We start from the raw sequence: 144,179 nt of genomic DNA on the forward strand, positions 1-144,179 counted from the left end.
GGAGAATCCCGCCCATTTTCTCTGATTTTTTCAACAAAGCATGGGAGGAATCTGAAACTCTCTCAATAACAATGTAGCTTGCATTCGTATGGCATTTTCCATAGTCCCAAGGCACCTCTCAGGAGCACTTTCAGGGTAGAGAAAATTGACACCAAAGCAATAATATGGTTTTAAGAAGGTCTTAAAGAAGGTGAGATTTAAGGAGGGAATACAGGAGCTTAGGGGCTAGGCAGCTAAGGACATGACTGTCAATATGAAAGCGATTAAAATCAACGATGCAGAGGAGACCAGAATTAGAGGAGCACAGAGGTTTGTCACACTGGATGAGGCCACAGAGATAAGGAGGGGCGATGTCATGGATGGATTCAATTAAGGATGGGAATTTTTAAATGGAGGCATTGGCGACCCGGGAACCAATGTAAATGAATAAGCACAGGGTTGACGGGTGAATGGGGCTCGACAATATGGACGGCAGAGGTTAGAATGAGCTCAGGTTTGTGGGATGGAAGATTGGTGTGAGCTCTGAAGACTGAGATCACCTAGGATCTAACTGAATAAGGGTGTTGAAGCAAAGGTCTGAATGGCCTCCTCCTGTTCCTCATCCTGTTGTTATGCCTGTTTGTACTCAGCAATGAAGAATTGCATTTTGGGAGTGTGGCACCCACTACAGGATGAGTCACCGTGACTGGAGAAGAAAAAGCAATTGAAAAAGCAATGTAATGACACCGGGATCGTGATAAATAATAAGAGCCATGTTACAGTTGTTGATTTGTCACCTCATGTTTATGTTGGTGATTATAAAACGTTCTTCACGCGCATCATGGGTTTGAAGACCTTCCTATCAAACATTTTGTTTCAGAATAATAACACATCTGAACAGGAGTTAGAGAGCTCGCGATTCTTATGTTCTGCCTTCTGACTTTCATTTCATGTTTTCACATCAGCTTTCCACATGAGTTCGGAAGGTGCATGATTGAAAGCAGAAAACTAGGATGGTTTTAATTCTTTATCTGTACAGACAGATATCATGTTGTGTCTGGGTTTTGTGCACACCACTGATTTGGCAGGGATTACATGTGTATGTGCAAATGAAATATATCTGTGCGCAAATGTCTGTTCGGTAGTATGTCTACTGGTACATGTTTGTGTGAATGTCATCAGCTTCTGGGATTGACTGGGTCGCCACACAGACCAAAATTAGATAGAAACATAGAAAATAGGAGGTGTAGGACATTTAGCCAATGGAGCATGTACAGAAAGTTATGAGGCCAACTGCATCTGTGTGTCTTTGCACACATTCATGCACAATCCTCCAATTAGGTGGGTGTATCTGAATATGCGTTCTCAGGTTTCCAGGTTTGCCTGCGTGTACATTTGTATGTGTGCTCCTACATGGATCTCCTCGTGTACGTATATTCTGGAATTATGGTTGACAGCGTATAACAAATTTTCATTTTTTTTTACTAGTCTTTCTTGCCCTGAGTTGGAGGAAGCACTCCTTTAGAAAGTACACCTGTCAAGGGGACACCTGTCAAGGGGTAGGCACGGTAGTACAGTGGTTAGCACTGTTGCTTCACAGCTCCAGGGTCCAAGGTTCGATTCCCGGCTTGGGTCACTGTCTGTGAGGAGTCTGTACGTTCTCCCCGTGTCTGTGTGGGTTTCCTCCGGGTGCTCCGGTTTCCTCCCACAGTCCAAAGATGTGCAGGTTAGGTGGATTGGCCATGCTAAATTGCCCCTTGGTGTCCAAAGGTTTGGTGGAGTTATGGGGTAGGGTGGGGCATGGGCCTAGGTAGGGTGCTCTTTCAGAGGGTCAGTGCAGACTTGATGGGCCGAATGCCTTTTTCTGCACTATAGGGATTCTCTGATTCCATTTACTCCCATTCCCTCGTCTGGTGATTTACATTTGCTCCTGGTTCAACAATGCCTCAACTTCAAAATTCAGCCATCTCCACAGTCTGCACACACCCTTACCTCTAGGCCCATAACTCTCCGACGACTTTGAGTTCCCCCAGCTCTGACATCTTGTGCATCCACGTTGCGCAGGTCAAAGAGACACAGCCTGAGTGAGTAAGACACATCCAGAGTGGGAATTTGAAACTTGGTAATTTGGTGCAGTGAGGTAACCAGGAAAGTTTCGGGAGCCGTTCGGAGGAGGAGGAGCAGTCTCTGTGTGAGTATAAAAACCTACTTTAACCCTGGGATCGCGGCCTAGTTTCGGGAGCCGTTCAGAGGAGGAGGAGCAGTCTCTGGGTGAGTATAAAAACCTAACGGTAACTTCCTGTTTTCCACTTTTGTTTTCAAAAGTGACGGCAGAGGGAAGCTGTGATCTGATTGGTTGATAGCAAATCTGCCCCAAATTTAAAAAAAACACAGTTAAACTCGGAAACTTAAATTAAACTAATTAATTAATTAGAGATGGCTGGTCAGGTGACGTGCTTGAGCTGCTTGATGTGGGAGCTGGCAGATCCCATTGCGAGCTGCAGCGATCACATCTGCAGTAAGTGTTGGCTGCTCGAAGAGCTCCGGCTCAGAGTTGTGAGCTGGAGTCTGAGCTTCAAACACTGAGGCACATCCGGGAGGGGGAGACTTACCTGGTCACTGTGTTTCAGGAGGCAGTCACACCTGTCAGAGTAAGTAGTTTAAATCCTGCCAGTGGCCAGGGACAGCAGGGTGTGACTGCAAGTCAGGCAGGTAAAGGGAACCAGCAGTCAGGAACTCAGGAGCCTCAGCCCTTGACCCTGTCCAACAGGTATGAGGCACTTGCTCCCTGTGTGGATGCCGAACAGAGCTGCAGGATGGATGAGTCAGTTGACCAAGGCACCATGGTTCAGCAGGCCATTCAAGGGGAGGGAGTAAATAGGCAAGTTGTCGTTGTAGGGGATTCTATTATCAGGGGGATAGATAGTATCTTTTGTGAGCAGGATAAAGAGTCCCGCATGGTATGTTGCCTGCCCGGTGCGAGGGTGCGGGACATCTCTGACCGGCTTGAAAGGATACTGGAGAGGGAGGGGGAGGATCCAGTTGTTGTGGTCCATGTCGGTACCAACAACATAGGCAAGTCTAGGAAAGAGGACCTGTTTAGAGATTATAAAGAGCTAGGATTCAAATTAAAAAACAGGTCCTCAAAGGTCATAATCTCCGGATTACTGCCCGAGCCACGTGCAAATTGGTATAGGGAGGCAAGAATAAGGGAAGTTAACATGTGGCTGAAAGAGTGGTGTGGGAAAGAAGGGTTCTTTTCATGGGACACTGGCATCAGTTTTGGGACAGGGGGGACCTATACCGTTGGGATGGTCTCCACCTGAATCGAGCTGGGACCAGTGTTCTGGCAAAAAGAGTAAATAGGGTGGTCAATAGGACTTTAAACTAGAGATTGAGGGGGGAAGGGAAAGTCAGGGGACCAAGAGGTGAAGTAATCAGTGGGAAGCGTAGCTGCTTAGGAATACAAAAAAGCACGAAAAGACAGAACTCAGGAGAGGCTAAGATAGTCCCCATCTCACAAAATAAGACACAGTGTATGTAAAGGCTCAGTAAACCAAGGTCCACCACACTAAGAAAACAAAAAGGGATGGTCAATAGAGAATTAACGGTGCTATATTTAAATGCGCGCAGTGTAAGGAACAAGGTAGATGAGCTTGTGGCCCAGATTGTGACTGGCAGGTATGATGTGGTAGGCATCACAGAGACATGATTGCAGGGGGTTCAGGACTGGCATTTAAACATCCAGGGATTCACAACCTATTGAAAAGACAGAGAGGTGGGCAAAGGGGGCGGGGTTGCCTTGTTAATTAGGAATGAAATTAAATCAATAGCACTAAACGACATAGGGTGAGATGATGTGGAGTCTGTGTGGGTAGAGTTGAGGAACCACAAAGGCAAAAAATCCATAATGGGAGTTATGTACAGGCCTCCTAACAGTGGTCAGGACCAGGGGCACAAAATGCACCACGAAATAGAAAGGGCATGTCAGAAAGGCAAGGTCACAGTGATCATGGGGGACTTCAATATGCAGGTGGACTGGGTAAATAATGTTGCCAGTGGACCCAAAGAAATGGAATTCATTGAATGTTCACAGGAGGGCTTTTTTGAGCAGCTTGTGATGGAACCCACGAGGGAACAGGCCATTCTGGACTTAGTGTTATGTAATGAGCCAGACTTGATTAAAGATCTTAAAGTAAGGGAACACTTAGGAGGCAGTGATCATAATACGGTAGAATTCAGTCTGCAATTTGAAAGAAAGAAGGTAGAATCAGATGTAAAGGTGTTACAGTTAAATAAAGGTAACTACAGGGGCATGAGGGAGGAACTGACGAAAATCGACTGGGAGCAGAGCCTAGTGGGAAAGACAGTAGAACAGCAATGGCAGGAGTTTCTGGGAGTAATTGAGGACACAGTACAGAGGTTCATCCCAAAGAAAAGAAAGGTTATCAGAGGGGGGATTAGGCAGCCATGGCTGACAAAGGAAGTCAGGGAATGCATCAAAGCAAAAGAGAAAGCCTATAATGTGGCAAAGAGTAGTGGGAAGTCAGAAGATTGGGAAGGCTACAAAAACAAACAGAGCATAACAAAGAGAGAAATAAGGAAAGAGAGGATCAAATATGAAGGTAGGCTAGCTAGTAACATTAGGAATGATAGTAAAAGTTTATTTAAATACATTAAAAACAAACGGGAGGCAAAAGTAGACATTGGGCCGTTCCAAAATGATGCTGGTAATCTAGTGATGGGAGACAAGGAAATAGCTGAGGAACTAAATAAGTACTTTGCGTCATTCTTCACAGTAGAAGACATGAGTAATATCCCAACAATTCCGGAGAGTCAGGGGGCAGAGTTGAATATGGTAGCCAGCACAAAGGAGAAAGTGCGAGAGAAACTAAGAGGTCTAAAAATTGATAAATCTCTGGGCCCAGATGGGCTACATCCTAGAATTCTAAAGGAGATAGCTGAAGAAATAGTGGAGGCGTTAGTTATGATCTTTCAAAAGTCACTGTAGTCAGAGAAAGTCCCAGAGGACTGGAAAATTGCTGTTGTAACCCCCCTGTTCAAGAAGGGAACAAGAAAAAAGATGGAAAATTATAGGCCAATTAGCCTAACCTCGGTTGTTGGCAAGATTCTAGAATCCATCGTTAAGGATGAGATTTCTAAATTCTTGGAAGTGCAGGGTCAGATTAAAAGTCAACATGGATTTAGTAAGGGGAGGTCGTGCCTGACAAGACTGTCAGAGTTCTTTGAAGAGATAACAAATAGGTTAGACCAAGGAGAGCCAATGGATGTTATCTATCTTGACTTCCAAATGGCCTTTGACAAGGTGCCTCACGGGAGACTGCTGAGTAAAATAAGGGCCCATGGTATTCGAGGGAAAGTACTAACATGGATTGACGATTGGCTGTCAGGCAGAAGGCAGAGAGTTGGGATAAAAGGTTCTTTTTCGGACTGGCAACCGGTGACGAGTGGTGTCCCGCAGGGTTCAGTGTTGGGGACACAGCTGTTCTCTTTATATATTAACGATCTAGATGACGGGACTGGGGGCATTCTGGCTAAGTTTGCCGATGATACATAGGTAGGTGGAGAGGCAGGTAGTATTGAGGAGGTGGGGAGGCTGCAGAAAGATTTAGACAGTTTAGGAGAGTGGTCCAAGAAATGGCTGATGAAATTCAACGTGGGCAAGTGCGAGGTCTTGCACTTTGGAAAAAAGAATAGAGGCATGGACTATTTTCTAAATGGTGACAAAATTCATAATGCTGAAGTGCAAAGGGTCTTGGGAGTCCTAGTCCAGGATTCTCTAAAGGTGAACTTGCAGGTTGAGTCCGTAATTAAGAAAGCAAATGCAATGTTGTCATTTATCTCAAGAGGCTTGGAATATAAAAGCAGGGATGTACTTCTGAAGCTTTATAAAGCACTAGTTCGGCCCCATTTAGAATACTGTGAGCAATTTTGGGCCCCACACCTCAGGAAGGACATACTGGCACTGGAGTGGGTCCAGCGGAGATTCACACAGATGATCCCAGGAATGGTAGGCCTAACATACGATGAACGTCTGAGGATCCTGGGATTATATTCATTGGAGTTTAGGAGGTTGAGGGCAGATCTAATAGAAACTTACAAGATAATGAATGGCTTAGCTAGGGTGGACGTAGGGAAGTTGTTTCCATTAGCAGGGGAGACTAGGATCCGGGGGCACAGCCTTAGAATAAAAGGGAGTCACTTTAGAACAGAGGTGAGGAGAAATTTCTTCAGCCAGAGAGTGGTGGGTCTGTGGAATTCATTGCCACAGAGGGTGGTGGAGGCCGGGACGTTGAGTGTCTTTAAGACAGAAGTAGATAAATTATTGATTTCTCGAGGAATTAAGGGTTATGGAGAGAGAGCGGGTAAATGGAGTTGAAATCAGCCATGATTGAATGGTGGAGTGGACTTGATGGGCCGAATGGCCTTACTTCCGCTCCTATGTCTTATGGTCTTCTGGTCTTAATACCTTCACCCCACTATTGGTGGCCACACCTACACACTAAGCTCCAGAATTTGCTCAATCAATCTCTCTGCCTTCCTCCTCCCTTGAAACGCACCTTGAAACCTCTCTTTGACTAAACCAGCTGACTTTGGATTAGTATCAATTTCTGTCTGTTTATATGGAAGCATCTTAGAATGGATTGGATTTGTTTATTGTCACGTGTACCAAGGTACAATAAAAAGTATTGTTCCCCATTCAGCTCAGACAGATAATTCCGTACACGAAAAGAAAATACATAATAGGGCAAACAAATACTTTTTGGGCCATGTGAAAGACATTTATAAATGGAAGTTGTTGGTGCTTTCCTTTCCACCCCACTCACAAAGGTATATCTGCTTTTCTCAGCCTCCTCAACTAAGATGGCCGGTTTCCCTCAGCAGTTCCCTGGAAATATCTGCCCCCAGGACTCTCTCCCCAGCTTCTTCTAGTTGGCATTGCGCTCACAGAGATTGCCATCAAGCAGTTCATTTAGCCTGCTGTCAATTATTTATTTAACTCTGTACTGATGAGCATGAATCTAAATAAAGTTGGGCTGAATTTATGAAGTTGTAAAGCATTGCAGGCTCAGGAACAGGGTCAAGGATCCGACTGAGTGTTGTAGGGATGAAACCAGTCTAAGGTGCAGAACACAAAAATTAGGTATTCCTGGAATGTAGAGGCTGGAGGTGGAGCAGTGGCAATTACCTGAAAGAAAAATGGCTGCTGAAAATATTTTCCCCCCATTCTGATGAGTTAAGATCATGACATCACTTACTGACTGGCAACAGGGTTTTGGCATATCTCGTATGCCGTTCACCGAAAAACATTGGTCCAATGACATCGAGAAAATGATCACTTAGACAGACAGGGATAATGGGTGGGATTCTCCGATCCTGGGACTAAGTATTGACGCCGTCGTAAACGCCAGCGCGTTTTACAACGGCGTCAACAGACTCCTAGGATCAGCGATCCTGCGCCGCACAGGGGCCAGCACGGCATTGGAGAGCCTCATGCTTCTATAGCTGCCGATACGGGTGTCAGGACGGGCGCCATGGGTCTGCACATGCATGCTACGGCCGGCGAAAGTTTGCGTATGCGCGTTATGGCCGGCGTGAATTTGCGCGTGCGCGTGGGTTTTCTTCTCCGCGCCGGCCCCGACCCAACATGGCGGAGAGCTACAGGAGCCCAGTGCAGAGGAACATAGGCCCCCACCAGGATAAGCCTGCCCACCGATCGATCGGCCACGATCGCAGGCCAGGCCACCGTGGAGGTCCCCCCCGGGCTCGGATCCACCTCCCCCACCAGGCCGCCCCCCGCAACATGAACGCCGAGGTCCCAGTAGCACAGTTAGCACAGTTCTCTATGAGTGCGACTCTCTGCTAACCTAAGTGTGGTTACTCTGTCTGACTGACCCAGACTAGCTCTTAGCCACGTGCTGGAGGTGTGATACTGTACATACACCCTGACTCACTCTGTAGATGTTCATCAGTGGAAAGAGGCAGAGTGTGAGTGCCTCGTGCCTTTTATAGTGAGATACCACCACTGAGTGTCCTGCCTGCTCATTGGTCATGTCCTGTTCTCTGTGTTCATTAGCTGCCTGTCTGTGCCTGTCTGTATATCATTATCTGCATGTCTGCATATCATGACAAGGACCATACGAGAACGGCGCCGATAGGACTTGGCCTAACTCGGCGGGCACCCGTCCCATCGCGCGGGGAGAATCGCCGGAGGGGCTTTCAATGCCCCCCGACATGCGCTGCGCCAACCATGCTGGCGCCAATGGCGGCGATTCTTCTGTCACTGGACAATCGGCTGACCGGTGTCATGTGAATCGCACCCTCCCGCCGATTCTCTGACCCTGCGAGAGTCGGAGAATCCCGCCCAATCTTTGCTACAATCCCCAATGAAGGGATGGGTCATGGCTCTGCCACATCACATTCTTCAGTCACAAGTCTTGTTAAGCAATTTATTCCCTTTTATTGATTCATCGTTGGAACATAATACAACACCTTTTCACTTCAAAAGGAGAAAATCATGCAGATTAAACTCTGTGTGTTTTTTAATACATTTGAAAAAAATATAATTTAACATCAAATATGGAGTTTGGTGGACTTACAAAAATAATAAACCTGGAATATCAATATAACTTAAGGAGGTTGTATATAGACAATAATTTATCAATGCAGGAGTGACTATGTAGAGTGATATCATGTATGGTTTTGTAATAATTTCCTCAGGAATTCCAATGGAATCATAAATTCTTTCTTTCTGTCGAAAGACTGAACATAGGGTATCTTTACCAATGCACATATGATGATGCCACACATAGTGGGTAACCAGAGGGAGTTTCACTCCATTTCCCCTTCCCAGCACCTGTAGCGTGGAGACTAGACAAACAGAAACAGACTAATGTCCAAATGCATGTAGATTTTGTTTCTCGAATAATGCTCAAATCTTCCCCCAAAATACATGTTTGTAAACACCAAAACAATCTGTTGTGAAACTTCACATCGGGCTTTAGTGAATGTACCGAGCTCCTGAGCAGGGATTTATCCCTCCAGCATGTTCCAATCTGAAACCTCATATCCCTTTAGTTTTTAAAAATGTGAGCATTCTATTTAAACCATAACAAAGCAATGTCCAACTTACGCAACAACTTGTGACAAGCCTATTTCTACTGTTATCCATTACATCTAAACGCTCCCTCACTTCCCACCTTCAGCTAGAATGAGAGAGGACGAGGCCTGAGGCCTAAATGGAGGAACGGACGCTAACTTGGGAATTTGGTGATAACTCTGGTAGGTTTTGCTCAAGCTATAATTTAGATTCACAGTCAGATTTTGACTTCGACCTTTAAAACTGCAATCTAGTTCAAAGCACTACTTTCGCAGAACTGCATGGCAGTTATCGGTCAATCAATTGGACGCGGCTGCCTGAATAGATGTTAATTACTGTAGCAGGGAGCTGACCCAGCAGTTGCAATGTGGGTGCGAGTCACCAGCTCTCTGTAAAAGCAGACAGATTTTGCGATTGCATGGAATGGGAGCATTGTGTGCAAATGAGGAATGCGTGCTAAATTGGGAATTTAGTGCAGATGGGAATAAGATGCAGAGGGGAATGAGGTGCTGCATCTCGCACCTTATATTTTTCAGCCTCCAGTAACTGGTGAGTGTTCAAAGGCGGCATGGTGGCACAGTAGTTAGCACTGCTGCCTCACAGCGCCAGGGATCCCGCGTTCAATTCTGGCCTTGGGTCACTGTCTGTGTGGAGCTTGCACTTTCTTCCCGTGTCTGTGTGGGTTTCCTCCAGGTGCTCCGGTTTCCTCCCACAATCCAAACATGTGCAGGTTAGGTGGATTGGCCACAATAAATTGTCCCTTAGGGTCGAGGGGTGGACAGGTTATGTGGGGTAACAGTCAGTGCAGATTCATAGGGCCGAATAGTCATCTTCTGCACAGAAGAGATTGTATGATTCTAATTAATTAGGGAAGCAGGTTAGTGAGTTTGAAGTTTTTAAGTTGGGGTAAAGGATGGATTCCACCTCACCTTCTGACAGCCTGGAGGTGAAAGTCATGACAGCATCTGAAATTGCAAGCCCTAGCTGTTCACATGCTAATGTTGCGCAACATGGCTAATGCACCTTTAATGATTCACATCCTTTAGGCTTTCTTGCATTTCTCCATTATTTTTTACTTTCCAGGATAGATATTTCTGTTTGAGATTATCTACTGAAGATATGAGGGGGCACAGGTTATTTGAGTCATGCCCTTGTAAAAACTGATTTATACCCTGTGCCATACTTGCACTATTTTTGATGAAAGAGCAGCATTGAGAAATATTATAAAAAGAATCACAACATGCTCAAGGTTGTATATAACCTGGAGACTCACTGTAATGAAAAAGCAGCTACACTGCACCTTCCCAACAAATGAGGAGGACTGAGAGACCTGAGCATGTTTAGATTTATAAGGCCCGGTAATTGTTACTCTCTGGTGACACTCAGTTTCAGATTGGGAGTTAGCCATTGGCCGGGAGTTTGCCCAAAATAAAACTGCTGGCGCTGCACACTGAGCCTTAACAGAGAAAGAGAAGCAAGAGGCAAAGCTTCGTAAAGCTGTGCAGCGCATTCACCGCTTCGATCGCCGGCCTGTGCTACCAGCTGATTTCAGACGGGACAGTGGTCGGCAACGCTACCCTGGGTCTTTGTGTTCCTGGAATGCAGAAGGGTTAAAAAAAAAAGTTATCCCATGCCTGCTGGTCATCCAGTGAACCAAAGTGAGCAAGCATGATCTTTTGCAATGATATCACTGCATGAGAGAGGAGACAGAGGAGATTAACGGACATGTGAACAGGACGGGAAAATCTCAGCTACGAAGGAACATAGAACATAGAACATTGCAGCGCAGTACAGGCCCTTCGGCCCTCGATGTTGCGCCGACCTGTGAAACCACTCTAAAGCCCATCTACACTATTCCCTTATCGTCCATATGTCTATCCAATGACCATTTGAATGTCCTTAGTGTTGGCGAGTCCACTACTGTTGCAGGCAGGGCATTCCATGCCCTTACTACTCTCTGAGTAAAGAACCTACCTCTGACATCTGTCTTATATCTATCTCCCCTCAATTTAAAGGTGTGTCCCCTCGTGCTAGACATCACCATCCGAGGAAAAAGGCTCTCACTGTCCACCCCATCTAATCCTCTGATCATCTTGTATGCCTCAATTAAGTCACCGCTTAACCTTCTTCTCTCTAACGAAAGCAGCCTCAAGTCCATCAGCCTTTCCTCATAAGATCTTCCCTCCATACCAGGCAACATTCTGGTAAATCTCCTCTGCACCCTTTCCAATGCTTCCATTGTTGGATAGGCCGGGGTTGATCCCCTCGGAACAGAAAAGGCTGAGGGAGGTGCCGAGGATCTAGGTTCGAGTCCGGCTCTGGGTCACTGTCCGTGTGGAGTTTGCACATTCTCCCCGTGTGTGCGTAGGTTTCGCCCCCACAATCCAAAGATGTGCAGGCTAGGTGGATTGGCCACGCTAAATTGCCCCTTCATTGGAAAAAATAAATTGGGTACTCTAAATTTATTAAGAAAAGAGAAAAGGCTGAGATTTGATTGAGATAGAATCCCAACAGTGCAGAAGGAGGCCATTCGGCCCATCGAGTCTGCACCCACCCTCCGAAAGAGTTAGGCCCCTACCTAGGCCCATGTCCTCACCCCATATCATTACCCAGTAACCTCACCTAAACTTTTGGATATTAAAGGAAAATTTAGCATGGCCAATCCAACTGACCTGCACTTTCTTGGCCTGTGGGATGAAACGGGAGAACCCGGAGGAAAGCAATACAGACACAGGGAGAATGTCCAATCTCCACACAAACAGTCACCCAAGGTTGAAATTGAACCGGGATCCTGGCATTGCGAGGCAACATTGTTAACCACTGTGCCACCCCACGTGTAAGGGGTTGTGAGGGGCCTGCATAGAGCAGATTGGAAGGACCTATTTACTTTAGCAGAGAGGTCAATGACTAATGGGACATGGATTTCCCTTCATCCTAGACTCACTCAACGAGCAGGACAGTTTTTCTCTATCTCTATTGTTCCTCGAAGACCTCAAAACTTGATTTGCTCAAATAATCCAACTAAATTTGAAGAAACGCAACCCGGGGTTATAATAATCCCTCCCCCTAATTTAACCTACAGAGTCCAGTTATCGTCGTGGTCAATCGACATTGACCCCTTCAAGACCAGTATAAAGGTAAAATCGCATTGTCCGCTTTCCCCTTTGAGGGGGAGAGCTGACTGGTGGCAGTCAAGGCTGAGAAAGCAGGGCCTTCAAGAATAATCTCAGTTGGTACGGGAATTGAACCCGTGCTGCTGGCTGATGTTTGACATCACATACCAGCTGTCCAGCCCACTGAGCTAAACTGACCCCAACAAATCCTCCCTATGATGTCCTGAAGTATGTACAGTACTCCAAATGTTTTTTAACCAGGGTTTGTATCGCTGAAGCATGATTTCTGTCCTCCTGTAATATAAGTTTCTGGATATAAAGGTCAACATTTCATTAGCTTTTCTGATTATTTCCTGTATTATGACAGTTTAATGATTTATGTACCTGGCCCTAACTATTTTTACACTTTCATTGTTACTCACCTCTTGCCATTTCAAACACAACCTGTGCTGTCTATCCAATTTAGGTCCAAATTGAATGATCTCACATTTGCAACAATTTTGCCTAATCCATAAATTTCTCCTTGTCATTTTATAATCCTATTTAGATGCTTATAATGGCTGGAATCTTCTAAACGTTAAAGATTCTCAGGCATTTGGACCTTTTTCACACTCTAACCCAACTGCAGTTTTCTCTCTCGTGCTATGTGACAGGAGGTAGCCGATTAGGAGGCCATCGCCGCGTTTGACATCCAGCTGCTGGGTCAGCAACATCGGACAGCCCTGTGCATTGAAATGGCTGCCAGCCCCATCGGGAGAGGTGGGCACTGCTGAGTTAGGTAGGAGAGCATGAGGGTGCCTCAAAATGTAGGCACTCTTGGTAACCTGCAAAAGTTTTAAAACAGAGAAGGCCCTTATCTGCTAAAGCCATCATATTGGCCACAGCTGTGTCCTTTTCATCTGTGTGGCTCCATGATCACAGATTAGAGAGAAGACTGTTTCCTCACGCTCACAACCCCCCCACCCCCACCTCCAGCCCACTGTTGGGAGGCTGATGTCAAGTAGCAGCTAAGCTTCGAACTAAGCAGGGGGCAACAAAGTAAACATTTCGACAGCTTCTGAAAATGGCACCGAAATTGGGTCTCAAATGGTCTAATTAACCCATCAGATTAATTCATGCTTTTTTACAGTAAGAAGTCTTACAAGACTTCTTACATGGTTTTTTAGGGAAGGAAATCTGCCATCCTGACCCAGTCTGACCTACATTGACTCCAGGACGACAGCAGTGTGGTTGGCTCTTATCCCCTCCATCACTCAATTCAAGAGCAATTAGGGATGGGCAACAAATGCCAGCTTTGCCAGCGACACCAACATCCCATGAATGAATGAAAACAAATTGTTTGCCTGTCTTCAAGGAACAGGTTGCCGAGTCCCATGACAGCATGCCCCTTGGGAACTCAGCCAGAGACAGGACAGCCTCGAGAAGCTTACCTGACATGCAACTATCTGAATTTCCTCGCTCCATTGTCCCCAAAGCTGTCTGCATCAGGTTGATAAGATCCAACCTAATGCAAATTTAGATTTGTGGCTTCCCATACCATTATCAGGGTTATTAATAAATATGGTGAATAGTTGAGGCCTCGACACAGATCCTTGCGGGGAACAACTGGTCACATCCTGTCAATTAGAGTAACTGCCCAATTAACCCGACTCTCTTTCTTATTCCAGTCAGCCAATTACCGAGCTAGATCAATTATTTGCCTTCTATTCCATGGGCTTCCAACTGTGTTAACAGTCTCTTATCAGGCACTTAATCAAATACCTTCTGGGAATCCAACTAAGTGACATCCAGTGACAGTCCCCTGTTCACGTGTTTAGTCATCTCTTCAAAATATTCATCCAGGTTCATCAGGTATAACATACATTTTATACATCCATATTGAAGGTTGGAGAGGTGGTGGTGTAGTGGTACTGTCCCTGGACTAGTAATCTTGTAAACCCAAGATAATGCTTTGGGGATCTGGGTTCGAATCCCACTACAACAGATGGTGGAATTTGAATTCAATAAAAATCTGGAATTTAAAAAAGATGAGGACCATGAAACCGTTGTTGATTTGTCATAAAAATCCAGTTGGTTCACTCATGTCCTTTAAGGAAGGAAATCTTCTGTCCCTTACCTGGCTGAGCTTACATGTGGCTCCAGACCCACAACAATGTGGTTGACTCTTAACTGTCCTCTGTTGTGACCTCGCAAGTTATTCAGTCCAAGGTCAAATAGGGATGGGCAACAAATGCTGGCACTACCAGTGACGCCCACATCCAATGAGGTAATTTTTTTTAAATTAAAAAATTTCAACTCAATTATAGATTCTAGCAATTTCCCTACACCCAGATGTTAGGTGAACTGCCCTATAATTTCCCTCTACCAATATTGCATTGTAATTTTCCACTTCGAGCTACGCTGCTGACAATTCCATCTATCTTCGTGTCATTAACAGGTTTGGGTGTGTGACTTTCAATCCTATGATCTAAGTTGTTAATAAATAAAGTGCACCCAGAGTTAAGTGGAGGGTTCCAGGATTTGACACAGCTACAGTGAAGGAATGGCGATATATTTCCAATTCAATGACTTGAGGGGGAATTTTCGAGTGATGGTTTTCCGGTTTGTTTGTTGCCCTTGTCCATCTAGGTGGTAGACCTCATTGAAGTGCGTTATAGTGGATGGAAGGCCCTATTCCGTATCGTTGATTGGCTCAGAAGCAGGGGCCATAGATTTAGGGAAGGAGGTAGGAAGTTCAAAGGGGATTTCAGGGGAGATTTTTTTCCACATCAAATGGGAAGTGTCCCAGCTCACTCCTGACTTAAAATATCAAAACATTTAACAGAGTCCACTTCCTGCGGCATGAGAATAACCTGACCTTGGACTTTTAATCAGTGTTAATTTTTGAATAGAGTGACATGGGGTTGAGTCAGCTCACTGGAAAGCATGTTGCTCCACCATAGTGAGCAGCTTCAAATATAGGATTAGCTTCTGTCTGGACAAAGATATTTATAGTTTAGGCAGAGGAGTGAAGACTGGCTGATGTGGGCATTTGGGCAGCACGGTAGCACAAGTGGATAGCACTGTGGCTTCACAGCGCCAGGGTCCCAGGTTCGATTCCCTGCTGGGTCACTGTCTGTGCGAAGTCTACACGTTCTCCCCGTGTCTGCGTGGGTTTCCTCCGGGTGCTCCGGTTTCCTCCCACAGTCCAAAGACGTGCAGGTTAGGTGGATTGGCCATGATAAATTGCCCTTAGTGACCAAAAAGGTTAGGAGGCGTTATTGGGTTACGGGGATAGGGTGGAAGTGAGAGCTTAAGTGGGTTGTGCAGACCCGATGGGCCGAAGGGCCTCCTTCTGCACTGTATGTTCTATGTTCTATGTGAAGTCTCGGCTAACATCTTTTTGACACTCAGGACACCTGTAATTCTCTGTTACTCGGTAAAGTGCTACAATTTGTGTGGGGTTCCTGTTTTCAGTCTGACAGCATTGGTCAAAGCTGGTGGGAGGCCGCCATGACTTCAACAGAACCTCTGTAAACCGGACTAGGGCAGATTGAGAATTAATGAGCCCCAGTCAGTTCTGTTCCATAATGTCCTACGGATGCCATTCTGAAAATGCCAAAAGAATTTTCTTCAAAAGAATGTCATAGTTATTTCCAAAGAAAACCTTGGCTAGAATTTAAAACAGGGAGGCATTACAATCCTATGAGATAGCCATCCTTTGGAATGCTTTGGGAATAGACGCCTTTTCTTTGGTCCATTTTGTGCCAAACAAACTGAGGGATGTTCGCACACTGGGGGCTGAGTTTTTCCCTCTCAAGTGCTTGGTGCTGAGCACTCCCAGCACAGCCAGTTGCAGAATGAACCCCTCTCTAAGCTATCCAATGTGCCTGAATTCCCACCTGAGAAGCCTATCCCCTGTAACCTGAGTGTGCGCCATTTCCACTGCCTGATGTCCCCCACCCAGGCTCCCCTTCCCACGCTCACTGCTCCCCCCCCCCCCATCCCACTCACCCCCACACGCACTACCACCAGTCAGCCTCCTGACTTCTCAGAGAGATCATGCTGACAATGTGTCCTGTGCTTACATGACTCTTCCACTTTCCCAAGGGTAATTAGGGATGGACAATGAATGATGGTCTGGGCACTGATGCTCAAATCCCAACAATGAATCAAAAAAGTACTCATGTGGGCCATCAGCAGGGAGTTTTTGCCCGTGCATACGGAGTTAAATTTGAGTGCTGTTCTCAGAGCGCAAGGAGAGTGAGGGCATCAATCAAACAAAACAAAACTGGGATGATTCTTGCGTCCCTCTGCCCCATGCTCAGATGTTGGACATTGTTGGCGGGAATTTCCTCAAGGACTATCTTGAATGGCTACCATCGCTTTAGCGACGGCTTTCAGGACACCCTGCTTACACACCCTGCTCTCGGGCGTTTCACTGTTCTCTTCATGAAAGTTGCTGTGGCCAAGTGAAACAAAGATGGGGGAGATCGAGGAACATGAGCAGTGATCAGGAGAACCCTCCAGGAACATGGCAGGGGAGGATGGTGATCCGGTAAACTCTTGAGGAATATTGGGCTGATCAGAGCATAAGCACAAGGAAATTCCCAACCTGTATTTGTAAAACATTTTCTTCACTCTTGCCAAAATTGGCAATGCAGACACAACACCAATCTATGACAAACACATTTACAGAACATACAACCCGGTCATTCCCGGTCCCACCTTAAATATCTGTCTCTTTCAGTCCAAAACAGTCAGTAACTTCATATATTTGATAAGCAGTGTGCTCTTTGAACTCCTGGCAGACTCCAATGGAGATCGATTCCACTGGGGCATTGTCTATTTTGCTGACAGTAGACGAACAGGGCCTGTGCTGTCCCATCCTGATTTTGTTGGAGAGGTTGTTCATTTTCTCTCTGAGCTGGAAGGGCGATTTGGACAAAGATGGGAAGAGTCTCCAGCCATGCAGGCTGAGTGCCCGATTGGTACTGCCCCCTCTGCTGATGCCCTCGCCACCACTGGCCGTGCTCCCTCGGTGCCTGTGGTTGAGGGCGAAAGAGCTGTTTAACGACAATGTCCTGCGGCTCACGATGGACTTGCTCAGCACGTCGCCCTCGGAGCCACGTTCCGAACTGTGGGTGGAGGTCCTCCAGTCACGGTGATCGTACACCCGCCAGGCCGGACGCCGTCTCCTCCGGCACTGGCACTTGAGCAGCCTGGTGAAGGCCCGCTTGAACTCTTTGCTGGAGCAAGGGTAGATTATAGGATTTATGCAGCTGTTGAAGTAACCCAGCCAGAAGATCACCTTGAAGACCACGTCAGAGGGCTTGATAGAAGGAAAGAAAGCACCTAAAATACATTTAAGAAAATGGTGAAATAGTCTGTCATCATGATTTAGAATTTACAGCACAGAAACAGGCTATTTGGTCCATCTGATCTAGGCTGGCATTTGTGTTCCACATGGGTGTCCTCCCACGCATGTTTACCTTACCCTATCAGCATAACATAGAATCCCTACAGTGCAGAAGGAGGTCATTCGGACCATCGAGTCTGCACCGACCCTCTGAAAGAGCACCCCACCAATGCCCATCCTCCGCACTATCCCCGTAACCTCACCTTCTGCTACTTTCTCCCTCATGTGGTTGCCTCACTTCCCTTTAAATGCATCTGTGGTATTCACCTCAATTGTTCCCTGCGTTAGAGGGCTCCACATTCTCATTATTCCTTGGATAAAGAAATTCCTTCCGAATTCTCGATTCAATTTGCTGCTGGCTATCTTATATCTTTCACACCTTGTTTTGATCTCCCCAGCAAGTGGGAACATCTTCTCTAAGTCTACACAGATGGCTCCACATCTTTTGCCAGAAGCTGACTGTAAAAGGTGGTGCATTAATCAATTTTGAATGACTGAGTAATAAATTTGAATCCAGTTTCGAGGATCTTATTTGTTTGATTGTGAGGCAAACATTCAACACGTCGCATTCCACTTGAACAAGAGGGGAAAATAAGCCTACAGTTACTCAATGCCCTCAGAGACACTTCAAAACACTTCTCATTTGGTTAATTACCCCCTCCTTTTCAAAGTATATCACTGCAATTAAAGTGTCTGCCATGGGATATTAATAAGAAGGAAACCAGGAGTACCAGAAAGTTGAACTAAGGGAGGGAGCTGCAAATGTACAGAAGCTCAGTCGGGTGGGGATTTTAACTGTCGGAGGGAAAGCCAGGGAAGAGGGAATGGGAAGTGTGTGGGTGATAGGGTGAGAAGACATTGAAATTCCTGCCAGGCAGTTGTCATGTGAGGTCTGGTTGATTTCAACTGAGTAACTGTCCACAAGAAGTGGACTCAAAAAGGTAGCTGATTAGTCTCATGCGGGCACAGGTCTGACGGCACAGAGAGCTGCCAGCTGCCACTCAAGTAAGTCACATGAGGGAGAGGATTAGCAGCAAAGATGGGGTATCCCATGCGGGGCAACAGAGACCCAGGCTTTCCTTGTGGAGTGGCAGAGTGACACCTCGGCTCCTACTCACTGCAGTGTTCAATTTTTTTTGTGTCTGATTATGTGAGCCTAGTAACTGATCCATGCCCATTGTTCTCAATTAGTTAATTCTGGGTGTGGACTCAGAGCTAAGTAAACACGGAAGCCACCAGAAGTTGAGCTGTAAGCATGAGTGTAGACATTTTGTGATGAAATGAAATAAAACTCTTGTAAATAAACATGTTGCACAATTAGAAACTAGTTCCATCTCTGCATTGCTCTGAGATATATAAATATTTACATTGGCCCCTTAAAGATTCCTTTTGATTACTTCATAGAGTCACAGAATTTTACAGCACAGAAAGAGGCGACCATCAAACACCTATTTATTCTAATCCAATTTTACAGCACTTGGTCCATAGCCTTGTATGAATTTCAACTGCTCCACACTTTCAGGGAGCGAGTTCCAGATTCCCACCATCCTCTGGGTGACAAGTTCTTCCCTTGAATCTTATGAACTTATAAATCTTCTGCTCCTTATCATAAATCCTGGTTATTGATCCCTCTACTAAGGGAAAAAGTTCCTTCCGATCTACCCCATCTATGTCCCTTATAATTTTGTACACCTCGGGCGCAATTCTCGAGCCGACACCGGAGTGAAAATCGGAGTGTTTCACTCCGGCGTCGGAGCCCTATTCTCCGGGGGGCTAGGAGCGGCGTTGCGTCATTTACACGCGCTGGGCCTTGGCACCGCGTAAAAGCGGCGCCGCGTAAATGACGCGGCAAATTACGTCACCCACGCATGCGCGGTTGCCGTCCTCCCCGAGGCCGCCCCGCAAGAAGATGTCGGATGGATCTTGCGGGGTGGCGGAGGAAAGGAAGTCCTCCTTCAGAGAGACCGGCTCGCCGATCGGAGGGCACTGATCGCGGACCAGACCCCATTTGAGGCCCCACCCTGTGCAGGAACACCCCTCCCCCCCCCGCAGGCCACCCCCCCACCCAGCGTTCCCGCGCTGTTCCCGCCGGCAGCGACCAGGTGTGGACGGCGCTGGCAGGAACCCGTCGTATTGGGCAGGCTGCTCAGCCCATCCGGGCTGGAGAATCGCCACTCGCCTGTTGCAAACAGCGACCGGCGTTTCTCCCAGCAGCCAGCCATGATTCTCACCGTGCCCATTTGGGGGGGTGAAAGAATCGCGTGCGGGCGTCGGGGCGGCGTGGCAGGACACACGCAGCGCCCTGGCAATTCTCCCACCTGGTGTGGGGGTGGGGGAGAATTCCGCCCCTCATTCCCGGTCCTCCTTCAGCCTTCTCTGCTCTAAGGAAAACAGCCCCAGGCTATCCAGCCTTTCTTCGTAGCTGAAACGCTCCAGCCAGGCTACATCCTGGTGAATCTCCTCTGCATCCTCTCTCGTGCAATTACACCATTCCTATAGGCTGGCGACGAGGACTGCACACATTACTCCAACCATGGCCTTCTGAGCATTTCAGACAGCTCCATCATAACCTCACTTCTAGGACTGTTGGTGAGTGGCAGGCCTCGCTGATCAGAGAGAACACAATGATCACGAGAAGAAGCTGCGCTGCTAAAAATGATTTTGAAATGAAATGAAAAATGAAAATGAAATGAAAAATGAAAACCGCTTATTGTCACAAGTAGGCTTCAAATGAAGTTACTGTGAAAAGCCCCTAGTCACCACATTCCGGCGCCTGTTCGGGGAGGCTGGTAAGGGAATTGAATCGTGCTGCTGGCCTGCCTTGGTCTGCTTTCAAAGCCAGCGATTTAGCCCAGTGTGCTAAACCAGCTTTTGGAAGCTAGGCCGAACACTAAGGGGTGGGTTGACATTGCCCAATGCTGGTAGCGGGTTTCCCGATCTGGAGGCGCTGGGTGCCAATCCAGTGCCAATGCTGTGGTCCCCCACTGGCGGTGGCAATGAGCTACATGACCTGGGCCAGTAGGAGGATGCAGTTCAGTGATTTATATCTGATTAACGGGCTGTAAACCTGAGTCTCCCCCCCCACCCCCCACAAAACAAATCTGGAGCCCCCCAGTCCCCTCAATGGACCTAATAAGAATAAGAACATAAGAACTAGGAGCAGGAGTAGGCCATCTGGCCCCTCGAGCCTGCTCCAATATTCAATGAGATTATTTCTGATCTTTTTGTGGACTCAGTTCCACTTATCCGCCCACTCATCATAACTCTTAATTCTTTTACTGTTCAAAAATCTATGCGTTAAAAGCTTTCAATGGGGTAGCCTCCAACTGCTTCACTGGACAGGGAATTGCACAGATTTACAACTCTCTTGGTGAAGAAGTTCATCCTCAACTCAGTCCTAAATATGCTCCCTCTTATTTTGAGGCGATGTCCCCTAGTTCTAGTCTCACCCGCCAGTGGAAACAATCTCCCTGCTTCTATATTAACTATTCTCTTCATAACTTTATATGTTTCTATCAGATCCCCCCTCATTCTTCCAAATTCCATTGAGTATAGTCCCAGTCTATTCAATCTCTCCTTATAAGCCAATCCTCTAAACTCCAGAATCAACATAGTTAAGCTCCTCTGCACCCCCTCCAGTGTCAGTACATTCTTTCTCAAGTAAGGGGACCTAAACTGTATCCAATACTCTAGTTGTGGCCTCACCAGCGCCTATAAAGCTGCAAACCTCCCTGCTTTTAGACTCCATCCACCCAGCAATGAAGGAGAGCATTCCATTTGTCTTCCTAATTACTTGCTGCACCAGTAAACCAACGTTTTGTGATTCATGCACAGGGACACCCAGGTCCATCTGCACAGCACCATGCTGCAATTTTTTAAATCATTTAAATAATTTTTTGCTGTTATTCCTACCGAACTAGATGACCTCCCATTTACCAACATTGTACTCCATCTGCCAGACACTTGCCCACTCACTTAAACTATCTATATCCCTCTGCAGACGTTCAGTGTCCTCTGCACACTTTGCTCTACCACTCATCTTAGTGTCATCTGTGAACTTTGACACATTGCACTTGGTCCCCAACTCCAAATCATCTATGTAAATTGTAAACAATTGTGGACCCAACACTGATCCCTGAGGTTCACCACTAGCCACTAATCACCAACCAGAAAAAAGCCCATTTATCCCCACTCTTTGTTTTCTGTTAGTTAACCAATCCTCTGTCCATGCTAATACATTACCCATAACACCATGCATCTTTATCTTATGCAGCAGCCTTTTGTGTGACACCTAGTAGAATGCCTTCTGGAAATTGAGATACACCACATCCACCAGTTCGCTATTGCCCACTGTGCCCATAATGTCCTTCAAGAATTCCAATAAAAATAGTTAAACATGACCTGCCTTTCCTGAACCCATGCTGCATCTGCCCAATGGGATAATTTCTATCTCGATGTCTTGTTACTTCTATCTTGATGATAGATTCAAGCATTTTCCCCACTACTGAAGTTAAGCTAACTGGCCTATAGTTACCCATCTTTTGTCTACCTGTCCAACAGACCCACCCAAATGAGACCCCCACCAAAAAGCTGGAGATACGTCCAGGCAGTAGAGAGAAAAATCACTGCATTTGCACTTACCCCTCCCTAACATCTGCTGCCTCAGATAAAAGTCTTTAAAGCAGCAGCTGTTACAAGGGTCAGCGACTTCCTAAGAAAGCAAAGTACTCTTCAAGGGGCTTAAAATCCCTTGACAGCCTTTGAAATGCAAATCGTCAATTCTATTAAACACAGCACTACATTGCATTAGCCAGTGATTGACAGTTTTATTACTCCAGAGACAGCTGCTTGGTGGATTACTGATCTATCTTTACCTTCACGCTTGAATGCATCGCTAAGATTTACACATGAGCAGTGTGAGAGACTGCATCCGAAGTGAGACACAGCCAGGGTGAGTTTGAAACTCAAGAATTTGAAACCGAGGGGGAATCTGATGCAGAGTGGGAAGAGGTGCTTTTTGCTTTTTTGCGTTGCTGTGTAACATTTACATTTTCAGAGAGTGGTCTTGCCCATCTGCAGCTGAGGCTCTACTAAACCGAGCATTCCCCAACATTTCTGGTATCTGTTTTGTGTCCTCATTTGTGGAGACAGAACCAAAGTATGCATTCAATTGCTGGCCTTCATTGCAAGAGGATTCAGGGGCAGGTATGTCTTGCTGCAATTATACAGGAACTTCAGGAGGCCACACCTGGAACATTGTGTGCAGTTTTGCTTCCCATACCCGAAGCTATGGAGGGAGTGCAGAGAAGGTTTACCAGACTGATTGCTGGGATGGCAGGACTGGCGTATGAGGAGAGATTGAGTCGGTTTGGATTGCATTTGCTGGAGTTCAGAAGAATGAGGGGGGATCTCATAGAAACCTATAAAATTCTAACAGGGCTAGACAGGGTAGGTGCAGGGAGGATGTTCCCAATGATGGGTGTGTCCAGAACCAGGCATCACAGTCTGAGGATATGGGGTAGATGATTTAGGTCAGAGATAAGGAGAAATGTGTACACCCAGAGAGTGGTGAGCCTGCGGAATTCATTAGCACAGGAAGTAGTTGAGGATAAAACATTGTCAGCGGGATTCTCCGTTGGCGGGATTCTCCGCTTCACCGGCAGTGCACTCACACCCGTGGATTTCCTGGCGGCGCGGGGCTGCCCACAATGGGAAATCCCATTTGCCAGCTGCGGGAAAGGAAGATCCTGCTGCTGGGGAGGGAATGGGGGGTGCACCGCACCAGAAAATGGGTGCGGTGGGACGGAGTATCCCGCCCTGTATCCCGCAAAGTGGATCAAAGGATATGGGGCGAAAGCGGGATTAGGTTATTGAGTTGGATGATCGGCCATGATCAGAATGAATGTTGGAGCAGGCTCGAAAGGCTGAGTGGCCTGTTCCTGCTCCTTTTCTACGTTTCAAGTGCCTTGCTTTGATATTAGCCACAATGTTTATAAACACTCTTGCTGTGATTGACAATTCCTCAGCACATCAAAAGCAGTGCAGTATTTTCACTTCCTCCTTTTCGCAGCAGAAAGCGGGTGGGAGCACTTTGTCTTCAGAACGGCGAATCCAGTCCTAAAATCACCAGTCAGTGAAAGAAATAACTTTACTGCTTCTCCTGTTTCTGGGCCCCTTATTCCACCAACGACCCCCCCCACCCCCCACCCCACCCCCATGCCACCCCCAATTTGGCCCATCCCTTCATGATACGTGATATATTTTCTCCTTTCAAGATTCACCAATCAAGTCACCAAACAATCACAGAAAGGACCCAGTAAAATGATAATGCCCATTGTTGATATCTGGTTACAGATATTGCTTGATATTTCTGCAGCCTGGGCAATTAACATCAAGAGTGGCACTTGTATAATGTCATGTTTGTGTACAGCCTATAGGTGGTCGCACCATGACTATTAACTAAACCAGAGAGTACAGATTTCATGTTAACTGCATTGTGTAATATCATTAATTTGACAGAAAACTATCCCTTTAGTCATTTACAACACATGTACAGATGGTAACATTGATTTTGGTGACTGCCTCAGCTCTCATCAACATGTTACGCACATTAGGTCATATTTGGGGGGAATATTCAATACTTGTAAACCAGAAAAACAGCACACAATCTTTTATATTCTGCAGAATTAGACAACCTTCTCCTGCCTGGGTGCATGATATTATTCAACATAACTATTTCATACAAGGGTTGTAATTGATCCTATTTTATCGGTAAATTCACAGGTTAGAAAGATCGAATGACTTCTGTGCAACAAAGTTGAATGCACAACATAGGTCTTCATGGTCAGTGAGAAGTATTGGAGCCCTCAGGTGTCTCTGTGAAACAACTTTTCAGAGGACAACACTGAATAGTTCATAATTGTATCTGTGTTTCCTCGATCAGCAAATATCAATACTCTGCTGATTGCTGCATATTACAATATATTTTTAATATCCACTATGCAACACAACTTTATCACGGTATTTTAATAGCTCAAAAACCTCATAAAAGCACCAAGATAGAATGGGATAATAGGTATATAGAAAAAGGGATAAGATTGTTCAATGGAAAGACTCAGGTGCAACCTCCTGTCCTGGAATTTTTACCCCACAAAGCCTGGTCACAGTAAACTTCTATTAGCAACAAAATAAACAGAACTCTCGACATGATTCAGTCCTCTGGATAATTATGGATGACAAAGACCATCTAACCCAGCTCAGCTCAGCTCAGCTCATCCACCCAGAATGATATACAGACGTATGTAATAGGAGGAGGAGTAAGCCATCCAGCCCAGCTCCTTGAGCTAGCTCCATTTGATAACATTGCCCACATCATACCAGTGACTATAACTCAATAGCATTTAATTAGCAGCAGAGCTATTTGGACATTGTAAAAGGTGCTGCATAAATGTAGGTTTTGTCTTTCTTTTCATTGCACCTGCATGCAGTCGGCAGTGACAGTAACAATGATGAAGTTGGAGGCCCAATGCTGTTTCAATAAGAATAATAAATCACAGAGAGATCAACTAATGTCAGGGAGGTGGCACGGTGGCACAGTGGTTAGCACTGCTGTCTCACAGTACCAAGGACTCAGGTTCAATTCCATCCTTGGGTGACTGTGCGGAGTCTGCACGTTCTCTCTGTGTCTGCGTGGGTTTCCTCCAGCTGCTCCGATTTCCTCCAACAGTCCAAAGATGTGCAGGTCAGGAGGATTGCCCATAGTAAATTGCCCCTTAGTGTTTAAAGATTGGGTGAAGTTACGGGGATAGGATGGGGAGTGGGCCTAGATAGGGTGCTGTTTTGGAGGGTGTGTGCAGATTCTATGGGCCGAATGGCCTCCTTCTGCACTGTAGGGATTCTATGATTCTAAGTAGCTACAAAGAAACCATTAAATTTACACAACAATTCAACTCTGTAGCTAGTACAACATTACCATTTTCTTATATCTGGTGCTAACCCACAAAAAGCCATAAATAGCATCTACCCCATATACAGCACTGACGTTAGTACCAGGATTTGTCAATCAGACAACGATTAAAATTCAGGGAAAATGCAGATTGAATTGCTGAGAATGATACATGATACATAAATTCAGAATGGCCTGAACTCCAGAACTGGATTGTTTCCCTGTTTCCCCCTGCAGCTGCCAGACAAATTGTGTTGTACCCTGAAAATGTACAGTCTATCCACAGGCTCCATATGATGTTGCATTACATTTGTATACATAAATGTGTAAATAGTATTATTTTTAAATCCTCATTGTTGGTTGAGGTGTGAGAGAATCGCAAATTGAGTGGAAAAATGCAATTATTAAATAAGAAACTTTAAGAGCAAAATAAAGAGTTTGACAACAATATCCTGAGAGAAATCATTTCTGGAAGCACTGAAGTCATAGGATTGGGTTTCTGTAAATACTGTAGATCTCAAACAGGATGGGGTGAACCTAGGATGGAGTAAAGATTTCTAAAATGTTTCCTGACAAATCAGGATTTAATTCCCGGACGTTGCAAGAGGAGAAAAACTGCGTACAGTGAGTCAAAACTCTATTTACATAATTTCCAGTTTTTAGTTTCGTACATTTATTTTGATGAGGCCCAAGATTTAGCACAGTGGGCTAAGACAGCTGGCTTGTAATGCAGAACAAGACCAGCAGCGTGGGTTCAATTCCCGTTCCAGCCTCCCCAAACAGGCGCCGGAATGTGGCGACTAGGGGCTTTTCACAGTAACTTAATTGAAGCCTATTTGTGACAATAAGCAATTATTATTATTCTCAAGCCTCTGGTATATCAACACAACATGTCTTCAGATCTGTACCTGCTTAAGGGCATAAATCGAGGTTGCTGTCTATACGTTTTTTGTAAATTCAAAGGAGAATTTTGTGAAGTGTCCGGTATTTAATTTTGTGATACGAAACTTTGCAGGCAACAACCCCACCCATGCCACCCCTCAACCCCCCCCCCCCCAACCTCCCCCAGCCGACACCCCAACCTCCCCCCACGCCCCAAAGACCCCAAACTCTCCGTACTTGACCTCCCAGACTGGCATTAAAAAAAATTGGAATTTTCAGGTTGACGGTTCTGATGTTTATCTTAAAGCTGGTTTAAAGATGTTTATCGTAAAGCTGCTTGGGGCTTGTTTAGCACAGTGGGCTAAACAGCTGGCTTATAAAGCAGAACAAGGCCAGCAGCGTGGGTTCAATTCCTGTACCAGCCTCCCTGAACTGGCACTGGAATGTGGCGACTAGGGGCTTTTCACAGTAACTTCATTTGAAGCCTTCTTGTGACAATAAGCTGTTTTCATTTCATTTCATTAAAGCAGGAATTTCAAGTGTGAGGCTCGCCTGAAGGTCAATGAGAAACATTACTGCTAGCCAACTGAGCTAACCCACCCCACTAGATGATATGCTCAAGTCTGTAACTCAAGAAACCGCTGCTTCAAAACTTTCCACAATCCTTGTTACCAAACGAGGAACATTTTAAGAATGCAGACTCCCAGCAAGTGTGGCAACTTCTGGGAGCACTTACCAAGGACCTGAGGCACAGATTGAAAATCCGGCAGGACCTGTGGAGTTGTGCGCCTTAAAGCCCCTTACAAGTGCCAAGCAGGTGACGCTCTGTACCTGGAGAGTGAACTTATTAATTGTGTTTTGCAAGTGGCATTCAGATACAAACACAGCTCAGATGGGAGATCCTTTGCGAGGCATGGACCTCTGAACTTGAATTCATCAGAGATGGATGGCTACCTTCCTATTTAAGTTCCCCTTTGCTGTTCTTCCAAATCAAAGCCCACTACACGCTTATGTTCAGTGAATGAAGTGAATCATTCCACTTGATTAGATTCCAAGTGGCGAATAAAACCAGGGACCCTAAAACCACTCAGCTTCTGCTATTTCCTTACGTTATATTGTGGAGTGTCACTCACAGTGAGAGTCTGCTATTGACTTCTGCGAACTCTATTTGATTTCACACTGAGCTTTCTATTGTGCGGAATGGCGGTTTTCCCAGTGCCAGAATTGCACTACATGGATCATTGGAGCAAATGCAGTCGCACCAGTAATTTACTGTCCCTCTCACAACGAAAGCTGTTCGACTCATTAATCTGCAGATGGGGCATCAATTGGGTTTTCGATTGAGGAACGTTGATGAAGGGCCAGAGCCCATAGTGCTGGGTAAGGGTGAAAATAGTTGGCGTGCAGATGGGGTCATGAGGAGGTTGAGTTTAGTTGCTGCCAAGCTCAAGTTTTTAAGAAGTGAATAGCAAATCTCAGTATCAGCATTGATCACTGGAGCTCAAACTGTAGTTAGCTGTATTGAAACAATGTGCAGGGGTGCAGGAAAAAGGCTGGGGAAAGGCACCAAGTCAGCATGCTCGTTTGGAGAGCTGGTACAGTCACGACGGGCCAAATGGTCTCCTACTATGCTGTAGAAATTCTATGATTCTGTGACATCCCAATTGTCACAGCAGTCTGAAAATAGTTCATTGTGTAAGGTGCTTTAAGTCATTTCCATATGACAAGATGCTAGATAAATACAGGTATTAGGAATATTCTGTAACTGAAGGCAATAATTAACCAATCTTATCATCAGAATAACCATTGGTAGGGTTCGCAAACAGTGAATATCCATTGATTTCAATCTTTCCTTTGATAAAGGAGCATACCTCAACGATAACTACCTTCTGAAGGGGAGATTCTAACCCTCTCGTTGAACAGACACTGAACCAAGCACGGGCTAGGACTGAGTAGCTCTTTTCTCTGCTCTGGTACTGCCTCACTTCTATTTTAGCATAGGGTAATTGGACCATCTACCTGATTTAGGTATGTTAACGGTGAACCCTAGGGACCAGGGGAGGTGAGTGCAGAATGTTCTAATCACTGCGGCCCGACTCACTGTTTCAAACAAAATGTCTTGTCCTTCAGGTGAGTTTCAGACCTGAAAGATTGGCTTGAAGAAAAGAAATCATCACTGTCAGCCTGACTGTTCCACTTTTTAAAACCGCTTTTTCAGGTCAGCCGCACTGAGTTGCTCCATTGCTGTTTCCGACCTTAGGCCCGCATCGTGATTCCGATTTATTTTTGAAAATCCTGCGAGAAAAGCACGAAGCTTCCAGAAGGTGGGAAGCAGCAGGCATCAACTGAGCGTTTTCTTGGTTGTAAAATGGTCAGTGAAATCGCAAATTATTTTAGAGCAATTGGGTACTGTGTGGGACACGAAAGAGGTTGCTTAGTATTGATTGGTTGAAGGTGGCACAGTGGGTTAGCACTGCTGCCTCACGGCACTGAGGACCCGGGTTCGATCCCGGGCCTGGGTCACTGTCTGTTTGGGCTTTGCACATTCTCTCCGTGTCTGCGTAGGTTTCACCCCCACAACACAAAGATGTGCAGGTTTAGTGGATTGGCCACGCTAAATTGCCCCTTAATTGGAAAAAAAATAATTTGGTACTCTGAATTTATTTTTAAAAAAGTTTTGATGGGTTGGGCAGGGAGCTTGGTGGGCTGGCGGGAGGTTTATAGAGTTTGGGGGCATTTGAGAGGGGGTGAGGTGTTGGCGATGGATGCAGCACTTGGATTGGGTAGAGGTTGGGGGGTGAGGATGGAGGTTGGTGGAGGTTGGATTAGTTGGTGGAATTCGGGGGAGATTGGGTAGGTTGGGCACGTGGGAACGCAAGTTGGGGGAAGATTGGAGGATGGGGCCAGGTTTGGGGAAGGTTGGGGGAGGAAATGCAAGCTGGGGGAGGTGGTGGTTCCAGGGGAGGTTAAGGGCTGGGGGCAGAGATTAGGGGCATGTTTGGGGAGTGGGAGGAAGGCGGGGTGAGAATGCAGGTTGGAGTTGGGAGTATTGGGGAGCCTGGTGCCTTCACTATGCACGGTAGCATAGTGGTTAGCACAATTACTTCACAGCTCCTGGGTCCCAGCTTCGATTTCTGGCTTGGTTCACTGTCGGTGCGGAGTCTGCACGTTGTCCCCGTGTGTGCGTGGGTTTCCTGCAGGTGCTCCGGTTTCCTCCCATAGTCCAAAGATGTGCAGGTTAGGTGGATTGGCCATGCTAAATTGCCCTCAGTCCAAAATTGCCTTTAGTGTTGGGTGGGGTTACTGGGTAATGGGGATAGGGTGGGGGTGTAGGCTTGGGTAGGGTTCTCTTTCCAAGGGCCAGTGCAGACTCGATGAGCTGAATGGCCTCCTTCTGCACTGTAAATTCTATGATTCTATGATTTTTAAAGCTTAATACCACAAAATCAAATACTGTGCACTTCTCAAAATTCTCCTTTCAATTTATAAATCGGCATATAAATAGCAGTCCAAATTTTCTAAATAATTACTTGGGTTATTTATCGATTTGCTGTTTGCGAGATCTTGCTGTTTGCAGTTTAGCTGTCATGTTTGCCTAATGATCAACAATGACTGTCTCAAAAGTAATCAATTGTTTGTAATGTTCTTTAAATAATCCTGACGTGAAACGAGATACACAATGGAAAGTTATTTATATTTTAATGCAGGACTATGGTGTGACTTTTTGTTGAGAATTAGAATTTTGTTCAGAACAATTTATCATGTTTTAAGTCAGCAATTACTGTTCCTCCATTGTCCAGGGGTTGCAGGTTGATCTGTGCTCAGAGTAGTGGCCTGCACTCAGTGGAACTATGAAGTGAAGAATTGGCTTGTGTTCCCTTCCAGTACATGCGTGGATCAAATTCCAACTTTTGATGGAGTTATTAATTCTTTTAAAGAAGATGGGTTAATGCTGTAATTAAAACAACAAAGGAATCCCCAAATAATGGGTATCTACTGATATTGGCTGAAGTTAACCTCTTGGCTCAAGCGTGCTGAAGGGCCTTCTTCACTGAAGGCTTTATTATTAAAAATTAAATGTCATGAACAATAACTGAAGAATTTATAATACTGTGGAAATAAAATTGTCACAAAGGGTTGGAATTGCACTGTGTGCTATCTGAATCCAAAGAAGAATTTGCATTGAACTTGCATCATTTTGACTATCTGGACATCCCAAAGGGCTTCACAGCCAATTGAATACTTTTAAAGTGTAGTCACGGTTGCAATGTAGACAAAGGGCAAACATACTTTGGCAGAGGCACTAGTAGCTGGTGCCTTTGCTGCACATCTGTTTGCTGTTTCAGTGAGTTAATGTTGCACCTTCAGTGAAAGGCTTCAAATAGTGACTGCCAAGGAACTGTCGGCAGATAAAGGATAGCAGAGCACGTAGATATTGAGAGAGCATTTATATGGGAACATTGGGTGCAATTTAATAACTGCCTCTCATGGGTGAGTTTCAAAGGCAGGGGAGCAGGCGTTGCAGTCAGGTGGAGGGTGCAGGCTGAAAATCCCACCACCCTCTCATCTCCCCCCAGTCAGGTCCGGGGCTGCAATGTTTCCAGTCTGCCTTCTCACTTGGAGACATATCGAGGCCCGTAAGTGGCACCTTATAGGAAGTGATGGTGAGGGGGGTCCCTTATGCACAGGCAGTTTGTGTCTGACTGAGGGGCCCTGCATTGGCACATGTGTGTGTGTGGGGGGGGGGGGGGGGGGGGTGTCTGAAATCCACCACCCTCCCTTGCTTCTGAGCACTCTCCCCTGCCTCACTGACGACCCCTTCCCACCCACACTCACCTCTAGCTGGGGATCACTGACGATCCTCAGGGTAGGCCCTACTGTACTACAGGCTGCTCCTGGTGGCACTGCCAGTACTGGACATCTGTCGACCTCTGAGTGGCCAGCAACACTCTTAATCAGACAGGAGGCCCAAGGCTGTCCAGTTAAGTTACCCCAGCATAGTGTAGGTCCTCCTGCAGAACAGCACACTGCCTCCCGCACCCTCATAAGGGAGGAAACCAGAGCACCCGGAGGAAACCCACGCAGACACGGGGAGAATGTGCAGACTCCGCACAGCCAGTGACCCAAGCCGGGAATCGAACCTGGGACCCTGGAGCTGTGAAGCAACTGTGCTAACCACTTTCCTATCGTGCTGCCCCTATCTATCAGCTGCCCCTTAAATTATCTTTATCATTAACCTCAACTGCCCGTGTGACAGCCGATTCCACATTCTCAGCGCTATTTAAGTTAAGATGTTTCTTCTGAATGCCCAGATTGACTTCTTGGTGACTATCTCACGTTGATAGCCTTTAGTTTTGTTCTTCTCTACAATAGACCACACACTGGCTGAAATTCTCCGCCATCGGGATTCTCTGTTCCAGCCGGCAATGCAACCCCGGCCGTGGGTTTCCCAGTGGTGTGGGGTGGTACAATGGAAAATCCCATTGACAAGCGGCGGGAACAGATAATCCCGCTGCCAGAGAACAGCGCGCAGCCGAGGAATTCACGGCTGGGGGACCAGAGAAACCAGCCCACCAAACTTCAGAAAACGACATGAAGTTGGAGCCAGAAACCCACCACTATTGATGCGAATGAGAAGGACTTGCATTTATATATTACCTTGCACATGCACAGGACGTCCCAAAGCATTTTATGGCCTATGAAGCATGTTTTAAGTGTAGTAACTGTGATAATGACAGCAAGTTTGGCACAACTGAGTGACTTGCCCAGCGACTTCAGATTTGACCAGATATTTAGGGGATTTAGCCACATACAACAGTCGAATCGATCGGCAAGACTAGATGAGGATGACATTGACCATAAGATGGAGGGGCAGAAGTAGGCCATTCAGCCCATTGAATCTTCTCTGCTATTCAATGTGATCATTGCTGATCTGATATTCGTCAACTCCACTTTCCTGCCTTATTCCTGATGTGTTGGGTGTTCTGGATCACATACAGGTCACCAACACTTGAAATAGTGCAACACTATTTTATTGAATTATTAACTGTTTAAACATACTCAGACTGTGGGTAAATACGATACTAACTTTAACTAAAGACCTTTGCCTTGTCCTAACCAGTCGATGCACTCAGCACATGGTGAATGTCGGTGTTGCAGGCTGTGAGCTCTGTCATCCTAGCTAGCTGCAACTCGAATGAGCGGGAACTCTGATGCCCCCTGTCTTTATAGTGCGTGTGCTCTCACTGGTGATTGGCTGCGGTGTGGTGTGTGTTGATTGGTCCCACTGTGTGTCCATCAGTGTGTGGCTGCACCATGATAGACTGGTGTATATTATGACAATTCCTATAACCCTTGATTCCCTCACTGATTAAGAATAATGCGGGACCCTGCTTTTTTCCAGTTCAATTGCGCCCTCTGTCATTAATGGACGACCACTTACTCTTCAATTATCCCCTCTGGTCTGAGACTGTCCCCAAGGGGAATGACCTCTCTGCATCTAGTCTGTCAAGGCACCCAAGAATCCTATATGTCTCATAGAACATAGAACATACAGTGCAGAAGAAGGCCCATCGAGTCTGCACCGACCCACTTAAGCCCTCACTTCCACCCTATCCCCGTAATCCAATAACCCTTCCAAACCTTTTTTGGTCACTGAGGGCAATTTATCATGGCGAATCCACCTAACCTGCACATCTTCGGACTGTGGGAGGAAACCGGTGCACCCGGAGGAAACCCACGCAGGCACAGGGAGAACGTGCAGACTCCGCACAGACAGTGACTCAACGGGGAATCGAACCTGGGACCCTGGAGCTGTGAAGCCACAGTGCTATCCACTTGTGCGACCATGCTGCCCAAATGCCGTCTCAATGAGGTCGCCTCTCATTCTTCTAAACTCCAATGAGTACAGGCCCAACCTACTCAACCTCTCCTCGTAAGAACATGCCTCCCTACCTGGGATCAACCTAGTGAACCTTCTCTGGACAGCTTCCAATGCCAGTATATCTTCCCTGAGATAAGTGGACCAAATTGTTCACAGTATTTCAGGTGAGGTCTAACTAGTGCCATTGTTTAGTCTGATCAGGTCTTCCCTATTTTTATACTCTTTGGAATAAAGGTCAACATTCCATTTGCTTTCCCTATTACCTGCTGAACTTGCATGCTCGCCTTTTGTGATTTATGCACGAGGACCCTCCTAAATCCCTGTGTGCTGCAGATTTCTGCAGTCTTCTCCATTTAAATAATATTCAGCTCCTTTATTCTCCCTGACTAGTTGCATAACTTCACGTTTTCCTGCATTATATTGTCTGCCAAGGTTTTACTCACTTAACCTGTCTATATAGGGCGGCACGGTGGCACAGTGGTTAGCACTGCTGCCTCACAGCTCTCGGGACCCGGGTTCGATTCCGGCCTTGGGTGACTGTGTGGCGTTTGCACTTCCTCCCCATGTCTGCGTGGGTTTCCTCCGAGTGTTCCAGTTTCCTCCCACTGGCCTATAGTCATCTACTATTTGTCTCTCCCTTTTTTTGGATAAGGGTGGTTTGCTAATCCTCTGCGACTTTTCCAGAATTTAAGGATTCGTGGACATATCTCCTTCCCTAAACGATGGCAGTGACCCTGATGGGGTTTTAGGAAAGACTAACAAATTTATGGTTATCTTTTTATACTGAAATCCAATCCTCAAACTGCCATGGGTGGATTTGACCTCACAGTCTCTGAACCAATGGTCCAGTAACATCAGCCACTACACAGCAGGTTTGGATTGTAGCAGTGGAAGATCCAAAGTCTGAGTCAATGATGAGCCTATGCAACAGCACTCAACTAATCAGTTCCTTCCTTTGCACCCATTGCCAATACTCAGCCATTCTTGAGTCATTAAATGTAAAACGTGTCTAACATATTAGCACTGAAAGAAATGTCAACCACTGTGAAATAATGAACAATAACTGGCCATTTTATATCATTTAGAACAAGAGTCAATTTTGCATTGACACAAACGGGTCTAATTCTCTGAACCATTCCCACCTCAGACTTGAGTCCTTAGCCTCCCACACTGTTGTAATGAAACTCAATGGGAGCCTGGGAAACAGTGCATCACCGTTTGATTAGGCATTTCAGAGTCTTCCTGACTCAACATGGAGTTCAACAATTTCCGGTCAAAAGCACTGTTCCAATTGTTGTATTGGCCGGAATTCTCCGGCTGTTGGGAATCTCTGCCCCATCGGCAGCGCACCCCTGATGCACTATCAATTACGATGAGACGAGAGTAGAATGTAATCGAGGCTTTATTAAGCAACGATGTGTAGCCTCCTGCAGCTGTTGCCGAAATGGCTGCAGTTCGGTGAACACACACATTTATACTCCACCTGCTGGGCGGAGCCAGCAGGCAGGGATCTACCCCCGTACCTGTAGTACAGAAGCTTTACTGTATTACATCTCATATGTGATACATACAACAGTGGTGACTACCACATTCACCCCCTGTTAAAAGAGAGTCCAGCGGGGGTGGAGGAAAACTATTTACATGCATTTTAAGGTCAATATTTTGGGGAAAGTTCACAAATTCAGCCAATCGGGTGCCTTGATCCTCCATTGTGAGTGCCGCAGTCCCGGTGGCGATGCAGGCGTCGGCTCGGTCGCCGGTGACTCCGGGAGCGTGTAGACCTCATCTTCATCCCCGGGTGGGACCAAGGGGAGGATGGATCGTCCTGGAGCGGGGGCTGTAGTGAGGTGCACAGTGGGGAGGAAGGGTCACACCGGGACAGAGAGGGGGTGCCCAGCTGGTGCCAGGTCCCTGAGGGAGACTGTGTCTTGGCAGCCGTCAGGGTACGTGTACTGCGGGTTTGCATGGAGTACTGTACCCTCTCGACCAACTGGTCCGCCTTGTGGAGCCGCACGTGGTTGCGGAGGAGAACGGGTCCTGGAGCTGCCAGCCACATTGGGAGTGAAACCCCGGAGGTGGACTTCCTGGGGAAGGCAAGGAGACGTTCATGGGGAGTTGCATTAGTCGCCGTGAAAAGTAGCGATCGGATGGAGTGGAGGGCGTCGGGGAAGACCTCCTGCCAGCGGGAGACCGGGAGATTTTTGGACCGTAGGGCCCGCTGGACGGCCTTCCAGACCGTCCCATTCTCCCGCTCCATCTGCCCATTTCCCCGGGGTTTGTAGCTGGTCATCCTGCTCGAGGCGATGCCCTTGCTGAGCAGGTACTGACGCAGCTCATCACTCATAAAGGAGGATCCCCGGTCGCTGTGGATGTAGGCGGGGAAACCGAACAGGTCGAAGATGGTGTTGAGTGCTTTGATGACAGTGGCAGACGTCATATCGGGGCATGGGACGGCAAAGAGGAATCTGGAGTATTCGTCGACCACGTTAAGGAAGTACGTGTTTCGGTCGGTGGAGGAGAGGGGCCCTTTGAAATCCACGTTGAGGCGTTCAAAGGGGCGGGAGGCGTTCACTGGATGCGCTTGGTCTGGCCGGTAGAAGTGCGGTTTGCACTCCGTGCAGACCTGGCAGTCTCTGGCAGTCTCTGGTGATAGCCCTGACCTCCTCAATGGAGTAGGGCAGAGTGTGGGCCTTTATGAAGTGAAGGAACCGGGTGACCCCCGGGTGACAGAGAGCGTCGTGTAGGGTCCGGAGTCGGTCCACTTGTGCGCTGGCACATGTACCTCGGGCTAGGGCAGCGGGGGGCTCATTGAGCTTACCGGGGCGATACAAAATCTCGTAATTGTAGGTGGAGAGCTCGATCCTCCACCTCAAGATTTTATCATTTTTGATCTTGCCCCGCTGTGTGTTATTGAACATGAAGGTAACCGACAGTTGGTCAGCGAGGAAAGTGAATCTCCTGCCGGCTAGGTAATGCCTCCAATGCCACACAGCTTCTACAATGGCTTGGGCCTCCCTCTCGATGAAGGAGTGCCGAATTTCGGAGGCATGGAGGGTGCGTGAAAATAATGCAATGGGCCTGCCTGCCTGGTTGAGTGTGGCGGCCAGAGCGACGTCTGATGCATCGCTCTCGACTTGGAAGGGAAGCATCTCGTCGACTGCAAAAATCGCGGCCTTGGCGAAGTCGGCCTTGATAGGGTTGAAGGCCTGGTGAGCCTCGGCCATCAGGGGGAAAATGGTGGAGTGAATGAGTGGGCGGGCCTTGTCCGCATAGTTAGGGACCCACTGGACGTAGCACCCACTGAGGTGCTGAACCCGCACTTCTCCTTGTTGTATGTTAGGTTGAGGAGTTTGCGGTGTGGAGGAATTTGGAAAGGTTAGCGTCGTGGTCCTGCTGGTCGTGGCCGCAGATGGTGACGTTATCCAGGTACGGGAAGGTGGCCCGCAATCCGTACCGGTCAACCATTCGGTCCATCTCCTGTTGGAAGACCGAGACCCCATTAGTGACGCCGAAGGGAACCCTAAGGAAGTGGTAAAGACGGCCGTCCGCTTCAAACACGGCATACGGGCAGTCCATCTTGTGGATGGGGAGCTGGTGGCAGGCAGATTTCAGGTCCACTGTGGAGAAGACCCGGTACTGTGCAATCTGATTGACCATATCAGATATGCATGGGAGGGAGTACGCGTCGAGCTGCGTGTACCGATTGATGGTCTGACTGTAGTCAACAACCATCCTGTTTTTCGCCCCAGTTTTCACAACTACTACTTGGGTTCTCCAGGGGCTGTTGCTGGCCTCAATGATGCCTTCCCGCAGCAGCCGCTGGACCTCGGACATGATGAGGGTCCTGTCCTGGGCACTGTACCATCTGCTCCTGGTGGCGACGGGTTTGCAATCCGGGGTGAGGTTTGCAAACAGAGAAGGCGGGTCGACTTTAAGGGTCGTGAGACCGCATACAGAAAGGGGTGGTAGGGGCCCGCCGAATTTCAGGGTTAGACTTTGGAGGTTGCACTGGAAGTCCAGGCCGAGTAGCAAGGCAGCGCAGAGGCTGGGGAGGACGTAGAGCCGGAAGTTACTGAACTCTATGCCCTGGATGGTGAGGGTGGCGGTGCAGTACCCCCGGATTGCCACGGAGTGGGATCCGGAGGCCAGGGAGATTCTCTGGTTAATGGGGTGTGCCGCAAGGGAGCAGCGCCTTACCGTATCGGGGTGGATGAAGCTCTCTGTGCTCCCGGAGTCAAGAAGGCATGATGGCTTGTGCCCATCGACCTTTACCGTCGTCGACGCAGTTGCAAGGTTGTGCGGCCGGGACTGGTCGATCGTGATGGAGGCGAGCTGTAGCTGGTGTTGGAAGGCCCCTGGCTGGTCGGCAGGCGATGAGCGGCCCAATGAGGTGCCTGACGGGCAGGGGTCTGAGGCGGGGAAGATGGCGGCGCCCACGTGGCGGGCGGCGTTAAAGATGGCGGTGCCCACGGGCCGCACGAGGCCTGATGGGGGAGGATGGCGGCGCCCACGGGCCGCACGTGTCCTGAGGCATGCAAGATGGCGGCGCCCACGGGCCGCATGTGGGTTACGGGGGCGAAAATGCCGGCGCCCACGGGTGGCACGTTGGGGCTGCAGGAACAATGGGCCTGGTTACAGCGTTGATCGAGCGGGCCTGGCACACAGCAGCAAAATGTCCTTTCGTCCCGCAAGCCTTACAGAGCGCGCTCCGCGCCGGGCAGAGCTGCCGGGGGTGCTTTGTCTCTCCGCAGAAGTAGCACTTGGGTCCCCCAGGGTTGGCTGGCCGGCCCGCGGCGCAGGCTTGGGGTTGGCTGGGGGCGGTCGCTGGTGGGATCCACGATGGCGTGTTCGCTGGTGGGGTCCACGATGTCCAGGAGGGGGCGGTACATTACGCGAGGCGACAGTTAGTGAGATCGCGAGTTTCTTGGTCGCCGCGAGGTCGAGGATAGCCCCTTCTAAGAGGCGCTGGTGGATGTACACCGACCCTGTGCCCATAACGAAAGTGTCCCTAATTAGGAGTTAGGAAAGTTCAACGGCCAAAACGGCCTGGCAATCGCAGTCTCTCGCCAGAAATCTTCCACAGACTCACCAGGGAGTTGATGCCACGTGGACAGGAGGTGCCTGGCGTAGAACTTGTTGGTCTGCTGAGTTCTCTTTCAATAGCGCCATGGCCTCAGCTTAGGTAGGCGCGTTCCGGACGAGGGGAAAGATATCGGAGCTCAGCCGCGTATACTGGATCTGGAGCTTCTGTGCCTCTGAGGGTGGTTCTGTCGCAGATCCGATGTATGTTTCGAAGCAAGCTAGCCAATGTGCGAAGGCCGACTTGGCATTGTCTGCTTGAGGGTGCAGCTGTAGGCGATCAGGCTTGATGCGGAGATCCATCGTTGTAAAATCTCTGCTTAATAAATTGATGCACTATCAGTTACGACGAGACGAGAGTAGAGTGAAATCGAGGCTTTATTAAGCAGAGATCTGTAGCCTCCTGCAGCTGCTGCCGAAATGGCTGCAGTTCAGTGAGCACACACATTTATACTCCGCCTACTGAGCGGAGCCAGCAGGCAGGGATCTACCCCCGTACCTATAGTACAGGAGCCTTACCGTATTACATCTCATATGTGATAGAGACAACAGTGGTGACTACCACAACCCCCACCCAAGGGTTTGCTGGCGACGTGAGGTGGGTTCTGTGGGAATTCCATTGGCAAGCAACTGGAGTAGAGAGACCAGCCGCCAGAGAATGGCACACCGCTGAGAAACACGTGACTGGGGGACCGGAGAATCCAGTTCATTTGTTACATTGTTGCAATATAATTTAGGAATGATGGGTGAGATCTTCCGGCTGTTCACGCCGGATGGATCTTCCGGTCCAGCCGATGGAACATCCCAGCCGTGGGTTCCCGGTGGCGTGCAGTTGATTCAGGGACAGGACCAGATGATCCCACCACCAGCCAACGGCAGGCCCCCTCCCACCGCCGAGAAACACAGCCATACGTTCATATGTAACATAAGAATCCAAAATGCCCCATCATGCCCGATAGTCTGTGTATTCAACGAACAATGTATCCGTTCGCATGGCGTAATCGGAGGAATACATTCACTGAAACTCCAACAAATAATCCAGCGTGTGATTATTTCGGACTTGGGCGAACCACAGGACATAACATGGAGTCAGCAGGTGTGTGTGTGAGCAAACCCAAACATCAGAAACAAAACAAGTGCGGAATTAGATTGAGAAACATCAGCCCAAATTAGTGCCACGGAGAAAGAAAAACACTGATTCAGTCGCAGGGAAACAAAATGGTCGCCGCTGCGGCTGCAGGAATGGACACACGACAGAAGCCCAGGATGGATTGGGAGGCCGAAGTTTCAACAAAAGTGCTGATTGACCTTTCTAAAAGGCATTGGCAAAGAGGAAAGGGTCAGCCACGTCCTTTAGGGGGCAGGAGAGAACAGTTTAGATTTGTTTAGTTGGAAGGTCAGTGAGGTCGGCATAAAAAAATCCGCACAAAATTTCAGAGACATTCAGCACACGTCTCCAGTAAAAGTGAAATCATTAGATTCACCGATATGAATTTCAAAGCCAGAGTCAGGAAACAGGTGAGCCTGTTGACAATTTCTTAGCAAGAATGAAAAATGAAGCTAACAAGCGTAAGTTGAAAGAAATGGATGGAAGAGGAATAGATCAGCTCATTTGGAGCTGCCTACCCTGATGTACAAAAAGCTCTCAATGGAGGTGGCATGCTCATATTGTTGCAGGCTGGTGATACTGCCAGAGCACATGAAGCCACGAGTAGACTGATGAAGACATTAACTACCTAAATGTCCAGCCTTCAGTGAAGTCAAGTGAAAGGCACCAGGATTGATCCAGTGGAGCAACGGTAAAAGAATGCATACCAGAAAGCGAGAAGGATATGCAAGAGGTGTGGTTGACCACACGAGTCCCACAGAGGGATCCAACTGTAGAGTTTGTGGGAAGCCCAATCAATGGAAACAAATGGGAAGAACAAAGAAAGAAGATGGCAAAGGAGTTACCAGAGGCAGAACAATAGGTTGAGTGATAAGGAAAATAAGCAATCCCCTGAAAGATGACTATCTGAAGATGCAACAGGCATAGGAACCATACAGCTGCATGAAATGTCAGTTCCCAAGGAAAATAAATTCACACAACCATTCAGATTTGGAAGGTGGTGAAAAACAAGGCCACAGCCATAAATCCTAAACTGAGATTTGATACCAGGGCACAGAACAATATCATCCCATTCAATACCACAAGATCTTTCCTGAAACATTAAAATTAAATGGTTAACCTACAGAAAGATGCTGTGAAACCAAGCATTGCCATGCTAATGGCACAGGGTGGAACTGAGATGCAACAGCTAGGAAAAACCCCAGTCAGGGGGACCCACAAAGGAACAAATGTTAACAGCATGGCCCTTGTCACTGGAACAGGTGGATCGACTATCCTGTGCTTGAACAATTGTGAAGATCTGCAGCTAATCTCAGTAAAATAGGAGATGAAGGAGGCGTCACTGACAGTTGAGGGTAGTACACCCATTGAAAAGTGTCCTCTGGCCAGAAGCAAGCAAGATCTGGTCCAAATGTATCCAGAGTGCTTTGGTCAGTCGGTCGGATGCTTTGAAGCTTTTGAGTTCACACCACTGTTGATTCAGAGAAAAAAACTAATAATTCAGCCCAGATGTAAATTATCAATCGAACTGGGAGGGAAGCGTGAATGAGAGCTCCAAAAGATGGAAGGAAAGCAGACGATCGCTAGAGTCGCGGAGCCCACAGACTGGGTAAATATCATCATTGTGAGAAAGAGGACAAATGGACGGCTACAAATTAGCCAGGATCACAAATATCTGAACCAAGCAATAACGAGGAATCAGTAGCTTATTCCAATATTGGAAGAGATCACACCGGCATTGGCCAGGATAAAAGTTTTCAGCAAGCTTGATGAGCAAAACGGATATTGGGATGTGAAGTTTCCCAAGGAATCTTTGCCGTTGACAAAATTCAACACAATGTTTGGATGGTACAATTTTCTGGATCTACCTTTTGGCAACAAAGTAAACCAAGATGCGTTCCAGAAAAAAACAGGCAAAATGTACCGAGCATCAAGAGGAGCAGTCAGTGATATTCTAGATCTGTGGTGTAGATGAGAAAGATCGTGATTACCATTTACATGAAGTGTTGGGGAGAACCAGGAAAGCTGGAATCAAGCTAGATGCAGGTAAATACATTGCGAAGGTGACAGAATGCCAGTTCTTTGGAATGACAGACACAACTGAAGGAGTTGAGCCAAGTCCTCCGAAAGTCAGAGCAATCTCGGAGATGGAGGCTCCATGAGACGAGAAAGTGGTGAGAAATTCCTCAACTTGATCCAGTGCATGAGGTTTTCATACCTCATGTCAGAAAACACTGGAAGCCTACAAGAGCTGATGAGACCGAATGTTGAACGCCAGAGTCACACGAGAGGAGTTGGAGAGAACCTCGCAGTGTGTAAGGAGACAAGTCTCTCATAATGCAACAGAAAGAATCCTGTCACTGTACAAGTAGAAGTTTCTACGAAAGGACTGGAAGCAGCTCTAGTACCAAAGCATTCACATTCAAAGCTGTAACACCAGCTGAGATTCGATAATAACAGAGAAAGAGGGCATCTGGCAGTCGTGTTGAATGTGAGAAAATCCAAACATATCTCTGTGGAATAAAGAGAGGGTGAACATCATCCACTGGAGAGAACTACAAGAAAATTCTTTGTAAAGAACCAATGAGACTGCGGAGATTATTCTTGAATATTTCTGAAAGAGACAGAGTGCTGGCAGATACCCTCAGTTGTCGCTACATGAGAAACACGAGATAAAGATTTAGGTATAAAGATCTATCCCTAATGAATATGACACCATGAAACAGAGTCAAATTAGAGATGAGACCAGCAAAGGTGAAGAGTTGTAGATACTGTCTCAGCAAGTGATCCAGAGCTAGCCTGATAAGATTCAGCCAGTGAAACCACAGTGCTGATCTATCAGAGATGACGGGCGCGATTTAACCACCGCGTTACACCCAATGAGGATCTGGGCATGCTGGTTAAATAACGGGAAAGGCCAAAATTGAGGTTCACACGGGGGACGAGTCAGTTTTCTGTCTAACCGGACTGCCCCAGTGCTTGAGGTCGTGGGGATACCCTCAGGCGGGTAAGGCTTGGTCGGGAAGCTGAACCTTCCATGTCGGGGGGTTGCCCCTGGGCCGGGGATGGTGAGGTGCTTTATATCTGTGAGGCCTCCAAGCCATCTTTAAATATTGTAAGATACCCATAACAGGAACAACTACAGCTGCTGCCCGTCTAGCTTACTAAACACTTCCAGGAAAGAGCCCTGCTCTTGGTTCTATGCTGAAGGTCACTTTAATTCCCTTCGACTGAGCAGCCTCCAGCTTCACAGCTGAATAATAATAATACATTTTTATTGTCATAAGTATGAAGTTACTGTGAAAAGCCCCTAGTCGCCATATTCCGGCGCCTGTTCGGGGAGGCTGGTACAGGAATTGAATCGTGCTGCTGGCCTGCCTTGGTCTGCTTTCAAAGCCAGCGATTTAGCCCTGTGCTAAACCAGCCCCGAGTGAGAGGGGAGCTCTTTCTCCTTTCTGATGTGCTCCGTGTCGGTATGACCTTTTCTTGCTGAGGAGTTTACTGCTGGAAGCTACAGGGGGGAGAGGGAAGCAGACTGATTCAAATGATGGAGGTGTTGGAGAAATGCTTTTGCAGATTGCTTGTGACTTTTTATTTACTGTTGACTGTTTATCATAGAATTTACAGTGCAGAAGGAGGCCATTCGGCCCATCGAGTCTGCACCGGCTCTTGAAAAGAGCACCCTACCCAAAGTCAACACCTCCACCCAACACTAAGGGCAATTTTGGACACTAAGGGCAATTTATCATGGCCAATCCACCTAACCTGCACATCTTTGGGCTGTGGGAGGAAACCGGAGCACCCGGAGGAAACCCACGCACACACGGGGAGGATGTGCAGACTCCGCACAGACAGTGACCCAAGCCGGAATCGAACCTGGGACCCTGGAGCTGTGAAGCAATTGTGCTATCCACAATGCTACCGCGCTGTTCAATGTCTAATGCCTGGAGGTTGACAGTTTGTTTGCTGCCGCCTCTTTTCATTCTGTGACTTCGAGTGAGGAAAGGGAGGCTGTACGATGTCCTGTTGTTATTTGGGGTTTTAGGAAAGACTAACAAGACAAACATGTATTTGGTTTTCTTTGTATAAATGCACTGTTTGTATCGATATTTTGTAGCAAAAAGGTGCTTGTGTGTGTACAGCATGATGCCTCTTCCTATCGGTTAATGGTTAGTGTGATCTTTGGACTGTTAAGTAGCGCGAGGGAGGACAGGTACTGCCCTTGAGATGCACAGGTGTCAGGAGGGGGGATTCTGAAGCACTGAAGACCGTTGTTGTCCCCTTTCTGGCAGGCCCCGGGTTGTCCTCCAGTGCTTTCTTCTCCCTGACGGTTCCGTAGGGCCCTGTGGGTCTCCATGGGATGGAGAGGTGGTTGCAGTGAGCTCCAGAGGCCTCTGTGTCATCTGGCTCCGCTGGTCCTGGTGGTCCCCCATTGTCTGCAACATGGTGTCGACGCCCTCAGCGATGCTCCTCAATCACTGAGCCATGCTCTGCAGCGCCTCGCAATGTCAACCTGCATTTGGGACATGTCCCTCAGCAACTGGGATATGATGTTGAGGCTCTCAATCACGGTCGTCACGAAGTGAGCCATGCCTTGGGCATCACCAACCAAGACGCTGATGATGCGCCCCAGGTTTTCCACTGCATTCGTCACCCTGGCAGTGTTGGCCTCAGTGCCATGCATCATCTTCACACCCATAGCCCTTGGACTCCTGCAATCGGCCTATGCAGTCGCTGGGATGGTGCTGACATCCCCTCCTGAATCTCACAGCTGTGTCCTAGCATCTGCATCCGCTCAGGTAGAATCTTGTTCAGAAGCTCGGCATCTGACGGCGACTCAGCTGATTCTGGGATCTATTATACCCCGGACTCCTGTCTCACTTGGATGTTCTTGCCTCCACCTGATGTGCATCTGCAACCATGTGGTTCTCACCAGATTGTGCCCCAGAAGGGGCACAGTAGCACAGTGGCAAGCACTGCTGCCTCACAGTGCCAGGGACCTGGCTTTAATTCCGGCCTTGGATCTCTGTCTCTGTGGAGTTTGCACGTTCTCCCTGTATCTGTGTGGGTTTCCTCCGGGTGCTCCGATTTCCTACCACAGTCTAAAGATGTACAGGTTGGGTGGATTGACCATGATAAATTGCCCCTTAGTGTCCAAGGATCTGCGGGTTAGGTTATAGGGTTAGGGGATCAGGCTGGGTGGAAGAATGACTGGTCATGGGTAGGGTGTTCTTTCGAAGGGTCGGTGCAGACTCAATGGGCCGAATGGCCTCCTTCTGCACTGTAGGGATTCTATGAGCTTCTAAGCCGAACTACTAATGTCATCTACTGAGATGTGTGTCTCTGCGCTGGTGGAAGGAAGGGGTGATAACGATGGTGGTCTCTCAGAGCTCTCCTCTGAGGGGGTCTCTTGAGTGACATGGGGGGAACAACTCCGGGTGTCTCTGCCCCATCAAATGGAGATCCTGCGAGACAATGGACAGTGAGAGGGAAGAATCATTTGTCTGACATGATTTAGCATGTCTGGTTTAGCACAGGACTAAATCGCTGGCTTTGAAAGCAGACCAAGGCTGGCCAGCAGCATGGTTCAATTCCTGTACCAGCCTCCCCGAAGAGGCGGCGGAATGTGGAGACTAGGGGTTTTCACAGTAACCTCATTTGAAGCTTACTTGTGACAATAAGTGATTTTCATTTTTCATGAACTATTCACTGGACACATGCCCATCACCTGGGTGAATTGGCAGTAGGCCCTCAGCTCTGCAGCGGAGGCCAAACGCACTGTCGGGGAGTGCTGCCTCGCGGGTCAACCCTGCAACTCCCAGGGCCCGTTCCTCATCGGGGGTGAGGGCTCAACTCTCTGGTACTCTACCCGCCCCCCCTATCTTGACCCTTTCCCGTTTATTATGGGCTATCTTCTCCTGTGGGGACAAAGAGAGGGCTTTGTGAGCTGTATGCTTGATTGGTCAGGGGAGTAGTATAGCAGGTGCATGTGTGGACAGCACACCTGCGCATAGTTTCATAGTTTCATAGAATTTACAGTGCAGAAGGAGGCCATTCGGCCCATCGAGTCTGCACCGGCCCTTGGAAAGAGCACCAAGCCCACGACTCTACCGTATCCCAGTAACCTCACCTTTTGAACACCAAGGGCAATTTAGCATGGCCAATCCACCTCACCTGCACATCTTTGGACTGTGGGAGGAAACCGGAGCACCCGGAGGAAACCCACGCAGACATGGGGAGAACGTGCAGTCTCCGCACAGACAGTGACCCAAGCCGGGAATCGAACCTGGGGCCCTGGAGATGTGAAGCAACTGTGCTAACCACTATGCTACCATGCTTGAAGAGTTTGTCTTGGTGGGTGCCATTCTGAGGAGTAAGCATGAAGATTGTATGTGAGGAGGGTGCGAGGTGTCAGCCAGTGATTTGAAGAGGGGGGGAATTTGAGAGGTGGCAGGCGGAACTGATGCCAGGTGAGATGTGGTAACGTATTTTGGCAGCTTGGTAGAGGTCATTGGTCTTCTCCCGACATTGGGCGATGGTCCTCCTGGTCATGCTGCCTGCACTGACAGGCTCTGCCACTGCCCCCCAGATGGTATTGGTGGGCTATTGGTCCTTCGACCCTTTCGGGGGGACAGGATGTCCCACCTCACATCGGCGGTGTCAAGAAGCCTGCCCAGGTCGTATACCTGAAGCAAGGAGCAGCTCTGCGCTGCCATGCTTGTGTGTTGACTGGGAGTGAGTGGTGAGGGAGCGTTTAAATGCAGCTCCCCCTTGTTAGCAGTGGGACGCTGAGGCGCAAGTCTGGCGAATCAGGCGGCAAGACAGCCAGTAGGAGCGAGAAGCTGGTGAGGGCTCATTTCCAGCACTAAGTGCTGTTAAATATGGGCTGCGATCTCGCCAACGCGACCATCACGAAACACCCTGCCAAACACGCCCCAAATCACACTTAGAAATTTTTCAGTTAAATAACGCTCAACATTTCCATTGAAGATGGTGGGCGGGATTCCCTCAGGCCGGGCCGCAGAAACACCGGGCCGGGCGTGAATCGCGCTATGCCATCCCTACGCTGGTCCGCCGATTCTCCGGACAGCGGAGAATCGGCGCCATTGGCGCCGGCGCGGTTTGCGAGTCGCCAGGCGGCGGCCACTCTACACGGCCTCCCCCCCCCCCCGGCGATTCTCCGCCCGGGATGGGCCGATCGGCTGTAAAAAAATCCCGAGTCCGCCAGAGCCGTCCACGTGTGGTCTTACCCGGCGGGACTTCGGCGTGCATCCATCCGGTGGTGGCCTTGTGGCCGGGGGAGGGGGGTCTGACCCCGGGGGGGGCCTTGGGACCTACTGATCGGTGGGCTGGCCTCTAGGACTGGGGGCATCATAGCCCTACGCCATGTTGCGTCAGGGCCGGCGCGGAGAAGGGAGCCACCGCGCATGCGCGCAACCGCGCCGGTCGCAGTGCACATGCGCACATTTGCGCCGGTCTGTCTGCGCATGCGCAGACCCGCGCCGCCCATTTGACGCCGGCATCGGCAGTTGGAACAACAAAGAACAAACAAAGAACAAAGAAATGTACAGCACAGGAACAGGCCCTTCGGCCCTCCAAGCCCGTGCCGACCATACTGCCCGACTAAACTACAATCTTCTACACTTCCTGGGTCCGTATCCTTCTATTCCCATCCTATTCATATATTTGTCAAGATGCCTCTTAAATGTCCCTATCGTCCCTGCCTCCACTACCTCCTCCGGTAGTGAGTTCCAGGCACCCACTACCCTCTGCGTAAAAAACTTGCCTCGTACATCTACTCTAAACTTTGCCCCTCTCACCTTAAACCTATGCCCCCTAGTAATTGACCCCTCTACCCTGGGGAAAAGCCTCTGACTATCCACTCTGTCTATGCCCCTCATAATTTTGTATACCTCTATCAGGTCGCCCCTCAACCTCCTTCGTTCCAGTGAGAACAAACCGAGTTTATTCAATCGCTCCTCATAGCTTATGCCCTCCATACCAGGCAACATTCTGGTAAATCTCTTCTGCACCCTCTCTAAAGCCTCCACATCCTTCTGGTAGTGTGGCGACCAGAATTGAACACTATACTCCAAGTGTGGCCTAACTAAGGTTCTATACAGCTGCAACATGACTTGCCAATTCTTATACTCAATGCCCCGGCCAATGAAGGCAAGCATGCCGTATGCCTTCTTGACTACCTTCTCCACCTGTGTAGCCCCTTTCAGTGATCTGTGGACCTGTACTCCTAGATCTCTTTGACTTTCAATACTCTTGAGGGTTCTACCATTCACTGTATATTCCCTACCTGCATTAGCCCTTCCAAAATGCATTACCTCACATTTGTCCAGGTTAAACTCCATCTGCCATCTCTCCGCCCAAGTCTCCAGACAATCTAAATCCTGCTGTATCCTCAGACAGTCCTCATCGCTATCCGCAATTCCACCAACCTTTGTGTCGTCTGCAAACTTACTAATCAGACCAGTTACATTTTCCTCCAAATCATTTATATATACTACAAAGAGCAAAGGTCCCAGCACTGATCCCTGTGGAACACCACTGGTCACAGCCCTCCAATTAGAAAAGCATCCCTCCATTGCTACCCTCTGCCTTCTATGGCCTAGCCAGTTCTGTATCCACCTTGCCAGTTCACCCCTGATCCCGTGTGACTTCACCTTTTGTACCAGTCTACCATGAGGGACCTTGTCAAAGGCCTTACTGAAGTCCATATAGACAACATCTACTGCCCTACCTGCATCAATCATCTTAGTGACCTCCTCGAAAAACTCTATCAAGTTAGTGAGACACGACCTCCCCTTCACAAAACCGTGCTGCCTCTCACTAATACGTCCATTTGCTTCCAAATGGGAGTAGATCCTGTCTCGAAGAATTCTCTCCAGTAATTTCCCTACCACTGAAGTAAGGCTCACCGGCCTGTAGTTCCCGGGATTATCCCTGCCACCCTTCTTAAACAGAGGAACAACATTGGCTATTCTCCAGTCCTCCGGGACATCCCCTGAAGACAGCGAGGATCCAAAGCGGCGTGGAGCGGCGTGGGTCGCTCCAGTGCCATGCTGGCCCCCCTGTAGGGGTCAGAATCACTGCTCCTGAGGGCCTGTTGACGCTGTCGTGAAATGCGATGACGTTTACAACGGCGTCAACACTTAGCCTCAGGATCAGAGGATCCCACCCGGTGTTCTGCTCGCAGGATCCAGAATAATCATACCTAAAATGATGCTGGAAGAACTCCAGAAGATAGATAAAGGCCACATGGGAATGGAGATGTGTATGCTCAGAGCCAGGTCAGTTGTGGACTGGACAGGCGTCTACTAAGACATTGAAAGAATGATATCCACATGCAGTGTCTGCCAGAAGGAGGTGACACTAAAGTACCAGCCAGACCAGGGAACACTCCAGGTGATGACTGATTCACACACAATAAAAAAGGCATCTCATTATTCTAAGTTCCCTTTGATCAGAAATGTGAAAGATTTGACAAGTACAACCATCATCCCAGAAGTTCAATTAATGATTAAAGAGCAAGGGATTGCTGAAAGAGGAGCAGACTAAAATGGAACCCAATTAACCTCCAGAATGTTCAAAGAATTTGCTGAACAGTATGGTTCAACAAATTACCTCATCATCACATTATCTAAATGGTCAAGGGAGCGCTCATGAAATGCTGAGAGACAAAGGAAAGACCCAGACATTCCCTTCTTGTCATTCCACGCGACACCTCTGAAGGTTGACTTGAAATTTCATGGAGAGCTACTCAATGACAGAAAGTATCAGGTAACATTGCCGAGCAAGATACGCCCTTCAACTGACCCGGAGGAAGTAAGACAGCAGCTCACTAATGTACATGTAGAAGGAGGCCTCCACTTCAACAAACATGTCAAATCCTTGGCTGAGTTGTCAAAACTGGGTAAACTGCACATGTACATGAGGAAACCTGGGACCCAGCAAAGGTCATTAGTGAAGCTGAGACTCCAAGGTCATACGTCATTGAGACCGAGACCAGTAAGGAAATAAGAAGGAGCAGAGTCTACATTCGACCTACACTTGACCTGAAAAGGCAGAAAAGAATAATCGTCAACATCAGCAGCGTCACCAACCAGTGGTGCAGCATCATTAATGTCACTCGCAAGTGACACAATATTAGCAACATCAAGGACGGCTACGGCAATACCAGGAGCAACATTCGCAATATCACCCGTGCAGCGTGCAAACTCATTAATAAACGTGAGAATGACCAAATCCACACGATGGAGGCACAATATCCGACCACAAAAGCAATGCCATAAATAATATTTTTTGAGAAAAGAAAAAAAGCAATAAAAGCTCTTAAGGTGTTCAATTTTGATTATAAAAGTTAATCTTCTTTGGTTTCGAGAAATGTTAATGGTTGGAACAGTTATATTGGCACATAGAGACATATATGTTTTAAAGAAAGCAGAATGCAAAGTTCCTATATTATTCCAATATCATTTAGGGACTATCTTCATGTGAAATAAGAAGATCACTCACTGCTGCATTACAATCGGTGTATCGAAATAACAGTGTATAATATGCAGTGATGTGTTGGGTGCTCTGGATCCGTGGAACACATACAGGCCACCAACACTTAACATAGTGAAACACTATTTTAAGTTAGAAACTGTTGAACATACTTTCACTGTGGGGTAACACGATGTTAGATTAAACTAAAGACATATGTCTGTCCGAAACAGTCGATGCACTCAGCACATGGTGAAGATCTGCGCTGGAAGCTGTAAGCTCTCTCCTTGTAGGAGGCTGCATCCCGAATGAGCGGGAACTCTAATGCCCCCTGTCCTTATAGTGAGTGTGCTCTAACTGGTGATTGGATGTGGTGTTGGGTGTGTTGATTGGTCTTGCTGTGTGTCCATCAGTGTGTGTGTCTGCACCATGATATACTGGTGTATATTATGACATCCCCCCTTTTATTAAAAAAATTCATGTGTGTGGCAATAAATAATGTATGGTGAGAATGTTCCTAACTACGTGTGGGGTGCGAAGACATATTTACAGGACTACGTACGTGAGAACTAAGCTATTTACATGGGAAGGTGCCTGGTGCAGAGAAGCAGTATGCAACAAGAGTAACAAGATCAACACTATATACAAACCAGGGAAACGATCAAACAAAGCAACAAAACAATTCAGAGAGTCCATAAGTTCGCAAAGTTCATAAATTTAGTCTCTGAGGTGGGCGACAAATTCTGGCTGACCGCCTCAAGGGTGGGTTGAGAGCCGCCGGTTCAGGAGCGGACTGGGCTGCGTCAAAGTCAGGGGGAGGCAGAGTGACTGGGAGCTCTGCATAGTCCGTGGCAGGGTCAGCAGGAGGGCGAGGCGACACCGGAGGATCACGTGGCGAGCATGGAACGAGACGAAGGGCACATCGATTGCGGCGCAGAATAGAGCCACCCGGTAGACGAACCAGGAATGAGCGGGGGGCCACCTGCCGAAGGACAACAGCGGTTGCAGACCAGCCACCATCCGGAAGATGGACGCAGATGTTGTCATCTGGAGCCAGAGCAGGGAGATCAGCTGCACGGGAGTCATGAGCCGCCTTGTGCTGTGCACGAGACAGCTGCATCCGGCGAAGGATCGGAACGTGGTCGAGGTCTGGGACATGGATGGACGGCACCATCGTCCTCAGGGTGCGACCCATGAGTAACTGGGCTGGCGACAGGCCAGTGAACATGGGGTGGAGTGATAGGCCAGCAGGGCAAGGTAGAAATCGGACCCAGCATCGGCAGCCTTGCATAGGAGCCGTTTGACTATATGTACTCCCTTCTCCGCTTTGCCGTTGGATTGGTGGTACAGGGGATTGGACGGCACATGGGCAGAATTGTACCGCCTGGCAAAGTTGGACCATTCCTGGCTGGCGAAGCAAGGGCCATTGTCCGACATAACCGTGAGCGGGATGCCGTGTCGAGCAAAGGTTTCTTTACATGCACGAATTACTGCAGACGAGGTGAGGTCATGCAACTATATAACCTCCGGGTAATTCAAAGTAGTCCACGATCAGAACATGTGGTCTCTACCCAGCGCGTGGAACAGGTCGATGCCCACCTTGGTCCATGGTGACGTGACCAACTCATGGGGCTGCAGGGTCTTACGTGGTTGGGCCGGCTGGAAGCGCTGACAAGTGGGGCAGTTGAACACTGTGTTGTCTATGTCCTCATTAATGCCGGGCCAGTACACTGCCTCTCGGGCCCGTTGGCGGCACTTTTCCAAGGTGGCCCTCGTGTAGTTGCTCCAGGACAAGCTGGCGCATGCTATGCGGGTTGACAATGCAGATCTGTTTTAGAAGAACCCCGTCTACTACCGCCAGATCATCTCTAACATTACAGAATTGAGGGCATTGGCCCTTGAGCCACCCGTCTGTTAGGTGGCGCATGACACGCTGTAGCAAGGGGTCAGCCGCCGTCTCGCGGCGAATTTGGACGAGGCGTTCATCCGAGGCAGGTAGATTGGAGGCCACATAGGCGTCAACCTGGCAGACAAATCCTGCTGGGTCATATGGAGTGTTGACTGCCCTGGAGAGAGCGTCAGCAATGATGACGTCTTTGCCTGGGGTGTATACCAGCTGGAAGTCGTATCACTGGAGCTTGAGAAGAATACACTGGAGGCGAGGTGTCATGTCGTTCAAGTCTTTCTGGATTATGTTGACCGGCGGGCGATGGTCAGTCTCGACGGTGAATGTGGGAAGTCCGTAGACATAATCGTGAAACTTAGCAACACCGGTCAGAAGGCCCAGGCACTCCTTTTCTATCTGCGCGTAGTGCTGCTCCGTGGGGGGTCATCGCACGTGACGCATATGCAATGGGGGCCCATGATGAGGCCTCATCATGTTGAAGGAGCACTGCCCCAATGCCGGATTGACTGGCATCGGTCGAACTTTTGGTCTCCTTTGCTGGATCAAAGAAAGCTAAGACCGGGGCCGTGGCCAGTTTTGTTTTGAGTTCTCTCCATTCGCGCTCGCGGGCAGGGAGCCATTGGAAGTCAGTCGTCTTCCTGACCAGGTTCCTAAGAGCCGTGGTATGAGAGGCGAGATTAGGGATGAATTTCCTTAAAACATTGACCATGCCCAGGAATCGGAGGACCGCCTTCTTGTCCTCTGGCATTTTCCTCGCTGTGATGGCAGCTACCTTGTCCGCATCCGGCTGCACACCCAACTGGGAGATGTGGTCCCTGAGGAACTTGAGTTCTGTCTGACCAAAAGAGCATTTGGCCTTGTTGAGGCAGAGGCCATGCTCATGTATACGTCTGAATACACGGTGGAGGCGACTAACACGCTCCTGCATGGACCAAATGATTATGTCATCGACATAGATGTGAACACCTTCAATGCATTCCATCATTTGTTCCATAATACTATGGAACACTTCTGATGCAGAGATGATCCCAAACGGCATCCTGTTGTAACAATATCTGCCAAAGGGGGTATTAAAGGTACACAGTTTCCTGCTGGATTTGTCGAGCTGGATTTGCCAGAATCCTTTTGAGGCATCGAGTTTGGTGAAGAGCTTGGCACGAGCCATCTCGCATGTGATCTCTTCGCGCTTGGGAATTGGATAGTGCTCTCTCATGATATTGCGATTTAGATCCTTGGGATCAATGCGAATTCTCAATTCGCCAGAAGGCTTTTTTACACACACCATGGAACTGACCTAGTCGGTTGGTTCCATGACTTTGGAAATCACTCCTTGGTTCTGGAGGTCCTGCAGCTGCTGCTTGAGACGGTCCTTAAGGGTGGCTGGGACCCTGCGAGGTGCGTGCATCACAGGCGTGGCATTTGGTTTGAATAAAATCTTGTAGGTGTACGGGAAGACAGTGTGGTACTGGATTGTCTTGAATTTTGATTTATCTTCATCATCAGCAAAGGTGAGAGAATGTAAAATGTGGATGGAAAGATCCCCGGCCGTGGATAGAAAGAGAGCGATCTTCCTGGTGTCTGAGGCAGCTTCCTGGTCTGTGGCTTCAAGGTAGAGCTGGAAGCGTTGTTTGAATATCTTCCAGTTGGGCCCTAGGTTACCGGTGATGCGGAGCGGCGGCGGCGGGCGGACGCTGTTCATTTTGCAGGATGACTGTATGCTGCTGGAAGGGAGATCACTTGCAGGCATGCCCTCGAAGACATTGTGGTACTGGTTGATAATGGCGTCGAGCTGCGCCCTGAAGTCGGTGTCCTGAAAGGCAGATGCGTCAGCAGGAGAGAGAGAGTGAACTCTCTGAATGAGGTTCAACAGCTTGCATGCCTGCGCGCTAAGCAGGGAGCCTTTCGAGGAGCCCACGATTTCAAAGGGAAAGATGGCTTTGCGTGACCTGTGCATCACTTCAAGTTGGCATGAGCTGCTGGCAGCAATGGCATTGCCATTATAATCTAATAGCTGGCAGGTTGATGGGAGGATGGTTGGTTTGACACGAAGGCTTTGGAGGTCAGACCGTGCAATGAGACTGGCGGAGGCACCAGTGTCCAGGCGGAATCGTATTTGGGACCGGTTGACTGTAAGGGTGGCACACCACTCATCGTCTGGATCGATGCTGTATAGCGACAGCGGCTGTATACTTTGCTTCGGGGACACCTTGTTTTTTGTAACGATACCGACTCGAAAAGGCGCCTTCGGGTCCTCGGTGTCAATATCGGGTAGCAGGTCCGAATCGGACTTGGTGATCGTGGGTTGAATGGCCCGGACATTGCTGCAAGGCAAGAGTTGGCAGGCTGAGCTGATCTGCATAAAGCAGCATAGTGGCCAAGTTTACCACATCTCAGGCATCGTTGGGATTTGGCAGGGCATTGCCGCTTTAAGTGTAATGTAGCGTCAGTACGTTCGCTGTGCCACCGCGTATGCGCAGTGCGGTCGTACGTGGTGTGCGCCTGCGCAGTACGTTCGTCGATGTCGCCGTCCCCTCGTTCGTTGCGCACAAGCGCGGGAGTCCGCGAAAAGCGCGTGAAATGGCCGCCCTCATCCAGGCTGAGGCCCTGGAGTTGCTCGATTGCTTGGATCCATTCTGCCTCGTGGGGACCTTGCCGTGCTGTTTCAGCCGCTTGGATGTGGGAATACCGACTAGTGGCGTGTTCGTGTAGCAAGCAGGTCTCGATGGCAATCGCTAGGGTGAGCTGCTTCACCTTGAGGAGCTGCTGGCGTAGGGGGTTCGACTGAACACCGAAAACGATCTGGTCGCGTATCATTGAGTCGGAGGTGGACCCGTAATTACAGGACTTCGCAAGGATGCGGAGGTGGGTGAGAAAGGACTCGAAAGATTCATCCTTACCCTGCAAACGCTGTTGGAATACATAGCGCTTGAAACTTTCATTCACCTCGATGTTGCAGTGAGTGTCAAACTTGAGGAGGATTGTCTTGAATTTTGATTTATCTTCATCATCAGCAAAGGTGAGAGAATGTAAAATGTGGATGGAAAGATCCCCGGCCGTGGATAGAAAGAGAGCGATCTTCCTGGTGTCTGAGGCAGCTTCCTGGTCTGTGGCTTCAAGGTAGAGCTGGAAGCGTTGTTTGAATATCTTCCAGTTGGCCCCTAGGTTACCGGTGATGCGGAGCGGCGGCGGCGGGCGGACGCTGTCCATTTTGCAGGATGGCTGTATGCTGCTGGAAGGGAGATCACTTGCAGGTAGGTCTAAGAAGTTCTAATATCCCTCAACTCCTGGTATCATGATGTGTTAGGTGCTCTGGATCCGTGGAACACATACAGGCCACCAACACTTAAAATAGTACAACACTATTTTATTCAGTTAGAAACTGTTGAACATACTTTCACTGTGGGTTAACACGATGTTAGATTCAACTAAAGACCTATGCCTGTCCTAACCAGTCTATGCACTCAGCACATGGTGAAGATCTGTGCTGTAAGCTGTAAGCTCTGTCCTTCTGAGAGGCTGCATCCCGAATGAGCGGGAACTCTGATGCCCCCTGTCTTTATAGTGAGTGTGCTCTAACTGGTGATTGGCTGAGGTGTTGTGTGTGTTGATTGGTCTTGCTGTGTGTCCGTCAGTGTGTGTGTCAGCACCATGATATACTGGTGTATATTATGACATGCAGCACACAGTGTGACCCAAGAAATCGCTTTGACAAGGCTCGAACACTTGAGTCTAAAAGTGTAATTATTTCAAACATCTCGGTAACGCAAGCGGAACACCATTTTTTTGGACAGCAGCTGCTAGCCTTCTCTAGGCACATCTTTTGTTTCTTTACTTATGACTTTTCCTTCTGCCTTGCACCGTCAGCCTTTAAACCTTTCCAGCACTCCACCCTTTCACACACCTTCCCTTTCCTTCCTTTACTCCCCTCCACACTTTGCTGTTTTTGTACATGGTTCAAACCAGTTACTGCACCAAACGTTATCAGTTCTGATCAAAGGCCATCAACCATAGAATCGTAGAACCCCTACAGTGCAGAAGGAGGCCATTCAGCCCATCGTGTCCGCACCGACCCTCTGAAAGAGCAGCCTACCCAGGCCCACTCCCCACCATAATCCATTACTCCAATTAACCTGCTCATCTTTGGACTGTGGGAGGAAACCCGAGCACCCGGAGGAGCTTTGGAATTCATCCCCTTCGCCTCAGGCACCTCAGGTGAGGTAGGTCAGGGTTTGTTTCGGGGGCCTCGGAGATCAGGACGCCATTTTAAAATGGCATTCCGATCTCTCTCGCTACACTGGGGAGTTTCGGTGATCGGAGCTCCCCATTGTACAAAGCGGGGCTTAGTGTGGCCTTGGCCGCACGTTCAACATTCAGGCCCCTTGTACAACACGAGTCACGTTGAATAGCCATGCGTTTCTCGGCACTGTGAGCGCGGGGTAACACACGGCTAAACGCACTCGCTAGGGGGCTTTGTTCCCTTTTGGCAGGATTACGCCTGACACTGCTTGTAAATGTTTGAGTTTGCCAACCCTTTGGCACGAATCAAAACAAGGAAAGTGATTGCTTTATGTTAGTGGAGTCTGACATGCAACAAAAATTTCCAAAGCCCTGACATAAACATCCTTCATTTACAAGAAAAGAAAAACACACATTTACACAATCCCTTTACACCCTCAGGGTGTTCCAAAGAGTTTTTACTGTCAATGAAATACTTCTGAACGTATTCAATGTAGGAAACAATTAAACCATAAAGTACCTTGATACATTGTTTTTCGCAGCAAGAGAATGAAAATGGAAAATCTGGTTCAATAAAGCTCACCTTAGTGACTGGGGAGCCTTCAAATCTCCCTCCTTTGTTAAACAGCAGTGCATCTCCAAAGCAACACCATTGCAGATCTGACAGCAATAGTCATGATGATCGTAAAACGTTTTGGTCACATCTATTCAAGGAGACTGATGATTGAAGTCAGTAAATTACTGAAATGTTGGTCTGGTCTGAACCCGCTGTGTGAATGTAGAGATGGACACGAATTCAAAAACCTATTCCCTCAATCCACAGGTTATCAGAGAAAGAAATGATGACATTCCAATTTGTCCTCCCTTGTTTCATGTTGTTCTTTCTGGCTGCCTTCAGCCAGCAGATTAAAATTTCAGATGGATTTGCTTCCTGCACAGGAAGTTCCTTTATTCCCACTGCAGGCCCACTTGGCACAGTTAAAACCCCATGTCCCTAATTACCAGTGACCTTCTCGAGAACCAGGGCTTGGGACTCGTCAGAAGAGAACAATCCCAGACTGACCGCATTGCTAGCTGCAGCACAATGAGCAGCTGATGATGGGAGGTCCCAGAGTGCAACATTGAATACACTTAAAACTGCTTCATTTGTTGTCAAGTGCATTGGGACGGGCTGTGGTTGTGATAGGTGCTACGTGAATGCAAATCATTCCTTTCTTCTGGAGCTACCTAACCACTCTCTGACTACTTTAGGGCAGCACGGTAGCACAAGTGGTTAGCAATGTGGCTTCACAGCGCCAGGAACCCAGGTTCGATTCCCCCTGGGTCACTGTCTGTGCGGAGTCTGTAAGTTCGCCCCGTGTCTGCATGGGTTTCCTCCGGGTACGCCGGTTTCCTCCCACAGTCCAAAGACGTGCAGGTTAGGTGGACTGGCCATGATAAATTGCCCTTAGTGACCAAAAAGGTTAGGAGGGGTTATTGGGTTACGGGATAGGGTGGAAGTGAGGGCTTAAGTAGGTCAGTGCAGACTCAATGGGCTGGATGGCCTCCTTCTGCACTGTATGTTCTGTGTTCCATGTACTATGTTCTATGTTCTACTACAAACCCCACACTCAGAGCAATGTGAAATGTTGAACACAGGCCATTCGCCAGGTGTCACATGAACCCCGTGTACGTGCGTAAGCTATGTTCCTGTCGCACTGCTGGCGAAATTATGGTGCAAGAGCAGGAGCAACTCTGAGGAAATTCCCAGCCATGCCCCCGCTCTAATCATTAACTCTGACAGCGCATTCCACCGCCTCACATCTCTCTGCACTGAAACAAGCTATTCAATCCCTTAAATCTCTTGCATTTCATTTTGAATCGGTTTCTCCTCATTCACTCTTCAGTCAGTGGAAGCAGTTTGTTAATACCAACTTTCGTAGAATTTACAGTGCAGAAGGAGGCCATTCGGCCCATCGAGTTGGAAAGAGCACCCTACCCAAGGTCAACACCTCTACCCTATCCCCATAACCCAGTAACCCCACCCAACACTAAGGGCAATTTTGGACACTAAGGGCAATTTATCATGGCCAATCCACCTAACCTGCACATCTTTGGACTGTGGGAGGAAACCGGAGCACCCGGAGGAAACCCACACACACACGGGGAGGATGTGCAGACTCCGCACAGACAGTGACCCAAGCCGGAATCGAACCTGGGACCCTGGAGCTGTGAAGCAATTGTGCTATCCACAATGCTACCGTGCTGCCCAACTTTGAGCACCTCTGTTGAATCATTCTGCAATCTCAACTGTTCTAATGAAAACATGTTTTCAAATCCTCTTTTAATCTTTAATGTTGAAATGGGAATTCCTCCCATCACCTAGATTAGAACCAAAGAGAACTGCTGGAAAATCTCAGAAGGTCTGGCAGCATCTGGCGGGAAAGAAAAGAGCTAACGTTTTGAATCCAGATGACCCTTTGTCCAAGCTAAAAAACTTAGCAAGTGGGCAATATTTATACAGTGGAATGAGAGAATGAAAGATAAGTCATAGCCACAGAAACCATGGGAACAGAGTGCGAATGGCAATCCCCGGAGAGAACAAAAGGTGTGAAAGGCCAAACAGCAGAGAAACTGATATCAGAGGGTAAACGGTGACAGATGTAGCTGTGGGGGCAGGGGGGGGGGGGGGGGGGGGGCGGGGGCAGGGGGGGGGGAGGGCAGGGGGGGGGGGGCGGGGGGGAAGCAAAGGGGGGGAAAGGCAAGGAAAGAGGGGTAAGAAAGGGGGGAAATATATATAAAGAATGACAAGAAAGAAAGAAATGGTAAAAGACATTTAAAGTAAAATGGGATGAAAACAAGGGGGTTGAGGTGGGGTCGGGCTAATCGTCTGAAGTTGTTGAAGAGGTTATGCATCTGCCCCATTGTTCCATTTCCCTGTTTCATTTTATCTCTGGTCTTGCTTCAGTCTGCAGGATGCCTATTAATGGCATCAAGTCATGGAGGCTTATTATACAAATGCATGTTCAGTGAGAAATGGGTGGGAAATCCTGGAGAGTGCACCAGATATCCATGGTAGAAAATGTGCCTGAGGCACTCATTTGGTAAAATAATTCCTTTGCTTCCTTTCTGTTCGCCTCTCCAATTTTCCTTTGTAAAATTATCCAATTGCAGCTGTCTTTCATGTCCTCCAGATTTAGATTTATTGTCACGTGTACCAAGGTACAGTGAAAAGTATTGTTCTGCGTACTGTCCAGACATATTGGGCGAAATTCTCCCCAAACGGCGCGATGTCCGCCGACTGGCGCCCAAAACAGCGCCAATCAGACGGGCATCGCGCCGCCCCAAAGGTGCGGAATGCTCTGCATCTTTAGGGGCCGAGCCCCAACATGGAGGGGCTAGGCCGGCGCCGGAGGGATTTCCGCCCCGCCAGCTGGCGGAAACGGCCTTTGTTGCCCCGCCAGCTGGCGCGGAAATGACATCTCCGGGCGGCGCATGCGCGGGAGCGTCAGCGGCCGCTGACAGTTTCCCACGCATGCGCAGTGGAGGGAGTCTCTTCCACCTCCGCCATGGTGGAGACCGTTGCGGAGGCAGAAGGGAAAGAGTGCCCCCACGGCACAGGCCTGCCCGCGGATCGGCGGGCCCCGATCGCGGGCCAGGCCACCGTGGGGGCACCCCCCGGGGCCAGATCACCCTGCCCCCCCCCCCCCAGGACCCCGGAGCCCGCCCACGCCGCCTTGTCCCGCCGGTAAATAGGTACTCTAATTTACGCTGGCGGGACAGGCAAATTATTGGCGGGACTTCGGCCCATCCGGGCCGGAGAATCGAGCGGGGGAGCTCGCCAACCGGCGCGGCCCGATTCCCGCCCCTGCCGAATATCCGGTACCGGAGACTTCGGCAACCGGCGGGGGCGGGATTCACGGCGGCCAACGGCCATTCTCCGACCCGCTGGGGGGGCTGGAGAATGACGCACATTGTTCCATTCATGAAAAGGACATAGGGCATATGTTAAATACACAAGGTAAATACATAGACACAGGCAGCGGATGAAGTATATGGAATATAGTGCTACAACAGTAGAGAACATGCGTAGAGAGGTCAGTTCAGTCCAAAAGAGGTTCATTCAGGAGTCAGGTAACAGCGGGGAAGAAGCTGTTTTGAATCTGTTCGTGCGTGTTCTCAGACTTTTGTATCTTCTGCCCGATGGAAGAGTTTGGAAGAGAGAATAACTCGGGTGGGAGGGGTCCTTGATTATGCTGCCCGCTTTCCCAAGGCAGCGGGAGGTGTAGACAGAGTCAATGGATGGGAGTCGGGTTCATGTAATCGACCGGGCAGTGTTCACGACTCTCTGTAGTTTCTTATGGACTTCGGCCGAGCAGTTGCCATGCCAGGCTGTGATGCAGCCAAATAGAATGCTCTAGGTCTTGTGGGGCAGTGGGTGGCGTCCCTGCCTCTAAGCCGGAAGCTCCAGGTTCGAGTCCCACCCCAGGGCATGATGACCAAGGAAGGGTGCGTTCATACCGCGAACCTACAAATCCTTCCAACACACCAATGGCTAGTGGTAAGAGTGGGAGTGACTCCTGGTCAGCCACGCTTTCTGTGGAGTGGGGCCCCACACGCTATAAGCCCCTGGCGACAGACTAATAACCTGTTCTGGGAATTATTAGCCATGGGAATGGAAGAAAGTCTTCCTTAGTGCACCATGAGGTGCGGGAGAGAATTAGAATGGACTTCATGTCCTCTGGTTAACTCATTCATCTAAAATTCTACCATGTTTCATTTTGGGTAGCTGTTAACAGTTATACAGTGACTGGAAATGATTGGGCTGTTTTACCAGCTGGTCCGTCAGGTTTGCTGGGCCACCGTGATGTGCAGCGCTTCATGACTATATCCATCTTTCCCCCATCCACCTGTTTCCCCATCCATGGCCCCTTTTTCCAGCTCCATAATAGAAAAATATTTAATAGCTATAATTAATTGCTGAGTTAAATTGTAGGTTAACGATTATTGTTAAACATGTAAATACATAGGGCGCGATTCACCAGAAAAATGCGAAGCGCAACCTCGGGTGTGTTTGGCGGGGTGTTGCACGCCAACTGCCATGCCAAGATTGAGACCGCTATTCAACGGCACTCAGCTGACTTTTGGGGCCTTGGGGAGTTTATCCCCACCGAGGTCACACTTTGAAATGTTTCCGCACTGGGGAGCTGAACTCACCAGCAGGAATGGCTCCTCAGAGATGGGGACACATTTTAAAAGGCTGCCCCAATCTCTACCTTCCTCCCCCCTTTCAACCCCCCCCCCCGCACCTTTCTGTGACTTCCATACCCCCTCCACCCCCTTTCATTGGCATGCCCCCCCCCCAAGGCTCCAGCTCTTGGCAGTGCCAACCTGGCACCCGGACACGTTGACATTTTATCACTGTTGGCTTGGCACCTGGTAGTGCCAAATGGGCACCCTGCAAGTGCCAGATCAGCACTGCCAGCGTACCTGGCTGGCAGTGCCAAGGTGCCAGGGTACTCTGTCCTGCCGGGCACGGCATGGTGGGAAAATCACATCCATAGTCTACATCATCGGTGACATCACATGATAACAGAGCATAGAGAGTGCCTTGAACTATTGGACATAGTTAGTATAACATTCAGTAAAAGATAGAGGTTAACAACAGCCTTGCCTCCAGTATTTTCTGTAAGTCCCAGGTCATGAACAACGCCATCTAAAACCCACAACAATGAAAACAGATGCTGCCTGTGGAAAACATGGCAAAAGGAGCAACATGTGAAGAGCTCAGTGATTGGAAAGAGCATCAGGAGAAATGGTTGCACGACAAGAACAGCACATGAAAATATTCAGTGGAACGCCAGAAAGGGAAGGGAAGCCATGAAGAAAATTCTACCTTTCCCAGAATGTTTTGACAAGTAGAAAACCCGGATGAGGTGAGAAGTGGCAGAACGAGTGCTACAGGTTAACCTGGTACAGGACAGGTAAGAGGCTAGCAGAGAAGGCGAGCAAGGATTAGGTCAGTACCTTACTCTATGCAGTAGTGCAGATTATGTAATGGTCAGACAGCACATAAACGAATACACAGCAACATGTGAAGAATTTATCGAAACCGTTGATAATTATTTTCATCTTTGAAGGAATATTGTTATAGAGAGGGCAAAACTTGATCAGAGAGAGAGAGCGTAGATTCCTTTGTTAACAATTCATTTTGATCAGCAGAGAATTGACTGTATGGAAACCTGAAAGATGAATTAATTCAGGATCACATTTTTGTAGGAGTCTTAGAAGAGACTTCATTAGATTTTATGCAATGTAGGGTTAACTTGCCTCCATCGAGGGCTGTGCTGTTAATAAGGCAGGAAGATGTGAGAAAGCAAAGACAGGTTTTTGTCTGAGGCGAGAAGGAAATATTGTGGAGAAAAACTGCAGAGACAATGAAGTTTGTAGCACCACAGAAGTAGCTGCATTGTTAATCCGAAACAGGGAAAGTATGAAGAGGGTGCTGTAGCCACCATTATTCAGTGTTCTTGCTGTGGCGGGGAAAGGCCACATCGGTGGCCAGAATGTCCAGTCAAAAAGGCAGAGCGCCCTTCCTGCAAGAGAGGCCATTTTACATTGAGGTGCTGCAGCAAAAAGCCCCTAACACAACAGTAGAAGGAGAAAAAAACTAAAGTCATATATGTACCTTCCATGAAATTCAAGAACAAAAAAAGATAATGAAGTGCCATTCTTGGGAGAAATTACAGAATTAGGTGGGGACTATTGAAGCACAAGACACAAAATGGTCAACGGACACAAAATGAAGTTCCAATGAGACACTGGATCAGGAGTTTCAATTCCTTCACAGACAGAAAAGTGGTTAAAACCAGACTCCCTCCAGCCATCAATCACATGATTCCGTGGTCCAGGAGGCATTCATTGGAAGGTCACGGGACTGGTAAGGTCCAGTACAAAGGAAGAGAATTCACAGAAACTTTGTATGTGACCAGCAATTAAGAGTATTCACCGTTAATTTGAAAAGATTGCACAGATCTACATCTTCCCCACAAAGGTGAGAAATTGGAAATCCTGGAGGAAAGCAGACAGAAGATTTCCCAGGTACAGCAGTTCAAGGAACCGGACAACCTTGATCATGGTAAAGAACAAACAACAGCAGATGCATTCCTGTTGAGAAGGCAGAGCAGGAGGACATACATTTTCTTCGGGATATCAAGTCAAACACCTAATTGACTGCAAAATCTGACCAGCAACAACACAGAGGCTGATTGAAATCTGGCAAGCAAAAAAAGCCAATGATGAACAAGCTAAGATTAGAGAACACTATAAAAGTGGATGGCCAGAATATATTCCAAACAATCTCACATTGAAACAATGCTTTGAGCAATGCAGACATCTCAGAGGATTACTTGTTAATTTATAATGAGAAGCCGGTCATACCAAAAGTCGCCAGACAGCAGAGGTGGGATTCTCCGGTCCGCCAGCCGTGTTTTCCAGTGCGGTGCGCCCTTGCCGGCAGCGGGATCCTCCGTTCTGGCAGCCGGCCAATGGGATTTCCCATTGTGACCACCCCACGCCATTGGGAAATCCATGGACGTGGGTGTGCTGCCGGCGGAACGGAGGATCGCGCCAACAGAGAATTCCACAGAAAATCCTTCAGAGAATACATGAGGGGCACCTAGGTATTACAAAGTGTGAAATTCAGTCTATTTTTTTTCCATTTACGGTATGTGGGCATCGTTGGCTAGGCCAGCATTTGTTGCCCAAACCGAATTGCCCTGGAGAAGGTGGTGGTGAGTTCCTTCTTGAACCGCTGCAGCACCCACTGTGCTGTTGGGGAGGGAGTTCCAGGAATTTGACCCAGCGACAGTGAAGGAGCGATGATACATTTCCAAGTTGGGGTGGTGAGTGACTTGGAGGGGAACCTCCAGGTGGTGGAGTTCCCAGGTATCTGCTACTCTTGTCCTTCTGATGGTAGTGCTCATGGGTTTGGCAGGTGCTGGCTGGTGCCCTGGAATCTCAAAATCACTGGAGAAAATGATTTCAAGCTGCGTCACCTGTGTAATCCATCACCAAAGCAATGTTTTCAGCATTTCATACTTTCGGAAGTATTCTGTCCTATAGTTTTGGAAGGCCAAAGTGGGCAAATGCACATTTGCCACAACTTTGACCATTTAATTTAACTATTACTATCTCATTGTAATGTTACATTTCCATTTCCAATGTTTACGATGCTGCCTGTTTTTGTGTCATTGGCATACTTGGATATGTGACTTTAGTCCCATTATCTAAGTCTTTACAAGGCAAGCAGAAACTTAGGTTCAAGCTTGTGGCCTGAACAGAGGTATTCAGCAAAGTGATCACCCAATCTGCATTGAGTCTCCCAGTGTCGAGGAGGCCACATCGTGAGTGGCGAATACATTATATTGAAATAACAGAAGTCAAGCAAGTTGGAAGGAGAGCTTGGGGCCCTGGACGGTGGAAAGGGGGCAGGTGAAAAGGCAGCTTTTGTAGCTCTTATGTTTGCATGGGGGGTACTATGGAAAAGGGAGGGGATATTGGGGATGATTGGGGAGTAGACCAAGGTGTCATCGAGGGAAAAGTCCAGGCTCAACGTTGGGCGTAATTTATTGAAAATGAAACATAATCCCGTTTTGGGTGCGTTTGGTGTGGTGTTTCCCGGCGCTTGCAGCACCGAGAACAACTCTGCAATTAAACTAGACTCTGCTTCGTATTGGGGCATCAGTGAGGAATGCCCCAACGAGGCCGCATTTAGGCTGATTTTCTGCACAAACGAGCTTCGCCCACCCCCCAGTGCAGGAAGAGATCAGGGTGCCATTGGAGCCCTCCACTGTGGTGTCCGGACATTCCCAATGTCCCAACTTACCAATTAGGACCCCTCGAGGCCCCTGCACCTCACCTCATAAGGGCAGGACACCCCCGTGTCCGATCCCCAGTACAGGTAGCACTGCCGGGATGTCAGGCTGGCAGTAACATGGTGCCTGAGTGGCACCGGGAGTTCCAGGGTACCATCCTGCCCAGAGCCCGACCACCTGGTGGCCCCGATCACCTGGGAAAGCCCCCCCAAGTGCCAATATGGCTGGTCCACATTTGTGGAAACCAGTGTCAAACGGCGCCCACTCAGGGTCTCCCAGGGCGGGATCCAAATCTCATTCCATCTCACGAGGTATACCGAGCATCGTAATTCTTGTGAGAGACCTCTGGTGAGATTTACCGGTCTCAGCGGGTCCCGAGTCTGGCACGGCGAGGCCGTTAGATCGCGCCCATTCAATTCAACATTTTCAGATTATAAACATTTCCCCAATTTTTCTGACAGCAACTAGTGATTCTGCTATTGGTCTGATAATGCGGGTGGCTGTGGGGTCACACATCCATATAGCTTGGGGGGAACATTGAATTCCAAGCTTCCCAGATCACGGCGATCCTCCATTTATGGTGTCTTGTGAATTCAATTATCCAGACTGCATAAAGATTGCAGATTTCCTTCCCTAAAGGAGATCTTTCCCATCCTGCTGCTTCCTGACCCACAGTTGGTCCTGGACCAGCAATCCCTGATTTTAGATTTCCAATCCTCATGTTTAGCCAGTCCACAGCCTCATCCCTCTCTATCCATTGGATGGCACGGTAGCACAGTGGTTAGCAATGTTGCTTCACAGCTCCAGGGTCCCAGGTTTGATTCCCCACTGGGTCACTGTCTGTGCAGAGTCAGCACGTTCTCCCCGTGTCTGCGTGGGTTTCCTCCAGGTGCTCCGGTATCCTCCCACAGTCCAAAGAAGTGCTGTTAGGCGATTTGGACATTCTAAATTATCCCTCTGTGTACCCGAACAGGCGCCAGAGTGTGCTGACTAGGGGATTTTCACATTAGCTTCATTGCAGTGTTAATGTAAGCCTACTTGTGACACTAATAAAGATTATTATTATCCCTTAGGCCGGAATTCTCCGGCCATTCGCTGGCAGAAGGATTCTCTGATCCTGCCAGCAGCATACGCCACCCTTGGTTTTCCTACTGGCGTGGGGATGGTTTCAAGGGAATTCCCATTGACAGCGGCGGGAACAGAGAGCACCTGGCTGGGAGGCCGGAGAACCCCACCCATCTTTTCCAGTTCTGTAAGAATTTAATTGAATTCTTGCATCATTGGTGCCATTAGTTGCCTCGGCCCTAACATATGGAATTCCTTCCCTAAATCTTTCCACCTCCCTATCTCACTGCCCTCAAATGTCCTTCAGCATCCATTCTCCCCATGTCACATTTTGGGGCCTTTTACTTTGTAACGCCTCTATATAAATGCAAGTTGCTGTTGTTGTTCTGTGACCTTTTTCTTCAATGACAATCCAACAACTTCATTGTCACTCTCATTGGTGCCAGTTGTCTTTTCTTATTTCCAGATTTTTAAATTGAGATCAAAAAGGGGCTTTTCACAGTAACTTCATTGAAGCCTACTTGTGAAAATAAGGGATCATTATTATTAAATTCTTAAACTGCTATGGTAGCAACTGAATTCATGTTCTCGGGATTAGCAGTCGAGGTCTGTGGATTTATTGTTCATTCAAACAGCCCCACTACTATACTGACAATGTCTAGGGAAATCAAACATCTGGTTAACCGCTAGTTGGGGTTGTGGCAAAAAATAACTCCTCAAGCTGTTTACCTTTCAAAAAAATATGATCGCAAACCGATGTATTAAAAAACAATTATCCAGATTAAATTAAAGGAAAGATGCAATCCCGTCCCAAGTACGAGACTGGACAAACTGCCACCATCACTGGGATGTAATTTTCTGGACACGTTATTGTTCCCAATAGTTTTCCATTGATTTTGTTGTGTTATATTCTGCACATTTATCTTATAAATTGAAATGTTTAATATTTACTAAGAAAAACAGCCTTCGGTTACATCAGTTATGAGCGCCACGTTAGATTTTCCACCTGAATTGAATTGATGTTCACCTTCTTTCATTTGATGGATTATATTTTGACCACACCAGAAATGTGTTGATAGGTAAATCTTTTAGCCGCTGACCAAGAACGCTGAAGTAATAATGGGCTGGATTTTCGTCCTCGAGGCGAGTAACGGGAGTTGGGGAAAATCCCAGTTCGGCCTGTCCGCCTCCGGGGAAAATGTCCCCCAAGACAGGATTTTTATTTTGGGAGTGTGGATGGAGGGCTTGGATGCGGGGGGGAGGGGGGACGACTCTCCCACACACTCCACATGCACCATCCATACCACCGCTCTCATGCCTCTCTACCCACCTTCTTTGCCCACTCATGGAAACTAAGGAAATTTGGCGTGTCCACATTGACTCTTACCAATGTTTACAGATGGATCAGAAAGCATCCTATCTGTCTGCATCACAGCATGGTGTGGCAACTGCTTGGCCCAAGAACGTAAGAAACTACAGAGAGTCATGAACACAGCCCAGTCCATCACGCGAACCAATTGGTGAACCCCCCTCCCCACACATAACCCCCACCTCACCCACATTGACCTCTATCCGGGTTTTTTTCCCATTTGTTCATGAGATGCTGGCTGAGCCAGCATTTATAGCCCATACGTAATTGCCCTTCAATTGAGTGGCTTGCTCGGCAATTTGGAGGGTGTTTAAGAGACAGCCTGTTGATTTGGAGTCTGAGATACCCTCAATTACGACTTGAGAGAGAGACGACTGATTACCTGATAATTGTGTCAGGCCTCCAGGAGAGAAGTGCACAGGTCTCCCACTCGTTCCGCACCGGTGATGAGACCATCATCTCCATCGTTAAATTCACCTACTTTGGCCTTCATGAAAATTTGCTACAACGGCTGCAAAGTTCCGTAAAAATTCTGAGGTATTTTTTCAGACTCCTTTTCTTACCTTCTGAGGAGATGGGTCCCATGATAAACTAGATTGATCGCCATAAATCCAGCAGAGTATTCATGGATACGCAGAGTTTCAACTGACTTTCAGCCAAGAGTATGGCAGCCAATCAATAAATCATTCAAGGATGTTCCTGGCACATAAACGCGCAATAAGCGGGGTTACTGGGTTACAGGGATAGGGTGGAGCCGGTGCAGACTCGATGGGCCGAATGGCCTCCTTCTGCTCTGTAAATTCCATGAAATGCCTCCTGTGCTGTGGGATAAGGAGGTGTCTGCCGTAGTGGATCATGTAAACTGTATTGTCGAATGCATAATGGTGTCTCCAAGGTTAGGTAGAAATTTAACTGAGAGCTCTTTTCTGCTACCTACCATTATTCATCATCCTCAAAAGAATGAAGGGATTAAAGAAGTTGGATCGAGTCCATGACAGTAAACATTTCCACAAAACCTGGGAGATAATTGGGCTCAGTGAGCCAATTGGTCTTTCCTCATTTCATGCATTATTCTGGCAGACAGATGGTGAAAAGTTCTTTAACATTGTGCATGTTACTGCCCTGTCTGTTTAAACTCAAACCTGCGTTCAAATCCGCACCAAGTGGGTTGGATGATCCTCATAAGAGTCACACAAACTATTCTGGGAGAGAGACAGAGAGCTTAAGGTAGGGGAATTACAGAGTTTAGGGGCGAGGCAGCTGAAGACATGGCTGACAAAGGTGGAGAAATTGAAGTTGGGAATGCGTAAGTGGCTTGAAGAGGAGAAGCGCAGAGAAGCAGAAGATTGGAGAGCTGGAGTAGGGTACAGATATAGAGAGGGGAGGGGGAGGCCATGGAGGGATTCGAAAACAAGAGTGATATATTTTTAAAATAAATCTGAAGTACCCTATTACATTTTTTTCCAATTAAGGGGCAAGTTAGCACGGCTAATCCACCTACCCTTCACATCTTTGGGTTGCGGGAGTGAGCTCCACGCAGACAGGGGGAGAATGAGCAAACTCCACGCGGACAGAGACCCGGGACCGGGATCGAACCCGGGTCCTCAGCACCGTGACGCAGCAGTGCTAACCACAGCACCACTGTGCCGCCCAAGAGTGAGATTTTTAATACCGAAGGGTTAATACTGCAACAGGCTCTACAAGTTTGGAACTGTCTCCAGTACTTATAGAAATGTATACCCCACTACTGGTTATCACTTTTTAGCCCTGTTACACTCTACACACAATCTGGGTAATTATTACTGGAGATATAGTGCTGACACCCTTGGCATTAATCTATTGTTTAAGTGTTGATGCTCTTCACTAAGGCCCGAGTTGTGGGGAAGGAAATCTGCTGTTTTTAGCTGGTCTGGCCTCCATATGAAAATGCAGGGCAATGCCCCATGAAATGGTCATTTAGTTCAAGGGAAATTCGAGAAGGGCAACAAATGCTGGCCTTGCCAGCGATGCCCACATCCCATGAACGAATAAATAAACAAAAAGGAGCATTAAACTTTGATAACCTAGACCACGACCTCTACAGTTTACAATGCCACCTGAACCCCTGTCCATGTCCCTGCCTTGTAATCACTTCACTGGACACAGAGTATATTTATAGAATGTTTCAATTCGATTACATTGATTGTTACATTTTGTTCTTCCAAGCCTTCATTGAGGATGCTGAAGTGATGTTTTAATCTGATTCAAGGAACTGATTTAAAATACATAAATGGGACATTTGAATGGAGCACTTCAGTGATTGGTAATACATATTTCAATGCAAAGGTTGTAGTGAATAAGACAAGAATCAGGGTGCTGATACACAGAAAGTCGATACCATGGTGATTCCGGAAACATGGCTTAAAGAAAGATAGGATTGGCAGCTCAGCATTGCTGGTTGCAAACAAACCATTCCTGTTAAATGAGTTTAATAATGCATAAAGGGTAGTAGTGGGGGGAGGGGGGGTGGGCAGTGGGGGAGGGGGGGTTGTGGGGGAGATAAACAGGAGTGACATTGTAGAATTGGTTAAAGAAACAATTGCAGCTACTATGAAGAAGGAGTTACTGGAAGGATCATCAAATGAGAGCCATAAGGTTTGAACTGTGGAACAAAAATGGGGCAGTGGGGGAGTATGTTATTGAACCCCCCCCCCCCGCCCCAAAACAGTCAGAAGAGGATCAAAGAGCAAATATTGCTTGCAAAGTTCTGAGAAGTGCAGTCAGATAGCAGGATGGGCGGGGGTGGGGGGGGGGGGGGGAGAGACACATTGCAAAAAGAGTGTAGAATTTAAAAAATAATGTCAGGAGACTTTAATTTAGCCAGCACATAGCATGTTCAATAAGAGAAGGGCCAGTTGTGGACTTGGGTTTAGTAAATGCTGTGGGAAGGTGGGCGGGGTATTGTTGGGACAGCATTTTGGTGGGTATCGATCATAATTCAGTTAGCTTTAGGATAGTTTGGAAAAAGACAGAGAAAGACAATGAGTGAAAGTTCTAAATCGGGGGAAAAGACAATTTTACTGAGCCGAATACAATTTGGCAAAAGAGACTGGAAAAAAGCTACTTGAAAGTAAATGGAGAAGTGAGCGGTATTCAAGGAAGAGAGAGAGAGGGTGCAGAGCAAATATATTCCCACAAAAATAAATGACGGGTCGCCCAAATCTAAACACCCCCCTGCGCGTCCCCTGCCCTGCAGCACCCCCCCCCCCCCCCACTCCTCCCACATCCCCCCACACTGTGATGTCAAAGAACATACAGAATAGGATAAGGCAAAAAAGATTTTTAAAATTATCCCTTAATCTTCTTTACTCAAGGAATTACAAATATAAATCTCTAAACACACTGCATGAATGTTGCAAGAAAGTGCAGTGTCTCATTCTGTTTTTCAGACCTTTCTAATTTTTTTGTACCAATGTCAATGCCTGAACGTAATGTAAACAACCTTGTAAGCCACAGTTTAATAACTGCCGGCACAACGGAAACACTGATGTGCTGAACTGGAATCTTTGCCAATTTTTGGCAAGCAGCCATTTAACTGCACATGTTGTTTATATTATCTTATTACATGGTTGCACAAAATAACAATAATTGAACTCGACAAACTCACATAGTAGGACATGTCAAGAAATTTGACCTTGCAATCATCATGTGGCATTGGAAGAATTAACACCCAGATTCACACACTTATTCTCACCTTTATGGTCACCTTTGATGAACTTGAAAAGTAATGTGTGAGGCAAGTTGAGATGGCTCACATGATAAGATGTTATAAAAACGCGACTGTTATTTATGTGTTCATTTTTTACTTTTATTCAATGTTTATTCTGGAGATACAGGCATTACTGGTAAGGCCAACGCATAATGCCCAATCCTAGTTGTCCTTGGGAAGGTGACTTTGGGTCTTCTTCTAGAACCACATCGGCCATGATTAAATGGCGGAGCAGACACAATGGCCTAATTCTGTTCCTATGTCTTATGGTCTAACCACTGCAGAATGTGTGGTTAAGGTTTTTCCATCATACTATTCAGTAGGGAGTTCCAGGATTTTGCAGCAATAAAGGAACAGTTGTAAATTTCCAGGAGACCGTATTACAGGGGTAATTTAAAAAAATTAATTAATTGGATGTGGGACGTCGCTGGCTAAGCCAGTATTTATTGCCTATCCTTAATTTCCCTTGAAAAGGTGGGGGTGAGCTGCCTTCTTGAATGACTGTAGTCCATGTGGTGTAGGTACACCCACTGTGCTGTTAGGGAAGGAGGTCCAGGATTTTGACCCAGCGACAGTGCAGGAACGGCGTTATATTTCCAAGTCTGGATGGTGGTTAGCTTGGAGGAGAATATCCAGGTGGTGGTATTTCCATGTATCTGCTCCCTTGTCCTTCTAGATGGTAGTGGTCATGGATTTGGAAAATGTTGCCCAAGGAGCCTTGGTGAGTTGCTGCAGTGCATCTTGTAGATGGTACGCACGGCTGCCACTGTTCTTCGGTGGTGGAGGGATTGAATGTTTATTCAAGGGGTGCCAATCAAGTGGGCTGCTTCGTCCTGGATGGTGTTGAGCTACTTTAGTGTTGTTGGAGCTGCCTGTTATTGGACTAGTAATCCAGAGGCCCAGGCTGATGCTCCAGAGACAAGGGTTCAAATCTAACCATGGCAGCTGGGGGAATTTGAAATGTGCTTAATCAATAAATAAAATGCTAATCTAATTAATAATGATTATAAAACCACCAGGTTAATGTAGAAATCCATGTGATTCACTTATGTCTTTCAGGGGATGAAATCTGTAATCTTTACCTGGTCTGGTCTACAGGTGACTCCAAAGCCACAGCAATGTGGTTGCCCTCTGAAAAGGTCCCAGCATGCCACTGACTTGCAATCAGCTCACTACCATCTGCTCATGGGCAATAAATGTTGCCTTGCCAACAATGCTCATAATCCAGAATAACTTGAAATAATGTTTGCTTTGGAGGTGTTGAATGGTCTTCCGATGCATCTGATGCTATTGTCCTTCTAGCTGGTAGAGATTAGGGGTTAGGAAGTGGTTTCAAAGACTTACAGCTTTCATATTAAATGACATTTTTCCCTAATTATATTATTTTTCACTTCTTCTCCCACTAACTCTCCTTGTTAAGTGAGTGGATAGGACACCCATCAATTTCTCACTCTGCCTTTTCCTTGTCCTCACTCTTATCGACATTGAAGTCAGGGAGAGTGAGCAGGTTGATTCACTCCAGCTTCACTCCAGCTTTTCCCCTCCTGCCTCTGTCTGTTTGAGTGAGACTTTACATTGTCATTTCTTTCATGTCATGTGCAATATTGAGAACTCAACACAAGAACAATTAAAGGGTAACATCCACATCCCAACACTCATTGATACACACTATTAAAGTGCTAGCTAGCACCATGCCCTTATTTCTGTTATCGCTGGCAGACTTTTGTGGTAGCCAGATTCCATGCAAGGCTGCAGCAAGATTCTGAAATCCAGACTATTAGCCAACTCATCACTTTATCAGTGATGACTAAATCACAAAGTACATTTTTAAGTACAAAAGTGCTGGAAATCCAAAATCAACAAAAGTTTTGAGAATGTGCACACACTTCATACGATTAAAATGCCTGCAGAGGAATTTAGCACAGGCACTTAAATCCTGTGTTACGTTTGTCAAGGGGAATCATTTCACCCATTCATTTGTATAGTGCCTACCCCACTATATTTGTTCATATTTTTGTAGCTTGGAGTGCTTTGCTAAAGGGATGAGTTGAGGCAGAGACCTTGGTACCTTTTAATGCAAGTGTTAACTTTTTGAAGCAGTGGAATAGACAAGGGCATAAGGAGAACAGGGCACTAATTGTGGAGCGTTCCAACAAAAAGATGTGATGGGCCAAATGGCCTACGATGTGCTGCAAAAGATGGTATGATTCAATGAGAGGAAATCCTCTTCCACATCTTTAATATCCAACAATGCTCACCAAGGTAGATGGCAATGTCCACTTATTATACTTTGCATGTGCTTTGCTTTATACTTCAGCCATGGGCTGGTTAGTAGAACTATCCCCTCTCCATTCAGAAGGTTGGGGGTTCAAATCCCATTTCAGAACTTGAACATAAAAATTAAGGCTGACACTCCAGTGTCAATACTGAGGGAGTGTGGTACTATCTTTTGAGTGAGACTTTAAACCAAGGCCCTCTTTGGTCTCTCAAGTGGATGTAAAAGATCCCTTGGTACTATTGTAAAGAAGAGTAATGGCTAGGGTTGGGGGCAATATTTATTCTACACCCAGCATCATAGTGTCTGATCATTATTACAATGCTTTGGGGAGCTTGTTGCGCACACATTGGCGCACCCCATATTCCATAAGTATTTTATTGGCTGTTCTTTGGGGCTGTTGTTTCAAGAAGGTTTCAAGATGATGGTTTCAAGAAGGAGACAGATATAGTTCTGATTTTTAAAAACGGGTTAAAGGGATTTGGGAACAGGTAGAGGGGGTGGGGGGTGGATTTGAGACCAGGAAAAGATCAGCCATGATCTGATTGAATGGTGGAGCAGACTTGAAGCAATGAATTGCCTACTTCTGCTCCTAATTCCTATGTTCCTATGTTCCTCTGTTCCTATGTCCTTATGTTGAAAAAGGCCCTCTAGAAATACAAGCCTTTCTTTCTCTGTAAAATGCTGCTTATACTTGGTGCGATATTGAACATTTTGCAAAATGTAAATGACTTCTTCTTAACATAGATATCACAGCTCATGTATTTAACTTGGGGAAAGTATGGTAGTCTAGGATTTGACTTCTCAACAAATGGCATGAGAGCTGAACCCACATATTGATCATCATTGCCAAGAAGGAGTGCCCTGCAAGTCTTCATCTAGTGCACTACTGAGGGAGTGCTGCATCAGCAGAGGTCTTGGTCTCTTGAGTAGAAATGGAAGATCGCATGAAGCTATTTGAAGAAGAGTTGAAGGAGTCCTCATAGTGTCCTCACCAATCTTTAGCCAAAAGGTGGTTGAGGTTTGCAGCTCTCTTTGTCAAATGGCAATTGATGCATGATCAATTGGCAGCACGGTAGCACATTGGTTAGCGCAGTTGCTTCACAGCTCCAGGGCCCCAGGTTCGATTCCCAGCTAGGGTCACTGTCTGTGCGGAGTCTGCACATTCTCCCCATGTCTGTGTGGGTTTCCTCCGGGTGCTCCAGTTTCCTCCCAAAGTCCAAAGATGTGCAGGTTAGGTGGATTGGCCATGATAAATTGCCCTTCGGTCCAAAAAGATTAGGTGGGGTTACTGGGTTACGGGGATAGGTTGGAATGTGGACTTAAATGGAGTGTTCTTTCAAGGGCTGATGCTGACTCGATGGGCCAAATGGCCTCCTTCTGCACTGTAAATTCTATAATATAAGATCCTGAGGGGACTAGACAGGGTGGATGTCGAAAGGATGAATCCCCTTGAGATAGAGATTAGAAAGAGGGGGGCGCATTTCAAAAATAAGGGGCCATCCATTTAGGACAGAGATGAGGAGATTTGTCTTTCTCTCAGAGGGTTGTGGATCTGTGGAATTTTCTTATCCAACGATCGCAGGAGGCAGGAACATGGCATTTTTTAACGGCAGAGGAAGATGGATCCTTCAGTAACAAGGGAGTCAAAGTGGTTTTGGGGTAGGTGGGAATGTGAATTTGAGGCCACAATTAGATTAGCCTTGATAATATTAAATGGAGGAGGAGGCGTGAAGGGCCCAAGAAGGGCTTCTAATTGGTATGTTCATATGCTTGTAATTGTTAATTTTTAATTGATAAATATTTGTTAGCCCAAGGTATTCAGAGAACAGGAGAAAGGTGGGTATATGAAGTTAGATCATAAATCAGTCAGAATCTCATTGACTGATGGAGCAGACTGGAGGGACGAAATGACCTACTCCTGCTCCTCTGTTCCTACCCTCTGTTTCACCCGCAGGTGAAAGGTACTGAGGGAGATAGAAAATGGATGACCAAAAGACAGAGCAAGAGTAGGAAGGCAGTGCAGGTGTCCTCTGCGGTCATCTCCCTACAAAACAGATATACCGCTTTGGATACTGTTGAGGGAGATGGCTCACCAGGGGAAGGCAGCAGCAGCCAGGTTCATAGCACCGTGGCTGGCTCTGCTGCGCAGCTGGGCAGGAAGAAGAATGGCAGGGCTATAGTGATAGGGGACTCAATTGTAAGGGGAATAGACAGGCGGTTCTGCGGACGCAATCGAGACTCCAGGATGGTATGTTGCCTCCCTGGTGCAAGGGTCAAGGATGTCTCGGAGCGGCTGCAGGACATTCTGGGGCGGGGGGGGGGGGGAGGGAGAACAGCCAGCTGTCGTGGTGCACATAGGCACCAATGATATGGGTAGAAAACGGGACGAGGTCCTACAAGCTGAATTTAGGGAGCTAGGAATTAAACTAAAAAGTAGGACCTCAAAGGTAGTAATCTCAGGATTGCTACCAGTGCCACGAGCTAGTCAGAGTAGGAATGTCAGTATGGAGCGAATGAATGCGTGGCTCGAGAGATAGTGCAAGAGGGAGGGATTCAAATTCCTGGGACATTGGAACCGGTTCTGGGGGAGGTGGGACCAGTACAAACCGGACGGTCTGCACCTGGGCAGGACTGGAACCAATGTCCTCGGGGGGGGGGGGGGGGGGGTGTTTGCTAGAGCTGTTGGGGAGAGTTTAAACTAATGTGGCAGGGGGATGGGAACCGATGCAGGAAGTTGGAAGGTAGTAAAACAGGGACAGAAATAAAAGGCAGTAAGGGGTAAAGTGCAAGGCAGAGAAGCCATAGTCAAAAATCAAAAAGGGCGACAGTACAAGGTACAGTGACTGAGGGGAGCTCAGTGAATAGGACCAGGAATACTAAAAGAAATAAAACGGGAAGTGAAAACATTAATGGTAAGCGAAGCGGCAGGTTGTTACATGAAGATATGGGTTCAACGACAAGGAAAATTAGGAGAAAGGTTAAGAGGAAATATAAGTTAGGAGAGGTTACTAATCGAGGTGTTAAGATTCAGAACAAAGGTAAAAAAGCCAACATAAGTGTACTTTACCTGAATGCTCGTAGTATTCGGAATAAGGTAAATGAGTTGATGGCGCAAATCATCGTGAATGACTATGATTTAGTGGCCATTACTGAAACATGGTTAAAGGCTGGTCACGACTGGGAGTTAAATATCCGAGGGTATCAAACTTTTCGGAAGGACAGAGTGTATGGTAAGGGAGGTGGTATAGCTCTGTTATTTAAGGATGACATCCGGGCAACAGTAAGGGATGACATCGGTGCTATGGAGGATAAGGTTGAATCCATTTGGGTGGAAATCAGGAATAGTAAGGCGAAAAAGTCACTGATAGGAGTAATCTATAGGCCACCAAATAGTAACATTATGGTGGGGCAGGCAATAAACAAAGAAATAACAGATGCATGTAGAAATGGTACAGCAGTTATCATGGGGGATTTTAATCTACATGTTGATTGGTTTAACCAGGTCGGTCAAGGCAGCCTTGAGGAGGAGTTTATAGAATGTATCCGCGATAGTTTCCTAGAACAGAATGTAATGGAACCTACGAGGGAACAAACGGTCCTAGATCTGGTCCTGTGTAATGAGACAGGATTGATTCAGGATCTCATAGTTAGGGATCCTCTCGGAAGGAGCGATCACAACATGGTGGAATTTAAAATACAGATGGAGGGTGAGAAGGTAAAATCAAGCACTAGTGTTTTGTGCTCAAACAAAGGAGATTACAATGGAATGAGAGAAGAACTAGCTAAGGTAGACTGGGAGCAAAGACTTTATAGTGAAACAGTTGAGGAACAGTGGAGAACCTTCCAAGTGATTTTTCACAGTGCTCAGCAAAGGTTTATACCAACAAAAAGGAAGGACGGTAAAAAGAGGGAAAATCGGCCGTGGATATCTAAGGAAATAAGGGAGAGTATCAAATTGAAGGAAAAAACATACAAAGTAGCAAAGATCAGTGGGAAACTACAGGACTGGGAAATCTTTAGGGGGCAACAGAAAGCTACTAAAAAAGCTATAAAGAAGAGTAAGATAGATTATGAGAGTAAACTTGCTCAGAATATAAAAACAGATAGTAAAAATTTCTACAAATACACAAAACAAAAAAGAGTGGCTAATGTAAATATTGGTCCTTTAGAGGATGAGAAGGGAGATTTAATAATGGGAGATGAGGAAATGGCTGAGGAACTGAACAGGTATTTTGGGTCGGTCTTCACAGTGGAAGACACAAATAACATGCCAGTGACTGATGGAAATTAGGCTATGACAGGTGAGGACCTTGAGAGGATTGTTATCACCAAGGATGTAGTGATGGGCAAGCTAATGGGGCGAAAGGTAGACAAGTCTCCTGGACCTGATGGAATGCATCCCAAAGTGCTAAAAGAGATGGCTAGGGAAATTGCAAATGCACTAGTGATAATTTACCAAAATTCACTAGACTCTGGGGTGGTCCCAACGGATTGGAAATTAGCAAATGTGACACCACTGTTTAAAAAAGGAGGTAGGCAGAAAGCGGGTAATTATAGGCCAGTGAGCTTAACTTCGGTAGTAGGGAAGATGCTGGAATCTATCATCAAGGAAGAAATAGCGAGGCATCTGGATGGAAACTGTCCCATTGGGCAGATGCAGCATGGGTTCATAAAGGGCAGGTCGTGCCTAACTAATTTAGTGGAATTGTTTGAGGACATTAACGGTGCGGTAGATAATGGGGAGCCAATGGATGTGGTATATCTGGATTTCCAGAAAGCCTTTGACAAGGTGCCACACAAAAGGTTGTTGCATAAGATAAAGATGCATGGCATTAAGGGGAAAGTAGGAGCATGGATAGAGGATTGGCTAATTAATAGAAAGCAAAGAGTGGGGATTAATGGGTGTTTCTCTGGTTGGCAATCAGTAGCTAGTGGTGTCCCTCAGGGATCAGTGTTGGGCCCACAACTGTTCATAATTTACATAGATGATTTGGAGTTGGGGACCAAGTGAAATGTGTCCAAGTTTGCAGACGACACTAAGATAAGTGGTAAAGCAAAAAGTGCAGAGGATACTGGAAGTCTGCAGAGGGATTTGGATAGGCTAGGTGAATGGGCTAGGGTCTGGCAGATGGAATACAAAGTTGACAAATGTGAGGTTATCTATTTTGGTAGGAATAACAGCAAAAGGGATTATTATTTAAATGATAAAATATTAAAACATGCTGCTGTGCAGAGAGACCTGGGTGTGCTAGTGCATGAGTCGCAAAAAGTTGGTTTACAGGTGCAACAGGTGATTAAGAAGGCAAATGGAATTTTGTCCTTCATTGCTAGAGGGATGGAGTTTAACACTAGGGAGGTTCTGCTGCAATTGTATAAGGTGTTAGTGAGGCCACACCTGGAGTATTGTGTTCAGTTTTGGTCTCCTTACTTAAGAAAGGACGTACTGGCACTGGAGGGTGTGCAGAGAAGATTCACCAGGTTAATCCCAGAGCTGAAGGGGTTGGATTACGAGGAGAGGTTGAGTAGACTGGGACTGTACTCGTTGGAATTTAGAAGGATGAGGGGGGGTCTTATGGAAACATATAAGATTATGAAGGGAATAGATAGGATAGATGCGGGCAGGTTGTTTCCACTGGCGGGTAAAAGCAGAACTAGGGGGCATAGCCTCAAAATAAGGGGAAGTAGATTTAGGACTGAGTTTAGGAGGAACTTCTTCACCCAAAGGGTTGTGAATCTATGGAATTCCTTGCCCAGTGAAACAGCAGAGGCTCCTTCATTAAATGTTTTTAAGATAAAGTGAGATAGTTTTTTGAAGAATAAAGGGATTAAGGGTTATGGTGTTCGGGCCAGAAAGTGGAGCTGAGTCCACAAAAGATCAGTCATGATCTCATTGAATTGTGGAGCAGGCTCGAGGGGCCAGATGGCCTACTCCTGCTCCTAGTTCTTATGTTCTTAAACTGCAAGTGGCACATTAGCTGGCCACCTGTACCATTTTAATTTTAGGACTTTGCTTTATGCAAATGATCTGCTTCATTTGCCTATGCAATAACATGGACCATACTCCAAACACAATTCATTTGTTGGGAGATGCTTTGGGATGTCCTGGGAATGGAAGGAGCACTATATACAGGAAGGTTTTTGCTTCTTTCTTTCAGTCATCTGGGGAGATGAAACTTTTTTCTGGGCATCAATTGTAAAAAAGTAGTAAATTTGTTTGTGGAGAATAGCTTTGTGGGTTTTGTTAACCAAAGCACATCAGGGGCAGCTTCGGCCACGAGAGTTTGAAGGATGTTAGTTGCTGACAGTTATTTTAGATTTGGATGACAGGGAGTTCTCAAATTAACCTTATCCTTATCTATTGCCATTAACCGTGACATCTGGCCATTTATCATGGCCAATTTATCATGGCCAATCCACCTAACCTGCACATCTTTGGACTGTGGGAGGAAACCGGAGCATCCGAAGGAAACACACGCAGACATGGGGAGAACGTGCAGACTCTGCACAGACAGTGACCCAAGTGAACCTGGGACCCTGGTGCTGTGAAACCATAGTGCTAACGACTATGTTACCGTGCTGCCCCTGCACAATGCAAGAATATGTTTTCTTCATTTTTCCCGCCAGTTATTCTTTTAAACTGTCCACCTTAAATTGCAAACTTTGAACTGTGTCACAGGGACTTTCTAGCGAAAATTTCTTGCTGTCCAAATTTATATTTTATATACTCCTTACATGCAGCATGGGTAGTTCACTAGAAACCTATTATTTTTATTGGTCTCACCTGAATTGGAATCCAAGCCATGAAACGTCAACTAATCCCAAAATGTACCGAATATTTCATACCAAGTTGAATTAGATTCCAATTCCTATTATTTCATACCATGTTGAACTAGATTCCAATTCAGATTATTTCATCCCATGTTGAATCCAATTCAGATTATTTCATACCATATTGAATTAGATTCCAATTCAGATTATTTCATACCATGTTGAATTAGAATCCAAATCATATTATTTCATACCACGTTGAATTAGATTCCAATTCATATTATTTCAGATCATGTTGAATTCGATGCCAATTCATTCTTTTTTCATAACATGTTGAATTAGAGTCCAATTCAGATTATTTCATACCATGTTGAATTAGATTTCAAATCAGATTAGTCAAACAACAAGCCATTTTGGTTTGGTTGTAAATTATCTATATATTTTTAGATATTTTAATTCAATATTTACTCATTGCTGCCACTGAAAATTGTAACAAACTGAAACCTATTAATGGAGTTCAGAGTCTGGATGACAAAAAATGTGAATGTTGCTTCTAGCCTGGGTTTCACTGTCTCACGACCCGGCACTTGGCTCCTGTTGTACTTCAGTGAGTCTAGAATTATACCAGCAATGCACAAAATACATATAAAAACGGCCCGGAATTAATATTTAAAGAAAATACTTGCACGTTTACAGCAGGATATCCCAAAGTGCGTTACAGTCAATGAAGTGCGTTTGAAGTACCGTCTCTTTGTAATGTCGGAAATGAAAATCTGTTAACAAAGAGCATCTAAATGTCTGTAATTCTGCTAAAAAGAACAAATTTTGTGTTAAGCCCTACGTAGGGTTGTTGAGAAAGAAATTAAAACCCTGACGAAAAAGTGCAACGTGGGGGGGGGGGGGGGAGAACATCTGGAGTGGGAACCGACAATACAGTAGGGAGGGCAAGATGGATTTCGAAAGGGAACGTCCTCTTAATCAATTTACTGGATTCGTCAAAAAGTAATAGAAACGGTAAGCAGAGGCCATGCACTTCATGCAATACACTTGGATTTTCAAGAGGTGTGCGATACCGTGTACCATCTTGGACTAAGGTCAAAGCATACGGAGTCAGGAGGCAAAATGCATAGCAAAACAAGTAACAGAATAGGGAATGAGGGTGATTTGTCAGTCAGACGGGGATGGGGCGTCCCATGGGTTCGGTACTGGAACCCTTGTAATTAACGTTAATTAACGTATCGGGTATTGGAAGAACAATTTCTAAATTTGGAATGTCACCAAAGTGGACGGAATAGGTAATACAAAGGGCGAAGGTTACCAAATACTTGGACTATGAGGACATTAATGAATTCACGGAAGTTAACTTCAATGTAAGTGTGGAGGCGGTGCAGTTCGGGAGGAAGAATAAGGAGGGCACATACTGCCTGGGTAATAAGATTCTGAATGGGTTAGAGAAGCAGAGGGGACCAGGGACACAGATCCATATAAATCAGCAAAAGTTTTTTAAAAAGCTAATGTGACTGGCGATACTGGTTAATCGGGCGAACGAAACACTGGGATTAATTTGTCGAGGCATAGAATTGAAAGCCATGGAAATTATGTTCAACTTATTAAAGTGTAATGGGACAGCCTGCTCTCCCCGTATTATTAAAGAAAGGACGAGAGACAAATGGGGGAGGGGATTCTCTTCCATGACTCCAGAACTGAGAGGATATGTTGTCCAAAAGAGAGAAAGCTGAGGGATAAGCTTCCAGAAGCCTTCAAGGTAATAAAACTGCTTGATGTCGAGAAAATGTTTCCAGTTGTGGGGAAGTCGAAGAGTAAAGGTTGCAAATGCAGGATAGGCGCTAGTGTATCCAGTCGGGAATTCAGGAGAACGTTCTTTACCCAGAGAGTGTTAGGAATATGGAAGGCAGAGCTCACGGCTCAATAGTTGAAGCAGGTACCACCGCTACATTTAAGGGAAAGGTCGATATGCCGATAAAGGTGATTCTAGAGTGGGAGGAGCCTGTTGTGGAGCCGAAACGCCAGCATTGCCCAATTGTCCTGATTGGTTTCTGTGCGGTAGATACAGTGCGACATAAATTATACAAAGACCACAACATACTAGACTAGGAAAACAGAAACATTCACTGCTGTGACTTTATTGTGAACAAGTAGGCATATTTCTCTGTTAAAGTAACAGAGGGGTTGGATTGGAATGTGTTAACCGAGGTAAAGATAGTCAGAGTTACGGAACAAAGGTCAGTTAAAATACGGGTCAGGCACCATCGAAAGGCAGGAGAAGCTCTTCTTGTTCCTCATCGTGCCGTGTGCTGAACCTTCACATGATAGGAACCCTCAGTGTAAATTCTCAGCACCAGGAGCAAGTGGTGTCCCCTGTATCTATTCAATGCAACTAATCTGTGAGGTTGCTGGATTTGGGACTCATTCCAATCCATTCTGAATTTGTGGCACGGTCTGTTCACCTGCACTCACTCTGGGGAGTGTGGGGTGGGGGGTGCTGGAACTGACACGTTCCATCGCGCCAATGAGCATTTTCAATGGGGACTGTCCGGGCTTTGGGATAATCTCAGCCTCCCTTGCTCCAAGTTGAGCGGAATGAGATATGCACCGCCCCTCACCGAAGTGGGCCGAGCAATAACTTGCAACCCCACTGGACGTTAGCAAACATTTGTGTGGGGGAATAATCCAGCAACGGCTGAAAGGTCGCCTTAAAAAGTGAGGTCTATCTGTGCCGAGTCTGCACGTTCTCCCCGTGTGTGTGGGTTCCTGCGGGTGCTCGGTTTCCTCCCACAGTCCAAAGATGTGCAGGTTAGGTGGATTGGCCATGATAAATTGCCCTTAGTGACCAAAAAAGGTTAGGTGGGGTTACGGGGATAGGGTGGCGGTATGGGCTTAGGTTGGAGGTATGGGCTTAGATAGGGTGCTCTTTCCAAGGCCGGTGCAGATTCGATGGGCCGAGTGGCCTCCTTCTGCACTGTAAATTCTATGATTCTAACCCAGAGCCATGAATTGGTGGGGCACCGCGCCCGGTACAATGAATTAGTCAGATCGAGTGACAGGATGGGATGGAAAACAGAGAGGCTTCCAAATGAGTTTCGGCATCGGACTGAGGATTGAAAGTTTGGAAGGATGACATGCATCATTGGTCAGGGTTTGGGTGCCAGGTTTTGGCTTGTGGCCCGGCTATACTCAGTCCAGAAGGAGCAGCTAGAGGGGGAATAGTTGAGCCTCCCTCTGTTGTATCTGCTGATGGACACTTGAATATTGAACTGCACAAAAACACTCCACAATCGTGAGAATTTAAAAGTCCAGAATCAGAGGATGTTGAAATGAAATGAAGATCGCTTATTGTCACAAGTAGGCTTCAAATGAAGTTACTGTGAAAAGCCCCTAGTCGCCACATTCCGACGCCTGTTCGGGGAGGCTGGTTCGGGAATTGAACCCGCGCTGCTGGCCTGCCTTGGTCTGCTTTCAAAGCCAGGGATTTAGCCCTGTTCTAAACCAGCTCCTTTTACAATAAGGGATTGACATGCAGTTGCTCTGCTACACTGTCATCGCTAAAGATGAGTTGAATTTGATGTTTCCTCCATCTCTCTGATAAACACAATTTAACTTGGAGGAGGAAAGGAGTCTGTTTCTGTGAGGTTGAACCATGTTACAAACTGCTGCATCTTAACGGCGCTTGGAATGAAGTATTGGAGCATTTTGAGTGCACTTACCGAGCGGCAAGATGGTGAAAAAGGGAAGCCAGCACAGAATGAAGACGCCCACCACAATCCCCAGAGTTTTGGCGGCTTTCTTCTCCCTGGAGAATTTGAGGAGCCTCATGGAGAGCGAGCTGCGGAACTGTTGCCCCTTGTTCTTGAAGGTGGAGCTAGACTCGTCCATCACACTCTTACAGTGGATCCTCAAGACAACCTCCATGGTCTTGCTGCGCTCCCTCTTCACCCCGGCCTCCAGGCTCTTGGTTGTCCTCCTGGCCACGATGTAGATCCTGAAGTACATGACCAGGATCACCATGAGGGGGAGGTAGAAGGAGAAGAGCGAGGAGAACAAGGCGTAACCCGGCTCCTCGGTAATACTGCAGACAGTCTCATCGTCCGGGGCCGGCTCCTTCCAACCCAGCAGAGGACCCACCGAGATGACAATGGAGGACACCCAGAGAATGATGAGAATCCACACCGCCTTCCGCTCTGTCATGATGGTGGGGTAGCGCAAAGAGTAGCGGACGCCGATGTACCGGTCGATAGAAATGACACAGAGACTCATGATGGAGGCAGTGCAGCAGAGGACATCCACGGCAGCCCAGACATCGCAGAAGATCCTGCCAAACGCCCAGTAACCAACCACCTCCAGGCTGGCCGAGAAGGGCAGGATGGTGGTGCTCAGCAGGAGGTCGGCGATGGCCAGGTTAATGATGAAATAGTTGGTCACCGTCTGTAGGTGCCGGTTACACGCCACGGATAGAATGACCATGATGTTCCCCACGATGGCGAAGAGTATGAAGGCGCCCAGCACCACCCCCAGCGCCACGGCTTGGTTGGCATCTCCATCCCCCGGCTCGCCCGACCTGTTCTGGGCATTGCCCGGCTGGGAGGTCAACGCCGAGACGTTGCCCGCGCCCCTCGAGTCGTTTCCACTGAAGCTCTGGTTAACCAGCTGAGGAAAAGTCATCTCAGTTAAGCTGCCGCCTGCATGTGAGGGAGTTGAACAAGTTGGCGGGCGATGTCCCCCTCCCCTCCGCCCCCCCCCCCCCTCCCCCCCACACACACACTCGCTCACTGAATGTCAACCTGTGCAAAGCCCCTCCAGGCAGCAGTGTCCAGGAGATCCCCCAATTCAGGCAGATTCAAGTCCAACGCCACCATTATCTTGGTAGACCACTTTCCAGGCGCCTTCGCTCTCATACAGTTTGAACTGTGCAGAGTCCCAGTTAGACACTGAAGCTCCCGACCCTGGGTGACACGATCTTCCTCCATTCCATCTTCCAGGTTCATTCGGCTGCAACTTTTTTGTTGTTGCCTCTACCGGGTCTCAATGCTCAGCATCTCCACAATCCAAATGTGAATAACCCCCCACTCACACAAACACACAGACTCGCAGACTCAGACCCGTAAGAAATAGCTCGGAAGCTGACCACCAATGCAAATCTGTTCAAACAGTTGGATGCTGAAGCTTTCAAGATCACTTGAAACCTCGCCTCCTCGGGATGGTCCAGACGTCACGGATTCTGAGCGACTGGGGAGAGAGGGAGGGAGAGAGAGAGAAACAGAGAGAGAGAGAGAGAGGTAGGGGGCAGCAGAGATCCGACTCTGAAGACCTGGGCTGGCGAAGCAACAGAGCAACAGGTTTCCAAATGGCCAACTGTGAAATATGAAAGCCCCCCCCCCCCCCCATTTATACACTCAGCTGCCTTGTCTCAGCTGAAGTAGTTACCGGAGCTCTCTCCCAGTTATGTGACCACTGTATAAATCTCAACCTCTGAGCTTGCCCTTTGCACTTGAAGCATTTTAACCGCCTAACCCCAGATCGTCTTCAGGGGTTTTTTTTGTGGCTCGATTGAGATTTCAAGCATTCGCCTTTCGATTTTATTCCCCGCCGATATTGATTTCTGTCTTTCGATAATCCTGGTCGGTGAACTCACAGTTCCGTCCTTCTCGCCGCCCAACAAGTTCGAGTCCCCTGTCCGGATGACTAGTTGACTTTGTTCACTTCTTTTGCCCCCCCCCCCCCGCCCAGGCAGGCTCACTGTTTCTATCTCAATCAGACTTTCGGATGTTGTTTAATAAAACCCTGGCTATCCGCTACTGCGTTGACCGTAAGCACATTTGCTTAAAGGCTGGCTCCCAACCGTGTCCTTCAGGACTTGTTCAGAGAGAGAGAGAGAAACGATGAGATTTTCAATTCGGAAGGATTAACTCTCAAATCTCACCGTTTTAATGGTCCGAATCCGACTGAGTTCTTATTTTGAAAATGAATGAAAATCGCTTATTGTCACAAATAGGCTTCAAATGAAGTTACTGTGAAAAGCCCCGAGTTTATTTGGTGACGCCCATCTCAGCCGAATGTCGCAGGTGCCGATGTCCCTGGGTTTTAAAACATAAAACAAAGCATCAGAGCAAGTTTTGACGGCCGGTTTCTATAGTAACGCACATTAATGTGAAATACTCCAGTCTTGACATGGCCCCAGAAAACATTACATTAGACAGAGACTGAATCTCAATTAGACCATTATTAACACTGTGACTGAGCGGTGCCACACACAGTCCTGTCGGTACATTACCCCAGGCAACATTGAGTGCCTCCACAAAGTGAAATACAAAACCCCACCACTGTACTTTTATAATTACTTTTTTGGGGGAGGGGGGGTTATTCATATGTTGTGGGTTACAGTCCCGGTATCGATTGAATACGCGTGACAGATTCTCAAATGTGAAAAAAACTATTTGTCATAATGTTCCCCCCTCTCTGATTTGATTTTTTCCTCTAATTTTCTCCCATCTCTATTGCTATCGCCCCACCCTGTGTTTCTGTCATCTCTCTCTGTTGACCCCCTCTCATGGTTAGACTGTGTCCACTCCTCCATATCCAATCCTGTCTTGTCCATCAACAACCCTGCTTTTTTCCTCTCTCTCTCCCGCACTATTTTGTTTCAAGTCTCTGTTTCGAGCTCATACTGTGGCTCTCTCAATCTGTCCCTACCCCTCTCTGTGCACGAGACCCACCTCAGTTTTCCACCCCTTGCTATCCCTTTGCACCTCTCACTCTCCCAGTTTCACTCCCCCCACCCCTCTCTCTCTCTCTCTGTTCCCCCTTATTCCCTTGCTCGCCGTCTGTTTTCTAACCCTCTCGAACGTGCATTGTGTGCCGCTCAGGTGGTTTTTGTGTCTGTCAGTGTGTGCCTCGTGCTGTCATTGTTCTCTTCTGTGTTTGTAACTCCACTCCCAGCCCCCTGTCTCCCAGCGTCTAACTTTACAGCTGGATCATCCAGCCACTGAGAGGGGAGGACATAAACAGCGAGAGAGGTCTGTACCATCTTTTTGCCTCCCCCCTACATACACAGAGCCCGAGGACGTGCTGCGCCACACTTCAATCTCTCTAATTTACAAGGATCATTACAAGGGCAGTGGGACTGATGCTAATAAATAAGCAAGCGGATGAATTAAATAAACCGCGTTCTCCTTGGCAGCTCAGGGTTGTATTTTACATTATGAGTGATTAACACCAAACACTATGGTGTTAGTCACCCAGCATTGCGCTGAATATCATGACAGGCGATAAGTGACCGCAGCAAGTAGTTAATACGTGTTGCATTTAGACCGACTCCGGGAGGAGGGAGAACTAAAATATAGATCCGATTTACCGCTGAATTCTGTGAAACGTTCTCTCCACAGATGCTGCCGGACCTGCTGGACATTCCCAGCAATTTCTGAAGACGGCACTGCACCCCCCCCCCCCCCCTCTGCTCCCTCCCCCCTCACTTGCGTTGCCAGTTTTATTTATACGGAGTTAAACGGGATTGATCTGAACGATCAGAATTGTCTGACTGTTTGATGACAAACTCTCTGATTTACTGATAAGAGTGTGGACGAATAATCCTCCTGACCCAGAATGGGACAAAGGTTCATTCGCTCAGAAGGATGCGGGCAGACAACTCCAGAGATTGATGCTCCCAGGTTCAATGGGCAAGATCATTCCCCAAATCGTCAATCCTCATCGCTCCAAAATAAAAAAAACATTTATTTATTGTTTTCCATTTGAAAAATAAAATGTGTTTTCTTCCCTTACGTTCTCTCTGTGTTGTCAGCGTCCAACACAATCTTCCAGTCAAATCTTCTCAACTGGAAATCGGCCAGATGGACGTGTTGGCGGGAAATGAGTCTGTGGTTGTATTTCTGATACTATTTACCCCCCCCCCCCCACCCCATCCGAGATCACAAACATACAGAGCTAGCGAAACAAAGGGCCCCCGGGGTCCGGTACAGCTGCCCCGTACAGGGTGAGGGCTGTAATTGCCCAAACACAGCGGATACTGAACATTGAAACTAACTAGAAACTGAAAAGCGGACAACTCCCCCGGTTATTTCCCCGGAGATCGACGTGTTTCAATGGTGGCGCCTCCTGCTGAATAAACAACCTTTCTGTGGGGAGGACGTTTAGGCTGGTTGGAAAAAAAACAATCAGACCATTTGTCCTCAATGCGGACAAGGAACATTGCAGACACAGCGGAGAAATTCCATCTGTAAACCTTGGGCTGAGATTATTATTTTTTTCTGCAGAACGAATCCAAGCTGGATGATATAAAACGACACAGATTCTGGACCATTCAATGCAACCAGGCTCTGCTGGTTGTTATAACCCGCACAGACCCCTTTATCTACCTCATCTCGACCTTCTCAGCATCTTTCCCTATCTCTCTTGTTCATACCTCGTTTCATTTTGTAAATATCTAAGTGTGACAAGATGTGTATTGTAAGAATAATGAAGGGTTAACAATTTACTGTAACTACATCCAACCACTAGATGGCGATTAGGCGCATACACGTGGATCACGTGATACTCTTGATGGAGGAGTAGGTTCGGCGAAATAGGGAATGTTCCTGTTATCAGGAGCTCTGTGGTTAGAATCATAGTTTTAGTCAATCTGTAATCTTTTATATCTTGGCAGGCAAATCGAATCTATTTAGTTGCAGTGTAAACAAATTAGCTTTGTTCAATACATTGCTTGATGTTCTTTGTGAGACACTACACTTCAAAGCCATCCTCATTCAGAAATCAAAGAACATCACATAATACCAGGAGGTAACATCAGAAAGTACCAGGTGTGCATGCTTTCCCAATGTCTGCGTCGGCTTCCTCCGGGTGCTCCGGTTTCCTCCCACAAGTCCCGAAAGACGGGTTGTTAGGTAAATTGGACATTCTGAATTCTCCCTCTGTGTACCCGAACAGGCGGCGGAATGTGGTGACTAGGGGCTTTTCACAGTAACTTCATTGCAGTGTTAATGTAAGCCTACTTGTGACACTAAAGATTACTTTACTTTAAAGATAAATAGAAACGCACAGAAAGAAGAGAGATGTTTGCAAGAAATATCCGTGAAAAATACTTAGAAAAAGTTTCGAAACAGAGTCTGACTTCAACGACGACGTGGAAGTAAATCCCAGTCGAAGTGAGATGGAAGGTGTGTAAACTCCATACCAATTTTGTACTTCGGGTAAAGTAGACGTTAATTGGTACAATTTCAAGCAACAATTTGAATTGTATATCTCTGCCCTAGACCTAGAAGCGACCAGCACAAATAGCACTATTTTTAATAGTAACTGGCTTGCAAGCCATTGAAATCTTTAACTCGTTCAAGTTTGAGGATGAGGCAGATACAAAAAAGTATGACCACGTTATCGAGAAGTTTGACAAGCACTGCCAGTTGCAACAAAGCTAAACATTTGAACGGTATGTGTTCAGGCAAAGAGTGCAAAAAGCAGGCGAAACGCTTGGCTGCTTCAGAATCGGTCTGAGACTAAAAGCGCAGGCATGTAATTTTTCGATTCACCTAGACTCACTTTTACGAGATCAGATAGTCTATGGAGTTAAAAGTGACAAACTGCGAGAAAGGTTATTGCGAGAGTCTGATTTGATATTAGAAGACACACAATCAGTATGCGTAAAACAAGCAAACTTGCAAGAAATCAATTTTCTGAAATGTTTGTCAGAGAAAGTGGCGCAAAAACTTACAACGTGGCCGACGCCATTAATGCAGTAGTGCACGTATAAAAGAAACATACTCCAGACGGCAGCCATTTTGTGCATGACATCACGCCCGTCATATCGTGCAAAATGTGTTGCAACATGCACCAGATTAAAAAATGCCCTGCATATGGAAAAGCCTGTGCTAAATGCCAGGAGCTAAACCATTACGCATCTCAGATTAACAAATTTGCAACAGTTTAAAAAGCTAGTACAGTGAACAAAGGAAGAGCTGTGCAAGATGTAAGCATTAAAAGAAACTTTATACATGCAATCAAACCTGACTTAGTGGAAGATGAATTTGACTTAGAGAATTCTTTCTTTGTTGAAATAGTGGAAATCATAGAAAAGGCACAACAGAAAACTTCCGATTCGGAAACTTTAAAACAAATTTCCATCGTTCGGAATACAGATGATTGGACGATTCCTTTCATAATAAATGGAACCAACATCAAGATGAAATTGGATACCGGAACAAGAGCTAATCTCATTAATCAGACAGATATAGCCAGATTAAGGATAAAACCAGTGATTGATGAGAATGATTGTCAATTGCGAGATTATAATGGCAATTGATAACCACAATGAGTATCTGCTATTTAACTGTCGAAGTTAAAGAGAAAAAGATTCGAATTAAATTTGAGATTGTTGAACCAAAGAATTCTTGGTGTTCAGGCATGTCAGATGCTACAGCTTGTGAAATGCATTTACAGCTCGGACAGGATTTCATCCAATTGCAATGACCAGATTGAGGCGATTATTCAGAAATGTCCTCATATCTTTCATGGTGTGGGAACACTACCATTTGAATACAAAATCCAGTTAAAAGCAAATGCTACACCAATAATTCATCCACCTAGGAGAGTACCAGCTCCTTTGAGGAAATGTTTAAAAGTGGAACTTGAGCATAAGCAGCAGTTGGGAATAATCAGCAAAGTGGATCAACCAACTGACTGAGTCAGGCTTGTGTGAAGAAAGTCAACGGTGACCTGAGAATCTGTATCGATCCCAAGGATCTGAATCAGAATATTAAGCGGGAGCACTACCCAATTCCTAAAAGGGAGGAAATTACGAGTGAAATGCCAGGGGCCAAGATCTTTACCAAGCTCGACACGTTCAGGGGTTTCTAGCAACTAAAATTCGATGATGCAAGTAAATAACTCTGCACGTTTAACACACCATACGAGAGATACTGTTTCAACAGAATGCCTTTTGGGATTATTTCAGCTTCCAAAATTTTTCATTGAGCTATGGAACAGATGGTCAAAGGTATACGGGCGCACGAGTGTACATGGATGGCATAATCATTTGGCATCAAATGAATAGGAACATAATGCATGACTTCTGCAAGTCATGAAGTGCATTGAAAAGTTTGGACTCAAACTGAACAGAGTCAAATGCCTATTTGACATTTCCAGGTTAATTTTTTTGGGTGATCAACTGTCAGCTCAAAGAGTCCAGCCAGATACTGAAAAGATAGCAGTCATTACCAGAATATCATGTCCAAAACACAAAAAGGCAATCCTGTTGTCAATTTTTGGGGGAAATTTATACCAAACTTGGCATCACGCACCACGGCACTAAGGCAGTTTATCCAAAAGAATGTGATGTTTACTTGGTCTGAGAACACAACAGAGAGTGGTCAGATCTGAAAAGAGCACTCACTGCAGCACCTGTTCTATCGTTCTTCGATCCCAAAAGCAATACGAAGATCTCGACAGATGCCAGCAAAGACTGCATAGGCGCAGTGCTGTTACAACAGACAAGTGAAGGGCTATGGCAACCAGGTGCATATTCCTTGAGAGCGATGACACCAACTGAGCAGTGCTATGCGCAAATTGAACATGTGCGTTTGGGTCTACTCATGGATACGGAAAAATTCCATAACTACGTGCCTGGGTTACCCATGTTCACAGTTGAAACCGATCATCGTTGTCTTGCCTCAATTATTTAAAAAAATGAAACTATATGTCCCCACGACTACAGAGAATGGTTATGAAATGATTTTGAGCTAGTCTACACACCAGTAAAGGAGATAGTCATAGCTTTCACATGCAACCGATGATCCGGGCAACAGACACCATACAGATCATTGAAGCTCAAGCAACCCTCATTGAAGAGAACCTACCTGTGTCTGATGGCAAGTCAAAATTGATCAAAGAGGAAACAAGTAAGGATGAAACTATCCGACGTGTATTAAAATACATGCAGGACGGTTGGCCCAAAGGAACTTGTTCCAACTACCGAAACATATGACCAGAATTAAGCAGTGTAAACGGGTTCCTGCTCAGGCAAAATCGTATCGTAATACCGACTTCTTTACGACAAATGATCCTCAGAAAGGTGCAAGAAGGCCATCTAGGGATGGAAACATGTAAAAGAAGAGCTTGTGAGTCCATGTACTGGCCAGGAATCAACAATGGCATTAGCAACAATGTGAAACTTGTCAGAAGAACCGGTCCCATCAACAGAAGGAAGCATTGACTATGCACAAAATAGTCATAACTCCATGGTTGAAAGTCGGCATTGATCTGTTTTTCTTTCAAGGCAATAAATACTTGTTAGTCATTGACTATTTTTTCTTAATTATCCTGAGGTAATCAAGCTACTCAACTCAAGTTTGAAGACAATCATCAAGGCTACGAAAGAAATATTAGCTAGGCATGGCATTCACCGTAATCAGCGACGACGGACCATGTTTTGATAGCATTGACTGGAGGGAGTTTTCCAGACAGTATGACTTCCAGCATGTAACCTCCTGCCCACCTCATCCACAGTCAAATGGAAAGGCTGAGCAGGGAGTGCATGTTGCCAAGAAGTTACTCAAGAAAGCTCGGGATTCAAACAGCTACCCAAATTTAGCTTTTTTAAGCTACAGAGCGACACCACTTGCGCCAGGATACTCACCAGCGCAGTTGCTGATGAATATGGAGAGACATACCACGTCACAGTGCCTTACAACAGCAAATCCTGAAAACGAAGATGCAGTCCAAAAAATCAAACAGAACAAAAGGAAACAGCAAAAGTACTATGATGGAACAGCAAGATATCAGCAAGAGCAAGATGATACTGTCAGAGTACAACTTCCAAATGGATGGTTGAGCATGGCACATGTCACACACCAGGATTTTTCCACATTCCACAAAAAAACAGACAGACTTAATTTGTGAGAAAAACAAATTGTTAACTGATGGACAATAACATAGTGAAACCATGTATAGCCTCAACAAGCGTCATTTACTGTAAATATGTTTGAATGCATATCCAAGCAACTTCAAAGAAAGAGGGATGTGACAATATATGTATTGTAAGAATAATGAAGGGTTAACAATTTACTGTAACTACATCCAACCACTAGATGGCGATCAAGCACATACATGTGGATCACGTGATACTCTTGATTCGGGGAGCAGGTTGTTAGACAAGATAGGGAATAGTCGTGTCATCAGGAGCTCTGTAGATACAATCACAGGTTTAGTCAATCTGTAATTTTTTATATCTGAGTAAGAAGTCTTACTACATCAGGTTAAAGTCCAACAGGTTTGTTTCACTAGCTTTTTGAGCACAGCTCCTTCCTCAGGTGAATGAAGAGGTGGGCTCCAGAAACATATATAGAGACAAAGCCAATGATGCAAGACGATACTTGAATGCAAGTCTCTGCAGGCAACCAAGTATCCACAGGTCCTGGGCTTGCGAAATCCTACCAACTGTCCTGGCCCGAGACAACTTACACCATCAGAGTACAACTTCCAAATGGATGGCACATGTCATATACCAGGAAGATCCACATTTCTATGTAGTAGTAATGGAAGAGGGTGTGAGTTGTAAGACCTCTTGCTGTGCTCACCCCAGTCCAACTGCGGTATCTCCACATCATTTCTAAACCTTAGCAAGCAAGTCAAATCTATTTAGTTTTAAAATTAGCTTTGTTCAATACATCGCTTGATGCTCTTTGTGAGACACTACACTTTGAAGCCAGCCTCAATTTGAAATCAAAGAGCATCACACAAAGCAATTTCAACCACTCGTGAATTCCATGTGCTAACCACTCTCTGAACAAATGCATGTCTCTTTATTTTCCAATTCTTGTGTCAATGGTGCTAATTTTGCAATCCCCATTGAATACAAAGAACAAAGAGAACAAAGAAAATTACAGCACAGGAACAGGCCCTTCGGCCCTCCCAGCCTGCGCCGATCCAGGTCCTTTATCTAAACCTGTCTTCTATTTTCCAAGGATCTACTTCCCTCTGTTCCTCACCCGTTCATATATCTGTCTAGATGCATCTTAAATGATGCTACCGTGCCCGCCTCTACCACCTCCGCTGGCAAAGCGTTCCAGGCACCCACCACCCTCTGCGTAAAAAACTTTCCACGCACATCTCCCTTAAACGTTCCCCCTCTTACCTTGAAATCGTGACCCCTTGTAATTGACACCCTCACTCTTGGAAAAAGCTTGTTGCTATCCACCCTGTCCAGACCTCTCATAATTTTGTAGACCTCAATCAGGTCCCCCCTCAACCTCCGACTTTCCAACTAAAACAATCCTAATCTACTCAATCTTTCTTCATAGCTAGCACTCTCCATACCAGGCAACATCCGGGTGAACCTCCTCTGCACCCTCTCTAAATCATCCACATCCTTCTGGTAAGATGGTGACCAGAAATGCCCGTAGTACTCTAAATGTGGCCTAACCAAAGTCCTATACAACTGTAACACGACCTGCCGACTTTTGTACTCAATACCCCGTCCGATGAAGGCAAGCATGCTGTATGCCTTCTTGACCACTCTATCGACCTGCGTTGCCACCTTCAGGGTACAATGGACCTGAACTCCCAGATAACTCTGTACATCAATTTTCCCCAGGACTCTTCCATTGACCGTATAGTCCGCTCTTGAATTAGATCTTCCAAAATGCATCACCTCGCATTTGCCTGGATTGAACTCCATCTGCCATTTCTCTGTCCAACTCTCCAATCTATCTATATTTTGCTGTATTCTCTGACAGTCCTCCTCGCTCTCTGCAACTCCACCAATCTTACTATCATCTGCAAACTTGCTAATCAGACCACCTATACCTTTGTCCAGATCATTTATGTATATCACAAACGACAGTGGTCCGAGCACGGATCCCTGTGGAACACCACTAGTCACCTTTCTCCATTTTGAGACACTCCCTTCCACCACTACTCTCTGTCTCCTGTTGCCCAGCCAGTTCTTTATCCATCTAGCTAGTACACCCTGAACCCCTTACAACTTCAATTTCTCCATCAACCTGCCATGGGAAACATTATCAAACGCCTTACTGAAGTCCATGTATATGACATCTACAGCACTTACCTCATCAATTAACTTTGTCACTTCCTCAAAGAATTCTATTAGGTTTGTAAGACATGACCTTCCCTGCACAAAACCATGCTGCCTATCACTGATCAGTCTATTTTCTTCCAAATGTGAAAAGATCCTAGCCCTCAGTATCTTCTCCAACAGTTTGCCTACCACTGACGTCAAGCTCACAGGTCTATAATTCCCTGGATTATCCCTGCTACCCTTCTTAAACAAAAGGACAACTTAGCAATTCTCCAGTCCTCCGGGACCTCACCCGTGCTCAAGGATGCTGCAAAGATATCTGTTAAGGCCCCAACTATTTCGTCCCTCACTTCCCTCAGTAACCTGGGATAAATCCCATCTGGACCTGGGGACTTGTCCACCTTAATGCCTTTTAGAATACCCCAAACTTCCCCCTTCCTTATGCTGACTTGACCTAGAGTATTTAAACATCCATCCCTAGCCTCAACATCCGTCATGTCCCTCTCCTTGGTGAATACCGATGCAAAGTACTCATTAAGAATCTCACCCATTTCCTCTAACTCCACGCATAAATTCCCTCTTTTGTCTTTGAGTGGGCCAATCCTTTCTCTAGTCACCCTCTTGCTCCTTATATACGAATAAAAGGCTTTGGGATTTTCCTTAACCCTGTTAGCCAAAGATATTTCATGACCCCTTTTAGCCCTCTTTATTGCGCTTTTGAGATTTGTCCTACTTTCCCGATATTCCTCTAAAGCTTCATTGGTTTTAAGTCGCCTAGATCTTATGTATGCTTCCTTTTTCATCTTACCTAGTCTCATAATTCCACCCTTCATCCATGGTTCCCTAATCTTGCCATTTCTAACCCTCATTTTCACAGGGACATGTCTGTCCTGCACTCTAATCAACCTTTCCTTAAAAGATTCCAACATTTCAAATGTGGATTTACCCTTAAACAGATGCTCCCAATCCACCTTCCCTAGCTCCTGCCGAATCTTGTTATACTTGGCCTTTCCCCAATTTAGCACTCTTCCTTTAGGCCCACTCTCGTCTTTGTTCATGAGTATTCTAAAACTTACGGAATTGTGATCGCTATTCCCAAAGTAATCACCGACTGAAACTTCAACCACCTGGCTGGGATAATTCCCCAATACCAGGTCCAGTATGGCCCCTTCCCGAGTTGGACTATTTACATACTGCTCTAAAAAACTCTCCTGGATGCTCCTTACAAATTCTGCTCCATCTACGCCTCCAACACTACATGACTTCCATTCAATGTTGGGGAAGTTAAAATCTCCCATCACGACCACCCTATTGCTCCTACATTTTTCTATAATCTGTCTACATGTTTGTACCTCTACTTCACGCTCACTTTTGGGAGGCCTGTAGTAAAGTCCCAACAATGTTAGTGCACCCTTCCTATTTCTTAGCTCTACCCATATTGCCTCGGTGCTCGAATCCTCCATCGTGCCCTCCTTAATCACAGCTGTGATATCATCTCTGACCAGTAATCCAACTCCTCCACCCCTTTTATCTCCCTCTCTATCCCTCCTGACACATGTATACCCTGGGATATTTAGTTGCCAGTCTTGTCCTTCCCTCAACCAAGTCTCAGTAATACCAATAACATGAATGAAATAAAAATCGCTTATTGTCACGAGTAGGCTTCAGTGAAGTTACTGTGAAAAGCTCCTAGTCGCCACATTCCAGCGCCTGTTCGGGGAGGCTGGTACGGGAATTGAACCGTGCTGCTGGCCTGCCTTGGTCTGCTTTAAAAGCCAGCGATTTAGCCCAGTGTGCTAAACCAGCCCCTCATATTCCCAGGTACTAATCCAAGCCCTAAGTTCATCTGCTTTACCTGCTACACTTCTCACATTGATACAAATGCACCTCAGACCACCTGTCCCATTGCGTTCATCATCTCTTCCCTGTCTACTCTTCCCCTTAGTCACATTGAGTTTATTATCTAGTACCTTACTGGCTTTAGTTGCTGCCTCTTTACTGACCTCTAACTTCTTAATCTGGTTCCCATCCCCCTGCCACATTAGTTTAAAAACTCCCCAACAGTGTTAGCAAAGGCACCACCTAGGACATTGGTTCCAGTCCTGCCCAGGTGTAGACCATCCGATTTGTAATGGTCCCACCACCCCCAGAACCAGTTCCAATGTCCCAAAAATCTGAACCCCTCCCTCCTGCACCATCTCTCAAGCCACGTATTCATTCTGACTATTCTTAATTTCTACTCTGACTGTCTCGTGGCACTGGTAACAATCCTGAGATTACTACCACCGGTCCTACTTTTTAACTTATCTCCTAACTCCCTAAATTCTGATTGTAGGACCTCATCCCATTTTGTACCTATATCATTGGTGCCTATATGCACCACGACAACTGGCTGTTCACTCTCCCCCTTCTGTATGTCTTGCAGCCGACTGAGACATCCCTGACCCGTGCACGCGGGAGGCAACATACCATTCGGGAGTCTCGTTTTCGACCACAGAAACGCCTGTCTACTCCCCTTACAATTGAATCCCCTATGACTATAGCCCTCCCAGTCTTTTTCCCGCCCTTCTGTACAGCAGAGCCAGCCATGGTGCCATGAGCCTGGCTACTACTGCCTTCTCCTGGTGAGTCATCTCCCCCAACAGTATCCAAAACGGTACACCTGTTTTGGAGGGAGATGACCGCAGGGGATACCTGCACTGCCTTCCTGCTCTTTCTCTGCCTTTTGGTCACCCATTCCCTGTGCCCCTCACCAATCCTAATCTGCGGTGTGACCAACTCACTGAACGTGCTAGCCACGACCTCCTCAGCATCGCAGATGCTCAAAAGTGAGTCCATCCGCAGCTCCAGAGCCATCATGCGGTCTAACTGGAGCTGAAGCTGGACACACTTCCTGCACATGAAGGAGCCAGGGGCATCGGTTGCGTCTCTGAACTCCCACATTGAGCACGAGGAGCATAACACGGGTCTGGGATCTCCTGCCATTTTTACACTTTACCTTAACTGATTACTAATATAATATCAAATAATGAATAAGTGAAAGGAATAAAGATTTTACTTACCAATCACAATACTTACCAACACACAAAGAGTTAAAGAGGAAAACCTACCTTCCCGACAGACCCCTGGGCACTGCTCCCTTCGAAAATCTGAAGGCCGCGTCTCCGGCAGCTGTGTCCCTGCCGCTCACCTCGCACTCTTTCACTGACTCTCCGCCACTCTCCTTGCGCTCTTTCACTGCAGGCTGTGACATCACGGTTCAACTTCTTTCTACTTCTACCTGCCTTCGAGTCTCCCTCTTGATCTTGACTCGGCTGGGATCCTTACAGTGATTGTCTTTTTTATTTGGTTAGAGGAGGAGGTAGGGAGGGAAACACTGAAGAAGTGTTTTGGGTTTAACTGTCACTTGACAACAGCTCCTCCACAAACCACCTTCAAGATACGGTGACCGCAATGCACTAATGCAAATATTTCCCACAAGAGCCAATCAGCAGAATGGAAAAGTTCTCTGTCCTGCCCATCCAGATCATCATTGAAAAGGATTCTAACAAGTCAACTGAAAGTCTCATGTCTTTTCTAAAGATGTCCCTGCCTGTTCAATCCTCCCCAGTAGCTGTAATATCTCAGTTCTGATACTATACTCTTAAATCCATTTTTAAAAACCCTCACCTCCAATACTTTCACGCATTCTGGAGGCCAGAGTTCCAAGTGCATCAGATCTGGGCCTGACACGAGTTTAACGCAACTTCACTGAATTTGAATTCTACACCCCGAGGAACAAACATCAGAGTCTGTTCGCACTTTGATTACTTTGTTGACTTGCAAATGCTGTTTTGTTCACCTGCATCCCAGGTCACTTTGCTCGTCTACAGCAATTAGCTTCTTATTTTCTGAGATCTTGGTGATATTTCTGTTTTTCCATCACCTCAAATTTATCTACCTTGAAGTTCATCCGCCACTTAACTTCCCAGTCTGGAAGTCTTCCAATGTCTTCTCTTCTGCCATGTTCATCTTCAGTGTTAGTTATCCATATCTCCCAGTTTGGTATTATCTGCACATTTGTTACTCGTTCCTAAATCCGAATTATGAGTAACAGTGGTCCCAACACTGTGGAACATTGTTTTCTACCTTCCTGCAACCCGAATAACTAACCTTTATCTTTGCTCTAAAACTATTGTGTGGAGCCTCATCAAAATCCTTTTGGGAAGCTAAGTGTGCGGCATGTACTGCATTACCCATTGAATGCCGTCGTCAAAGAATTCTCTCAGGTTAGTTAAGCATGACGTATGCTTAACAAAGAATCATCCAGACACAAAAGATTAGCTCTGTTCTCTCTCCACGGATGCTGAGAGGTGACTGAACAGGTAGACGAGGGTAGAGCAGTTGATGTGGTGTATATGGATTTCAGCAAAGCGTTTGATAAGGTTCCCCACGGTAGGCTATTGCAAAAAATACGGAGGCTGGGGATTGAGGGTGATTTAGAGATGTGGATCAGAAATTGGCTAGCTGAAAGAAGACAGAGGGTGGTGGTTGATGGGAAATGTTCAGAATGGAGTACAGTCACAAGTGGAGTACCACAAGGATCTGTTCTGGGCCGTTGCTGTTTGTCATTTTTATCAATGACCTAGAGGAAGGCGCAGAAGGGTGGGTGAGTAAATTTGCAGACGATACTAAAGTCGGTGGTGTTGTCGATAGTGTGGAAGGATGTAGCAGGTTACAGAGGGATATAGATAAGCTGCAGAGCTGGGCTGAGAGGTGGCAAATGGAGTTTAATGTAGAGAAGTGTGAGGTGATTCACTTTGGAAGGAATAACAGGAATGCGGAATATTTGGCTAATGGTAAAGTTCTTGAAAGTGTGGATGAGCAGAGGGATCTAGGTGTCCATGTACATAGATCCCTGAAAGTTGCCACCCAGGTTGATAGGGTTGTGAAGAAGGCCTATGGAGTGTTGGCCTTTATTGGTAGAGGGATTGAGTTCCGGAATCGGGAGGTCATGTTGCAGCTGTACAGAACTCTGGTACGGCCGCATTTGGAGTATTGCGTACAGTTCTGGTCACCGCATTATAGGAAGGACGTGGAGGCTTTGGAGCGGGTGCAGAGGAGATTTACCAGGATGTTGCCTGGTATGGAGGGAAAATCTTATGAGGAAAGGCTGACGGACTTGAGGTTGTTTTCGTTGGAGAGAAGAAGGTTAAGAGGAGACTTAATAGAGGCATACAAACTGATCAGGGGGTTGGATAGGGTGGACAGTGAGAGCCTTCTCCCGCGGATGGATATGGCTGGCACGAGGGGACATAACTTTAAACTGAGGGGTAATAGATATAGGACAGAGGTCAGAGGTAGGTTCTTTACGCAAAGAGTAGTGAGGCCGTGGAATGCCCTACCTGCTACAGTAGTGAACTCGCCAACATTGAGGGCATTTAAAAGTTTATTGGATAAACATATGGATGATAATGGCATAGTGTAGGTTAGATGGCTTTTGTTTCGGTGCAACATCGTGGGCCGAAGGGCCTGTACTGCGCTGTATTGTTCTATGTTCTATGTTCTATGCTGTCAGACCTGCTGAAATTGTCCACCATTTTCTATTTTTCTGTCAAAACCCATACTTCATAGAATTTACAGTGCAGAAGGAGGCCACTTGGCCCATCTAGTCTGCACCAGCCCTTGGAAAGAGCGCCCTATTTAAGCCCACGCCTGCATACTACCCCCATAACCCAGTAACCCCAACTAAACTTTTGGACACTAAGGGGCAATTTAGAATGGGCAATCCACCTAACCTGCACATCTTTGGACTGTGGGAGGAAACCGGAGCAGCCGGAGGAAACCCTCGCAGACATGGGGAAGAACTGCAAACTCGACAAAGACAGTCACCCAAGGCCAGAATTGAACCCGGGTCCCTGGAGCTGTGAGGCAGCAGTGCTAACCACTGTGCCACCATGCCACTGACTGATGACATTTTCAAGCTTTAAATGCACTTCTGTCAATTATTTTAGGATGGATTCCAGTAATCTATCACTGATGTTAAACTGACTGATCTAGATCCCAAGTGTGGTTTGATCTTCCTTTCTGTATATTTGGACGAAATGTTTGCAATCTGTCAGTGCTCTGACACTACCCCGACTATTTTTCAAAAGAATTAAGGGGCGATTTAGCATGGCCAATCCATCTAATCTGCACATATTTGGGCTGTGGGGTGAGACCCACGTACACACAGGGAGAATATGCAAACTCCACACGGACAGTGACCCAGGGCCAGGATCGAACCTGGGTCCTCGGTGCCGTGAGACTGCAGTGTTAACCACTGTGCTACCGTACCGCCCTATCCCTATTATTAAATAACTTCTTTTTAAATAAACCACTCACTCTGCTATTTGCTCCCTAACTTCCTTGAGCATGTGTGGGTAGATACCATGCTGAGGTTTTTTCCTCTTGTAGTTTTGCTGGTTTATCAATTATTTTCTCCCTTTCCATCCCAATTGTATTAATATCTTTTTCAAGCTCATCCGCTAGTGACTTTTCTAAAAGCTGAGGCAATGTAGTTATTCAATGCTTCAGCCATTTTGTTTTCATTATCTGTATGTTTATTTTGCTCATCCTTTAGTGGCACTATTCCTACTTTGTTTTCTCTGTTATTTATGGATTCATGAAAATGGTGTCAGAGATGAAGAACTTCAGTTATGTAAATAATTTGGAGAAACTAGGACTTGTTTGTTAAGGAATGGGTTAAGAAACATTCCAATTAGATGTCTTATTGATCCAATAATTGGCACTGATATGGAAAGAGGTGGCCTTTGGGGCATGTGATGTGATGATCAGGTTTTGGTGCAGTGTGTGTTGAAGGAAAAATACAGGTTTTTGGGAAAAGGAGCAGATCTCTTGACGCTACTCGACAGCAGCAAGAGGCTAACAGTGGTAGCAGAGGATGGTTGCTGTGTAAATGGAAAGGGTTTGGGGATGGTAATACTCTGAAGTCGCTGAAAAAAGTGGTGATCCCTTGCAATATTACCGGAGTGAATCATTTCATTAGCACGGATGTTGTATCGAGTGAGATACCTTTGCTTTTGAGCAGATCGTCGATGAAGAAAGCACACATGAAACTGGGTATGGAACAAGATAAGGCAACAGTTTTTGGAAAGACGATGGACTTACAATTTACACAATCGGTACACTATTGTATTTCATCAGTGGCAAATAATATTTCAGGTGCAGTTGTTAAGGATGTGTCATTGGCAGCTGGAAATGGGAGTTTAGCTGATAAAAAGCTTGTTGTATTAAAACTGCATAGGCAACTTGCGCCCCCGTCTCCTCGGAGGCTGAAAAATTTATTAAAGGATGCAGGGGTAAGGGATGAACACGATACTAAGCTGATTGAACAGGTTAGTGATCGCTGTGAGGTTTGTAGGAAGTACAGAAGGACACCATCACGACCGATAGCAACCTGACCTTTGGCCAGGGATTTTAACGGCATTGTGGCCATGGAGCTTCGGGGGCGGGATTCTCCCCTACGCGGCGGGTGGGGGGTCCCGGCGGGATGGAGTGGCGTGAACCACTCCGGCGTCGGGCCGCCCCAAAGGTGCGGAATTCTCCGCATCTTTAGGGGCCAAGCCCTCACCTTGAGGGGCTAGCCCCGCGCCGGAGTGGTTTGTGCATCGCCGACCGGCGGGAAAGGCCTTTGGCGCCACGCCAGCCGGGGCCAAAAGGACTTCGCTGGGTGGTGGCAGTCCGCGCATGCACGGGAGCATCAACAGCTGCTGACGTCATCCCCGCACATGCGCAGGGGAGAGGTCACCTACGCGTCGGCCATCGCGGAGACCTACATGGCCGACGCGTAGTAAAAGAGTGCCCCCACGACACAGGCCCGCCCGCGGATCGGTGGGCCCCGATCGCGGGCCAGGCCACCGTGGGGGCACCCCCCGGGCCAGATCACCCTGCGCCCCCCCCCCCCCCCCCCAGGACCCCGGAGCCGCCCGCGCCGCCTAGTCCCGCCGGGAAGAGAGGTGGCTTGATCCTCGCCGGCGGGACAGGCATTCCAGCAGCGGGACTTCGGCCCATCTGGTGCCGGAGAATTCGGCAACTGGCGGGTGCGGTATTCACGCCAGCCCCCGGCGATTCTCCGACCCAGTGGGGGGGTCAGAGAATTCCACCCCAGATCTGGGATAAAGCTAACAATACATTTATTTTGCATTTTGTAGATTTAGCAACCAGATTTAGTCAATCAACCATTGTACGAAGTAAAGAAAAAAGAGTAATCCTGGATCAGATCATGGAAAAATGGATTCGCACAGGAATGGGCACACTGGCAAAATTCCTTACAGACAACGGGGGCGACGCCGGAGTGGTTCACGCCACTCCATCCCGCCGGGACCCCCCACCCGCCGGGTAGGGGAGAATTCCGCCCCCTAAGCTCCATGGCCACAATGCCGTTAAAATCCCTGGCCAAAGGTCAGGTTGCTATCGGTGATAATGATGAGTTCAGCGATATGTGTGAAAACGTAAATATCACAGTTATGAATATGGCTGCGGAAAGCCCATTCAGTAATGGTGTGTGTGAAAGAAACCATGCAGTAATAGATGACATGCTCTGGAAAATGTTGGCTGATAGATCAAATTGCAAGTTAAATTGAGCCATAGCATGGGTGGTACATGCAAATAATTTGTTGCAGATGGTTGGGGGCTATAGTCCCTATCAATTAGTGTTTGGTAGAAATCCTAACATTCCATCCATTTTGGATGACCAGCCTCCAGCTTGGGAAGGGACTACAATTAGCTCTGCCTTTGCTGAGCATTTAAATGCATTACATTGCAGTAGAAAAGCTTTTTTGGAAGCAGAAGTCTCGGAAAGAATTCGCAGAGTGTTAAGGCATAATGTACGGCCATCAAATACCATTTTTCAGCAAGGAGACATAATATACTATAAGGAGACAATTTTAATGAATGGAAATGCCCAGGGAAGATCCTAGGCAGAGGTGACAAAACAATTATTTTGCAACATGGCAATCAGACTGTTAGGGTACATTCATCAAGGATAATGGGTACAGATTACAAATTTTCAAAGGAACTAGGGTCATCTGGTATGCACGTGTTACAGAACTATGAGGACCAGTTAACTGATGTAGACAGGGTTTCTGTAGAGGAATACAATACTTCTCATTAATTAGAACAGGCCATTTTTCCGAAAGGACAACTGCCAAAAGTTGGTACAAAAGTGACATACTTGCTTGAAGGGTCTAGTCAATGGAAGGATGCAACTGTTATTAGAGCAGGGAAGGCCACTGTAAAGTATAAACACTGGTTGAATGTACAGCATACAGGGGACGGTGTCAAGACAATGGATTGGGAACACAAAGTTCAAAAATGGAGGGCACAGAAACGTAGTGCCAGTTCAGATAGTACATTGGATAGTGAACAGGTTCATAGGAAAAGGTCGAGAACTATTGAAAGGACATCCCACAGCAGAAGGGAAAGATCAAGCAGCAGCAGTACAGAACACAATACCAGGCAGGATAGGGGATGTAGTTTGTCAAGGTCTCGGAACATGGGGGAGATGAGGACTGCTACTAGGAGTAGAAGCCCTCATGCACGTGAGATTTTGGTGGCCTCCAATAAATTAGATGAAAAAGTTATCAAAGATGTCACACAGCAAGAACTGCATAGTTGGAGTGAATTTGGGGTACACACAGAAGTACCGGGTAGGGGACAAAGAGTTCCATCCCTCAGATGGATTTGCATGGAAAAGGTTCTTCCAGATGGAACTTATAAGGCAAAGGCCAGGCTTGTGACAAGGGGATTTGAAGAAAACTTAGAAGATCAGGATTTAAGGGTAGATTCACCAATAACAGGAACGGTTATTTTAAAGATCTTCTTGGCTCTATTAGGCACAAAGGCATGGGAATGCAAATCTATAGATATAAAAGCTGCCTTTTTGCAGGGGCATCAGCTCCAGAGAGATATTTTTCTCTGCCCTCCTAAAGAGGCAGCTAACACAGGAGGGGTACGCTGGATGTTGTACAAATGTGTCTTTGTATATTTTGGTAAGGTCAGTTTTGTTAAAGTTAGGCTGTTGCCAGTTGAAAGCAGATCCAGCAATGTTTTACTGGCACCATAAGGGAAATCTTTCTGGCATCTTTATGATGCATGTCGATGATTTTTTGAGGGGTGGGACTCGTGATTTCTAAGCTTTTGTAATCTCTGGGTTGATGAAAGAATTCAGGGTTGGAAGTCAGGCTTCAGGTGCATTGAAATATATTGGACTGGTAATCGGACAGTCTCAGTTAGGGGCAACTTTACGTCAACAATCTTATTTGGAGAGCATAAGCCCAATAGCAATTGGGTCGGGTTACACACAAAGATGCAGTGATTTCAAAGATGGAAAAAGAGCTACTGTGAAGTTTAATTGGGCAACTGTATTGGTTAGGTAGACTGACTAGTTTTGATGTCTTAGAGCTGAGTGGAAAAATTAATGATCCTAAAGTGGAAGACATAATAAGAGCAAATAAAGCATTGGTCAAACTAAAAATGCAGGAGTGTGTTTTGAGGTTCCTGGTTTTAGGTGATCTTAGGCACTTGAAACTCATAGTTTTTAGTGATGCATCCTATGCAAATTTATGTGATGAGATTTCAAGCGCAGGAGGTTTTATAATTTTAGATTTGGGGAACAATGGTAAATGTTGCCCTCTTGTGTGGGCACTTTGTCAAAAGCATTTTGGCTGCTGAGACTTTAAGCTTGGTATGGCCTTTTATATATCTCAGATATTGACAGATATTTGGGGATTAGGGGATTTTGGTAACATACCCATTGAGTGTCACATTGGCAATAAATCCCTGTGGGAAAATGTACACTCTACAAAAAGTGTCAATGAGAAAAGGCTAAGGATAGATATCGCAAGTTTGAAACAAATGTTAGACAGAGGGGAGTTAGCAAAAATTAAATAGGTGGACAGTAGCTATCAATTGTCCGACTGTTTAACAAAAGAGGGGCTAGTTCACAGAAACTTTTGGATATTGTTAATGAAGGGCGCCTGTTTCTGTGACTGTTTTTTTTTCCTTTTTCAAAAAAAAGGGTGGGTGGGGGAAATTGCGTGTGTGTTTTCGAGTTTCTTGAAATTTTGTTTTCACCAAATTATTTTTTTTCTCCAAGGAAGGGGAGACTGTTAAGGAATGGTTAAGAAACATTCCAATTAGATGTCTCATTGATCCAATAATTGGCACTGATATGTAAAGAGGCTACACGTGGCCTTTGGGGTATGTGACGTGATGATCAGGTTTTGGTGCAGTGTGTGTTGAAGGAAAAATAAAGGTGTTTTGGAAAAGGAGCAGATCTCTTGACTCTTTACTCAACAACAGCCAGAGGCTAACATTGTTTTCTTTGGAAAAGAGAAGGTTGATAGAAGATTTGGTGGTATTGAAAATGGTCAGGGGTCTTATTATGGCCAGTGTTTAGAGATCACCAAAGTATATCATGGAGTTCACCTGACCCACAACTTTTAATAGATTTTGGTTATGGGGAGCACAAGGGCCCACTTTACAGGTGTGATGCAACAGAGATCTAAAGTATTTTTAAACAAAAACAATATTTATTCCATTAATCCAGTTCACATTTTATAAACACACAATAAACATCTTATCAACTATCAATACTGATACCCTCCCAAAGATACAGTACTCTATAGGTAACCCTTAGTAACTTTCCAAACAACATCCATAAGTCAAAGACCCTTTTTAGCAAAGACAGTAGGTTTGCATTCCTTACAGAAACAGGTATTATTGAGAAATTATCAAGTGATCTGGAGACATTCTTTAGCATGCAGAGAGAGACCAAAATACACCGCTTTGGTTTGAATGCAGCTCTCCAACTGAAAACTAAACTAAAACTCAGCTACAAAACAGCTTCCAGCTCAAAACGAAAGTAAAAAGCAGAGCCAGAGCACAGCTCCACCCACACACTGACATCACTGCAGCCACATGAGAAGACAAACATTTCTTAAAGTGACATTCCCATGACAGTCTGGACAGAATAGAGAGGGAAAAACTGTTCCAACTGGTGTAAGGATCAAGAATGAGAGGGCACAAATTTAAAATATTTGGCAAAAGAAGCAATGACAACATGAGGAAAGGTCTTGCCACACAATGAAGGATTAGGGTCTGGAATGTGCTGTCTGAGAGTGAACTGGAGGTAGGTTCAAGTAAGCCATGCGAGAGGGAAGTGGATTGTTTGGGGCATCGCTGCCTAGGCCATAATTTATTGCACATCACTAATTGCCCTTGAGCCACCTTGTTGAATCGCTACAGTCCGTGTGCTGTGGGTACACCCACTGTGCCATGAGGGAGAGAGTTCCAGGATAAGGACCAGCGTCAGAGAAGGAACAGTGATATATTTCCAAGTCAGAATAGTGTGTGACGTGGAAGGGAACTTCCAGGTGGTAGTGTTTCCAGGCGTCTGCTGCCCTTGTCCTTTTAAGTGCTAGAGGTCATGGGTTAAAAAGAACAAAGAACAAAGAAAGGTACAGCACAGGAACAGGCCCTTCAGCCTTCCAAGCCTGTGCCGACCATGCTGCCCGTCTAAACTAAAATCTTCTACACTTCCTGGGTCCATATCCCTCTAATCCCATCCTATTCATGTATTTGTCAAGATGCCCCTTAAATGTCACTATCGTCCCTGCTTCCACCATCTCCTCCGGCAGCGAGTTTCAGGCACCCACTACCCTCTGTGTAAAAAACTTGCCTCGTACATCTCCTCTAAACCTTGCCTCTTGCACCTTAAACATATGCCCCCTAGTAATTGACCCCTCTACCCTGGGGAAAAACCTCTGACTATCCACTCTGTCTATGCTCCTCATAATTTTGTAGACCTCTATCAGGTCACCCCTCAACCTCCGTCATTCCAGTGAGAACAAACCGAGCTTATTCAACCGCTCCTCATAGCTAATGCCCTCCATACCAGGCAACATTCTGGTAAATCTCTTCTGCACCCTCTCTAAAGCCTCCACATCCTTCTGGTAGTGTGGCGACCAGAATTGAACACTATACTCCAAGTGTGGCCTAATAAGGTTCGATACAGCTGCAGCATGACTTGCCAATTCTTATACTCAATGCCCCGGCCAATGAAGGCAAGCATGCTGTATGCCTTCTAGACTACCTTCTCCACCTGTGTTGCCCCTTTCAGTGACCTGTGGCCCTGTACACCTAGATCTCTCTGACTGTCAATACTCTTGCGGGTTTTACCATTCATTGTATATTCCCTACCTGCATTAGACTTTCCAAAATGCATTACCTCATATTTGTCCGGATTAAACTCCATCTGCCATCTCTCCGCCTAAGTCTCCAAACGATCTAAATCCTGCTGTATCCTCTGATAGTCCTCATCGCTATCCGCAATACCACCAACCTTTGTGTCGTCTGCAAACTTACTAATCAGACCAGTTACATTTTCCTTCAAATCATTTATATATACTCCAAACAGCAAAGGTCCCAGCACTGATCCCTGTGGAACACCACTGGTCACAGCCCTCCAATCAGAAAAGCACCCTTCCATTGCTACTCTCTGCCTTCTATGACCTAGCCAGTTCAGTATCCACCTTGCCAGCTCACCCCTGATCCCTTGTGACTTCACCTTTACTACCAGTCTGCCATGAGGGACTTGTCAAAGGCCTTACTGAAGTCCATGTAGACAACATCCACTGCCCTAGCTACATCAATAATCTTTGTGACCTCTTCGAAAAACTCTATAAGTTAGTGAGACACGACCTCCCCTTCACAAAACCGTGCTGCCTCTTGCTAATACGTCCATTTGCTTCCAAATGGAAGTAGATCCTGTCACGAAGAATTCTCTCCAGTAAATTCCCTACCACTGACGTAAGGCTCACCGGCCTGTAGTTCCCTGGATTATCCTTGCTCGCCGGCCTGTAGTTCCCTGGATTATCCTTGCTACCCTTCTGAAACAAAGGAACAACATTGGCTATTCTCCAATCCTCCGGGACATCACCTGAAGACAGTGAGGATTCAAAGATTTCTGTCAAGGCCTCAGCAATTTCCTCTCCAGTCTCCTTCAGTATTCTGGGGTAGATCCCATCAGGCCCTGGGGACTTATCTACCTGAATATTTTTCAAGACGCCCAACACCTCGGGCGAAATTGTCCGGTATCGGCGCGATGCCCGGCGACTGGCGCACAAAACGGCGCAAATCAGTCGGGCATCACGCCGCCCCAAAGGTGCGGAATGCTCCGCATCTTTGGGGGCCGAGCCCCAACCTTAAGGACGGATTTTCGCCCCGCCAGCTGGTGGAAAATGCCTTTGGTGCCCCGCCAGCTGGCGCGGAAATGACATCTCTGGGCGACGCATGCGCGGGAGCGTCAGCGGCCGCTGACAGTTTCCCGCGCATGCGCAGTGGAGGGAGTATCTTCCGCCTCCGCCATGGTGGAGACCGTAGTGAAGGCGGAAGGAAAAGAGTGCCCCCACGGCACAGGCCCGCCCGCGGATCGGTGGGCCCCGATCGCGGGCCAGGCCACCGTGGGGGCACCCCCTGGGGCCAGATCACCCCGCGCCCCCCCCCAGGACCCCGGAGCCCGCCGGCGCCGCCTTGTCCCACCGGTAAGGTAGGTGGTTTAATCTACACCGGCGGGACAGGCATTTTAGCTTCGGGACTTCGGCCCTTCCAGGCCGGAGAATCGCGGGGGGGGGGGCGCCCGCCAACCGGCGCGGCGCGATTCCTGCCCCCGCCGAATATCCGGTGCTGGAGAATTCGGCAACCGGCGGGGGCGGGATTCACGACAGCCCCCGGTGATTCTCCGACCCGGCGGGGGGTCGGAGAATCTCGTCCCTCGTCTTTTTGGAACTCAATGTGACCCAGGCTATCTGTACACCCTTCTCCAGACTCAACATCCACCAATTCCTGCTCTTTGGTGAATACTGATGCAAAGTATTCATTTCGTATCTCACCCATTTCCTCTGGCTCCACACATAGATTCCCTTGCCTATCCTTCAGTGGGCCAACCCTTTCCCTGGCTACCCTCTTGCTTTTCATGTACGTGTAAAATGCCTTGGGATTTTCCTTAACCCTATTTGCCAATGACTTTTCGTTACCCTTTTTAGCCCTCCTGACTCCTTGCTTAAGTTCCTTCCTACTTTCCTTATATTCCACACAGGCTTCGTCTGTTCCCGGCCTTTTAGCCCTGACAAATGCCTCCTTTTTCTTTTTGACGAGGCCTACAATATCTCTCATTCTCCAAAGTTCCCGAAATTTGCGGTAGTTATCCTTCTCCCGTACAGGAACATGCCGGTCCTGAATTCCTTTCAACTGACATTTGAAAGCCTCCCACATGTCAGATGCTGATTTACCCTCAAACATCCACCTCCAATCTAGATTTTTCGGTTCCCGCCTAATATTGTTATAATTAGTCTTCCCCCAATTTAGCACATTCACCCTAGGACCACTCTTATCCTTGTCCACCAGCACTTTAAAACTTACTGAATTGTGGTCACTGTTCCCAAAATGCTCCTCTTCTGAAACTTCTACAACCTGGCCGGGCTCATTCCCCAATACCAGGTCCAGTACAGCCCCTTCCCTAGTTGGACTATCTACATATTGTTTTAAGAAGCCCTCTGGATGCTCCTTACAAACTCTGCCCCGTCCAAGCCCCTTGCACTAATTGAGTCCCAGTCACTAATGGGGAAGTTGAAGTCTCCCATCACAACAACCCTGTTGTTTTTACTCATTTCCAAAATCTGTCTACCTCTCTGCTCCTCTATCTCCAGCTGGCTGTTGGGACGCCTGTAGTAAACCCCCAACATTGTGACTGCACCCTTCTTATTCCTGATTTCTACCCATATACCCTTGCTGCTCTCTGATATGTCCTCCCGTAGTACAGCTGTAATATTCTCCTTAACCAGTAGCGCAACCCCGCCACCCCTTTTACATCCCCCTCTATCCCGCCTGAAACATCTAAATCCTGGAACGTTTAGCTGCCAATCCTGTCCTTCCCTCAACCCGGTCTCTGTAATGGCAACAACATCACAGTTCCAAGTACTAACCCAAGCTCTAAGTTCATCTGCCTTACCCGTTCTACTTCTTGCATTAAAACATATGCACTTCAGGCCACCAGACCTTTTGTTTTCAGCAACATCTCCCTGTCTGCTCTTCCTCAGAGCCATACTGGCCCTATTCCCTAGTTCTCCCTCAATGATTTCACCTTCTGACCTATTGCTCTGGTACCCACGCCCCTGCCATACTAGTTTAAACCCTCCCGTGTGACATGAGCAAACCTCGCGGCCAGGATATTTATGCCTCTCCAGTTTAGATGCAACCCGTCCTTCTTATACAGGTCGTACCTGCCCCGGAAGAGCTCCCAGTGGTCCAGATAACAGAAATCCTCCCTCCTGCACCAGCTGTTTAGCCACGTGTTTAGCTGCTCTATCTTCCTATTTCTAGCCTCCCTGGCATTTGGCACGGAGTAATCCCGAGATTACAACCCTCGAGGTCCTGTCTTTTAATTTTCTGCCTCGCTCCCTGAATCCTGCTGCAGGACCTCATGCCCCTTCCTGCCTATGTCGTCAGTACAAAAATGTACAACGACCTCTGCCTGTTTGCCCTCCCGCTTCAGGATGCCCACTGCCCGTTATGAGACATCCTGGACCCTGGCACCAGGGAGGCAACATACCACCCTGGAGTCTCTTTCACCTGCACAGAGGCGCCTACTTGTGCCCCTGACTATAGAGTCCCCTATGACTATTGCTCTTCTGCGCTTTGACCCTCCCTGCTGAACATCAGAGCCAGCCGTGGTACCACTGCTCTGGCTGCTGCTGGTTTCCCCTGATAGGCTATTTACCCCAACAGTATCCAAAACGGTATACCTTTTCGAGAGGGGGACAACCACAGAGGATTCCTGTACTGACTGCCTGCCCCTTCTGGTGGTCACCCATCTCTCTGCCTGCACCTTGGATGTGACCACATCTCTATAATTCCTATCTATGACGCTTTCTGCCACCTGCATGCTCCTAAGTGCACCAACCGAACCACGCGGTCTGTGAGGAGCTGCCATTGGTTACACCTGCTGCAGATGTAGTCGGCCGGAACACTGGAAGTGTCACAGATCTGCCACGTCTTACAATTGGAGCACTGCAACCCGCTGAGTGACATTTAAGCACTAATTAATTAATTTAAAATAAGCACTTGAATCATTGTTAGATTGAGTTAAAATTAACTATATGGCCCTGACGCTAGATGATTTTTACTGTAAAATTAAATGCTAAATACCGATCACTGCCCTCGGCTTTAGATACTCCACTATCTAGTTAACCAATTAGATTTGTTTTGCAATATTATTATTTTTCAAATTTAACAGATTCCCAACCAGCCAATAAGATAACAGCTTTACTGTTATGTCACTTCAGTTTTCCCCCCACAAAAAATGAAAAGGTAATAAAAATCACTTACATTCCCAGGATATTCTCTGGTTCTCTCCCTGCAGATTAACAGTTACATGCCAGAAGAAAGAGAACAAAACGGTTGGGAAAAAGCACCTTCTCCCACTCTGTTCCTGATTACCTCACTGCACCAAATTACCAAGTTCCAATTCCCACTCATTCTCTCAGGATGTGTCTCCTTCACTTGCACAAAGCTTACTGAGTGTGCTTTCTATCTGTCTTTCATACAGAACTCAGCTAATCAGAGTGACTCACACTATTTAAGCTTCGAACAGAAGAATACAATGTACAGCCTTGTGCCACTAAACAGGCCTCTGGTGACTGACAGATAACTGCCTCGGTGGGGGCAGCTTCAGTCAATCAGACACTATGCTACACACTGCACTTTTAACTGAAAAACAGCAAAATTAGACTTACCACTTACCTTTCCTGATTACCTCACTGCACCAAATTACCAAGTTCCAATTCCCACTCTGGATGTGTCTCACTCAGGATGTGTCTCCTTCACCTGCGCAAAGGCTTGAAAGGTGCTGCTGTTTTTATGAGAAGAGGAAGAATGTGCAGAGCGATGGAGACAAGTGGGGTAGAGGCACTTGGTGAATTTCCCTTGTGGAGAGTGGATGCAGGCTGGATGGTCTCTTACAGTGCTGTAACAATTCTGGGATGTATCGATACAGTGACCTTATCACTTTATTTGCTTTTTGATCATTTGGCATGACAATTTTCTTTGCCTTCCTGATAGATTTAAAAAAAAATGTCTCTACAGTTCCTCATATTCCCTTTTGTACTCCTCTCCTTCAATACCTAAGTACTTTTTAAATGCATTTTGTTTAGATTCAATTTCCCTTCAGTTCTTTATTAATCAACAGTGCCCTATAACTAGCTTGCTTGCGTTTGGCTTTTAGTGGAATGTAATTTTTCTTGAACTCTATTGATTACACTTCTGGAGATTTCCAAATGTTTTCCTGTCTCGGTTTTTCAAGGCTTTTCCCCCCACTCCCCCCCCCCCTGTTTACCTTATTTAATTCTGTTCTCGTACCTTTATAATTCTTATTTTGCTAGCCCATTAATTTAGCCTCTGTCCTGTTTATGTCACCCACAAGGGTTTAAACATCACTATGTTGTGATCGCTATTACTAAGTTGGTCTAATCTAGCTGTTCTGTTCATTGACCATTACAATATCAGGCTGTGAAACTTTACTTGTTGGGACTTCTTACATTCTGATGGAGAAATTAGACCCCTATGCAGAAAAAATCTTAATTCCCTTTTCTCCATGCACTACTTCTTCCTGCTAGTTTACTGGGGGAAGTTGAAATCTCCCACCAGCATTATTCTGTGCCTCTTACTAGCCTTATAGATTTTCCGAAGTATTTCTTCCTCCAATTTGTTTTTTGTTTCTGCTGCTTTATAGTATTTAAGAGGTGAAGTGGGAGTAACTGCTCTTGGCAGGAATTGATTGTGTGTGGAATCCAGGAGCCTTTACAAAACTGAAATCGATAGGAATCAGGAGGAAAACTCCACACTGGTTAGAATCATACCTGGCACAGATGATTGCGGTGGCTGGAGGTCAAACATCTCAGTTCCAGGACATCATGGCAGGAATTCCTCAGGGTAGTAGTGTCTTAGGCTAAACTATCTTAAGGTCAGAAGTGGAGATGTTTGCGGATTACTACACAATGTTCAGCGCCATTCACGGCAGTTCAGATAATGAAGCAGTCCAGGTCCGTGCTGCACCGAAGTGTCAGTGCTGCACCGCAGTGTCACTGCTGCACCGGAGTGTCAGTGCTGCACCGGAGTGTCAGTGCTGCACGGGAGTGTCAGTGTTGCACCGCAGTGTCAGTGCTGCACCGGAGTGTCAGTGCTGCACCGGAGTGTCAGTGCTGCACCGCAGTGTCAGTACTGCACCGCAGTGTCAGTGCTGCACCGGAGTGTCACTGCTGCACCGGTGTGTCAGTGCTGCACCGCAGTGTCAGTGCTGCATCGGTGTGTCAGTGCTGCACCAGAGTGCCAGTGCTGCACCAGAGTGTCAGTGCTGCAACCGGAGTGTCAGTGCTGCATCGGTGTGTCAGTGCTGCACCGAAGTGTCAGTGCTGCACCGGAGTGTCAGTGCTGCAACCGGAGTGTCAGTGCTGCATCGGTGTGTCAGTGCTGCACCGCAGTGTCAGTGCTGCACCGGCGTGTCAAGGCTGCACCGGAGTGTCAGTGCTGCACCGGTGTGTCAGGGCTGCACCGAAGTGTCAGTGCTGCACCGCAGTGTCAGTGCTGCATCGGTGTGTCAGTGCTGCACCGAAGTGTCAAGGCTGCATCGGAGTGTCAGTGCTGCACCGGTGTGTCAGGGCTGCATCGGAGTGTCAGTGCTGCACCGGTGTGTCAGGGCTGCACCGAAGTGTCAGTGCTGCACCGCAGTGTCAGTGCTGCACCGGTGTGTCAGGGCTGCACCGAAGTGTCAGTGCTGCACCAGCGTGTCAAGGCGGTGTGTCAGGGCTGCACCGAAGTGTCAGTGCTGCACCGAAGTGTCAGTGCTGCACCGCAGTGTCAGTGCTGCACCGGCGTGTCAAGGCTGCATCGGAGTGTCAGTGCTGCACCGGTGTGTCAGGGCTGCACCGAAGTGTCAGTGCTGCACCAGCGTGTCAAGGCGGTGTGTCAGGGCTGCACCGAAGTGTCAGTGCTGCACCGGTGTGTCAGGGCTGCACCGAAGTGTCAGTGCTGCACCGGCGTGTCAAGGCTGCACCGGAGTGTCAGTCTAGATTATTTCGAGAATGAGCCTTGAACATGCAATCGTCATCCTGCGAGGGCTGTGATGGGGCAGACACCTTGGCCTCAGTAAGATATTGGACATTCTAATGGATGCAGACAAATTAATCCCCAACATGTTGCAAACTCTGCAGTGAGGTAAGAGTTGTAAACAATGGCAAAATAGGAATGCCAAGGAGTTTTCCCAGGTGCACTGCCTGACTTTCATTCCATTGGTTTCAGTGGGGCAATAAATCAGACAGGATCTGTCAATGGTGCGGGATTCATTCAGCCAGATCAACGCCTGGGAACCGAAGTTCAAAACCTACTCTGCAACAGAAGCAAACAGGATGAGCAAAGTCCAACGGGAATGAGGTGGGTGTTTGGCAGGTGTGATTCAGGGCTAGGAATACTGGATGGAATTCTCTGAACTTTGCAATGAGCCAAAGTTCCCATGTAGTTTGTTGTCTGAACTTCTGATATTGATTGTGCAGCTCAACCATTTGCAGTGAAGTTCCATTGCCAATAGCTCATCTTTATTGCAAAGGAGAATTGCCGAATGCTAAAATAAAAAAAGGCCTATAATTTACTGCAATGAATGTGCTGCTTTCTCTGCTTCTTCACAACTCATGCCTATTACGGATAAAGAAAATGTGGTCCACTAGGCTGAACTCAAAAGTCCACTTTTAACGCATTAGTGGAGTCATTTCCAAATTGTTTTGATTCTTATAAACAACATCTGTACTCTGACTAATTATGGAAAGCTGTCGTGCCAAAATGTCGCAATCATATTTTAATTTACAAGTTGACCCATTTAATTCTTATCTGTGGGTTGAATCTAAAGCAAAAAATTGAGCAAAACTAAGGAGCTGCCCATTGACTTCAGGAAGCAAAGTACTGTACACACCCCTGTCAGCATCAACAGGGCCGAGGTGGAGATGGTTGCCAGCTTCAAATTCCTAGGGGTGCACATCGCCAAAAATCTGCCCTGGTCCACCCACATCAACACTACCACCAAGAACGCACAACAGCGCCTATACTTCCTCAGGAAACTAAGGAAATTTGACATGCCCACACTGACTCTTACCAACTTTTACAGATGCGCCATAGAAAGCATCCTATTGGGCTGCATCACAGCCTGGTATGACAACTGCTCAGCCCAAGATGGCAAGAAACTTCAGAGAGTCGTAAACACAGCCCAGTCCATCACACAAACCTGCCTCCCATCCATTGGCTCCATCCACACCTCCCGCTGCCTGGGGAAAGCGGGCAGCATAATCAAAGACCCCCCTCCCACCCGGCATACTCTTTCAACTTCTTCCATCGGGCAGGAGATACAAAAGTCTGTGGGCAGCATGGTGGCGCAGTGGGTTAGTCCTTCAGCCTCACAGCGCCAAGGTTCCAGGTTCGATCCCGGCTCTGGGTCACTGTCCATGTGGAGTTTGCACATTCTCCCCGTGTTTGCGTGGGTTTCACCCCCACAACCCAAAGATGTGCAGAATAGGTGGATTGGCCACACTAAATTGCCTCTTAATTGGAAAAAATGAATTGGGTACTCTAAATTTATTTTTAAAAATGTCTGTGAACACGATGAACAGATTCAAAAACAGCTTCTTCCCTATTGTTACCATAACGACCGTCCTATGGACCGACCTGATTAATACGACACTCCTGTATGCTTCACCCGATGCCGGTGTCTATGTAGTTACATTGTGGACCTTGTGTATTATGTATTTTGTCGTATTTTATTTTTATTTTATTCTATTTTCATGTACTTCATGATCTGTTTGAGCTGCTCGCAAAAAAATACTTTTCACTGTACTTCTGTACACGGGACAATAAACAAATCCAAATCCAAATCCAAATCCAATCCAATCCAGGTGCTGGAAAATAGAAATATTATGTAAATATAAATGCAATTGCCTGGAAAAACAGGGCAATATAAGAAAGTAGAACAATTATGTTTTTGGAAAGATGCTTATAATGCATGGCCCGAATCTTTAGACCAATTCCTGCCAACTTTGACTGCCCCCCTCCCCCTGCCAATTTATGCTCCATTGAGCATTGATTGGCATCAGGTGGTAGTTCTGCCCCTCATTTGAGGCAAAGTCCCACCTTGGATAGCTGACGGACAATCTAATTGATTGGCAGTTCTCCAATCCCTCCAGCAACAGAACAGCAGTGGTGGAAGAGGAAATGCATGGAGCTGCCTGAGACTAAGTCTGGGGAAGCGGAGTCTCAGGTAAGTGCAAAGGCTCCGAGGGCAGGATGGATTAGGTAGGACTGGTGGGCCATGAGGGAAACAACCAGGGTCTCTGGGGATAGGCCAGGAGTGGGAGGTCTCTGGAATTTAAGGGGAGGGTACCCCCAATAAGAAGGAGGCTTCTGATGGACACTTGGGTGGATTCTGATTGTCCACTTAAGGGCCTGAACTGAGGCAAGGGAAGGTTTCCCGTCTTGAGGTCTTGCCCGCCCCAGCGTAAAAGCTGCAAGGTCAGGGCTGACAGGATCCTGGAGGGAATTCCGCCCCTGGAATTACAGACTCCCTCCCCCCCGCTCCTCTCCCCCCGACCTAAGAATCCACTGGGGGTGGGGGGGGACGGGGCTGGGACGTGTCAGATTCTGCCCATTGACTTTGAGAAACTCTGCAGAGACAGCTCACTTGAATGTGAGGCTATCCACTTTGGTAGGAAAAACAGGAAAGCAGATTATTACCTGAATGGCTATAGATTGAGAAAGGGAAATGTGCGTCTGGACCTGGGTGTCCTTGTACGCCAGTCACTGAAGGTAAGCATGCAGGTGCTGCAGGCAGTAAAGAAAGCAAATAGTATGCTGGCCTTCATTGCGAGAGGATTCGAGTACAGGAGCAGGGATGTCTTGCTGCAATTATACAGGACCTTGGTGAGGCCACCCCTGGAATATTGTGTGTAGTTTTGCTCTCCTTATCTGAGGAAGGATGTTCTTGCTATGGAGGGAGTGCGGCGAAGGCTTACCAGCCGGATTCCTGGGATGGCGGTACTGATGTATGAGGAGAGATTGAATCGGTTAGGATTGTATTCCCTGGAGTTCAGAAGAATGAGGGGGGATCTCATAGAAACCTACAAAATTCTAAAAGGATGATACAGTTTGGATGCAGGAAGGATGTTCCGATGGTGGGGGTGTCCAGAACCAGGGGTCACAGTCTAATAATATGGGGTAAACCATTTAGGACTGAAATGAGGAGAAATTTCTTCACCCAGAGAGTGATGGGCCTTTTCAATTCATTACCACAGAAAGCAGATGAGGCCAAAGTATTGTATGTTTTCAAGAAGCATTTGGGGCGAAGGGCATCAAAGAATATGGGGAGAGTGGGAACAGGTTCCTGAGTTGGATGATCAGCAATGATCATAATAAATAGCGGAGTAGGCTCGAAGTGCTGGATGGCCCCCTCCTGCACCTATTTTATTTGTATAATTGCCCTTAGTGTCCAAAATTCCCCTTAGTGTTGGGTGGGGTTACAGGGTTATGGGGATAGGGTAGAGGTGTGGGCTTGGGTACGGTACTCTTTCCAAGAGCCGGTGCAGACTCGATGGGCCGAATGGCCTCCTTCTGCACTGTAAATTCTATGATTCTATGTATGTTTCTATGAATATAGTCACTCCTTTTCATTAGTCTCTGGGTTGCTTCTTACTACTTGTAACTAAGTGAAAGAAGTTTAGTAGTTCATGAATGGGCAGACACGTGAGGGATGCAATTTAATGCACATTTTCTTTCACCCTGCTGAGCCTATACTCCCCAATGTCTGTCCCGCCTGGATTTCCCTTCCCTTCTGGCCTCTGCACCCCATTCGCCAGTTCCCTTGTCCTCCTCACTGGGGCCTCCCGCCATGGCCATGCTGAGAACCATTCCCCCCCAATATCACCAAACCCGCCTCTTCTTCCAGCTTTAGTGAAGTTCGCTGGGGGCTAGATGCAATCTCAGCAGTGGCCCCAACCCCCGGAGGGGCTGCTGGACCAGTTAACTCTCAGAGATGGGACTTCCTCCCCAGATGGGGACAGAAGTCTCTCCCTGAGCCACGTGATGCCCCTCAAAGTGTTAATGTTTACAAGGAAGCCTGCTAGAGTGTCAGGTTTATTGCTGACCTATTCACTGAGGGCCGGGAACCCATGCGATACATATTGTTCTGCCCATGGGGTGCATAACTATTGAAGAGAACCCTGAGATAGCAGTAGAGACAAAAACACTTTAAATTATATCAGAAACCATTAGTTTCCAGAATGGAGTGGACTGTGGGCCATTCTAAATAGATTAATTAAGGTGCGCCAAGTACCCGACCTTAGCTGTAAATAGCCAATGATTTCTGATTACAGCATGAGTGTTGTTCTAGTTGGTTTCATTGTGATCAAGATTACTTTTCAGGAATTCTAGTGCACTGAAAAACATTGAATTAAACCCACACACAAGTTGATGCGACTGGATTTATCTCACACAATTTTAGCAACGAGACATTCAAAATGATCTTTTTGACTAATATGCCTGTTGCAAATTTACAAGTTGATGAATACAACTTATTCATCTACACTCAATAAAATAAAAAGTGATCAACTATTCTGTGTTTCCCATCAGTATATTCACAATAATAGACTTAAAAATGTGTTCACTTGGAGAAGGTCTTACCCATGTACTTGACCTCTAGTCAATTCAATTTGGCACTGAAATTTCCCAAGTATTGGAACACTGGGAAAATGTGTGCAAAACAAAAGTAGATGTTTTACTCCTGCTTCCAAGGGTCACACAAAGAAGGAAAGAAATGCACAAACAAATGCACTTTTAGCATACATTTATTACTTTCTGTTTCTGTCCAGCAGATGTATATTGGATCATATACATTGTGACAAAAGCCATGATTTGTGCATGGATCAAAATTGGTTTTGTGGAACGTGTCTTGGAGCAAGAGCCAGTGTTGACCTAAATTATTGCCACAATGCAACTTCAATCACAAAGTGAAATTTTCGGAAGGCAATAGTTTCTACATATTGCCTGAAACATAAAGTAACTTTATATTTGTCAACAAATATTTGGCGGGATTCTTCGGTCCCCCAGCCGCAAGCTTCCCGGCGGTGTGCCGTTCACTGGCGGCGGGATTCTATCCTCCCGCATCTTGTTAATGGGATTTCCCATTGAAGCCACCCCACACTGCCACGATATCTGCTGATGGGGTGTGCTGGCAACGGGAAAAGTGAATCCCGATGACCGAAGAACTCCGGCCATTGCCTCTCATATTTTGATTTCCACCACGATCTTGAGTGACTTTTCTTTTTAATCATCGAGGTGTATTCATCTTTGATCAATCTTCCCCAGCGCGGGGAGGCAGTGGTGTAGTGGTACTGTCACTGGACTAGTAATCTAGAGACCCAGAGTCATGCTCTGTGGACCCGGGATCGACTCCTGCTGCTGCAGATGGTGAAATTAGGGCAATTAGGGATGGCAATAAGTGATGGTGCAACCTGCGAAGCCCACGTCCCATGAGTGAATTAAAAAAAGCACAAAGATAGTCAAGGTGGATTTGAATTCATTAGCGCTACACTCAGTGATAGTTGATTGTTGCCGGAAGAATGTTCTAACTTCTCTACAGTTCTTCAAACTACATAAATGATGCAGAGCTTGAGCTTCGAGGATACAGACACAAAACGCTGAACGGAATCATAGAGTCACGGAGTCATTATGGCACAGGGGGCCACCATTTGGCCGAGTAACTCTGTGCAGGTGCCATGTAGAGTAATTCACTCGGGCCCAACCCACTGTTCAATTCCTACAGACCGGCAAATTAATTTCCCTGAAGAGTCCATCCAACCGCCTTCTGAAATGATTGGTCATCCCTGCTTCCATGACCCTCGAAGGCAGTGAATTCTAGTTCATGACCATGCGTTGCGTAAAAGAGTTCTTGTTTTCCAACCTGTATTTGTTACACAATACCTGAAGAATTTCCACCAGTGCTTCTACTGTCAGCTAATTCAAGCCTTTCTCTCTCTACATTATCTGAGCTTGAGTAGTCTTGTACATCTCTGAAGATTGGAAGAGGCACCTTTTCCACATCTGTACCAGAGCCCAGCAAAGACAATTAAGGCTGTTGCAGTTTGTTCTTTAAAACAAGAGCTAAATATATATTTAGTTCGGAAGGAGCGAAGGCTATAGGGACAAATGCAGAACGCAAACAGAAATTAGGAGTAATTAAGTTACAGGGTCAAATCTATCTCAAGGTTTGGTCATATATCTAACATGATAGTTGAGGGAATATTGCATTTACAGAGTTCCCGCTCCTTTCGATGTGAGGTTAAATGCTGTGCTAGTTTGAGTGGGTGTTAAAGATCCTATTGCACAATTAAATGCAGGGATGGGAGATCTCCTGGTATTTCATCTAACATGACCCAAAATGGATTCACTGGTTATTCATCTATTGCTGCTTGTGGCATCTTGCTGTGCTCATATTTGTGACAAGGCTTTGCCAGCATCACAACTTTGCCCTTGAAGAGTAATTTTTATGCAAGGCTTTGAGACACATCGAAGGTGCCGTGTGAATACAAATCTTCCTTCTTTCAGATATAATGAAATATTCTGAAGCAAGTAATTGTTTCTGTCTCTCTGGGTCTGTGGAAAAGTCATCTGGCCAGGTCAGAAAAATGAGTGAGTAAACTTTAAATACATATTTTAGAATTTTCTTTCATTACTGTGATTACTCTGAATGTTTGTGCAGAATGTTTCCCTCAGCTGATTAAATAGCTGGAGCAGAATTTGCATATTAATTGCCTCACAAATTATACATGGTATTTGGGGAGAAAGCACATTTGATGGGTTGAATGGCCTTTTCTCAGTCTCCAGTGGAGATAGTTCAAATATGTTGGTGAACCGGCTAACCTCACATAAATCCCCCCCACCTTTCCCAAATCAAGATCCATTAAAGTCAACTTCGCAGCATGTGCCAGTGCTGATGGGGGAGCAAGGGCCCTTCACTCCTGCTAGGACCACTGGCCTCCCCCCCGCCCCGCTTTGAGGGGGCCCAACCTCCACCACCTCAATATTGAGCCAGGGTACCCAGATACAAGCCCCATGGGTCCATATATTAACCTGCCCCTGATCTAGACATTCATCAGTGGGAAGTAAACTTGAGCAGTGAAGGACACTGCATCATTATAGAAAGCAGTGCATGCAGAAAAAAAGGGAAGTTTTCTTTGGAAGGTATTAAACAAAGAGAAGACTTGACAGAAATCTTTAAAATTATGAAAAAGTATCATCAGGATGGATGTGGAGAAATTGCTTCCACATGTGGATGAGTCCTAGCCACAGGAGCAGAAATATAAAGATTAACTGATAAAATTAACATATCAAATAAAGAATTTCTTATACAAACAGGACAGTAAAATATATGGAATGCTGTGTGACGTGTTTGATGCACAAAGCACTGATGTATATCAGGAGAAGAGGCAATTAGAGAGGGGAGGCTCACATTGACTGAAAGGACTGTTTCACGCTCTAGTTGCAGTGTCGATACCAAACATTACTTACAACCAGGTGGCAGCATGACCGGTTCAAGCAACTGAATGGCAAACTCCTGTTATTTGTTCTTAGTATAAGAAAGAAGGGTAGAAAATCAGGAGTGTGTTCGGCAAACGTCAGGGCTGATTTCTCTTCCATGTTTCCACATGCCGTTGGTGCAGGATCAGAACGTTTCTGTGGCTTTTGCAAACCCTTACGATTGTTAATCCATGTTCAACCTACCAGCTAACAACCCACTGTACCGTAGCTCAGTGATTTCCTTCAGTTAAATGTAAGACTTTGGTAATCTGTGTCTGTGGGAGGTCTGCATGGGATCTTATTGCCAAATTTAGTGAGCAGAGCCCGGTTCAAATAATTGACTACCTGCAATCAAACCTGCTTATTACCTTAAACGGGAAACATCTGTTCGAAATGGGTTTTCCTTATTGTTTAATTGCATATCATATTACACATGATACTGGAGCTGCCGGGGAAATCACTATTGAGCAAAACTCTAATTGCGGAAATCAATGAGTTTCCGAATGTCAGCACTTCACGTGGCAAAATGGAAGATCCACAGAACTCTTGTTTGGTTTATTTATTTGCAAGGAAGTAGCTGTAACATTAGAGCCATACAGCACAGAAAAGGCCATTCGGCCTAACGCTCTGCGCTGGTCAAAAACAACCAGCTAGCTATTCTAATCCCATTTTCTAGCACTTGGCCCAAAGCCTTGAGTGCCTTGTGATCACAAGTGCTTCCCAGAGTCCTGCCGTTTATCGTTTATTCCCTTGCCTTGTTGTCTTTCCCAAGGGCACCACCTCACACTTATCCACATTGAATTCCATTTGCCACTGAGCAGCCCATCTGACCAGCCTGTCTATATCCTCCTGCAATTTCCTCACTATTTACCACCCCACCAATTTTCGTATCATCCGTGAACTTCCTGCTTAATTCTGCTGTATTCATGTCGAAATAATAATCGTTACTTTTTATAATCTTTATTATTGTCATAAGTAGGCAGCACGGTAGCACAAGTGGCTAGCACTGTGGCTTCACAGCACTAGGGTCCAAGGTTTGATTCCCTGCTGGGTCACTGGCTGTGCGGAGTCTGCACATTCTCCCTGTGTCTGCGTGGGTTTCCTCCGAGTGTTCCAGTTTCCTCCCACAGTTCAAAGACGTGCAGGTTAGGTGGATTAGCCATGCTAAATTGCCCTTAGTGTCCAAAAATAAGGTTAGGAGGGGTTATTGGGTACAAGTGAGGGCTTAAGTTGGTTGGTGCCGACTCGATGGGCTGAATGGCCTCCTTCTGCACTGTATGTTCTATGTGCATTGACACTGCAATGAAGTTACTGTGAATATTCCCTAGTCGTCACACTCTGGCCCTAGTTCAGGCATACTGAGGGAGAATTCAGAATGCCCAATTCACCTGACAAGCAAGTCTTTTGGGACTTGTGGGAGGAAACCGGAACATCCGGAGGAAAACCACACAGACAGGGGGAGAACGTGCAGACTCCGTACATACTGTGATCCAAGCAGGAATCGAACCTGGGACCCTGGTGCTGTGAAGCAACACTGCTAGCCACTTGCGCTACCGTGCCGCTATGTATATAACATGTATATAACACAACCATCAAGGGCCCCAATACTGATCCCTCCAGGATCCCACTCGACACAGGATTCCAGTCAGATACTGGATGACAGGGGAGGAAACCGGAGCACCTGGAAGAAACATGCTTCACATAGTGGAATGCCCATTGTTCAAAGGGAGCCCGCCCGCGCTGCCATCCCCCGCCGTCCCAAAGGTGGTTCAATCCACGCCGGCTGGCATGGGTTGACAGCGGCGGGACTTCGGCCCATCGCGGACCGGAGAATCGCCGGGGGATTCCCGCCGACCGGCGCGGCACGATTCCCGCCCCTGCCGAATTTCCGGTGGCGGAGAATTCGCGACACGGCGGGGGCGGGATTCACGCCGGCCCCCGGCGATTCTCCGACACGGTGGGGGGTCGGAGAATCGTGCCCCCTGTCGCAAAGTTCTCTAACTTTAACCAATGGGCATTCCACTATGTGAAGCAGAAGGAACCTGGCTCCCCATCATTGGCAGGATCCTGAAGCCACTAAGGTATGACAGCAAGCTGGTCTTGTACATCATTGTCACTGGCCTTTCTCTCGCCTGAGCAGAGGTGGCCTGGATTTCTTCCAGATGGTTGAGATGTCAAGACTATCACTTGTAGTGATCTGTACATACATCTGCACATCTGCTGGGACTACAGCACAGATGTAACAGCCACAGCATCACTAGAGGGCAGCATCAGAGACGGGTATAAAGGGTCCAGCCCAAGGGACGATCCGCCTCTTTCGGAAGCACAAGGCTAGTGAGCAGCAGCACACAGAGAGAGCTTAGCATAGGCAGTTTACCTTAGCTTCACTGGTCATACCTCTTGACTGTATAATATCTAGTTAAGCTCTGGGAACAGAACAAACCCACTGAATAAAGTATTTGTGTTAACTGGAAGTCTACAATCTTTATTCAGACTTAGAGAATAACATATCACTGTCAATAGCCAACCGGAACAGCATGCTCCCGAGTACTCAAACATTGAAGAGCAGTCAGACTCAAGTTTTACCTTCGATCTCTCTTCTCTTTTTGGAGAGCAGGTTTGTCCTTTATCATTCACAGTAGCTTTTTCACAGTAACTTCATTTGAAGCCTACTTGTGACAATAAGCGATTTTCATTTCATTTCATTTCATTCATTCATTCATTCATTCCAAGTCCCACCTACCGTCTGCGCAATTGCCATGACACCTCCAGTGACAGCGGTACCAGAGAATGATCGGCGGTCGACCTCTAACTATGAGGATGGTCGACACGGCAACCACTGTGCACACACTGTAACTTCCAGGCAGCATGATGCCACATGCACAAGGGATACAGCAACTGGGTCTCCAGTCTCCAGCAAACCAGTCTCTCACCACCCACAACAAAATGCAGAGGTGAGCGTATCACCAAACCTTCTTCACACCACAGGAACGCTCTTCCTCAGGGCACCACCGGATGGCCCACACGAGAGAAAGAACAAGAAAAAGCAACAGCAAGGAGACAAACGCTATCGTCATCCACCTCCCAAGAAATGATCGAGAGTAACAGCCGGCGAGGACCGATGTAACAGCTAAACTGGCCAGGCCTGGCTCAATATGAAGCATATAGAACATAGAACATAGAACAATACAGCGCAGTACAGGCCCTTCGGCCCACGATGTTGCACCGAAACAAAAGCCATCTAACCTACACTATGCCATTATCATCCATATGTTTATCCAATAAACTTTTAAATGCCCTCAATGTTGGCGAGTTCACTACTGTAGCAGGTAGGGCATTCCACGGCCTCACTACTCAAGCCTCACTACTAGCAATTAATAAAAAGAAGGAAAGCATACCTAAATGCCAGTCCAACCTCCAAACTCCAAACCAACAACAAGAACCAGGACCAACAGAGTCTACCACGATCCCAATAGAGCAGTGAACGAGGTGTGGAAGGATTATAAGGCCTAGAAACTGCCTGAACCTATAACATCATGGACTTGTAGGTAGGAGATAGGACAGTGAAAATGCTGTTAATGCTGATACTGTAAAATCAAGACTGTTGGAACAGCATTGAAATTGTAACAATAAGGTAAATGCACAAGACTTCTAACAATATCAGACTTGAAGTAAACTAATGGAACTCTATACTCATAGAATAAAGATTTGGGAGGGCATGTAGTATAAGGGTGTGGTATAGGCAGGGTTAATGTGGGACTGAGCATAGTACTGCCCACATAATGATGTAAGAAGGCAAATGGCCCAGACCTAGGGTAGGATTTTCCAACCATTTCCGCCGGCAGGATTTCCATGCTTCACATCGGCACAGCCAGAAGATCCCACTGGCAGCCAATTCTGAGTCGAGTACGCCGCCGGAAAAACATTGCCGGGGGAAGGGGGGAGGGATGGGGGGGGGGGGGGGGGGGTGGTGGCACAGAAAATCCTGCCCCTAGTGTTAATGTTGGCAAGAGGCATGCCAGGACTTGGTCATGGAAATAGCTCCTTACCTGTACCCGCACTGTACATATGTATAGAGTTACAAGTAGTTAATAAAGACTTCTTGTTATCACACAGAAGATTACAAAGACTTCCTTCACAGATAGGTTCAGCAAGCAACACTATTCCAGCATTCCTGAGGGTGTGGTGGAAATAGATTCAGTCCAGGCTTTCAAAACAGAGTTGGATAATTGTCAGAAGAGGAAAAAAAATGTACAGGGTGACAGAGAAACTGCAGGGGTGTGGAACTGGCTGAGTAGCTCCTACAGAGACCTAACTTGGAAATGAGGTGCCAAATGGCCTTTCTTTGCATTATAACCATTTTTCCGATTTACCCTTTTCGTCAGCTTCCTCATTTCTTGTCCTCCTTTGTTTTTTTCCTTTTATTTTGCTTATTGTTTCCAAACAATGATTGCTAATGTTCCCAACACTGGGCTAAATTGCTGACTTTTAACGCAGACCAAGGCAGGCCAGCAGCATGGTTCAATTCCTGTACCAGCCTTCCTGAACAGGCGCCAGAATGTGGTGACTAGGGGCTTTTCACAGTAACGTCATTGAAGCCTACTTGTGACAATAAGCGATTTTCATTTAGGGGCTGTTTAGCACAGGGCGAAATCGCTGGCTTTGAAAGCAGACCAAGGCAGGTCAGCAGCACGGTTCGATTCCCTTAACAACCTCCCTGAACAGGCACTGGAATGTGGTGACTAGGGGCTTTTCACAGTAACTTCATTTGAAGCCTACTTGTGACAGGAAGTGATTTTATTCATTCAACTTGGCCTCCCTTTGGTACAGCTACCCGGAGCAACGAGCTTGAGTCAGGGTGAGGGAGGACGCGAGGGTTCACTTCTGATCCTAATGATTCGGCAAGCTGTCGGCTGATGCTTCCCCTCAAATTAAATCTAAGACTTATAACCCTGGCAGCAAAGCAAATGAATGTAATGTTGTCAAAACGTGCCTGGAGAATTTGAATGCTGATTAGGAACACCATTTCACATCAATGACAGGATGATACTCGCAAATGGCCCAGATTGGAACATTGTTGGAATTTATCATCTCCGCATACTATTTTCCCAGATATAAAAACTCCTTGCACACACAGCGCGAACAGACCGGGCTAATTCTGTAACATTCTCAGCATGCCAGGAACTTAAGTGTTGAAGCCTGAGTACACATGTTCTGAACGTTTTAAGACTGCGGCCAAAAATTGCAATTTTATTTTTGTAGAAAAATATCTTCTTTGATAGATTTACGGCTGGCGACCCTGCCAAAATCTCTTTCCCTTAATTGCAAATGCATTTGAAAGGACATTCTGAATATATTCTATTTCCCTGCTCCGCCCAGCCCCCCCATCCCCCCGACCTAATGGCTAAATAATGGTGAGATTATTGACATGTTTGCGTTTTTGCAGGTGTATGATTTCACTTCATATTGCTCAGAGGGCAAACCTGAGCGCGACAGGAAATTAAAATTCGTTCAACCTGGAGTAATGTGACAATCATTCTCAGTTATGTAACACACTCAAGCTATAGTTGAGCATGCAACACTGGGATCACTGTTTTTTTGGAGGGACGACAAAAAGGTTGGTCAGAGAGAGGTGGGCTCCTGGCAAAATGCTCCTTTATAATTATACCGCAACCCAAAAAATAATCACCTTAGGTTCAAGGATTATGAAGCCAGCAAAGCGATAGATACATTGAGGTTCTTTGGTACCCTGATGTACAAGGGCAGCATGATAGCATAGTGGTTAGCACAATTGCTTCACAGCTACAGGGCCCCAGGTTCGATTCCTGGCTTGGGTCACTGTCTGTGCGGAGTCTGCACGTTCTCCCCGTGTGTGCGTGGGTTTCCTCCGGGTGCTCCGTTTTCCTCCCACAGTCCAAAGATGTACAGGTTAGGTGGATTGGCCATTCTAAATTTCCCTTAGTGTTGGGTGGGGTTACTGGGTTAAGGAGATAGGGTTGAGGTGTGGGCTTGGGTAGTGCCCTCTTTCCAAGAGCTGGTGCAGCTTCAATGGGCTGAATGGCCTCCTTCTGCACTGTAAATTCTATGATTCTATGATTTAGAATGCTCAGCCACAGCTTGATTGTTACACGACTTGGAAGACAGTGAATGATTGCCACATTACTACAGGTTTGAGCGGATTGGCTGGGTATGGATCTGATTATGCCTATTTGGGATAACATTGAAGTCACTATTTTAAATGTCATTGCTACAGTAAAATCTCTCAGGTGTGTTGCTGCTGAAGTATTTTCATTTCTAAATGTCCACATTGATATTGGCTCCCAGCTGCTCATTCTCTTGAATTAAGTAATGTCATAGGACCGCAGAGCTATTTACAGCACAGAAGGAGGCCTTTCGGCCCATTGAATTAATGTTGGCTCTCCATGGCTGAATCCTCTAAGGCCCCTTCACGATCCCTGTGGGTGGCACGGCAGCACAGTGGTTAACACTGTTGCTTCACAGCTCCAGGGTCCCAGGTTCGATTCCCAGCTTGGGTCCCTGTCTGTGCGATGTCTGCACGTTCTCCCCGTGTCTGCGAAGGTTTCTTCCGGGTGCTCCGGTTTCCTCCCACAGTCCAGAAAGATGTGCTATTAGGTGAATTGGACATTCCAAATTCTCCCTCAGTGTATCCGAACAGGCGCCGGAATGTGGCGACTAGGGGCTTTTCGCAGTAACTTCATTGCAGTGTTAATGTAAGCCTATTTGTGACAATAAAGATTATTATTATTCGTCCCACAGCTTTATTTCCTTCAAGGGGATTTTAGGGATTAACCTGCTGGATTAAATCAAAGAGCAGGAAAGGCAGTGTGCAGGCATATCCCTCAATTGGCAGCTTCTGGTCTGGAGGTAGTGAGGGAGAGGCGGGAAGTTCTTTCCAAAAAGTGGGAGGAGAAGGCCACCTTCCCAGAGCCTGCAGGCCTGCATTGGAGTTGTGGAGACAGTGAGCATAGAAAATAGGAGCAGGAGGAGGCTATTCGGCCCTTCGAGACTCTTCTGCCATACATTATGAGCATGGCTGAGCATCCAACTCAATAGCCTAAATCTGCTTTCCCCCATATCCTTTGATCCCCTTCGCCCTCAGTGCTATATCTAACTGCTTCTTGAAAACATACAATGTTTTGGCTTCAATACTTCCTGTGGTAATGAATTCCACAGGCTCACCACTCTCTGGGTGAAGAAATGTCTCCTTATCTCTGTCCTAAATGGTCTATCCCGTATCCTCAGATTGTGACTCCTGGGGCGTCATTCTCCGACCCCCCGCCGGGTCGGAGAATGGCCGTTGGCCGCCGCGAATCCCGCCCCCGCCCCCGCCGAAGTCTCCGCTCCCGGAGATTGGGCGGGGGCGGGAATCCGGCCGTGCCGGTTGGCGGGACCCCCCGCTGGATTCTCCGGCCCGGATGGGCCGAAGTCCCGCCCAGGAATTGCCTGTCCCGCCGGCGTAAATCAAACCTGGTATTTACCGGCGGGACCAGGGGGCGTGGGCGGGCTCCGGGGTCCTGGGGCGATCTGACCCCGGGGGGTGCCCCCACGGTGGCCTGGCCCGCGATCGGGGCCCACCGATCCGCGGGCGGGCCTGTGCCGTGGGGGCACTCTTTCCCTTCCGCCTCCGCCACGGCCTCCACCATGGCGGAGGCGGAAGTGACTCTCCCCACTGCGCATGCGCGGGAAACTGACAGCGGCCGCTGACGCTCCTGCGCATGCGCCGCATTTCCGCGCCAGCTGGCGGGGCAACAAACGCCATTTCCGCCAGCTGGCGGGGCGGAAATCCCTCCGGCGTCGGCCTAGCCCCTCAATGTTGGGGCTAGGCCGCCAAAGATGCGGAGACTTCCGCACCTTTTTGCCGGCGCGATGCCCGTCTGATTTGCGCCGGCTTTGGCACCAGTCGGCGGGCATCCCGCCGTTGGGGGAGAATTTCGCCCCTGGTTCTGGACACACCCACCATTAGGAAGATCCTTCCTGTATCTACCCTGCACAGTCCTGTTAGAATTTTATAGGCTTCCCCCTTCATTCTTCTGAACGCCTGCGAATACAATCCTAACCGATTCAATCTCTCCTCGTATGTCAGACCTGCCATCCCAGGAATCAGTCTGGTAAACCTTCTCTGCAGCAAGAACATCCTTCCTCAGATATGGAGACCAAAATGAGATAAGGAGACACTCAGCCAAGCTGATGACAGAGCGTGGCGACTCTCGGGGAACTCTACCCCACAGATCCTCTTCCTAAATATCTGAACCCTTTTTACCTTTTAAAACTTAATTCTAACAGTAACTATCTCTAACATTTCTCTTTTATGTTTACTTACAGATCTGAAAATCCTCTGACGTCCGTTGGCTGGTCCACATGACCTGACCCGACCCGGCAGGACTCCTCCAACGAACAGACCCTGTCCTCGACCTGGAAGTGGAAGAGGCCCGATCCGGAAGTCAGACCCTGACCTCACTTAGGACCCGACAGAGGTCCTCGGAGCACCTGACCCGACCTGGGAAGCGACACCAGCCTACGGAGTGCCCAATACGGTTCCCTGACCCCGAGATCCACCCACTCCCACCCGGAAAGGCCCGCCCAGTGCTCTGATTTACTAGCAGATGGAGGAAAGGGGAAGAATCCACATGGAATCCCGACCAGGCCTACCCCAAGGCCCAAGTCCAGCAACGCCAAATCAGACCATCAATGTTGGAACCGAATATGTGACCTGGCCCAACCTGACCCAGGAAGGCCCTGCCTGTGACCCAAACCCAAACAAAACACCCCCAAAATGACAGACACCCCATGCGAGGACCCGAACGCACCGAAAGGTAGACCCCGAAAGGGCCCGACCAGATCACGAACATGCCCTCCCCAGAGACCCCAAAATTGCAACCAGCACCTAGGACACTGAAATCACAACCAGTGCCCAGGACCCCACCAGGTGCAACCATTTACCCTCCACAAAGTCAGGCTTTTCCCATCAGATCCCGGGCCCATCCAGACGCAGACGCCAACCGAGGAAGCGAGCGAAATTCGGCGGTCTGCAGGTGAGACTAAAACAATGCAGTTTCAAGACCATTCTCATAGAATCATAGAATCATAGAATTTACAGTGCAGAATGAATCCATTTGGCCCATCGAGACTGCACCAGCACCCTAGCCAATCCCACACCTCCACCCTATCCCCATAACCCAGTAACCCCACCCAACTTTAAGGGCAATTTTGGACACTAAGGGCAATTTAGCATGGCCAGTCCACCCAACCTGCACATCTTTGGACTGTGGGAGGAAACCGGAGCACCCGGAGGAAACCCACGCACACACGGGGAGAACGTGTAGACTCCGCACAGACAGTGACCCAAGCCGGGAATCGAACCTGGGACCCTGGAGCTGTGAAGCAATTGTGCTATCCACAATGCTACCGTATGCCCAGCATACTCTTGGCAAACCTCCAAGCGATCAAAAACAAACTGGATGAACTTAACGCTAGACGTACCTCTCAGAGGGAAGTGAGAGACTGCTGTGTGCTCTGTTTCACAGAGACATGGCTCACCCCTGCCTCACCGGACTGTGCCATACAACCTGATGGCTTCTCAATTCATCGGGCGGACTGCATGGCGTCATCGGGCAAAGCAAAGGGTGGGGGGGTTAGCCTCCTCATCAACTCCTCCTGGTGCTCGGATGTGGCGACCCTGGTGACCTAGTGCTCCCTGGACCTGGAACACTTGACTGTGAAGTGCCACCCATATTACCTTCCACGGGAGTTCACTTCTGCCATCATAACGGCGGTCTGCATTCCACCAAAGGCAGAAGTGAAGAAGGTGCTTGATGAATTGTACATCACTATAAATAACATTGAAACAGAACACCCGGGGGCCTTGTTCATCGTGGCCGAGGACTGTAACCAGACCAACCTCAAGAGTGTCCTGCCAAAATTCCACCAAAACACACCTCATGTCCAACCAGGGGCATCAACACTCTCGACCACTGCTACACAAGCATCAAGGGTGCCTATTAATCCACCCCATGACTACACTTCAGTAAATCGGAGCACAAGATGGTGTTCCTTCTCCCGGCCAGCAGAAACCTAAGCAGGAGAATCCGGTTAAGAAGGTAGTGCAATGCTGGTCTGAGGCAACAGAAGAGCTCCTACGTGACCACTTGGAGTCAGTGGACGGGTCCATATTCAAGAGCTCAGCAGCCAACCGAAACAAGTATGCCAACAACGTCACAGACTTCATCAGTAAGTGTGCAGAAGATTGCGTGCAAAAGAAAGTACTGCTTTCGGAACTGGAAGCCATGGTTTGATCGGGAGATTCACTCCCTACTGAAGGCCAGGTCTGAGGAGTTCAAGACAGGCAACCCTGACCTACAGATGAAATCTATGTATGACCTCCACAAAGCCATCAGGGATGCCAACAGACAATACCAGACTAAGCTAGAGTCACAGACTAACGACACAGACTCTTGCCGGTTATGGCAAGGCCTAAACAACATAACGGGCTACAGAGCTAAGCCGAGTAGAATCTCCGGTAGCAGCACATCCCTCCCCGATGAAATCAATGCATTCTACACTCGGTTCAAGCAGGAAACCAACACACCATTGTCAACTGCCCCAGCAGCCTCGGACACACCCATATCTACCGTCACAGCTTCTGAAGTCAGAGCGGCCTTCTTGAAAGTGAGCCCTCGGAAAGCAACAGGTCCTGACGGAGTTCCTGGTCGTGGACACAGATCCTGCGGGGACCAACTGGCGGGTGTATTCGCAGATATCTTCAACCTCTCCCTACTCCGTTCCGAGGTTCCCACCTGCTTCAAGAAGACCACCATCATATCGGTGCCAAAGGAGAACCAGGCAACGTGCCTCAACGACTACTGTCCAGTTGCCTTGACATCTATCAATATAAAGTGCTTCGGGAGGTTGGTCATGAGGCACATCAATTCCACACTCCCAGTATGCCTTGATCTACTACAATTCGCACACCACCGCAACCGGTCCACAGCAGACGCCATCTCACTGGCCCTGCACTCATCCCTGGAGCATCTCGACAACAAGGACTCCTACGTCGGACTCCCATTTCTTGACTACAGCTCTGCCTTCAACACCATAATTCCAGCCAAGCTCATATCAAAACTCCAAAACCTAGGACTTGGCTCCTCCCTCTGCAACTGGATCCTCGACTTCCTGACCCATAGATTGCAATCAGTAAGAATGAACAACAACACCTCCTCCACGATAGTCCTCAATACCGGGGCCCCGCAAGGCTGTGTACTTAGCCCCCTACTATACTCCCCGTACACACACGACTGTGTGGCAAAGTTTGATTCCAACTCCATCTACAGGTTTTCTGATGACACAACCGCAGTGTGTCAGAAAATGAACAACGGTGAGTCAGAGTAGAGGAGGGAGGTCGAGAACCTAGTGGAGTGGTGTAACGCCAACAATCTCTCCCTCAATATCAGCAAAACTAAGGAGCTGGTTATTGACTTCGGGAAGGAAAGTGTCGTACACGCCCCTGTCTGCATCAATGTGTCCATGTATTTACATTGTGTATTTATCATACGTGCTATGTTTTTCATGCATGGAATGACCTGTCTGGACTGTATGCAGAACAATACTTTTCACTGTACCTCGGTACACATGACAATAAATCCAAATACAAATCCATTGGGAAACCTGGGCACTGCTAATCGGATGATGCTGGTGGTGTCTGGGACATTATCTGTAAAGTATCCCTCCTTGAGCATACCAATGTCAGTCTCCGAGCCAGCTCTCCCAATTTTGGAGGACTTTGCAGCATTGCCGTTGTGGTTTCCAGTGTCTAGATCAATGCTGTGTGGTAGTCTGATTTCATAATAATAATAATAATCTTTATTTGTGTCACAAGTAGGCTTACATTGACACTGCAATGAAGTCACTGTGAAAATCCCCCAGTTGCCACTTCCCGGCGCCTGTTCGGGTACACTGAGGGAGAATTCAGAATATCCAATTCACCTAAGGAGCGCATCTTTCGGGACTTGTGGATGGAAACCGGAGCACCCGGAGGAAAGCCACGCAGACACGGGGAGAACGTGCAGATGCGGCACAGACAGTGACACAAGCCAGGAATCGAACCCGGGTCCCTGGCGTTGTGAAGCAACAGTGCTAACACCTTTTATTGACTATTTTAGAATGAGTGGCTAGCTGGCACATTTCAAAAGTTAACCACATTTCTGTGTCACATGTAGACAACATATTTCCTTCCTTAAAGTTACGACAAAGGTTTCATCATCCTCATTTTATTGAATTCAAATTCCACTATCTTCCGTGGTGGGATTCAAAGCTTTGTCCCCTGAGCATTACCCTGGGTCACTGGATTACTAGTCCAGTGACAATACCACAATGCCACTCCGCTCCCTTGTCTGCATATAAGATAGATGAACTAATGGCACAAATAGAGGTAAATGGGTGAATTTACCCATGGCTACATAATGACCAAGGTTGGGAAATTAATATTTCAGGGTGTACAATATTTTGAAAAGACAGAGAAAATGGCAATGGAGGAGGTGATAGTAAAGGATGACATTGGTGATCGTGCATCTTGACTCAGAATGTCACCAAGTAGAATCAGTATGGGTGAAGATTAGGAATAGTAGAATCCAGAAAACACTGGTGAGAGTAGTACATAGGCCTCCTAACAGTCGTTGTAACATTCAACAGAATATTAAACAAACTACACCACCTACAAAGGCTGCGTAATAATTGTGAGGGACTTTAATTTTCATATAGTTGGAATAACCAAATTGGCAAGGATAGTCTCCGCCCCAAATTTCGGCACGAACCTTGATTCTCCAGCCGATTGCCGAACACAATTTCGGCGTCGGTGACCAGAGAATTCTGCTCAATGCCTTTATTTACAACAGAAACAAAGGTGAAATATACAATAATTATAATGGAATAGCGGCCAGCTTATCTATTACCCCCCTTCTACTGTCCCACCCTCTAGCCAAGCACATACAAGACAGACAGCACAGAGGGGGAGAGAGGGGTAAAATAAGAGGGTTTAAGATGAAAAGAGATGATTGCCCTTTCTTACGATGTTGGAGTCTTTGCAGCAGGCTGTCCACTCAGGATGCTTTACGTTTGAAGCCACAAGTAGACTGCCAGTGGAGGTCCTCTGGCAGTAATATTCAGTCAGAAGGCTGTTGGATTTCCTCTGGGGAGTCACTTTAACTTTTATTAACCTGGGCCTTCACTCAAAGAATCCACCTCAGGCTTATTTGTTTCCAACTCCACCAGAGTGACCAGCAGCCTCACCAAGATAAGAACAGAGTTCCCCACACAAGACTTTTAAAAGGATTTTTAAACAACTGACCCTGCCTTCAGCTGGTGGATGGATTGCATTTCCTTGCAGTTCTGTCTGGCTGTGGAGAGAGACAGGTCTTTAGTTTGGATCTTGGGAAAGAGACCATTAGATGAGAGAGAGATCAGGGGTGTGACCCTCCAGCTTCTGATCAAAACCAAAGTAAAAGAGGAAACACAGTTACACAGAGGAAGGAACATTCCAGAGAAAACCCCAACCAGTTGGCAGGGGCTATTTAAAGGCCTGGCAATTCAAAACAGTCCATTGACCGACAGCCAAGTCCATCAATGTGTGTCAGCACTGATCTCCCTTGAATCTGCTGATCCAAAACATAAACAGTTCTTTCCAACCTGCCCTTAGATCAATCCTCAGTTTACCAGCCACAATAATTAGAGGTGAAGTCCATCCCAAAGGCATAGGCACATTCATTGGCCATGTACAAAAATTGAAGCAGCAAACAAGGGATAAACAGGGATTAACAGGAGGATTATTACAAGAGATAGAGCCTTTGTTTAAATTTTAATGGGATGTGGGCATTGCTGGACAAGGCCAGCATTTATTGCCCATCCTGAACCCTCTTTGACAGGTCATTTGAAGTGTTAACCACATTTTTGAAGCTCAGGAGTCACATGTAGGCCAGACCAGGTAAAGATGGTAGATTTCCTTCTCTAAAAGGATATTAGTGAACCAAATAAAGAACAAACAAAGAAAATTACAGCACAGGAACAGGCCCTTCGGCCCTCCCAGCCTGCGCCGATCCAGATCCTTTATCTAAACCTGTCACCTATTTTCCAAGGATCTACTTCCCTCTGTTCCTCACCCGTATATCTGTCTAGATGCACCTTAAATGATGCTACCGTGCCCGCCTCTACCACCTCCGCTGGCAAAGCGTTCCAGGCACCCACCACCCTCTGCATAAAAAACTTTCCACGCACATCTCCCTTAAACTTCTCATAATTTTGTAGACCTGAATCAGGTCCCCCCTCAACCTCCGTCTTTCCAACGAAAACAATCTTAATCTACTCAACCTTTCTTCATAGCTAGCACCCTCCATACCAGGCAACATCCTGGTGAACCTCCTCTGCACCCTCTCTAAAGCATCCACATCCTTCTGGTAATGCGGCGACCGGAACTGCACCCAGTATTCCAAATGTGGCCTAACCAAAGTCCTATACAACTGTAACATGGCCTGCCGGCCCTTGTACTCAATACCCCGTCCGATGAAGGCAAGCATGCTGTATGCCTTCTTGACCACTCTATCGACCTGCGTTGCCACCTTCAGGGTACAATGGACCTGAACTCCCAGATCTCTCTGTACATCAATATTCCCCAGGACTCTTCCATTGACCGTATAGTCCACTCTTGAATAAGATCTTCCAAAATGCATCACCTCACATTTGCCTGGATTGAACTCCATCTGCCATTTCTCTGTCCAACTCTCCAACCTATCTATATTTTGCTGTATTCTGACAGTCCTCCTCGCTATCTGCAACCCCACCAATCTTAGTGTCATCAGCAAACTGGCTAATCAGACCACCTATGCCTTCGTCCAGATCATTTATGTATATCACAAACAACAGTGGTCCGAGCTCGGATCTCTGTGGAACACCACTAGTCACCGTTCTCCATTTTGAGACACTCCCTTCCACCACTACTCTCTGTCTCTTGTTGCCCAGCCAGTTCTTTATCCATCTAGCTGGTACACCCTGAACCCCATACGACTTCACTTTTTCCATCAACCTGCCATGGGAAACATTATCAAACACCTTACTGAAATCCATGTGTATGACATCTACAGCCCTTCCCTCATCAATTAACTTTGTCACTTCCTCAAAGAATTCTATTAGGTTTGTAAGACATGACCTTCCCTGAACAAAACCATGTTGCCTATCACTGATAAGTCTATTTTCTTCCAAATGTGAATAGATCCTATCCCTCAGTATCTTCTCCAACAGTTTGCCTACCACTGACGTCAAGCTCACAGGTCTATAATTCCCTGGATTATCCCTGCTACCCTTCTTAAACAGAGGGACAACATTAGCAATTCTCCAGTTCGGTTTCTACAACAATTGAGAGTGGTTTCCCCCCGGGTCTCAATGCCACTATGCCACCGCATCCCCCCTTACAATTTATAATCTATCAACGCAAAGCTAGGTAGGAGTGCAAACTGTGAGGAGGCCACATAGAGGTTACAAAGAGATATAAGCATTCTAAGTGGGTGGACAACAAGGTGACAGATGGACTATAATCCAGGGGGAGTGTGAGGTCATTCACTTTGGGCGTAAGAATAAAAAGCAGAATATTTTATAAAAGGCATAACATTTGCAAGATTTGATGTTAAAAGAGACTTTGGTGGTTTCATATCAGGAACTCAGAATGTTAGCATTCAGGTAAAGCAAGCTATTAGGAAGGCAAATGGCATGCTGGTCTTTATTGTAAGGACATTGGAGTACAAAAATAAAGAAATGTTGCTAAATTGTATGGGGCTTTGGTGATACCACATCTATCAGTGTGCAATTCTGGTCTCCACATTGAAGGAAGGTGTTGTATTTGCATTCAAGGCAGTGCACCGAATGTCCGCGAGATTGGTGCCTGGGATGAGGGGATCGTCCTCAGAAGAGAGGCTGTGTAAATTGGGTCTGATATTCTCCAGAGCTCAGAAGAATGAGAGGTAATCTCATTAAACATAGGAGCATAGGACTTAGGAGCAGGCGTGAGCCATTCAGCCTCACGAGCATGATCCGCTATTCCAATACGATGATAGCTGATAGAACATAGAACATGCAGTGCAGAAGGAGACCATTCGGCCCTTCGAGTCTGCACCAACCCACTTAAGCCCTCACTTCCACCCTATCCCCATAACCCAATAACCCTTTTAACCTTTTTGGTCACTAAGATCAATTAATCATGGCCAATCCACCTAACCTGCACGTCTTCTGCATGGATAGGATGGGTATAGAGGGATACGGCACTAGGAAGTGCTGAGGATTTTGGCAAAGGTTGGTATCATGACCGGTCCAGGCTTGGAATGCCAAAGGGCCTGTTCCTGTGCTGTATTGTTCTTTGTTCTAACCCTTGACTCCCCTGTTGATCAAAAATCTGTCTGACTTACCTTGAATAAATTCAATAACTCCACCTCCACTGCTTTCTGGGGAAGAGAATTCCACAGAAGAAATTCTCGTCATCTCCATCTTATTCTTAAACTGTGTCTTCCTGGTTCTCGTTTTTCCCACAAGTGGAAATATCCTCCTGGTACCCACCATTATCAAATCCCCTCAGGATCTTTTATGTTTCAATAAGATCATCTCTCATTTTTCCAAACTCAAAAGCGTAATAGGCCTGACCTGTCCAGTTTTATCTACATAAGATAAGCCCCTCATCCCAGCAATTAGTCAAGGTAACCTTATCTGTACTACATCTAACAGAATTATAGTCTGGATTTTGAGCCTTTCGGACAAGTGTGACCGATGCGACCGGAAGCAGGGGCGTCATTCTCCGACCCCCCAGCGGGTTGGAGAATGGCCGTTGGCCGTCGTGAATCCCGCCCCCGCCAGTTGCCGAAGTCTCCGAAGGGAGAAAAGTCGGCGGGGCGTTAATGGCGACGCAGACGTCGGAGAATGGCACGGGTGTGCGCAAGGCAGCCGATTTTGGGCCTGCCGATATTCTACCATCCGGCTAGCCTCCAACAGTTGGACCCATGCGGTCCATGCCACCTGGCTGGGGGGAGGAGGGGATATGGGCAATGATGACATGTCGTCGTCGGTCCCCCCGCCCCCAACCAGGCCGTCATGTTTTCCGATCATCCAGCAATGTTGGCCGCCGTGGCCCTGGATGAGGAGGAGGAGGAGGAGGAGGAACGTGCCAGAGAGGCGGCGCAGGCTGCCGCAGAGGGGCAGGCGGCAGCCGCCCAGGCTGGAGGGACACCTGACCGACAGGACGAGGAGGGGGAGGAGGATGTCGCGGCCTCACGGCAACGGAGGCACCTGAGGGCGCCCCGTGTGTACCGGCACCGGCAGTCATACCAGGACCTCACGGACCGGGAATGCAGGAGGAGACTCCGGATGAGGCGGGAAACCGTGGCACACATCTGCCACCTGCTGGCACACCTGTCACCACGTGGCACTGGCGGGGGACACCCTCTCCCCGTGTCCGTCAAGGTTACGGTGGCCCTGAACCTTTATGCAACGGGGTCATTCCAGGCACCGAGTGGGGACTTGTCCGGCATATCGCAGACATCGGTGCATCGGTGCATTCGGGCAGTGACAGATGCCCTATATGCCATGGCGCACCGCTACATCCGCTTCCCTGTGGACCGGGCCAGCCAAGATGCCCGGGCCGTGGGCTTCTCTGCCGTGGCCGGGTTTGCCATGGTCCAGGGCGCGATTGATGGGATGCACGTCGCCGTGCAGCCACCTGCAGATAACAGGGCCGTGTTCACCAATAGGAAGGGGACCTATTCGATGAACATACAGGTGTTTTGCGACCACTGCATGATGATCCTGCACGTCTGCGCCCGTTACCCAGGCAGTGTACACGACTCATACGTGTTGTCGCGGTCATCCATCCCCGGCATGTACGAGGGACGCCATCCCCGGCTGAGGGGCTGGTTGCTGGGCGACAGGGGCTACCCATTGCGATCGTGGCTGATGACGCCTATACGGAGGCCACGCAATGAGGCGGAGACCCGCTACAATGATGCCCATGTAGCGTCAAGGGGAGTGATAGAGAGATGCTTTGGAGTGCTGAAGATGCGTTTCAGGTGCCTGGACCTCTCTGGGGGCGCCCTCCAGTATCGGTCAGATAGGGTCGGCCGCATCATTGTGGTGTGCTGCGTCCTGCACAACATAGCCCAGCAGAGGGGCGATGTGCCGCAGGCAGAGGAGGGCGGAGTGGAGGAGCAGCAGGAAGAGGCGCAGTCCTCCCAAGATGAGGGGGATGGGGGCAATGGTCAGGGCAGACAGGCTAGACACAGGCAGGTGGCTGTCCACCGTTACCGGCTGGCCCAGCGGGCACGGGACAGGTTGATAGCCGCCCGCTTCACTGACTAGATGGGCGTGGGAATCGGGTAGTACGGCCACAGACCGCACACCATGGCAACAGCCGACCACACACACCCCCCACCCATCCACCCACCCAGCACCCTCACCCCCCTCCCCAACCCCACCCACCCCACCCGCATGCACACCACCCCCCCCAATGCCGATCCACCTGCGGCACAATGGCCGGGCTCACACAGTTGCGGGTGGACGCGTGTCTATTGCAGGCCATGGAGGATGATGACAACCCGCCCTGCGGTGAGCTCCTGGCTCCACATCGTTGGACTATGTCTGACCCATGGCCACAGTACCACCATCCACCCGGACCATCCCTGCATGCGGCTGTGACACTGCAGCGCACGGTCCCGTCCTCTGCCCGGGGGGATGTTGATGGCGGCCCAGGGGGAAGGGGCAGACTCACTTGGGGCTGAGGTAAGACCACCCCTCACACACACACTTGCGCTCAACGTACATGACACCCCCGCACGCTTTGGACAGAGCACAAAGGCAGCTTCTGTAGGTGTAACATTGACTTTAATAACCAAAGGAGTTCATGCACGTGCCCTAGCCCCTAAAACTCATCTGTGCCCTGCACCCGTGCCAACTTACTCAGTGTCTAATTGTTTGGCCTTACGGGCCCTTTGACTACGTCTACGTGGTTCCCCAGACGGTACAGCAGAACTGGAGGTGGACTCCTGTGATTCCTGCCCTCTGACACTGGATCCCTTTGGCGGCCGTTTCCTGGGGCGTCCTGGCCTAGATGGGCCAGGCTGCGGCCCGGGCGACTGGGATGGCGAGCTGCCAGCCTGTCCTGCCCGTTGCCCATTCGACGCACCTTGGACGGAAGGGGGGAGTCCGAGGTGTCGCGGTGTTCCGGGACCTCCCCTACAGGGGGACCCGGGACGGACCACACCACCTCCTCCTCCCTCGGGGTGCCCGATGGCCCCCAGGCCTCTACATGGGTGGCGGATGCGAACGGACTGGCCATCCGACGCCCCCCCGACATCTGGCGCTGCCAGTCCTGGAGGCCCGTGCTGGTATCGACAGGGGTCTGCAGGTTTGCAGCCATGGAGCCCAGGGGATTGGCAAATCCTGTCTGTGACTGTGCGATGCCGGCTCGCACATGGCCAATGGCGCCGATGCCCTCAGCGATGGCCTGCTGAGACTGGGCTATGGCCTGCTGAGACTGGGCCATGGCCTGCAGAGACTGGGCCATGGCGTTGAGCGCCTCTGCCATCTGGCGTTGGCACTGGCTCATGGCCTCCTGTGAGAGGGAAGCCATGTCCTGGGCCACAGACGCCGCCTGCACGGAAAGCCCCAGGCCTCGCAAACCGTTCCCCATGTCTGACACCGTCGCACCCATTGCCTCTACCGCCACCCATGCGGTGTCGGCCTGGGTGGCACGTATGACCGGCACCACTCCCAGCTCCTGGACGCGGGTGGACTCCTCCACCTGCGACTGCAGCCGCTGCAAGCCGGCCGTCACCCTCTTCGCTCGTCTCCGGGTCGGTGGTTGCATCGGATCTATGTGTGGGTGTGGTAACTGCAGGAACCCGGGATCCATCTGGGCGGCAGATGTTCGCTTGGGCTGGGCTGCCCTCCGACCGCCCGGTCCCTCTGCTGCTCCTACCTCCACCTGCTGTACCGGGACGGCTGTGTTGTGCGCACCAGTGAGTGTACCAGACGCCGCATCACTAAAGTGCCCAACCGAGGTGATTGTTTCTGCGATGGTGGAGGGTGTTGGTGACAGCAGTGGCGTTGTGTCGTGCTCTTCGTCCCACTCTGAGTCCATGGCACTTTGGGGTGGGGGTTCGTCTCCACCCATCCACTCTGTGTCACTGTCCGGTATTTCGTCTTCCTGGGTAGTGCTGTCCCGGGTAGGGGTGTCCCGGGTAGGGGTGTCCTGGGTAGGGGTGTCCTGGGTAGGGGTGTCCTGGGTAGGGGTGTCCTGGGTAGTGGTTTCGTGGCTCGGCTGTGACGCGGGCCTATGGCTGCCCCTCTCGTCGCTGGGTGGCACACGCCTGCGTCGTCGCACCCGCACGTGACGGTGGCGTCGTCTCCCTGTTGCTCCAGGTCTCTCCGTCTCCCGTGGCCTCCGAGAGGCATCCTGCGGGCATCGCATGCCGGAGTGTCCGGGTCTCTCCGTCTCCTGTGGTGTGCGAGGGGCATCCTGCGGGCGTCGCATGCCGGAGGGTCCGGGTCTCTCCGTCTCCCGTGGTGTGCGAGGGGCATCCTGCGGGCGTCACATGCCGGAGGGTCCGGGTCTCTCCGTCTCCCGTGGTGTGCGAGGGGCATCCTTTGGGCGTCACATGCCGGAGGGTCCGGGTCTCTCCGTCTCCCGTGGCCTCCGAGAGGCATCCTGCTAGCGGTCTGCATCTGCGGGGATAGGTGCCTCGACTTTTGCTCCTGCGATACACAATGAAGCATGCATGGTTAGACACACAGGCAGTGATCAGGTTACATGGGGGAGGGGGATATGGGGGAGGGGGATATGGGGGATATGGGGGAGGGGGGATATGGGGAGGGGGGATATGGAAGAGGGGGGATATGTGGGAGGGGGGATATAGGGGAGGGGGGATATGGGGGAGGGGGATATGGGGGAGGGGAATATGCGGGAGGGGGGATATGGGGGAAATGAAGGAGGGGGGATATGGGAGATATGGGGAGGGGGGATATGGGGGAGGGGGGATATGGGGGAGGGGGATATGGGGATATGGGGGAGGGGGGATATGGGGGAGGGGGGATATGGGGGATGTGGGGGAGGGGGATATGGGGGATATGGGGGAGGGGGGATTTGGGGGAGGGGGG

General features: G+C 47.5%; 1 protein-coding gene across 1 annotated transcript; it reads right to left on the minus strand.

The window, feature by feature from the left end:
- Nucleotides 1-16,214: 16,214 nt before the first annotated feature.
- On the minus strand, nucleotides 16,215-84,950 carry adra1d (adrenoceptor alpha 1D). The gene is made up of 2 exons (XM_072497635.1): nucleotides 83,956-84,950; nucleotides 16,215-17,547 (listed from the first exon to the last, which is right to left on the minus strand). Exons 1-2 carry the CDS (start codon nucleotides 84,908-84,910, stop codon nucleotides 16,922-16,924), a joined length of 1,581 nt encoding a protein of 526 aa, XP_072353736.1. The 5' UTR covers nucleotides 84,911-84,950; the 3' UTR covers nucleotides 16,215-16,921.
- Nucleotides 84,951-144,179: the final 59,229 nt, after the last annotated feature.

The sequence above is a fragment of the Scyliorhinus torazame genome, chromosome 3 (genome assembly GCF_047496885.1).
Source record: "Scyliorhinus torazame isolate Kashiwa2021f chromosome 3, sScyTor2.1, whole genome shotgun sequence".
In the NCBI taxonomy this organism is placed as follows: domain Eukaryota; kingdom Metazoa; phylum Chordata; class Chondrichthyes; order Carcharhiniformes; family Scyliorhinidae; genus Scyliorhinus; species Scyliorhinus torazame.

Bases quoted from the DNA above. Each gene is read 5' to 3' on its own strand.
- adra1d (XM_072497635.1), bottom strand. From the start codon at position 84,910: ATGACTTTTCCTCAGCTGGTTAACCAGAGCTTCAGTGGAAACGACTCG. The intron at 17,548-83,955 runs GTAAGTGCACTC...AATGTATTTTAG, and splicing joins TTTCACCATCTTGCCGCTCG to GTGCTTTCTTTCCTTCTATC.